Source organism: Temnothorax longispinosus, chromosome 3, assembly GCF_030848805.1.
Source record: "Temnothorax longispinosus isolate EJ_2023e chromosome 3, Tlon_JGU_v1, whole genome shotgun sequence".
NCBI lineage: Eukaryota > Metazoa > Arthropoda > Insecta > Hymenoptera > Formicidae > Temnothorax > Temnothorax longispinosus.
In genome coordinates this window covers 2517082-2661260 of record NC_092360.1, presented here as the reverse complement: position 1 = coordinate 2661260, position 144179 = coordinate 2517082, and the positions used below count along the sequence as shown (strand labels likewise).

General features: G+C 35.2%; 10 protein-coding genes and 2 long non-coding RNA genes across 28 annotated transcripts; 8 read left to right on the top strand and 4 right to left on the bottom strand.

The window, feature by feature from the left end:
• The first annotated feature begins 10206 nt into the window (after positions 1-10206).
• Positions 10207-18514, top strand: LOC139809627 (uncharacterized). 2 transcript variants are annotated; one of them, XM_071772667.1, is made up of 5 exons: positions 10207-10233; positions 10996-11101; positions 11208-11405; positions 11500-12897; positions 13140-18514. In XM_071772667.1, the coding sequence occupies exons 2-5, from the start codon at positions 11003-11005 to the stop codon at positions 13407-13409; spliced, it is 1965 nt and encodes a 654-aa protein (XP_071628768.1). In that variant the 5' UTR covers positions 10207-10233; positions 10996-11002; the 3' UTR covers positions 13410-18514. The 2 variants fall into 2 exon arrangements, with proteins under 2 accessions (XP_071628768.1, XP_071628767.1); XM_071772666.1 differs by lacking the exon at positions 10207-10233 and adding an exon at positions 10379-10831 and having other exon boundaries at positions 11500-13198.
• Positions 18515-24566: 6052 nt separating this feature from the next.
• On the top strand, positions 24567-36683 carry LOC139810782 (uncharacterized). Of its 2 annotated transcripts, none has more exons than XM_071774658.1 (5): positions 24567-24764; positions 33399-33723; positions 34488-34721; positions 34881-35116; positions 35933-36683. In XM_071774658.1, exons 1-5 carry the CDS (start codon positions 24728-24730, stop codon positions 36157-36159), a joined length of 1059 nt encoding a protein of 352 aa, XP_071630759.1. In that variant the 5' UTR covers positions 24567-24727; the 3' UTR covers positions 36160-36683. The 2 variants fall into 2 exon arrangements, with proteins under 2 accessions (XP_071630759.1, XP_071630760.1); XM_071774659.1 differs by lacking the exon at positions 24567-24764 and adding an exon at positions 27514-27834 and having other exon boundaries at positions 35933-36680.
• A 2320-nt stretch (positions 36684-39003) lies between these two features.
• Positions 39004-44712, top strand: LOC139810783 (uncharacterized). The gene is made up of 5 exons (XM_071774660.1): positions 39004-39717; positions 40132-40402; positions 40691-40960; positions 41475-42510; positions 44574-44712. Exons 1-4 carry the CDS (start codon positions 39461-39463, stop codon positions 41730-41732), a joined length of 1056 nt encoding a protein of 351 aa, XP_071630761.1. The 5' UTR covers positions 39004-39460; the 3' UTR covers positions 41733-42510; positions 44574-44712.
• On the top strand, positions 44149-61206 carry LOC139810784 (uncharacterized). 2 transcript variants are annotated; one of them, XM_071774661.1, is made up of 6 exons: positions 44149-44977; positions 54917-55050; positions 58247-58362; positions 58767-58911; positions 59179-59361; positions 59868-61206. In XM_071774661.1, exons 1-6 carry the CDS (start codon positions 44884-44886, stop codon positions 60213-60215), a joined length of 1020 nt encoding a protein of 339 aa, XP_071630762.1. In that variant the 5' UTR covers positions 44149-44883; the 3' UTR covers positions 60216-61206. The 2 variants fall into 2 exon arrangements, with proteins under 2 accessions (XP_071630762.1, XP_071630763.1); XM_071774662.1 differs by having other exon boundaries at positions 44150-44977; positions 54935-55050.
• Positions 46215-54973, bottom strand: LOC139810787 (uncharacterized). Its single transcript, XR_011731473.1, has 3 exons — positions 54839-54973; positions 47702-47818; positions 46215-47593 (listed from the first exon to the last, which is right to left on the bottom strand). It is a non-coding gene; the product is annotated as an uncharacterized lncRNA (long non-coding RNA).
• Mif2 (mitochondrial translation initiation factor 2) lies at positions 59748-66096 on the bottom strand. Of its 6 annotated transcripts, XM_071774649.1 has the most exons (13): positions 65808-66096; positions 64544-64613; positions 64094-64235; positions 63733-64019; positions 63331-63491; positions 63020-63246; positions 62668-62938; positions 61823-62076; positions 61466-61724; positions 61230-61394; positions 61020-61160; positions 60766-60958; positions 59748-60248 (listed from the first exon to the last, which is right to left on the bottom strand). In XM_071774649.1, exons 2-12 carry the CDS (start codon positions 64579-64581, stop codon positions 60786-60788), a joined length of 2118 nt encoding a protein of 705 aa, XP_071630750.1. In that variant the 5' UTR covers positions 64582-64613; positions 65808-66096; the 3' UTR covers positions 59748-60248; positions 60766-60785. The 6 variants fall into 6 exon arrangements, with proteins under 6 accessions (XP_071630750.1, XP_071630749.1, XP_071630748.1 ...); XM_071774648.1 differs by having other exon boundaries at positions 59748-60958; positions 64544-64676; XM_071774647.1 differs by having other exon boundaries at positions 59748-60958.
• Positions 66097-66286: 190 nt separating this feature from the next.
• Qtc (GRIP domain-containing protein quick-to-court) lies at positions 66287-80220 on the top strand. 4 transcript variants are annotated; one of them, XM_071774656.1, is made up of 10 exons: positions 66287-66516; positions 70279-70540; positions 71698-71984; positions 74240-74521; positions 75083-75631; positions 75732-75968; positions 76057-76152; positions 76847-76948; positions 77479-77537; positions 77919-78169. In XM_071774656.1, exons 2-10 carry the CDS (start codon positions 70312-70314, stop codon positions 77938-77940), a joined length of 1863 nt encoding a protein of 620 aa, XP_071630757.1. In that variant the 5' UTR covers positions 66287-66516; positions 70279-70311; the 3' UTR covers positions 77941-78169. The 4 variants fall into 4 exon arrangements, with proteins under 4 accessions (XP_071630757.1, XP_071630758.1, XP_071630755.1 ...); XM_071774654.1 differs by lacking the exon at positions 77479-77537 and having other exon boundaries at positions 66289-66516; positions 77919-80220; XM_071774657.1 differs by lacking the exons at positions 76847-76948; positions 77479-77537; positions 77919-78169 and adding an exon at positions 76510-76840 and having other exon boundaries at positions 66288-66516.
• Positions 80221-80339: 119 nt separating this feature from the next.
• LOC139810786 (large ribosomal subunit protein uL5-like) lies at positions 80340-82141 on the bottom strand. Its single transcript, XM_071774663.1, has 5 exons — positions 82121-82141; positions 81283-81447; positions 81042-81191; positions 80820-80967; positions 80340-80516 (listed from the first exon to the last, which is right to left on the bottom strand). Exons 1-5 carry the CDS (start codon positions 82124-82126, stop codon positions 80389-80391), a joined length of 597 nt encoding a protein of 198 aa, XP_071630764.1. The 5' UTR covers positions 82127-82141; the 3' UTR covers positions 80340-80388.
• A 1111-nt stretch (positions 82142-83252) lies between these two features.
• Positions 83253-92856, top strand: Ksr (kinase suppressor of ras). The gene is given in 17 exon segments (XM_071772138.1): positions 83253-83417; positions 83419-83607; positions 84581-84718; positions 84888-85035; positions 85130-85369; positions 85453-85615; positions 85750-86018; positions 86093-86350; positions 86488-86624; positions 89167-89284; positions 89361-89614; positions 90916-91098; positions 91224-91406; positions 91733-91866; positions 91956-92090; positions 92352-92481; positions 92599-92856. Coding segments are annotated over 17 exon segments (2949 nt in total). The 5' UTR covers positions 83253-83300; the 3' UTR covers positions 92752-92856.
• Positions 92857-93865: 1009 nt separating this feature from the next.
• LOC139809323 (lys-63-specific deubiquitinase BRCC36) lies at positions 93866-96675 on the bottom strand. Of its 5 annotated transcripts, none has more exons than XR_011731083.1 (8): positions 96461-96675; positions 95794-95927; positions 95497-95701; positions 95319-95407; positions 95014-95118; positions 94836-94938; positions 94494-94711; positions 93866-94403 (listed from the first exon to the last, which is right to left on the bottom strand). XR_011731083.1 is itself a non-coding variant. In XM_071772142.1 (7 exons), exons 2-7 carry the CDS (start codon positions 95905-95907, stop codon positions 94387-94389), a joined length of 633 nt encoding a protein of 210 aa, XP_071628243.1. In that variant the 5' UTR covers positions 95908-95927; positions 96461-96675; the 3' UTR covers positions 93866-94386. The 5 variants fall into 5 exon arrangements, 2 of the variants coding, with proteins under 2 accessions (XP_071628243.1, XP_071628242.1); XR_011731085.1 differs by lacking the exon at positions 96461-96675 and adding an exon at positions 96247-96386; XR_011731084.1 differs by lacking the exon at positions 96461-96675 and adding an exon at positions 96013-96230.
• A 797-nt stretch (positions 96676-97472) lies between these two features.
• On the top strand, positions 97473-106749 carry Spin (Protein spinster). Of its 2 annotated transcripts, XM_071772140.1 has the most exons (10): positions 97473-97671; positions 97859-98055; positions 98205-98356; positions 98449-98652; positions 100105-100239; positions 100330-100591; positions 100678-100776; positions 100855-101068; positions 103131-103223; positions 105175-106749. In XM_071772140.1, exons 1-9 carry the CDS (start codon positions 97473-97475, stop codon positions 103181-103183), a joined length of 1515 nt encoding a protein of 504 aa, XP_071628241.1. In that variant the 3' UTR covers positions 103184-103223; positions 105175-106749. The 2 variants fall into 2 exon arrangements, with proteins under 2 accessions (XP_071628241.1, XP_071628240.1); XM_071772139.1 differs by lacking the exon at positions 103131-103223.
• A 20602-nt stretch (positions 106750-127351) lies between these two features.
• LOC139810433 (uncharacterized) lies at positions 127352-129193 on the top strand. Its single transcript, XR_011731334.1, has 3 exons — positions 127352-127490; positions 127723-127924; positions 128005-129193. It is a non-coding gene; the product is annotated as an uncharacterized lncRNA (long non-coding RNA).
• The last annotated feature ends 14986 nt before the right edge of the window (positions 129194-144179 follow it).

The following is a 144179-nucleotide window of genomic DNA, read 5'->3' as shown; positions in this document are numbered from 1 at the left end:
AGAAATAGGAGAGATGCACAACTCAAATTAATTTTATTATAAAATTATTAATATCTATCAATTTTTTCATATACCAACCAGATTTAATTTAATTCTAGTAGTTAGATAGGTAAAAAGAGTTTTTCGCAAGTCTGCTTTCTGTTCTTTTCGAATTAATTTTCGTGCCGACGTATATTAGACAGATTAATGACTTCATACCTGGGGAAACTCGATTCACCGATATGTCACACATTACGGGCATATTACAGTGATTCGCGCGAGAGATAGCTGTAATAGCCAGGATCCTAAAAATGCAGGCATGCCGAGGTCGAAGGGACGCTCGCAAAATCATCTCTTAAACTGCCGATAATTTCTTACGTCGTGCTGGGCCGGTTTTTTTTTACCCGAGGGTTTCCTGGAGGTAGACACAAGTGTATCGTGTGCGAAATTCATTGCAACGGCGATCTCGTATCGGGCGAGCGCATCTCGTACTTTGATGCACGCGGCCGTGTGATTTTGTGTTTAAATTTGCAGAGTTGCGGTGATTTTACACTTTCAATCGATACTCGCTCGCAAATCGGCGAATAACATTCGTGATATTCTATTTTGCATAAATAATCATTAAAAGTGATCGTTTTATAAAATTATATTAATTTATTTTTGCCGCATCAAATAAGAGGAAAGTCAATAAATGGCGGAGAGTGTCATAAACGACCAGGTTTACAAATACAGTGTAATTTGCGCGAAGCGCCGCGCGATAAATAATTTATATGTTCCAGTTTAAGCTTTCGCATTTATTGCAAAAACATCATGAAATTAAATCTCACGCATAATTACTGTTATTTCGATAAGATTATATTTTGCTTTTATTTCCAGTAATCACGGATGATTAAAATACAATTGTTAATATAAATAAAAAATTAATTTCTGTCTTTATTTTTGCATTAATTTCTGTATTTCAGATTGCACGTTTTTGTTAACGACTTAACATGTACGCCATGATGTCTTAATCTTTCTTAATTATTAGAAGATTATTAGTTCTTTGATATACATGGGCTAAAGATTGGCGTCAAAGTGGCCGAAAAATCTGTCATTAGAGTTCCGGTGAGGATGTACAAGCAAATCATATAATATTTCTTTTTCGTCATCAATAAAATCAATCCTTTCGCTTTCTTTCCATAGAGACAGGAGAGGGTTAACAACCTAGCGGGGACAAGGAGGACGAGCGAAGAACGGCGGAGAAAATAAGCGGACATCGAGGGAGGAAGATCGAGCAACAAGATCTCACAAGGTATCTCGATAAATCCCCTTCGCTGGACAAATAACGACAAGGCTCATTACTATAAACACGTCTCTGCGTGTGGCGCGTCGGGTTGCCGCGCTCTCTCCTCTCCACGGTCATTTATTTTTATATCCGCGTGTCTCCCTTGTTCGTTATTATATTATCCGGCGCGTCCGTCCCAATCGCGCGTCGCGCGACCGACATTTTTGCGTCCCCCGCCCCAACGAATATGAAGAATGCAACGAGAACAACTGGAGAGCCGTGCGCTTGTCGCGAGAAGACGTCGCAGATGAGAGTGTTACTCGCTAAAAACTCTTTTCGAATGCTTTTCCCGTTTTCCGTCCGTTGGTTGCCTTTCCCACGCGTAAAATCTTTTGTGATAGTTAATTCCAGATATTATTTGTATTTACAAACTTGCATTTTAAAGCTAAATATAGAATAATAGTTACAACCTGTCGTTTATTTTGCAAAAATGTTTGCGATCGTTTACTAATATAATGTCGGTAGAAATATAATTATATCGCAGCAGAGATTCAATACTTACTATAGTAGGCAATAACTCTTATCTTTTGTTGTTGATATGATAATTGTGAATAGAGAGTGATTTTTGCTTTTTCAAGTGTACTTTGCACCTTATCATGTTTAAATCAGAAGCGCGACGTCATTATTCGACTTTTATTCATGCGGTAGGTAATGTAAACTGAAGCCCTGGCACCACCGACATCGATATAATGTGTCTGCACGGCAGCCCAATCGATACGTCAATTAATTTTTGAAAGGAGGTTGCTCTCGACTAATTTAAATGGTCAGACGGGACATGGGGAACTGATGTGTATACAACAACGTATACACAGGCGCGCAAGCACCTGGCGGTTTCCTTTCCCTCTAACTCACATTTTTTACTATTACGACTATGTCTTGACGCAACGAAATGTGCAGTTAGATAATTTTGATTGTTTATGCATATATATATATGTAATGTTTGTATAGATATAATGGATATTGTTTTTAAACATAATTTGCAAAAATAAAACGATATATAAAAGGTAAATATAGAAAAACAAACTGGTGAATGTATAAATATGTAAAATTATTAAAGATATTAAACTTATAAAGATATATCTATGTACAAAAATGTATGCGTATAGATAGTCATTATTTGTTATATATAACAAGTGATGCAAATGTAAGCATGTAAAAACTTATTTTATACTAGAAATTTTCGCGACGCGTATGATAACATATAGAATTATCAATTTGACAATACATAATTATTTTTATTTTTGGCATTTGAAATCAGTGCGATTATTGTTAACATTGCAGTTATTACGCATGCAATATAATCTCTTCTGTTTGGCTACATTTATTTCATCTATTTTATATATAAATTTATATACACATAAGTATATTGCTACAAATTACATATTTTAATATTTGTGTAAAATTGAATATAATATAATAAAGTATAAAAATAATTAAATTATTTTGATTCATCAGCCCCAGCAATTGACATTAATAATTTGATAATATTTGATTAAAAGTAAAAAATAATACAATTAATGATAAATTGTAGCCAAGTGGAAGGAAAATAAAATTAAACAAAACAGATTAATTTAGAACTCACCATTTCGCGACGTCCCTCGATGTCCATCGATGCATCTTCTACTGCGATATCTGTAATATTTTCCGGAAGTGACACAAGAATCTTCTTTCGTCGGTCTATACATCAAAATTGCACTTCACTTCAAATACTATACTCACAATGCAAAACTTGCAATTTTAATCAATTTAATAATGCAATAGCAATTTGAATTAATTTAATAATTTACAAGTATTATTAAAAGATAAAAATTGCAATGTGTCTTTTAATAAGAATATATAGGGGAGAGTGGGGCAAAGTAAGCACTTGCAATAAATTTTTATGTATTTATTATAAAACAAGTAATTTTAATTTTTATTATCTTATATATTATATATATATCTAATAGTTTTAAATGCAATCATTACAACTTTATAATAAATACATAAAAATTTACTGCAAGTGCTCACTTTGCCCCCCACATACCCCACTTTGCCCCTCATCTCTCCCCTTTTTATGCTTTGCAATATTATTTTACGCATTTCACGCACCCGCGACAAAAAAATCCACGAATATTTTTCGAATTCAGTTAAAAAATATGCACATTGAGAGATATATAAAATGCGAATTTATTTAGTAATAATCTATCGCAAAATGTTTATAAATTAAACTCTAAAAAACATATTTATACCGCAAAACGAAAATACTTTTAGTATTTTCTATACAATATAAATTCAATTTACATTTAAATTTATATTTACGTTCAATTTATATTTACGCAACATTTTTGCGACAATCATATCGCAATATCGCAATATATCTGCCAAAACTGTTATATTTCTGGAAAAATCGCTTTATTTCGCAATATCCTTGCGAAATTCAATTTCGCAATTTCTTTGCTAATATTATTTGATCAATCGTAGTATCAAAATTATATTTAAAAAATCAAAATTTTTAAAAAGCGGTACCTAAAAGTTGCAACGTAGCTTGCAAATAAAACAGACGGAAAATATATTCCCGCGAAAGTCTTTACCATTCATGAATTCAATATCAAATTCGTGTTATCTATTTCATGAAATTAATCGCGAATATATATATAAATAATAAATCGAAAACTAAAAATTGTATAAGTCGGCAAAATCGATTCACATGAATATTATTATTCACCTATAAGTAAAATAATTAAGCGACGATTGCGATACTTATGCGAACTTAACAGAATTTCTGTTTCCATATTGTAATAAGAATAAGATATTGTAAATAGACAAAAAGTACAAAATTAAAAAAAAAACTAAATCATAATATCAATTTGTTCGAAATAATCTCAGTGAAACTTCAATTTCCGCGATTCTAACTCTGCGAAATTCATTTTTTTTTTTCTCGTCGATATTATATTAGGGTAAACTCGGGTGAGATGGCCATACAGGAAAGATGGCCAACCTATGTTTTTTCAATCTAGCTCGCCATGAAACATCGAATAAACATGGGTTGGCCATCTTTCCTGTATGGCCATCTTACCCGAGCGTTTACCCTATATTATATATTATTATTACATAGAAAATTAAAAACCGGACAAGTAAACACAATCGCAAAATGTATTAACAAGCGTAAAATAATCGTAGTTTTTTATTATCATGATTTACAAAGTTCAGACGTCTGCGTTAAATTTCCTCTTTAAAAAATCCATGCTAAAAATGCAAAAATGCAAACATCGAACAGATAAGTGATATAAGTCAGTAATATAATAAAAATCATATTTGTATATTTATAACACATGAAATATATGTTTTTTTTATTATATGAGAAATTAATTCTTAACGTATTTTCAAGATATAAAAACTTTAGTTTTTTTCCAATGCTTCTGGATAATAACCAAAATATAATTTTTATATATAATATGTAATTCAATATTAAAATATGTATTAAAATATAAAAAGAATTATATAGGTAGATTTAATAAAATGTATTAAAATTATAAAATATCACGATATTCTTTTCACATTGTGTGAATTTGATGGCATCGTATGAATTTATTTAATTCGTTTAAAAAATTGTTTTAATATTTATACTTCTAAATACTATAAAAGCTTCTAACTTTATCAATGCATACTTTAATAATCGTATTGATAAAGGCATGTCATATAATATAATATCATTGAAATAAGATAAGAAAAATAGAGAAAGAACGAAAGAGAGAGAAACAAGTGTTATAATAAATGGTTCTATTTCAATGGTCCCTTTTCTGATCAACATTTACAAAAATCTGCATGCAAATCTACAGGCAAAATAAATCGCACTGATTTCAAAGACTGCAGCGATATCATCTCCAGAAAAGAACCGCATCACCTTTACCCTAATCCTTCTACTCACCGATACTGGCTCAGGAATCCTGCATCTGCGAGATCTGCAACAAAAACATAATATCATGATTAGATTTATATTTAAACAAGTTTAACAGATAATCATAATTTTTTTAATAATCAAATTACAATTTCTATATCTGCGGAAGTATAGAAAACGTTATAGTAAAAATATACAAATCAGTTTATAAATTATAAATAGTAAATAATTTTGAATTGAATTAAAAGTTATAAAATATTTTTGTGTATTGATTAATAAAATTATTGATTTATAGAAAGATATCAATAAAAATTAAGCATTAGAATATGAATGAAATTGTTAAATAATTGTTAAATATATTCATTAAAGAATGGATAATAATAGATAATAAGAGAGAAATGCTTCATCATAAATTCACGATTTGATTTGAAAGCTTAATTCTGTCATTAAAACTGTTCTAAGTTCATAAAATAGAGATTGTGTTATAAAATGTGAAAAACTTTAAGAGTTCAATAATGTCGACACATACGAAAAACATTTAAGGCAATTAAACTAGTTTCAAAAAGAAATTTTTCAATAAAAAGAGTAAAACTTTGACATTTTTATAAGTCGAATATTTCGATTATAAAGAGTTGAGTGAAAGATATAACAAAAATAGGTATTGGTCTTTAAATTAAATTTACAAAAATTAAATTCCAATTAATGTCAAAAACTAGAAAAAGTATTCAATATTCTTATAATATTTGACTCGTTCGAAACGGTAAAGTAAAATTTCAATGAATACTATAAAATTCATAAGAATTATTAAACCCTTTTTTTCTTTTGCAAAAAGAACTGAAAGGTTGTCGATAAAAAATCAATAAGAAGACATGATAAGAATATCATATATTAAATAATCAGCATTTTAATACTATTTATATTATTATTGGACCATTAGCGATGTTGTATATAACTATAATCTACTTGTTATATAATGAAAACTAATAAAGAAATAGAATCGTTACAATTAAATCGTAATATGGTTTAGGGAGTTAAAAAATCGTATACGTATCTCAGTGCATTGAATGTTATCACGAATATCATGCGTACCTAATATTGTTATTACTCTCGTTCCGCTTGTCTGCAAGAGAACGTTATAGTGCGCCCGACCTCTACGCGTGTTTTGTGATGTGCTAAATAAAGTTGCAAAAATCGTTTTACTCTATATACCTGCCCTATCGAATCGGAATCAATAATGAATACACATTATGAATACACACGGTTATATGTAGTCATTTCTCCCTCCTTAAACTATCTATCTATCATTCTATGCGATTGTCCGGCGAGAGATATAAAGCAAATACAATCAACGTATATAATTTACGTATGCAGAGAATATAAGTTTAGTATAGAAAAAAAAGAAAGAAGAGACAGACATGTTTATCTAATGTAAATATAAAAGTAAATTAATTATAAAAAAATAAAGATTTTGATTGTAAATATATTTATTATAAGTATATATAATTATTTTAATTAAAAAGTTTATCATAGTATATTAAATATGTTGTATGAATAATTGAGTGTGCTGTATGAATATTTTATCATGATTATATTTAATACTTTAATAAAATAAAATAAATAAGGAGAAGAGAGGATTTCTTACTATAGAATATACATACATATATGTATAAAGCTTGTATCTCTCAAACATTGTTTATACAGAAAAAAATATGTACAAAATAATCGGTAAATTATTGCATTATATTGATTTGTCATTCCGTTCTCCGTTAACTACAAATTAATTCATTAAGTACAATTTAAAAAGAACATCAATTCTTACTTAAAAAATATAAATCTATGTTAAAAAATATAAATATAAATATTATATTTATCAAATCTCTCTCTCTCTCTCTCTCTCTCTTTCTCTATTTTATCTAATTACAGATTATATTGATATATCGCATGATTATAATTCTTATTGCAATATCATTAAATATAATTGTAGTAATAAGATAAGAATATACATATTAATGATAACTATTAATAAGATAGCTATTATATCGGTTTTTTAGATACTACGTTGTCTCTCTGAAGCAATGACCACTTCAAAGAATCATTTCGCATTATCAAAAACAGAAAAAAATGTATAAAAGTGTTGAATGAAAACTTAGATTAATTTGACAACAATACAAATGTACAATTGAATAAAATACAAACGTACGAATGTTCACGAGCGTTCGCATAAAATTATGTATGTCTATCAGATAAACATCAAAGGTAATCCCCATTTCTCTCTAAGATTATTTAATTATACAATCGAACTGTGAAACCTGTTCTCAGATCTTTATCCCATTTCGCGTTCGTTTCAATGTATGTATGTTGCAACAAACACGAATTAATATCGTATGATGCATTGATGCATGGAACATCTGCTACACCGCGGTCCGCGACATATCGCACGCTATAACAATAACGGAGGTGCCGCGACGCGCGACGCCGTATCTCCGCATCTGTATTCTCTGAAATTTTAATTACGGCGTTTGCGCTTACCAAACAATTATCATCGGCCGCGCTACGTGCGACGTCCTCACCTCCGGGGCTCCGTCGTTCCAACTTCGTTTCGCGGCCCATACGTGCCCCCTAAGGTGGTGGCCCCGCGCGCGCGCACGTGGAGATAGTGCCCGAGCCTCGTTCGAGAGAGGGTCTCATGTAATTTTCATCGAGTGGGTGGATACCCATTATTTCGCATTACAGGGTCCTTACGAGGGGTACGATCGCGCCGGTCGTGCGGATCGAGCGGAACGATCGCGCATTAACGACGCGAGAACTCGCGCGAGATTTCTCGGGCCTATATACGTACGTATTTTGCGCAAACCGCGTCGCATGACAATCGACAGGATCGCTCGATTTCTCGAGAGCTTTTCTCTTCACGTAGGAAATATATATCTATTTAGACGTGACTCGGTAGATGCCTTTGATATTTAAAATTAAATAAATCGATTTAATAATTAATTATAAATTGATTAAATAATAGTAAAATAATTAAATTTAATTGACGCATTTATAAAGGAACGAAGAATTCAGTAGAGACAAATAAAATTAATTCAACTCTCTTTTTCTTCTAAAATCAACTTCACATTTAAACAGATCTTGGAATCATTAAATAGTTGAAGCAAGGTGAAGGTTAATTTACATCGTCGAGTATAGTTAAATCGACAAAATTTAGATGGTCTTGACGTCATTTTATTAGATTCGTCTGTCGGATCACGAAGGGAAAGAAACTTGCGATTACGGCGAATAGAGTCGCACGGTTTTACAAGGGTCCTGCCGCAACAACACCGGCGCGGCGCGCCCGGTCTTTTTGTTTCTTAATGCCGGATCATTAGCGGCATCGCATTAGCGGACGGTTCTCGAGCGTGAGTTAACGATAACAGATTGTACAGCGGGGCGCGATGTTTGCAAGCATTATTGGCGCCACTTGTACATCGTTACCGGTGTACGTGACGTATCGGCGGGGTATCAGAGAGCTCCGCACCATCCACCATATCATTATGACGCCTCGCAGGCAGAACTATCGATCCCGATCGATGATATTAATAGTCGCTAACTACAGTCCTCCGAGCCGCCTGCTTGTGCGAGTTCTACAGCAAGTTTCAGTATAAGGCGCTTTTCAAACCGCCGATCGACCGTCCTTTTTTTCTTTCCCTTCTCTTATATCCATCATTCGTCGCGCTAATTGTTTATAATTGTTCCGTCAAGGTTAAACATAAATAATCGCGTGTGGAATTGTTGAACGATGATAAAGTTCGATAACGATACTCTGTAACATTGACAATGTTTATTATATTGTTCGATCAGTAATTGTTAAACAACGCGCTTGCAGTTGTTTGTTTCAAGGTCGGTATATATAATGCCCTGTCTGGACTACTCACTAGGAGTACATTTCGTTTCACGCACGATGTGCATAATGCATCATTTATCCTTGTTGTTCACCAAATGTTAAACATGGATAAATGATGCATCATGCGTAAAACGGAATGCATTCTAAGATGAGCCACAAGTATAGGCTCATCATCTGGTCTAGACAGGGCATAAGATCGAATTTGCGAGAATAATAGAACTTCCGAATGTCGCAACGCTTTCGATAATTTTTAAATGAATGTCGAGCCGACGTCTAGCAAAATATGTTGTAATTGTATATACTTGCATTGTTTAAAAACTACTTACGCCTGCTGCATGCGAATTTCCTGCGATCTTTCAGCTCCGAATCGCCGTAGACACCTAGTTAACATTTAACATTATTGTTATAGATGCAAATATTAATTAGGTCTGTTCGTGTTGCCTGCATTTCTCGCACTTACAATCTTCGCTTTTAAGTGTAGGGATTTTTAGGAATTTCAAGCAACACGAACAAATCTATTGAATCTCCTTCGATCGATATAGCGCGACTACTCGTTTTTTACATTCTTTCCAACTATTTGAGTCAATAGAGATTTGATCGGGTAATCGCATCATCGATAAACAGACAACGATAATAATTACCGTATTCGATCCATCACCATTAAATCGTTTCATCGCGGAACGACGAAGCTCGATCTGCTCGATGGAACGGGCTTACGAAAATTCATTCGCCCGATATCGATCGAAATAGACTGACGTGAATCCCAACATTCCCAACTAGCCAACGGCGGCGATCTGAAGTCGCGCGCGAATCGCTTCATCGCCGCGCGAAAGCGCGCGCGAGACGCGCTCTAGGGAATTCGCACTATTCGCAGACAGGCAGGTAACTTCACGGCGCTCCCGGTTTCCGGCGAGGCCGTCTGCGCACGCGCGCGCGCGCCATGTTGGAACGACGGACGAAAGTTCTTGTGGCGACCGCGGCGAGGGCGAGGGCGTGAGGTGTCGATCGGGCGCCGTGCAGCGTGCAGCCCCCCGGGAAGATAATAAACAAAAGGAACGGATGGCTGAGATGGCTCGTCTCCCTTGAGTCGGCTTTCCTTATCCTGGGAATGTTTCGCGTCGGCTTCGCGGCTGTTTGAGACTGTTCTCCCGCGAGTGTGACTTCGCCATCGGGGTGAGTTTCCACGGCAAGAAACGCGAGACGTGAGACCCGCTTAGACCTCCCTCCTTCCTCCGTCCCTCCCTCCCCCGCGACGTCGCGACTCGGCGGCGGCGAGCTTCACCGCGGCGCTTTGACAGGTTATGTTGACAGGGCGCGTGTAACCTTGGCCGTGCCTCGGGCGACCTCGATCGCTCGGGAATCTGGCTCGCGGTGTCGTCCTTCTTTCCCCCGTGTGTGTCGCGTTACGTAATTCGTCCGTCGGTTCGTCTCGCGAGAGCCGCGCAACAACGGCACAGCGACCGCGGTCACCGCGGGGGCCCGTTTTACGCGGCCGCATCTGTCATAACGTGCGCGATTCCGCTCACCGCGCCATATTGGCATCGAAGTGTTTTTCAACTGATAACTTCTCTTTTTCCGGGACACCCCGCGCACGCGGTGCCGCTTGTCGTTACGGGGGGTCGTGAGAAAAGGGGGCCGCGGAATCTTCGATACCCCTCCGGGCTTCGGGTCCGCGATAGGGCGTGCTCCGCACATGTAACGGACCGCGCTAATTTGGAGAAGGGTTTCGGAAATCAGTCGCTCGTTGATTTGAGGATTAAAACTTCGATCTGTACGTATATGATTTTGTAAGATAAGCCGATCGCGCTGTTTCCTTGTCCGTTGTAAACGTCACTAACGCTAGAACATCTGTACGAGAAAGGAGCGTACATTTCGATAGCATAGATGGAATTACGTGCGTATAGAATTTTTGCTATTGAATCGATTGATTTTCAGCTGCAAGATGACAGAAAGTAGCGTGTCCAGAATGAAGGGGCGCAATGGGGCGCGACTTTTCAAGAATCCACCGCAGCCGCACATGTGTATACAGGATTTCATACAGGTATTGTGTCATTGTGATAACAGTGTTACTGCAAGAATTGTTTATTACATAACTTGTAGGAATCAATGGCGTGGGTATTATATAAATGTCGATTCTCTTGGTACAGGGCACTACGGCTCCGTGTTATGTAAATGTACTGTCTTGGGACAAAATTGCAATGCCTCGCAGACCATCACTGCCTGTGCCACTCTACGGAGGTATGAGAGTGCCACCGCCTCGCACAAAGACGGAAGCCATAGTGTTTGCTGTAATGGCCAACCCCGAGGTCCTGCGAATGAGCGGCAAGAATGCTCAGGACGTAAAGGTAAATGAGACATTTTTTTTAATCTGTAAAGTCTTTATTGATTAACAATAGCGCAAATAATTTTTGTCACATGTACCCTATTATTTTCTAACAGAAGCGTACGAGCTTTATCGAGTTACTATTAGACTTCATAGAAGCAATGAACGCAGGGGTAGTCTTCAATCGTAATTATACAATACTAAAAGATCGAGACATCATGGGCGAGCTGAAGGAGGTCTGGAACGCAGTGTTAGCCATACGCGACAATGAACAGCGTCCGCCGCAGCAGGAAACCTGGATCGACGTTCAACCTCCCATGTCGCAATTTCCTCAGTACCCGGAACAGCAACAGCAGCAGCAAGAGTACATACCACAGCCGCCGCAGTATCACTCGAGTGTCGCCTATGGCAGGACTATTAACAACGAAAATATGCACTATGAGAGCTACTTTGAGCATCAGCCTCAAAGCTCGGCGATTTCTAAGAACGAGCCTATCTTCATATCCGGACACATCGTATCGCAGCAGTGCCACAACAACGTTCATCGAATCGCCCTCGATCAGTACAACTATCGCGAGCGCGGTAGAGACGGTCAAGTTGTGCAAAATGTTATTGCGGCACAGCATCAATTTCAACCGAGGCAAACGTGGCCGCAGTATGTGAATACTAAGTATATGCATCCGAACTCGAATCTACCATATGGACCGGCCACAAATACCAACCCGGCCATTAATCCTTCGAATCAGTTTCAGCCATATCCTACTTACCAGCAACAACAACAGCAGCAGCCGACGCCGCCACCGCCACCGCCACATATAGACAATACGATGCACGTCGATATTCGTAGGATGCAACAACAACCACAGCAGTCACAAATACACTTTAATCATGTACAGTCGCCGTATGCTGAGCAATCTGGGTCATTCAATGTACAAAGTAATGCGCATAGAGCAAGCAGACCGCATATGGGAGTAGCTCAGAAAAACAACGTTACTAAGAGACAGGCAAATTCACCAACGCACACTTCTTGTACAAATTGCCAAAATAAGGAAGACCAATCTTTCACGAAGCCGAAGAGTCCCGTTAAAGTTCTTCAAAGGGAAGTGCCAATGGAGCGGCAAGATACAACTAATCATGCGGAGAGCAAAGCTCCAGTAGAAAAAGTAGAGGAACCGAAGATTGTCCCAGTGACAGATTTAGATGAGGATCTTAAGAAGAGTGATGAGCTTGTGGTTGAGTATGTATACCCGGAGAAAGAGGACGTCTGTAGTCCAGAACTTACGCGTACTGTCGACGAAATGCCGCCATGTGAAGAAAAGAATTCCGTAAAACTAGAATCCTGTAAAACATCTTTAATGGAGACGAAAGAAACGGAAGTGTCAGCTACGCAACAATTTACTGTTCAGAAGAATGCCAATAAGTTTGTCAAAGGCAATGCGCAACTGCGAAGAGTAATAACCAAAGGTAATAAGCATAACTATTCGCAGCTTCCGAAGTGCTCACCGATGAACAGCGTTGAGTATGTGTACCCGGAGAAAGAAGATGTCTGTGGTTCAGAACATACGCGTACTGTCGAGGAAGCGCCGCCATGTGAAGAAAAGAATTCTGTAAAACTAGAATCTTGTAAAACATCTTCGATGGAAACGCGGAAGTGTCAGCCATGCAACAATTGACTGTTCAGAAGAATGCCAATAAGTTTGTCAAAGGTAATGCGCAACCGCGAAGAGTAATAACCAAAGTTAATAAGTATTCGGAGCTTCCGAAATGCTCGCCGATGAACAGCATTATCAAAAGTGTTTTCAAGATTAATCCAGGTGCGTCCAGTGAGGAATCGTCGGGTAAGAAAAAGGCGAATGGCCAGGCAAGGCCAGCTAATGGCAAAGCGATGTGCGAGAACGAGGAACAGGTGCAACCGGGATACACGATACTGAAGAAGGAGGCTCAGGAGGAGATGGTGAGCGAGATCGCTCAATTATCCATTCAAGACTGCAAGGACGCGGCCGAGGTCGCTCCCGTGCTCTCGTGATAGCCAGGCCTACAGCTGGTACTCAGCTGTGTCGGCGCGCGACCAAGGGCTTTGATGTAAATAGATAGAACTTTATTCAATAGAAAGAAGTCAGGAAGATATGAAAGACATCGCGAACAGATAGGAGGGGGGAGATATCGTTGATGATTAGAATTCATACCCTTACTTCGAGTCCTGAACGGAATTGATATGTCTTTGAAACGGCTTTGATCGATTATCATCGCGCGGATACGTGACGAACATTATTTGTGATTTTATGACTGTCACAGTGTTCTTATAACGGTACTACGTGTGATATCAAAGATTTATCAACGTTAGTCTACTCATAGGAGTGTCGGGAAACTTATTCGTGATCGAAGCTGGGTACAATTTGAATTCATGTACAATTTGATTCTCATCAATTTTCATGCAATGGCCTTACTTATAACAGATTATTTTCTTGAATGTCGTTCGAATGTTTTTAGTAACAGTTTCAGTCTTTGTTATAATTTTCATATCTCTGTACTTGTAATTATGAAGTTATTGCTGAGTTCCGAAATGTCGAGCTTTTATTGTAGTAGAATTTATTAAATTTTTCTTTATCTAGTTTAATTGATGAAATATGATAAATATAATTCTTTTTACTTTATATTTTGTAGAAAAATAAGCATTTTTTAAAATTAAAATATAATAATTCGTTAAATGTTTAAATTCTGATTTTGAACAAGTATATATAATATGGATATATATCTATATCCGCTCAGAAAATAAGTATAAATATAAATTTGTTGTTTGGTATTTTTACTGTACCCACTACGGCGACGAATGTGATCATTTGAGAACATGAGTTCACGCTTGCTAATCGAGATCCGTTTAGTTAGGCTGCGTTCCGATATTCACTGCCAGTATTGAAAATCTATAGTTTATGTTACATACGCTGTACGATTTTCAGTACTGTCACAATCTGCTTCCAATATCTTGCGGCAAATAAGGTCGAATAAACAGAGAAAGTGATATTATGATACTTTTCTTTTAAGTATACGAGATTTCTGAACGCTGCCTCATTGTCTCTACGCACGAAAACGAATTGAAATACATTTTTGAATTGGACTAAGCGCTAAAGCTGGGTAAAACGCATATTTTCGAATATTGTTAAACATTGTGTGATCGCGCGATGCCTGGATGTTTCTAAACTACCGAGAATTCGTTGAAGCACTATTTAATGCAGTGATAGATGTACGCGAGATCGGTGATATTCAGGTTCTTTGTTATTTGATGGATTATGCGATAATCCAGCGAGTCATTAATGACCATGAGATTTACTCCATAATTGAAATGTGTGAACTGTGTTTTGCCTAGCTCCATTAAGCATACAACGGTATTGTCTATATTTAAGAAGAAACGGTAGGTTTAAGCCGGAATAACATGTAATTATTGCAAGGCGAACGTTGCTGTAGATTTACGAAGAAAGAAGCATTTTATTATAGAATGTAAAACAGCTCATCTCGTACTTATCTATCTACAAAGCAATCGGAGAATTTCTACCAAAATTTTCCATAGAAAAACTTTGCATTATAAATACGGTAACAATCTAATTGCACTAAATCGCCAAACATTCCGCAACAAAATTTTAATAGGATTCTTCATATTATCGGCTATAAATTGTCAATTTAAAGTTTAATATAATTCAGCTTTAACGATGATTTCCGAAAAGAATATTGTATCGGAGCGACGTCGTCGTGTTTTCTCGCACGTGCGCGTCATCAATAATGGGAATATCTGTATGATCTGATAACGTGCTCGAATAGATAATTACGATTTGTATTTCAACGAATGCGTAATTGTAGTATATTATGAAAAATGTGTTTTTTAATTTTGAAATATGCAAATGCCAAGAACGATTGGGAATTTGGAAGTAATAGAACAATAATTTTGAAGTTGAAAAATAACAATTGTTTAAAGATTTATTAGGCAAATATATGTTTCTTGTGCGAAGTATATTAATTAGATGGACGATGTTTGTCCAAATTGTTCCATTTCAAGAAAATGAAAACAAATTAAATAGGATTATTGCCGTATTTATAACACGAACGAAGCCTACAGCTTCTCTTTCTCAAAATGTACAGTCAGTGAGTCGTTTTCTTAATTTTATCGGTGTTCTGAATATCAAACCTTACAACGATTTGCATTTATATATTGTTTCAAATTTATATGTATTATATTATCGCAGAAGAGTTAAAAAATATATATGCATTTAACAAGGCAATATATATACTTTCATTTTCTACATAAAAATCTCAATATTTTGTTTAACTCGATGAATTAAACAACTGGAAAGAACTAGATGACGACTTACTGGCCGCGTTCGTACAAAACCGTATCTCATGTCTCGACTGCGAGCGTCGATCGTATTTCATCGTATTTCTTCAATGTCATTCATCTCATGAGTTTTCGTTCGAACGATTGTCCTCCACGCGTTAAATACTCAGAGTCAATTTACAGGGGACAAATCTGCCATCACGAACTCGCCGTAATCTCGTAAGTAAACTGTGAAAACATATATAGTGCTACCACATAGTAATCGACCAGAGATAATTGCTTCTCGGTTGGGTGTACTCTGCCAGTTTTATCAGCCTAAGAAAAAAGATTCGCCCATGACATACAGCCTGATCGAGACTAATCGGTCAATTATCGCGCACACAATTACTCAATTATCCTTCGATTAGTCGCGACTGGGTCGCGCACATTATTTTCTTATTTAATGCGGGGCGTCTAAACGCACATCGCGCGCATCGGCGATCTTGTTCCTGAAAGCGCTGAACAAAAACTTAACAGTTTTAGCGAAACCTAATGTCTAAACGCGTTATGTAGTCACCGATGCTCTTAATGCTAACAAACGATCTTCTATAAGGATGAAAATAGTGTTTGGCCTCCGGTATAGACGATACGTTGTCATATTCTAACGGTTTTTAACAATCGCTGCCAGAATAAGATGAAGCGGCGGATAAAGCTGCCATTTTTAAATTGAAATAGTTGGAAAGAGTCGATTTTAATCGCGTAGCGTCGTGTGTATGCGTGTAATAATGAATAATTGGCTGTCTTAGACCGATCTCAACAAAGTCGGCTTTGTTAAAAATATATTTTTGTACTTTGTAATGTAGCTTTTTGGCTGAGAACGGAGCAATTTAGGAAACCGCGAAATTATCCCCCAAAACTAAGTATTATTTTTTTACGAACAAAAAAAGAAGAGTGTTGAAAAATTAATCGTTTCTGCGCGTAGAATTCGCTGTAGCTTCTTTTCATTTTTTTGTGATTGTAAATATTATAGACTGGAATTTCGCCTTTCTACTATTCCATATCTAAAAAAGAGATGTAATCTTTAACAAAAAGCAGATAAATTATATTCGAATTCTAAAAAATTTTTAAATTGCGTTCTTATTACAAAAACCTAAAAAACTATATTCTAACAGTTATTTCTTAAAACGGAATAAAAGTAAAGGTAACTAGAAGAGCGCTTTGAATGTTAGCTGCAAGAATTGATGTAAGGATATCTGTAAATGTTCGGAAACGGCATTTTTATAGGAAGAAATATTCTTCTTCAGCCATTCGCCGTTCTTTTAAATATCCTGGGTATATCTACTGATAGTTTTAAGACTATTCGGACTACTACAGGGAGACTCTTTGCAACTATTTAAATTTGCAAACCGCACTTTTATCGTGATCCCCGTGTCGCATGCTTCGATATTTTATAATATACTTGTGAGCTGTTCGAACTCGAAGAGAAAATCGTCTCCTCTCGAATTTTATTCCCGGACATTTCGTCACGTTTGTTCAGTGTATTCGAGGTGCTTCATTAGTATCATTAAGAGAGAGATCTCAGCTCGCGAGTAGTTATTTGTTTATATACAATCGTATGGAAAGGACCAATCCGCGGAGAAAGAGAGAGAGAGAGAGAGAGAGAGACAGTGCAATTGTAAACGCAAAAAAAAGAAGATAAATTAAATGTGCGCCGCTTAAAAAAAATGTGATGATGCAAAAATACCTCTGTTATTTTTGAAAATCGCGACCTCACGATATATCGGCTGAATTCTCCTAGAAACAATGTAGGAATAAGGCTGTGTAACCACTATTAGCGACATTATTTTGCGACCTGAGTCCCTTCTACGATGTAGTAGACCAATTGTTATATTTAGTAATGCACTAAGCGCCATGGAAGCGACGACTCGGTTAAACCGCGTCGCGACATGCAGATCGATGTGTCGTTGCTCGCGTTGATTTTTTTACGTTTCGAAAATGAGATTGCGAATGGCACGGACTCGACGGGGAAAACCGCGGACGATACAGCCTCACGAATAATTTATAAGACGCGAATGAGCTTTTTATTCCCTAGAATCAACAAGTGTGATGGACCTCACTGATTGTGAGACCTACGCAAATTACAGTTTGCTATAAATAGCAACTTGCCTTTCGCGAAACGCAGAGCTTCGTCGATGAGAGAAAGACGTTTTAAGCGAAGTGAAGGTGGTTCACCCTCGCATGTGAAATTATTACCGTAGCCGTACGATAATAATGATTTCTAATTACAAAAAATTCTGATCCTGTTAATATATTTATTTATCTACGAGTAAAGTATACAGTCCTGTATCGTTTTTTTCTTTTAATTTTTTTTTCTTTTAGTTTTCATTTGAATACGAGACATGGCGAATGGCGCTTAGTACGCGTTGGCGGACGTTTAGTTATAAGTTTATTTAAGCGAATTAAATTTATGCATTTTGCAAAAAAATGCGGATCTTTAATAACGATACTGAAACATCGTGATTCTGAGTGCTTCTTTTAAGTCTTCGGAGAACAGCGTACTCGAACGCCGATGAGAATTTTGTCAGTTTTATGACTTTATCACGTTTCTTTTTTTTAATTGTAATTTGATAGCGGCTTGGCTCGTTTCTCTGCCGAAATTTCCTCGACGCCGCTCCTCCTCTCATTATTGTTAATAATATGTATTCAGTATTTGTGTTATTTTAGATTCTTATTGATTATTATTATTGTCCAGGTATATTGCAGTTTATTATATCATTATTACCACAAATATTGTAATCTATTATTCTATAATACATGGTTTTTCCAAAGTTTGCTTATCTATATCTCGCTTTATTATCCGTTGAACCTTAGACATAATTAATCTCGTAAATTACAAAACTGTCTTCCATGTTCTTAAGACTTCCATGCTCTTTCGAAGATATCAAGAAAGATTGTTGTCTGTCATAATCTTCTCTCAGTATTGCATATTCTTACAATTAAATTATGTGTAACTAAAATTTTATTAAAATTTTATATTATTTATAATTTTATATTTTTATCTATCATTTTTTGATCCCAAATATTAAAAACTGATAAGTACAAGTGTTAGCTATATGGATATGGTGTTGGCAATGTACATGTATCAAATTAATTAGAAGCTCTTTGCCTATCTTTTTATTATCAATAATTTTTTACCTTTTTATGTATTGATACGTTTTTTATTTTATATATAAAAAATCTATTATAATAAATTATAAAATATATAATAAATATATGTGTAATAGATATGAATTTGTGGACTACTTACGTCCATATTACAGATTATTTTAAACTTTTTTCAGCAAAAGTATTTTTGATAAAAAAAAAAGATTCTCCTTTAATAGCCTTGTCTTTCTAATTTTCTCAAAAATTTTAGATATGTAAGGTGACGTAACGCTAGTAAAACGAAGAAAGAGAGCAAATGAGAAAATGCTGAGGAGTTTCTTTAATTCTTTGGAGAAAGACATTTAATTATAAGTGTAGAAAATCGAAGCTGATTTTGTAATGACATAAAACGTACGATTGTTGGAATTGGACTGGAATACATTAGAAAAACAATGAACGTAAAAGCAAGAAGAGTGAAGAGTACTTAAATTTGAACAAAAAATTAGGAAATTTAATTAACAAAATATTTAAGAAATGCTTAAGTTAAATAAAAAAGAATAGAGAGAGAATATTTAAATGAGAGTCAGCGAGATAAATATTATACATTACCGTAAGAATCGGAAATGAAGAGATCAAGAGAAGAAGCTGTTGAAATCAAGTAGAGAGATATAGAGATTGTGGTTGGAAAAGCAAATACATTTTAACTATAGATATCACTTTAACAGTAAGATACAGATATGAAAAAAATATAAGAATCTGTATATATAATAAAGATTCTCGAATATTAAAAAAAATAAGGACAGAAATATAATCAGACAATTATCGCGAGATATGGAGATGAAAGGTTACAGCTTTAGCGACGTCGGATATTCTTATTTTAATAAAACTGCTATACGTACATAAATAGATAAATTAAAAAATTATCAGTTAAAGTAAAAAACGGTTTTAAACGTAAAATCACTTCTTATATGTAAAACGATTTTTGACTTCTTTCAGTATATCTAAAAAATTCTTCGAGAGATCAAAAATGTTCTATATACCACAGGTGTGTTTCAGGGTTAAATGTTCTAACTTAAAATATGAACTTAGGACCTCAAAACAAGAAAAAATTTTCCTATGGAGATATGCCCGTAAACACTTTGTTTAAGACTTTAAGAGATATTGACATCTAAACATTTTTATTATAAAATTTTATGAATTTGTTTTTAGGCTATAATAAATAATTTAATAGTGTGCTTCAACTACTTTATTACTAAAAAATAAGAAAATTTTTACACAATTATAAATTTTGTTCAAAGTGACAGCCTCTTTCTCTCTCTCTCTTGAAAACTGCAATGAATACCTGTTATTGTTTCACATGCTTGAATAAGTAATTCTTCGTTGTAAAGAATTTATGTCAAAACTTGTGGCTTATTTTGGCCTGCGCGCTCTTCAGATTTGACGTCGTTGGATTTTTTATTTAGGATGTTATTAAACAAAAAGGCCAGTTAATGACGTTAATTCTTTACAACAAAGAATTATTCAAGCATGTGAAGCAATAACAGGTACTCAGTGCCGCTCTGCCATTGCTGCCGAGATAGGCTGCGTTCGGGGAACGCGCTATTAGCGCTATTTGCTTATTCTATCCTTGTTTTATACCTGATGAGCGATAAAGATAGAATGATGTAATAGCGCTAATAGCGCGCTCCCCGAACGTAGCCATAGAAAGATGCCAAGCCTGTCTCAATGTTCAAGGCCGTCACTTTTAACAAAAATTCTGTTTAATTACACCAATCTCAATAGCATTAAAAAATTTACGTTCCTTCGTGCTCTTTATATAAAAAAATTTATTGCGTTGTAAAATGCAATGATGCAATAACTACTGGCGGAAATTCGCTGGATGAAAAAAATTGTCATAAAAAAGGAAAGAAAAGAGAACTAAAAGAAATTAAGGAATATTAGAATAAGGGAGGAAGAAGGTAGGGCTATCCTAAAATAGCAATATGTTGTAATAGTAATGGAAAATATATAAATTACATATGATATTCAAGACTTGTATATTTGAAATAATTTCTGCAAACTTTCACAAAATCGAAACGCATAAAACAAGTATTTATCAGTTAAGGTATGTAGATGATGCACGAGAGCGGATAACAATTTAAATCAAAATAATATAGAGCTCTACTAATGCTTTCACTATTATGTATATCGTGACGAATCATTTTGGCGCTTCGAATCGTGTCGTAGAAAAAGATTCCGTGCGAGAAGAGCGAAACAGAGGGAGAACTTTCCCTTTCCTGTCTATGCCAAACGAGGCGTGCAATGGACTCTCACTCGCTAAGACGCACCGTACATTCTCACGAAGCAAAGTCAGTTTTGTCGACCACCTGCCACTGTCGCCGCTGATCAATTTGAAACAGTGACGCGTCCTTTTCCGGTGACAAATGGTGATTTGCGAGAGCGTCATTAGTGCGGCGGTGAACGCAAAGTGCAATGATTCGATCGCGTCATCCCTTCGAGGAATTGAAAGCGACGAAAATGTCGCGGAATTAACAACTCGCGAGTGAATCTGCGCGACTGTTACATCTGATTTCCGATTGACGATCAAAAACATCTTCCGTTTCTCGATGATAGTGAAAGCGACGTGATATCACGCGTCGCTCTTACCTTGCGCATTCGAAAATAGAGATTTGGACATGCGTTTATGTAACGTGAAACAAATAATGTTGCATTTGCACGTCGCGTTATAGTGAATGTGTTAAAATAAATGATTAGAAAGGAGGCGTTGAAGCCTTAATGCTCGGAGCTGCTCGTTTTAACTTATACTTCGTAAGGCACATTATCTATGAAATATTTAATTGTAACTTTCAGACATCTGCAATAAATTTTTTTTATTGTACAATTTAAAATAATAATAAATAAATAAGTAAGCGCTAGTTACATGTAAAACAAGTATGAAGTCAAAGGGTCAAATAAAAGGGTCGAATAAAAGATGTTACAGTTAAATATAGCTATAGTTTATTGTCCAATGGTAGGCAATGTAAACGTTTTGACTATACTTAGCCCAAGGAGAACACATAAGTCAATGCATGTGTGGGAGCATATATATATATATATATATATATATATATATATGTACCATAATATAACACTAGAGTCCCTCGTAATCAGAATCTGGTCATACGGTAGCAACTTTTGATTGGTTCGCCATTTCTTAGCAAAAGCAAGAGAACAGAAAGAGAAAGAGATAAAAAAGAGACAAAGAAAAAGATAGAAAAAAAGAGAAAACGATAGTGAATGTATATCCTAGCTTCTTTCTTGTAGAATTTTGTCAGAACTGCAAGTTGGCCATGCAGACTCTGATTAAAGGGACTCTAATATAACACTATATATAATTTGTTGATATATAATAAGGTAAATGCCGGGATACTTAAAACCTACGTCTGGACACCTTTATTACTTTAGTTTTTAAATAAATATAATGCGAATTAAAATCAAAGATAAAAATATAATACAAAAAAAATTCTTATCTTTGATTCTTTGATTTTAATTCGCGTTATAACTTATTTAAGAACTAAAATGATAAAAATATCCAAACATAGGTACGTGTCCAGGCACATTGGTACATTTATTACCTTAGTATATACTATAATTTTCAACTTATATATTATATAATAATTTCAATCAAGTGCCAGGCAATATCCTCGCAGAAATTAAAAAAACCTGTTTGTATAGATGCTTCCAGATAGTTACCGTACAGTCATTTTGGAGTCATAATAGTGCAGTGATCAACCTCTGACTTTTTCCCGTTATTTTTACATCACAATGACATTACCTTGACTTTTTGTTGTCCTTGGATAGTCTTCATTAGCATAATTAAATAAATTAAAAAATAAGCGAATTAAGATATTAATTACATGCGACAGAGTTATATAATTAATCGAGTTAACATAATTAAAATATAAATAGAAATATTATTAAATAATTGTAGCACGAATCGCAAATCACATAAGAGGTAATGGCAACAGTCAGTAACATTGCCATGGATATAAAAAATTTTTAACGTCAAAACTAAAATTTACGTCCATTATTAAAAAGGTATCACAAACTTATTCGTCGTTCGGCGGCGAGAATATGTCATCCCATGATTCTAACAGAGGTTGTCTTGTTATAGTTAAAATTTGTAGTTCAATTGTGTACCCCTGTGTAAAAGTTTAAAGGTTAATGGTAAAAAAAATTTAATAAAACGTAAATATTATCACGTTTGCATAATTAAAAAGAATATAAAACTGCGTCCAGACTTGTATCATATCACCGTATTATATCATGATATTTTCTTATCAAAATACGGATATGTTGGTTATAATAATATGCTAAAGCCTTGTTTTCAATCCGTATTCGTGTCCTGCATCTTACAGATTAAAAAAAAGGCATATCATTATAGTAACCACCCATATAGAAATTTCCCAAACATTTCCAAGTATAGCTAAGATCTGATCAATAATATAATATTTGTTACATATTTCTTATACTTAAATAATTACATACAGTTTTATATTGAAAGCAAAAATATAATATACTGTATATATTGTTTTATTCGAGACATTATTTGTAACTTAATTTCAAAAAAAAATTGAGTAAAATAATTAAAACAGCTTGAGCATTTACGCTCTTTTTAAGAATTTATATATATAAATTTATAAATATAAAGCATTTTATATTTATAGTGGAAATAACTCAGTTCGCCAGTACGTAGATAAAAATTAATTCAAGATTACGCGACCCAACTGGCCAATTCCTATTTAATTTAACTCACGATATTTTTCATCAAGAAATGCAGATGCACTGTCAACCTCCAGAAAGATACGGAGAGTTTACCCGCGATACGATCGAGTTATCGAGGCTGTATAACATATAGTTCGGTAAAAATTTAGTAAAAGTTGAAACTTTAAGGCTCAGTATCTCGATTTTTATACCGCAAGAGGTACTGAAATTTATACCACGCATAAAGCACATCTAAATTAACGTATATTCACAGTTTCAAGAAAATCTATAGAATTTCGATTTTTTCTAGTATAAGGACCGGTGAACTTCCTTAAGAGAATAGGGCTAGCGAAAGCTGGGTATATGTATATGAGCTTACAATATTTATTATAACTAATTTATTATAACAAATATTGTAAGCACGTGTATCTAGCTCTGTTCGCTAACCCGAGCTTCTTATATTGTTTTTAATAAAACATCTAGAAGAACAGATACAAAAACATCAACAAGAAATGATTTATATAATCACAGATTGTCTGCGTCATTATAAATGACTTTTTATTATTGTAAAAATGACAGACTCACTATTATTAATAAATCTGACAAACATTTTAAATCACTTTTTTGAGGTGGGCTTTCGACTTTCCATACTTGTTTTAAAAATATATAGATTGCGATCACACAAAGTGTAATCTTTGGGATCAAAGACCAGCAATAATTATTCAGAAAATTAGAGAGAGAGAGAGAGAGAGAGAGAGAGAGAGAGAGAGAGAGAGAGAGAGAGAGATTTTCATAAAAGAGGAATTTCAACACGTCTGCTTTTGGAATAATGAGGAGAACATTTCTTCGACGTTACAAGTCTATTCCCCACGAAAAGTATCATGGGTTGGAAGGGAAGAGGAAAGGTGGAAGGGGCTCCTTTCTCCAGAAGATGTGCAAAACGAGTTCCTGTAGCAAGTCTTGTAGGTGCGTTCAGTACGGTTAAGACTTTCGCGGTACATGTCTCGCGATAGTGCAGGATCACGCTCTAAATATTGTCCTGACTAGTTTTGCTCGTTTGTGCCATCACTTATACCTTGAATCATATCACTTGCACTTATAGGTGGACTATTTACAACGCTGTCTTCTGATGTTAAAATAAAGCGACTTGTAAGATGATTCAAAGTTTCCCGGATAATGCTGCTATGGCAGGTCAGTTATTCTGCACGAAAGAGATATGGGTTTTTTCATTCAGTTGCATGTATAAATAAATAAGTTACTCAAATCTGTTTAAATTTACTTTTACGAATTTATATAATATCATGTACCATAAACAAATTTAGTTTTGACTCAATTCTTTTACCGTTCTGTGATGTGCTTTTATATTTAATTGATTAATATTATTACATTTAATTAATTTATATTTATTTAAATTATATAATATTATTATTTACATAATATTACTTTCATTTTATTTATATTTATTTAAATTATAGACCTTAATGTTAATAAGCTTTATCTTCGAATATCTTGGAAACTACTTTCTTTTAATTAGAAATGGAACTTTCTTTATTAAAATTGTAATTTGAGATATTTTATATACGTACTAAAATAATATTAAGTATTTGCAACACTAAAAAATTGAAATAATATATCATACTAAACAAATTTTGATTATATGTTTAAATATATTTACATAAGACAAATATTGAAAATATTACATACATATATTAGAAAGTTACAAGAAATGCAAAATATATGTAAGTATAGATGCAAACAAAAAATTGTAAAGTATGTACATGCGCTAAGCAGCAGTACCTCTTCAAGGTTACACTTAGTGAACCATGCAAGAATTTCACAATGAAGAAACTATGTAGTTACGTACATAAGGCTTCCATATATCGAGATGGGAAGTATTATATAATATTCTCGAAACATATACTAAAATCTATGTATCAAGGATATTAGGTGTGACACAATGTTGTATGTGGCAATAATGTTATTTAGTGAAAGTTTCTCTTCGACAGAAAAAGTTTGTCGAAACGTTAATAAAGTTGCTAAAAAAATTCACTGGTGCAGAGTTCGTATTATATTAACTGCAGAGGTAATAAGAAATATTATATTGCTTTCTTATGATTAATTAAATGACATAATCGGAGGACTTACAAAAAAATGCATATGTATAGTTTGATTTAGTATAGTTATTTTAGATTTTCCACGTATAATAATAATAACTTTATTGAAGTGCCGAAGATAAGAAATTTTTTACATGCAGATAAAGTGTTTTAGATAAAGATAAAAATAAAGATAAAGATTTTTGACACAATTAATATAAATTAAAAAAAATAATAATATCAATGATAATAAATAAAGCATGTGTACAGACATAAAAATACGGATAAATAGTGTAAAAAGAGGTTTATAGTTAGTTTTGATTCCCCGAGGAGAGATTACAAAAACTTCCATTTGTATACCTACGTTTGATTTCATATATGTATGTACATACGAGTACACAAGCAACATGCACATGAAGTATCATAGATATCCATTTTTGCTTTTTCTCCTTTGCTCTACTTTCTTCCTTTCTCGCGCACTTTGTCTTCTCTAATCTTCTCATCCAAGAGTTATCCTCTTGTCCTTCTCTTAATAGATACCACCTTCTCTTTAGTTGTCATGCCATAATCTGTCCACTCGTTACACTCTTCCAATATGTGCTTCCACGTCTTCAACCCTCCTATCACATAGTCTGCATTTCGTTTTTCTTCCTTTTTCTAATATCTCGACTCCTTGACTCCATTCCCTAACTTGAACCTTTGCTATCCTTGCCCATCTTTTCTCCTTTCACCCTTTCATCACATATTTTGGTAACTCCGTTGTCCATATCTCTTTGTAGCATTTGTTGTATTTAAAAGAAGATTATAAATATAATCAATATGTATAAGTAAAAAATAATAATAATGATAATGATAAAGTATATGTGCAAATACAAAATTTTACATAAATAGTATAGAAAATAATAATAATAAATCTACTTAACAATTAATTAAAGCACAGACAGTAAACAGTGGTTTAGCAAAGTTTCTTTCCGTTATCATCCAGCGTTAATAAGAAAAGCGAAAATATGCCTAATAGAATTGTGAATGTTGTGACCTCGACTTATGTTCGCTGGTAGTTCTTACTGCAGTTTTGCTGCATTACACAACTCGCGCTTGAAGAAATCGCTGCACTAAAGTGCGAACTACATAGAGTTCGCACTTAAACATCAATTCTTTTAAGTAATAAATTTCATATTCTTTTTAAAACTTTACAACCAAATCAATTAATAAGCTCTAGTAATTATAGATTTACTAAAGTCAGCGTGATTTATAATTGAAGCTTATTATTAATGATAAGAAATTATTTCGAAGTTATAAGATATACATTCAATGAATAATGTTGTATATAAAGCTTATATTATACAATTCCATGTTTCAAGGAAAGATAAAAATAATTTTGCTTTAAAAATATATATATAAATAATTAATACTATATATGTCTCGTAAATCTTGCCAAACTTTCTATAAAAAGCGTTATGCAAATTTAACAAAAACAAAGATCTAGGCGCCCTAAAATAAAACCAGTCGCTTCTTTACGTCAAATAATTGCGAAAATCGAGGTCTATTTATTATTGTATTTCTAAATCTAAAATGGTCAATAATTTCGGGGTTTTTTTTACTAGTATTCCTAAAGTGTCCTTCGACTATACATCCGTTTTTCATCACTTTCTTAAGATTCGTTCTTGTTGAAGTAGTCAAGTAATTTAAATCAAATGAATTATGAAAAGTCTAATAGAGTGAACTAGTAAAATATTAAAATAACATCAGAACAACGTGTTGCTAGTCCCTTGTTGCTCGTCCCTTTTCTTCGCGAGCCGTCGTGTGGTGTGGACGTGTGTGGACTAGAGCGGACGTGTGCAAATATATATTATGAGTAGATATAATAAGACGTTGTGAGCTGTGTTGTGAGCCGTGTTACGTGCAGTGTGGTAAGCCGTGTTGTGAGCTACATACGAGATAAGTGATAAGTCTGTTCAGATTATATTTGCTGTAAATTTAACTGTCATATTGTGAACTTGTGTTATAATATAATTCTTTCTCTCTTATCAACCAGTGTACTGACTTCATAGTTTACGGATAATGTGTTAACATTTTTTTTCGTACAACTAAATATATAGTGCTATACATATAGAGAAACAACAATCTCTTTAGTTCTTGACAGATAGACTACAAACGCATAAATAGATGTAACAGTTGAGATAAATAAAGAATTTAGAAATGTTAGATATAAGAGTTGAGATAAATAAAGATTAAAGATATAAGAGATTTTGAATATAAAAGTAAAATTAAAATGTGCGTATGAGTAAAATAAAGTCTAACTTAAAAGTAGTGTGAACAAAATAAAAAGTTAAGAAAAAGTGACAAAGTTAAATAAAATAGTGTGAAGTAAAATAAAGTAAAAGTAAAAAGTAAAGAAAAGTAATTAAAGAATAAAAGTAAAAACAAAATAAAGAATTTGAAATAAAAATATTAAAGATATTTAAAAGTGATACGCAGATTTCAAGATTACGATAAATGAAATATTGATTTGTCATATCATAATATGTATTGTTTTTTTTTTTAAGATTATATAACGTGTACCTAGGTATAGGTAAAGAATTTATAACGTGTTCGATATTGAATAAAGAATATACGTGCCGGTTTAAAACGTGTTGGTTTGAATAAAATTTTTAAAACTTTAAAATTAAAAAATGGCAAGTTTTTTTTCCTAGGATCCTTTATTTCTCTTGCAGTACCCAGGAACAAACCTATTACCTACATAAAACATATCTGTATTAGTATTTTACATATACAATGCATTATGAAAAAGTAGTTTATTTTCCGAGTGTAAATATTGGGAAAAAATTTGCAAAAAACCCATGACACACGCGACCTGTAAAGCTGGCTTAAGGAGAAGAAGAGGGGAAAAGGAAAAGGAAAAGGATATATTTACATTGAATCTAAATAATGTTTAGGTAGCTTGCATCTAATAGTCATTGGAACTTCATCTGTGCTATAATTTCCGATGTTGCTGATGAGAAGATTTTTGTGATCAGGTTTATAGACTTTAGTTATCATTTCATAAATAACTTTATTAACATACTCTACTTATGTTTGTGTATGCAAATCGGAGATGCGAGTTCTAGGAATAATAATGATGATGCAAAAAAATTTGTTCTGCATGATTGGAATTCTTCTGATATGCGACTTGTGAGCTGCCGCCCAAACCGGAGCATATAGTAAAACGGTTCTGGCACAAGTCTTATATAACATAATTTTATATTCTAAAAATGGCAAAGGTTGCGGAAGACTATTTTAATATTGAGAAGTTAACGTGTGTTAAAAATTTCCAGATTTGGAAATTCAATTTAAAATAATGTTTCGTGCAAATAAAGTTTTAGAAATTGTAACAGAAATTAGTGTTGGCGAAAGAAATAATTTATGGCGAAAGAAAGATGCGATTGCGCAAAAGATAATAATATCAACTATTGCTCAAAAGAAGTGCCATAAATGCAATAAATTTGGTCACTTGGCGAAGTTCTGCAAAACAAAGTTTACACCAAAAGACAAAACGTTGCTTTAAATGTAATAAAAATGGTCATATAGCAAAACATTGCAATGAAGAAGAAAATAGTAAGAAAAGGTGTCATATTTGCAAGAAAAACAATCATTTGGAAAAGGATTGTTATTTTAAGAACAAGAAGCAAGATAAAAATAAACATGTTAAAAAGATTGCATTACTTACAATTAAGTGAGATGTATGAGGAAGATTCTTGGATTGTTGATTCGGGAAGCACGTCAAATATGACAAACAACAAAAGTCATTTCCAAGAATTAAAGAAGTCACATATTCAAATTAATGTTGCAAAATCGAAAGAAACGATGCAGGCAGAAAGTATAGGCAGCCTTGAATTTAGTAAGTGCATATTAAAAGAAGTCTTATATGTACCGAAATTAACAACAAATTTACTTTCAGTAAATACAATAACGAAACAAAGCTTCCTCTATGAGGAAGCAAAACGGTGCTGAAGTTATATTTACGAAAAACGAGGTAAAAATTAAAACTAGAATAGAAATTAAAACTAGAATGGCTAAAAGTACGCGTAATATTACAACTAATAATAGGTTATTGCGATAAATATTACCACATGCCTCAGTGGTCGAATTGGTACGACACCTTCACGGAATGAAGGAAGTTCCAGGTTCGAACCCTGGCTGAGATAATATTTTTCACAATGATTTCTTTACAGTTATTTAGATGTTTGTAGCATCTAAAATTAAGTCGAATCGATTTAATTAGGTGTAGGGGGGGGGGGGATTTTTACTATTCCAACCGGAGCTGTGTTTCTAGTCGGCGCGAAGTCAAGGTTGGAAGATATGTAAAATAGAGATAAAAATAAAACTATCGCGCATTATTTACCGCGCCTGGTTCTTAACCTTTAGGGGCCTGTATACATAATTATGTAAATTAAAAAAAAAACTAAAAAAACTAAAAAAACTCATCAGGGACGTCTTTTAAGACGTCCCACTATCTTATAAATTATAACATTTTACTCCAACGGGATCGATGTGTGGCCCCTGAAGGGTTAATTAGACCGTTTTTTATATTCGTTCGGATTTCCATTGGAACCTATACTTCGAATTTTATATATGTTATGTTTTCATTATTTGAAGCTTACAATCAAAATCATTATTTTTAATCAGACTTTCTCTCACTTAGATTATTATTTATTGCAACAACTAATCAGTTTAATAAGACTTATAACACAGATAACTATAGAAAAAAACAAAATGGTTCATTGTAGACCATATAACATTTTTTATGATAATCTTCAAAAAATACGGTAAAATAATGCAATAGAAGAAAGTTGCTTATACAGAATTATATGAAGTATATAAATATACAAACAAAATTATAGAATAATGAAAAAATAAGTTACTCAGATCTGTTTAAATTTACTTTTACGAATTTATATAATATCATGTACCATAAACAAATTTAGTTTTGACTCAATTCTTTTACCGTTCTGTGATGTGCTTTTATATTTAATTGATTAATATATTATTATATTTAATTAATTTATATTTATTTAAATTATATAATATTATTATTTACATAATATTATTTACATTTTATTTATATTTATTTAAATTATAGACCTTAATTTTAATAAGCTTTTATCTTCGAATATCTTGGAAACTATTTTCTTTTAATTAGAAATGGAACTTTCTTTATCAAAATTGTAATTTGAGATATTTTATATACATACTAAAATAATATTAAGTATTTGCAACACTAAAAAATTTAAATAACATATCATACTAAACAAATTTTAACTATATGTTTAAATATATTTACATAAAACAAATATTGGAAATATTACCTACATACATATATTGGAAAGTTATAAGAAATGCAAAATATATCTAAGTAAATATAATTAAATTAAAGACCGATGCAAACAAACAATTGTAAAGTATGTATATGTGCCAAACAGCAGTACCTCTTCAAGGTTACACTTAGTGAACCATGCAAGAATTTCACAACATGAAGAAACTATGTTAGTTACGTACATAAGGCTTCCATATATCGAGATGGGAAGTATTATATAATATTCTCGAAACATATACTAAAATCTATGTATCGAGGATATTAGGTGTGACACAATGTTGTATGTGGTAATAATGTTACTTAGTGAAAGTTTTTTTCCTACAAAAAAAGTTTGTCGAAACGTTAACGAGTTGCTAAAAAAATTTACTGGTGCAGAGTTCGCATTATATTAACTGCAGAGGTAATAAGAAATTATTATATTGCTTTAACCATTATTATATTGCTTTCTTATAATTTGTGATTAATTAAATGACATAATCGGAGGACATACAACATTTTTTATTATAATCTTCAAAAAATACGGTAAAATAATGCAATAGAAGAAAGTTGCTTATATATATATTACAGAATTATATAAAGCCAAATATACACACAAAATTATAGAATGATGAAAAAAATAATAGATATAAACAACAAAAACATGAAAAATACATAAAAGTTACGAAAAAAATCACAAAATGTGGTTTCAAACGACTGTCCTTCACGCGATTTGCCGGCTGATTGGGGAGCCGAAGAGAGAGGTTCAAAGTTCAAATGAGAGTCGTTGCATGATAACAAGCACAATCTAGCAACACTATATTTATGAAATATTGCAAAGGTTCATAGTGTACAACTGGTTCATTGACGGACTATCTACTCTATATATATATTGGTTCGTGCATGCACAGAAAGCGTTTACTACTTCTGACGCCATATTGGTTTTCTGGCATCATTTGGGGAATGCTTGCCGAGCCGAAGTGTCCAGACCTGTTTATAAGACCGTGTATAGCTCTCGCAGTAGAAAAAATGTTAATTGTTCATATTTTACGACTTCTTTTTTCCATGTGTATATACATTTAAAGTCAGTTTTTCATTAAAAATAAACGATGTTCTGTCGCTTTTTAAAATTAAAATTACGATAAAATCTATTTATAATAATTTATTAATTCTATGGAATTTCTGTTTACATTTTTTTATATGATGTCTACTGTTAATAAAAAATTAATATTTTTAGAAATTACAAGCGTACTAAAAAATAAAGCAAACACACCGATGGCCATTTTCCCATACATATATACCGAGTGAGGAAAAAATCTGGCACCGGTGAAATATCTCGAAAACAAGACATTTTAGGAAAAAATGTTTTATACATAAGTTGTAGCCTTCAACAAATGCATCAAACGGTGGTACTTACTTGACCTTGAGCGCTTTTCCTTACTCGGTATATGTATATGAGAATAATATTGATGTCAGATATTTCTTTAATCGTTGATATAAAACACAATTCTGTAATTATAATTATATAATAAATCTGTAATTATAATTACGTAAGACATATGTTATGTCGAATTTTTAAAACTCATGAAATTTCCCGGATTCCGTCCACGTGTACGCGCAGATGTTAACGTTGATTTCGACATTTCTACATGCGGAACATGTACAATCGGTCCGTGCGTTCACCCGTACGACTATGAGTTAATTAATTTTTTTTACCCGACCAATAGATACGCTCACTCATGCTATTTTCAATTGCTATATACAGATATCTGTATTTATCCGTAATTATAATTACGTAGGACATATATTATGTCGAACTTTTAAACTCGTGAAATTTCCCGGATTCCGTCCACGTGCACGCGCAGATGTTAACGTTGATTTCGAGATTTCTACATGCGGAACATGTACAATCGGTCCGTGCGATCACCCGCACGACGTCATTACATATGTCCTCTTGTTCTGCCGAACGTGTCTTCGGAAATTCCAAATTGTGCCGCATAATGGGTGATTTGAGCAAGAATCCCTTTTGGAGCAACCACCTTGATCAAATATACAGTTGACGATAAGAAGAGAAGAATTTAAAGTAACAAAATATTATTTTAATCTTTCAAAGGAATATTTTTTAAAAACATTTTTTTTTAATAATATATTATTTAAGGAAAAGTAAAAATTTTGAATGAATAAATAATAATAATACTTATAATTTGTATGCACAAAGGAGAAAGCATATTAAATTCAAAGAATAAGTTAAAGACATAACACATAAAATAAAACATCTAAGTTTATCAGATAAAAATATTCCACGCTTTATTATACCGCATAAATAAAATTTATTCTAAAATTTAACGATTTAACGATTTTGCTAAATTGCTTGCAATTTCATCAAAAAATTCGAATTTTTAGATGCGGTGGAAGAACGACTGCGAATTATTCTCACTGAAGGACCTAAAAGTATAATGGACTTCGAGGATATGAAACCAGAATTACCACCGTTTTACGACGAGAAGAAATTTCAGTTGGGACAGCAAACGTTCTACAATAATGTTTTCTCCATGATGATCGCGAAACTTTGCGGCCTTGTATCCCTCTTAGCCATTTCGACTATATTGGATGTAGTTATGTTTACCAAAAAGAGCAGTACTCCTTGTTTGGCGTATCGCAGATATGCGGAGACGGTTCTTCATACAGTCGTATGGCATGAAAAGGATCCCAACGGCAAGCTCAATGAGTAAGATTCGAGTAAAAAAAAAGTGTTTTTATTTAAATTATATTTAAAAAATGTTGCGGAAGGCTCAATATCGAAAATCTTTAAAAATACAAATATTAAAAATATTTAATTATCTAATATGTGGAATATATATGACAGTTATAAATTACCCACACAAAATAGATAAAAATGATGAATATGTGATACTTGGGAATACACGGTAAATTTATAAAAATGTAAATTGACCGTCAAAAGATTATTTTATTAAATAAAAAAATGTCGATAATAAATAATAAGTACTAAAAGTTGTCAGAAAGTTATATACATACATTTTAAAAAATTTGAAATTATATAAATAAAAACTTAAAAGATATATTTTCTGAGCTATGAAGATATGTTTTCTGAATTATGTAAATGTAAATATATAATAAACTGAATATAGAAGAATTGTATATTCGATTTTACAGATTTTATTATGAAAGTCCAGGTTTATGTATTCGTATTTATTAAATAACGTTAATTCTTTTATGAATTAATTATACGATTCAAGAAAAGCAAATTTTCAAGTGTGAACCGATTTTAACTGACATGATATTACTGTAGACTCGAATTTAGCGTGAAAAAGGATAGGAACAAATTTGTACAATTTTATATTTAAGTGCATGATCATTGTCAGCATCTGAACAAGTAAATTGAATAAATTATAAACTATTGCGTTAAATAATTATCAATATTAATTTATATAATATATATATAGATACTATATACATATATAATTATTGTAGATTCTTGGAATCTCTAAAAATCGTACGTCGAAAACACTGTATTGCGTTCAAAAAAAGCACCGAGGCTGGTGTTCATAAGCCAACGCAATTGGACATGGCACTCGCCCAGTTCGGATTCATCGGATACAGTTTGGTGAGCGAGGAATATCTGGGGATAAATGCCACTCCCGAGGAAATGGAAGGTGTAGTGCATCTCTGGCGGGTCGTCGGCAGCATGCTTGGAATGGACGACAAGTTTGTACTCCTACATCTTTTATTACATATATACAATAGAGTAACAAAAAATGTAAGCACAATGACAGATCGTCATAAAATATTTTAATAAAATAGTTTATCGGAGATTTTTTAATTGGTAAAATATCCACTCAAATGCATGCATCTGTTTCTCTCTAGATTCAATCTTTGCTCGGGAACTGTCGAAGAATCCCGCGCTCTTTGCCAAAGATTGTTAGAAGATGTTTTCGTTCCTTCCCTGGCAAACAGGAACGAGCATTTCAATCATATGGGCACTGTGATGCTGGAGAGCCTCTGGCCCATAAACTTTAATATCGAGCCGCTAGCGTTCACTGCCTTTACACTTCACTTGGCTTCTTCTACTGCGCGTAACAATAATCATTCCATTGAAATAGGTAATTTAATAAGAGTTTTAAGCTTCACGAAGCTATAGAATTAAAAAAAAAAACAATAGCAAAGGTTTCTACTTGCACACTTAAAAACTATGAGGAAGCAATGTGCAGGTTTCTACTTGCAAAAAACTCCAGAACTAATCAACCAAATCTTAACGAATTATATATGAAATAGGGGTAGAAAAGACTGAAAAATATAATAAAATTAGAAATAGATCGATATCTCCAAATTTGCGGAAATTAAAGCATAAACAAACATTTCTGCAAAAATTCAAAATTTTATTTAAAAAAAACCCCTTGATTATTAGCAATTTTTATTAATTCTATATATTCTTCAGTTTTTTCTACTCCTATTTCATATATAATTCGTTAAGATTTGGTTGATTAGTTCTGGAGTTATAGAAATTTCGGTAAATTTGGCACATGCACACATACACACATACACACATACACACATACATACACACATACCGACATTTTTTAAAATAGCGATTTTTCGACGTTTTAGAACATTCTGAACACATTGGCAAAAGCAACTAAAAAAAATTTTTTTTTACGAAAACAAAGCTTCCTCTATGAGGAAGCAAAAAAAAACGATATATAACTAGCGAAAGTGACAATTTCTTAGAAAGAGTATCTTTGTAATTAGTATTAGTTCAAGTAAAGTAAATATTAATGTTGAATATAAATGCCTATACATGTATATACAATATATTCATGTATGTATTATTTACATACGATAAATAATATATAATAATATGTAATTTAAGACAATAATATATTTAATACAATAAATAATATACAATAATATATTTTTAGATTACTCGAAGTTGCCGTTCTACAGTTGGTACTTGTTCAATTTGCAACATTTTGTGCTGAAGTACTTGATGCGACCTAGTGCCTGGTGGTCCTCATTCTTCCGTGCGTTTTTTAATGGCTTAATGCGATACTCGATATACTTGCTAAAAAATGTTTCCTATCTTGCTTATTGGAAATTTGGGAAGAAGTATGCAAGGATCAAAATATTTCATCATCACTTTGATTGAGAGTTTAATCGAAGTAACAAAGGATACCGGCATTATAAAAAATTACATTAAATTAAGTACCAATGAAAGAAAAGGCTTGATAGGCGCAATTATGCAATTTTATTACCGCATATCTGTATAATTATAATTTTATCTAATTTGAAAAGCAGTAAATGTTCCTACAAAAAAAATAAAAGAAGACAAATTATTCATGCAGGATTCTTAGAAAAAATAAATAATATTTTGTTCTATAAAATATGCACAAATGTAACGCTTTTCAATATACGTATGCAGATTGTCTCACAACTACCGTATAATATTTTAATAGAGTATTTTGAAGATAAAATAAAAAATTCTAATATGAAAAGTTGAGGTCACAAAATTTTTTAAATTATGACCAATCAAAGATAACCAGTAGTATCGCGTAGAACTTCGCGTTCAGATTTGTAGTTACACATACATGCGCTTCGGTCTGTAATTTATTGTAGATTTTCACAGTTAATATCAATTTTTACAGCACAGCTGATTATTAGTGGTATTAGGTATTATGATTATTATTATTATTATCATTATTATTATCATTATCATTATCATTATCATTATTATTATTATTATTATTATTATTATTATTATTATTATTATTATTATTATTATTATTATTATTATTATTATTAGGAATATAAAATTTAATTTTACACACTTGAGAAACAGTTTTTTTTTATTTGACGTGACAAGTAATTATGAGAATTAATTTATTATGTTGTTTTTTATTTTTTTATGTCTTGAGAAGAGTAAAATCGACTATAATAATTACTAATATTATTAATAATCAGCTATGCAGTAAAACTTGATACCAACTGTGAAAATCAACATCAAATGACAGACCGATGCACGTATAACTGCGGGCCTAAGCGTGTAAGTTCTACGAGATACTTATTACGGTTTTTTTATTGGTTATAATTAAAAACTATTGTAACTTCGACATTTATGTATAAATTTTTTTTTACTTTATTTCATCTCCAGAATAAAATAGTAAAATATTTTACGATAATTGCGAGACACCCTGAATAATAAGCCAGTGCAATTACAGCAATTAAAATAATTATAGTTATCAACTATTTTAGAGCTTTTAACCTAAGTGTGTAATCCAAAGGTGAAAGAATTATTTATACTAATGCTCAATTATTCATTAGTAATGTCACAATAATTCCCAGATAATTTAAATATTTAAAATGTATTTTTTTTATGTTAAATTTTATCGTTGTTGTCCTAATTTTTAATTTAGTTGTTAATAAACAATTATACTGCCGTCCAGTTATTACTAGCATATAGTAATTTACACTTCCAAATTATATAGGATATTTCCAAATTAAACAATCTTATTTTAACAATATGTTCTGTGAATAAAAATAAAAAAGTTATGTGTATAAATTACGTATATGTTTTTAAAAGTATATATAGTTTACTCTAATAAAAAAAGAAATTAATTTCATTAAATTTTCTATTTCAAAATGTCATGTATAGTGACCGTAATATGAGAACATTTTACATTCTTATTGTTGAAAAGTTTGCCTGGGCTTCTAATATTATAATGAAAATACTTTAATGGAATCAAAATGGAAATATTCTAATAATTGCATACATATATATTTTAATTGTAAGTTAATCATATTTAGTTATAACATTTATACAAGTACAGACGGCGTCATTAATGCTTTCCTATCTGTGTTCTGGGGATTTCTACAGTGCACGTTATATGTATTATGCCTTCAGGTGGAAGGCATTAATGACGCCGTACATACATTTATATGTCCATACCTATACGAGTACATATTTTGTATACGAGTACACTCTACCGGCAGGAATGCCTGGACATAATACATATACATATACATGTACATATATGTCATATACATATCAAAATGTCCAGGCATTCCTGCCGTTGACACTTTAAATATCAAAATCTCGAGATATATCGACATCGACCTAGCGAGGAGAACGACATATATGTCATCTTAGACGTGCTCTTCACGTTGTACATTCTATATTTTGTAGTTTATACAAACGTAATCATAACCAAATTGACAAATTTATTTTAAAGATTCAAGAAATTATATCCCATTCTAGCGCACGATGCTTACCGGTAAGTTTTATTTGAATGTTTATTCAAACGTTCGTAACGCGTAAGATCAAATTGCTTTAAATAATCTCAAAGTTCAATCTTAACTCTTTCAATCGCTAAGTTGATGTTACTCAACATCAAACGCATAAAAAGTATTAAACTGCGCTTTTTCTAAGTAAGACATTATGGATAAGACCGAATATGTATGTAATTCTGTATATGTCATATTTTAATACATTATTTTTTATATTAAATAAAAAACTAATTTTTCTCTTTAAATGTTATAATACTTTTATAATAATTAACATAATGTGAAGATAATGTTATTATTATATTTAGAAAATTTGCAGTATTTATTATATTAAATCATTATTTTATTAATTAATTGCTAAACTGACAAAATCGCGATTAAATATATAAATAAAGTTTATTACAAATATACGAATGGATGTTTCTCATGCGACCGATAAACAGATCCACAATTTCGCAATATTTCGAGACGAAGAAATTGCGCAACTGTCGTAGTAACCACTTTAGGATACGTGCAATATGCACACGCAAACGCGATCCATTTGCACGCCACGTCAATTATAGCCCCGGCGCGTCTAATTGTATCTCGTCAAAACATTTTTTTTTCTTTACATACCTCTTCCGGTATGCGCAACAATGATGAGTAATAAACGGCACATATATGCGGCGGCCGCGACACGTGACCATTCGACATTGTAAAATAGTGTTACATACAAAGGTACCAGTGTCAAGTATAGTGATGACTGATGACAAACAAATTTTCAACCACGTGGAACGAAAGAATATTCGTCATTAATATAAACAATTACGATTTATTCGTACAAGAGTTTTGTCTTTTGCAATTAAATATACAAATACACACACATAGATTTGCACATGAACATTTTATAACATGGTAGAAATAATCTTTACGTAGAACCATTTATTTTACGCCGTAAATTTCCAAACACTTTTCCAATTAACTTAATTACATAATTAAGATAGATATTTGGAATTATCTTCGTTATCGGTGAAATAATATAATTGGTGAGATAATATAATTGCGAATTTTCCGGACACGTACCGTATTATTTTGCACGCGCGAGACACTTAGAGGAAGACAAAAAGACTGCAACATAACAACAGAGCGGAATTGTCCATCAAATAGGCGCGGCGTCGTGCAGTCGTTGAATGACGGAGAACGGCCGTAGCCTGGTCTACCGCAAAAGAGTAAGCTGCACCTGCGGATGGGAGGTAAAGTTCGGTTACGGCGTGGCTTTCACCCTGGCCGTCTTCGAGGCAAAGCGTCTCCTCGTGCTCGCCTTGGAGATATTTGCGGAGTGGCAGGTGATCCGTATCGCAGGTGGTTTCCAACCGGTCGCCCTTACCTTGGCGGACGTAACACTGGGATTGCCGTGCGCCCTTATCACCGTACGCACTATACGCAGGTAACGCTCATTCTACTCGCAGTGATGGACGAACAAGTGAGGCGTGCACTCGCGGAATAATATTTATTAATATATTTAAAAAGTTTTTGCAATAATATAAATAATTATTTTTTCGATTAATTCTTCTTCAATAAATAATTTGGAGGTAAAAAGTATAAAAATGCAAGTTATAACTAAAATATAGAATAGGTACCTTCGGTTTGCATTGAGGAACAATCAAATCGGAAAAACAATTACATATATATTATCGTAAAAGTTTACTATTAATTATTACATTATTGATTATACAAAACATATTATTGTATATTACATTATTGATTATATAAGATTATATTAATTAATTGTATTTGTGTGCTGCAACTCCTTTTATAATCTCTTGGCTTGTGACTTGTAATAATGGATGCGCTCTTGCAGGCGCAAATCGAATCTCTGTCCGAAAACTAGGCGGGTGTTAAGATGTCTTTTGATAATGATAATTGTGTGTACCGCTATGAACACAACGACACTAGTTTCGATAGGGTATCACATCAATGTGAGGCAAGACACTTTAATTGATGTCTTCAACGCCTCCATGCATCTGTACGCCACTGTTACGTCATATAAATACGCAATCGACGAGATCCAATTTGTGTTACAATGTTGCGGTCACTCCTCTTATACCGATTGGTTTCTCTTCGACTGGCAGGTAATTTTCCAACATTATATTTGTCTCGATTGCAGGTATCGAAAACATTCTAAAAAATTCGCCGATTGACGATGAATAAACAATCCATTGTATTGGTTTAATCTTTTTAAATTCTTTCTTAAAAGTCGAAAAATTTTATTGATGTCGGTATTTTATAATTTATTGTCGCATTTCTATTATACTTTTGATAATAAATTTTTTTAAATAAAGAACTTTTCTTCTTGATTGAAAGATCGATAGGAAAAATATAGCAATGTATATAAATTTGCGATATATATTTTCAACAAGAAAGTAGATTACGCGTCTCGTGTGGAAATGGCGGAACAAAACAGAATCTCGGACGAAGACTATAGAAGTCTTGGAGTCCCTTTTAGCTGCTGCAACTTGCGCGCTGCGGCACCTTGTATGCACTTAGAGATGACGGATGACAAAACGATAAACGTGAACGGCTGCGCAGAAGTCATCAGTCCTATTCTTCTCAGAATCGTCATAGTCGCTTACGTTATGACTATCACTTTGATCGTTATACAAGTGCTACTGGCCTTTCTAATTACCAGGGTATGTTAGCTTGTCTAATCTGATCTGTGTTAAGCGTTCCTAAAATAAAAGTTACATGACAATGATTATTATCGGCATATTATCATTCCCTTGATAAAAAAAATTCATTTTACATCATATAATAATAATGGTACTTTACGGAAAATTTGCTACAATCAATCACTTATTGCAACTGTTGCAACAGAATATTCGTGATTGAAAGATTTAACTTAAAATTAATTAGACCAAAACCCATGGTCGAAACGTCTTGACGATTAATCCGACCAAAACCAATAGTCGAATTTGTCACGACACTGATAGCCAAACGTTGTCGATTAAAAATAGAGTTTTTCTCGTTAATCACTTATTGGCGGAACAAACATATACTTTTCTGTTAAAATTAATTATTTAATTATTTAAATTAGATACACGTGTAAAACCAAACTATCTTGATTAATGTCTCAAATTACTCTCGTAACAATTCCACGAGCACTATTGTCTATCCATATCTCCGACGTCACTTCTATTGTCACAGATGGTCTGCAGATTTGTCCCTCTGGGAACGTCCTTTCCTCGGGTAAGATGTTCCGCTGTGCCATTCTCTATTACAAATACATCGTCAAGGACCTACGTGCCACGACTTTTTCCACTTAAGAAATCCGCTTGGCGCAAAAGACCGAGCATGCACTATTGTTCGTTAACAGCTAAAGACGTTTTCACCAAGGAGAACCGGAAAATTAGACCGCCTAAGGTCAGACGCAGATATCCTATTTCGAATCACGGAAATTGGTAAGTGGAAATCTTTTTAATATAAATAGAAAGACAGAGAGAGGAAAAGAAAGAGAGAGAGAGAGAGAGAGAAAGAGAGAGAGAGAGAGAGAGAGACAACTGCTTTGAATTTTTTAAACTAAATAACTTCTTTTAATGATCGCTTTTTTGTATGTTTTTTATAATTATTATTTAGTATTTTAACGATAATAATCAAATATTGAATTAATTATAATCTAAAAACGTGAATTTCTAAAAGATTTAGAAATACCTTTTGATAAAAAAATAAAAGAAAATATAATAAGTAATAAAAACAAGGTATTATGAAATCTTATAGTAAAAATAACTTTTTGTGTAAGTAATTATCATAGAACTTTAGTTTCGTAACTGATACAAATTGTGATTTTGAGTATGAAAAGATGAAAACAACTGTAGCGCTTTTAATAGTACTTGGGACGTGGCGAAGATTAAACCAAGCGTTCACGAAGAGCACAGAATATCCGTGGAATGTCTTCGTAACAAATGCGCGCGTTGAAGCCACTTTGCGTTAATGAACCATAGATCTTCGGAGCGATTAAAACGGCGGCTGTCTTTCGAACATACTGCGTATTAACGATTGCAAAACGCTAATTATTACGATTAGAGGTAAGTCGTGTCATCGGCTAGGCAATGAGTAATCTGGTGGGAAGCAAGTAAATTTCCTGTCTGAAAGCCGATCGACATCGGAAATTCAGTGTAGTTTAAGACGTCGAACGACAACGAGGACGAGCGATGCTTTCGCTTTCGCCGTTGACGTCATTCAAGTACTTGTAACTTTGTTCTGTAGCTTCGATCTTATCGCGCAACTTTATCGCATACATTTTATTTAATGCGTCATGATATCTTTTTATAATGAATTTACGATAAAATGAGTTCACATTACAAATGTGATTACCTGGCTTCTGTCTTTTCTGCATGCGATTTTCAACGATCATAGTTGTTCTAATTGCTATTTCGTATCAAATTGACAGTTTTAGAGACTGACGCGGTATTTCTGAAAACTGCAAGCGACTTTAAAGCCACTCGCGGTATTCGATGCGCGTTAATCTTCCGCGTGCTCCTTTTTGCGCTTATTCTGTAGACCGACTGTAATAGAACCGGTGACGTCCCATGAGCGAGAGCTCGTGTTCCTCTTATTGCATTTCATCGGCACTTTCGTATGCTGAAAATACAGTTCTGGAGAAACCCGAAAAATCCTCCGAACGAGGTTTATAGTTCACGCGACGAAAACGCAACTAGCTCCATGCTCGATTATTCGAGGAAAGAATATCTACTCCGGTCTACTTAAGATTTAGATCGTACCGATTGCGATTGTACGTATAATTTATCATTTTCCCGAGTGTGTGTATGAAATGAACTAAATACACGGACATTATGAAAATAACAACGAAACGTTATTTTGCAGTAAACTTTCATATCAAATGCGTTTTAAGGTTTAAGGTAGTTCGTCCGTGACAATTTATTCAAAAAGTTAATGATATAGACAAATGATCGATATATAGTATCTGGCTAGGATTGTCCGCGTTATATCCATGTGTGAGTAAGAATCTTATATGCACACATATACATATACACTGAGAAAAAAAAATCGTTGATTCAAAGAAATATTATTTGATTCAACTAAATGCAGCGGTCACGGGCTGTCAAGCTAAAATTTGTTAATTCAAAAAATATTATATTTAAATAGATTCAGAATTTTTTGATATTACTCACGTATATTTGATTTAAATATATGAATATTTGCATTAAACAAATCACTACAACTAAACGAGTTTAGTCAAATTAACGACATTTTTTCTCAGTGTATAAATATATATATGCATATATAGACACTAATGTGTACTATTAGATCTTCAAAGTGTAGTCGTCCACCGCTATCAGAAATTGTGTACTTTACGTATCGGATTTAGACGGTCAAAGGTTTTGTAATTTTGTAAGAATATCTTTGCAAGTCTCTTTTATCATCTTCTTGTTCTTTATTAAAACCGTAAAAGTAGTTTGATCTCTACAATTCGAAATGCGATATCGGAAGCCGTTTTTGTTTTATGATACATGTAAAAAGTGCTAATTTTGACTTTTATTATTTCAACCAGTCCGGTAATAATCTTTTTCTAATTGCACATGTGTGTAGAAAGCGTGTTTACATTAATATGCCGTCCAAATTTTACAAGATTCCTAAGAAAATAAGTTTACGGACGTACTACCTTAAACAAATAAACGGCAGATCGCAAAAATGATTTTCCGCGCGCGCGCGCTGATCTTCGTCGACGCCCGGGACGGGGCTCGGCCGCGCTCGGCCGCACTCGGCTGCATTCGATCGCGCTCGGTTGCGCTCGGCGGTACTCGTGAGCGCGCGGAATGCTCGAGGCTCGCGAAACGGTTGCGGGCACGGGCCGCGGGCCAGTCGGCCCAGTCGCGGCAGTTTGCGAACGGCCGCGCGACGGTACGGTTGATTGGGAACGCGGTGATCAAATATGGTCAACCGAGAGTGATCGCTTACTCCAAAACCCGCCATCACGCCGTCGTAGCATGTGCCCGCTAGTCCGCAGCCACGTATGCCGCTTACCGCATCGCGAGCCGCACAATAAACTCGTCTCCTACGGCTACCGTTAAGGGCAGCCATATTCCTCCGCGCGCGGGGTTTTTTTTTCTCCACGCTCGCGCGCATGTGACCCCCGGGGGGACACTCCGGAGAATCTAGCAACCCCCTTTTAAATCCGCGCTTTGCCGCTTTGATCCACGCGCGCGTGGTCGCGAGAATATCGTATGTGTATAACGTGTGTGCCTGTGCGCGCGTGGTAGTATGATCTTCTCTTGGATATTCCAGTGAGTCCGTGTGGTGAGCGCCTTATACCGGGTGGCCGAGTCGAGCGCACGCGAAGCGGCGCGGCGTATGGTCTTTTTTTTCTTTTGCTGTCGCTCTCGCTGCGGAGCACAGAGAAAGAGAGAAAGAGGCAGGGGGAGAGAGAGAGAGAGAAAGTCGAGAGCGGCAGTCGGTCTGCGACGAGAGTACATCGGCAGGGATTCGAGAGACAGATAGAGAAAGAGACTGACGGGGGGCGGCGGGAGAGGAGTGAGCGAACCGGCGTGGTAAAAGGAATCTCGACCGATTTCCAAGGAGACCCCGGCTTGTCAGGATGAGTTATTGCACCAGCGCGCCCATGGTCACGCACACTTGCGAGACTCTTCTCAGCAAGTGCGAAATCCCGATCATCGACCTCGCTCACATGGGTGAGTGGCTTCTCTCTCTTTTTTTTTCTTTTTTTGGAATCTATACACGTCTCGTCCGTCCGCGCTCGCTTCGTGGAAAGTGTGTGGAAACACACCGCGGCGCGAGACGCGGGCGTTGACGGCCGTGATTTTGCGGGAACGGGGCGATTTCGAAATTGTTCACGAATGCGCGGTGAGCGAGTCCGTCTCTTTCGCGATCCGATAAAACGCCGCGTCGCGTCGCGCCGGCGAGGAACGTCAAACGAACCGGCCAGTCCGGCCATCACCTCGGCGCGCGGCGCGCCGAGAGATCTCGTTGCCGGTGTCGCAAGTCGGTCGTAGGTCGGCGACGATGACGAAATTAACGGCGTGACCGAACTGGACTGACGCACCTCGGAATCACGCGCGAAATTTCAGCGCGGATAACGTCTCCGGTTCTCCGGAGGAGTAGTAATTCGAACGAAAGTCTGTCCGGGAATTGTGGCTGCGAGAAGTCACAGGAGCCTTCAGCGTCTCGATTATTATATACAAATATATGTTATAGTATTATTATTACATGTATAGTATTATTATATACAATTGTATTATATACTGTTAAATATTAAAGGATGAAATTTAAACTAATATCTTCAGTTAAATAATATTCTGTTATTTTTAACTATCATATGTGTCGGAATTTATTATTTTAACACAAAACCGTGTTATTTTTTATTATTTTAATGCAAGACACGTTATTTTAACTCTATTGGTTTAGTTGAATTAATACTGTTTTATAGTTAAATTAATAACATGTTGAGCGGTGACGACCTATAAGAATGGTTAAAAATGACTTAAATTGAGTATAATTTGATACTACGAATTTAACAGTAAATGCAAATATAAGCATAAATTTGACTAATAATTTACGAATAGCGCTGATTCTCATTAATGTTTCAGGCTAATGTTAAATTTTCGATTTTAGTCGTGACAAAACGTTGAGAGACTAACTGATTAAATTGAAATTAATTATGGCAATATCGATCAATATCTCTCTTGAGAGTTTTTGAAACAACTTTGTTCTCTTCTTCCTCGCTAATAAGTTTTACAAACTGCGATCGCGAAAATACGACACGTTTTCGCACGTGCGCGAAAAAGTTGTTTTATCTTGCTATTGAGAAGACACGTATCTCCGTTATCGAACCTCGATTCGATTTGTCTTCGTTTATCACTGTTATTATCTGCCCGAGAGACTTTAATAAGACATTCAATTGTCGGAATATCGCACATACATTGTAGCGTATTTATAGTATAATAATAAAACCTGAATCTCTTTCCTCTCGGAGCTCTGGACTTTCCAGAGTTTTAGTTATGCCCACGCCATTTAGCGTAGTATAAAGGTCAGGTTTTCTTTTTGAGCAAGAACATCAATAGCTGTCGTTGTATTAGAGTGTAGGCGACGCAAATTGCGAGTGCATAAAGCGTAGTAAAAATAAATGGCATTTATTTATTGTTGCGTCTAACAGAAGTTCCATTCAGCACGTTTTCTATAGCGCCTTCAAACACTTTATCCACTTCCACTATCACTATCACGTATATGATTTGCATGATCTTACAATTATTTCCCAACCATTTTTTATTAAATCGGAATTCTATTATATTTTATGATTCGGTTTTAAAAAGAAAAAGGCCTGTAGAACAATATCGTTAGATATTTCTGGTTTAAATAAATTTTAACAAATAACAGTGTTTTGCTTTAGCGCCTTTATCGACCCAGTGTTTTTAGATTATCATGTACTAGACAGATAAAGCAAAACACCGTTTATTTGTCCGTTAAAATTTATTTACTCTGCGATCTCTTTGTTTGCGAAATTTGTGAGTCTGTCGAACGTTTCTAAGGCTAAAAGAAAGACCGAAGAAAAACATTTGTGTTATTATTATATAAAATCCTGATTCATGCCTTTTCCTTTGACATATTTTTTATTTCTCTCTTGGGACAAAGTGCTCAAGATAAATTTTAAATAATGTAATCAATAGCCGCGTTCTCTTGGGAAAATTACATATGGCAATGCCAGATAGTAAGGTATTAGCGGGAGCAGGACACCCTATATAAACGTTCGAGGGCGCCAAGGGAGGGGTCCTTCTTTGTGAGAGGGGCTCTGACCTCAACGGATCGTCGGACCCGCGATAGGCGCCTCCGGTTACCCGCTGGCTGGTTCGTCTGGCTAGGTGCCTGGCCTTGTTGCCAAGCAGCCGTAAAACCGTCGTCGTCTCTCACTCTCGAATCCTCGAAATTCCTCGCGAACCCGAACATCCGGTCCTAACGAAACGTGTGGATCATCGTCCTGCCGGAGTCAGGCAGACTCTCTCGTCTGCGATCTCTCCGCTTCCTCGGGTTTTGTCAACGGATTTCGCGCACGTTAAAATTATCCTGGTCCAACGAGTCGCGTATTTCCGTTGAATTTTACGAAGCAAGAAATACACTTTAGAGATATCTCTTTAATCAGTTTCTTCCTTCATTATTACTGTTGATTGCTATTCTCATTGACGATTCTCGTTTTTTTATTTCATTTGTCACGGAAATTGATGATTGGAACAAACGTTACTGACGTAATAAGCACGTATCGTCTTATGGATTGACCTCAGAGATCCATTTATAATCTAGAAAAACAAGACTAATCGATTAATTTGCACAAATATTATGCCAAGCTGTTAAAATACCGACGCCGGTTATTTGTCCTGCCACATCTGCGTAGCTTGAATAATTACTTTTCACGGTGCGCTGAGAATTTAATGTAACGTAACGTTATTTATTTCCCAGCGATCGCGCATTCGCCTGTCGTATCTGCATGCCACGTACCATAACGTGTACTTTTCGAGAGGCACCTGTAACATGAAAAATTCTCTATTAAGCGGCGTGAGAGTCCTTGAGCGCGAAAAATTGTTTCCTTTCTTTCCTTGTCGCGACTTGGCCGTTAATGGCCAGCGTGGTGAATATATACGTAAGTAGCGTGTAAAGTCGCGTCTACAGTTGAGCAAACACGTACGATGAGTCGACTTGGGGGGGGCCCCCCCCATTCCACGAAGCGAGCTAAAACGTTAAACGGGAGAATAGAGCGATCCATTCAGAAATTTTTCCAACGCTTCGAAGATCTCCGATGATTATCAATCTTATCGGAGGTAAAACGTTTATTTTTCCGCTTGTAATCTAGAAAATATCTTCCAAATAATATGGAAAGTCGATGACTCAGCAGATAAAACTTCTCTTAAATGCCATAGTATGACATTAATCGGAGTTCTAAGTCGGCCACCGCGATAGAACTCTAAACGGATATTATCTGACCTGAAAAGTAACGACCTACTCTCTTTCGGTTAATATTGAGCCAAATTTCGTGACGTTGCGCGCTCGCGATTAGCCGTCTATACGGTTATTAAATTACATAAGGGTAAAGCTAACATCCACACATCTGTTGCAACGTCTGTTCGCCATTTAAAGATCGTGTGTCCAAGCTATCCAAGCAGCGCTCGCGTGCCATTGATCACCTATATTCTAACGGTTCTAAAGCCATAGATGTATCTAGGTAGATCAAGTCGGTCCCCCTTCCCTCTGAAAGTATTTCTCTATACTCTAGACAAATTTCTACGGGGCTAAAAAAAAATATTTGCACTTTTACTCCGATTTTTGGCTATCGAGCGAACACTTTCTTTGCTCTCGAATAATTTTAAACCGATTAGTATTTATTATCATTGTCAAGACGAGAAATGCGTTTCTCTCTTTTTTTTCCTTCAATTACATTTGTGAAGCCCGATTGGCTCATCGTCGTGCGTGCTCTATCGCTATCGCATTATTTGCAGCTTATTGGTAAAAGTCTGGCTGACGTCGCGCGAAGTAGAACACGCGTGTGCACTCGTGAGCACTCGTGTCGGCTTTAAAACACGCTCGAATTTACATGCGGCTTAAATAGCTTGTAACACGGCGTTGTACCTCGTGGCCAGTGAAATATCTCGCGCCGCGCCTTCACGTCTGGCGGGTCTGGATTATGATTTAAATATTTGTCGAACGTAGAAAATGATGGTCCACGAGAGAAAAGCATCGTAACGCGTCTCGGGATTTGTCTTCGTATGCTTACCACATGGTCATGTCATGTTGTCTTTCAGGTATTACTCTGCGAGACATGCCACCGGGAAAGTCCTTTAATGGTTTCTTGAGAAATGGAAAGCCTTTACGCCCTTTCACGTGATATATGTTTTACTACATCAAAAGAAGCAATTCTCGTCAAAGCCTAGCGTAAAAAATTCGACGAGGCTCGAATTCACATTGTTGATTTTTCTATTTATGTATAAGAATATAGGAATTAAAAGTTTCTTTTTTTCTGTTTTATTTCGATCTTTGTACAATTTACTTTAATTTTACATAATTTGTCAATAATTTGTCAACAACATCTTGACATATAACTTGATTAAATTTAGCTCACAATCTATTTTTATTTGCAATTGATTTCATTCAATCTTGCTTAATGCCTTTGATTTTTGTTTGATCTTTTTTTATTTGTCCGCACGCTTTCAGTTTACACGCATCACGTACATACATGCGTGCGGAAGGCTAATGACCATATTGCGAAATTTTGATGCGACAGGCACTTAGGAACCTCCCAGCTTACGGAATTTGCGACGGCCGCGGCGGGGGGCAATGTTGTGGCAAGTAGAAACGTGAGACAACAGAGTGTATATGATGGAAATTACGGGATTATAACTATACAAACGATGATGTGTAAGATTGCGACGGTTTGTCGGTGTCTGGGTGTCGTGCAAATGTGCATATGTGCACATTAAACGTGAGACAGACTCGAGATATCTGTGAGAACGCGAGAGTTTATTTTTTTACGACTCAGAATGTCAATGAAGCGAAATCAATCTATCCGTCGTCTTAAACGTGTAAGAATCTGTCCGTTTGCAGTCTATTTTGGTATTATAATAAAAGAATAAAGGCAAATGTGACAGCTTGACACGCTTCGCTATTTTAAAACTCTTTCTTTTGCATTAATTCCAAATTAGCGCGCTCTTACGATAAGTACTAATCTCGAAGTGAAATCAGTAAAAAGATATGCAAAAACTGCAAAACATCCTGATATGGGATGACGTAGCTGCAAGTTCGATGTTGATATCGTAGAATTGATAACAATACGTTGAGTTACAGTTGCGCCTTGTGTTGCAAATACAAAAGTATTTAGTATTTGCGACTATAATTGCATAGTAAAATAATCTTATATGTATAGATTTTTCGATCAATGTCACTTTTATCATATTTATAGTACGACTTATTATATACATAAATCACAGGTTATAGTAGTAAACTATGTTATATGGTTGAATAAATGCAAGTTAAACATAAAGCTATGACAACAATAATGTAGTATGGATCAGCTATAATTCGCATTGTTAAAATAACTACAAAAATGTAATTGGAAATTACCAAAAATAACTTAATACTGAAATTGTAGTAACTGTAACTATTTTATTCTCTCAGTGTAACTTTGTATACGTGCAGAGGATTGCAAATATATTAACAAAAACTCGCGGAAGTTTGTACCGTTGAGATACGTGTCGTGAATAAAAAGCGTCTCTTCCACTTGTTACGTTTCGTTTAGATGAGTACAGATTTAAAAGCCGAAAAATTTATTCGCAAAATAAGAGCGTTATCGGATCAAATCTCGTTTGCGTGTGCATAAATATATGTGAAAATCAACGCGATACATTCACACGCGCACAAAATGCATCATAAATTGGACATTGTCGAATATCGAGATCTTTCCTTTTATCGTCTTCATATCGTTATATCGAAACTGTTTTTCCTCTTGTTTATGTAGATAAATCCAGCGATTTTATACGCAGAAAGCATAAAATGCACATTTCCACGAAAGACTTGTCGTATTTTTCTCAAAAATCACGGAACTTATAAAGCAAAAATAAAAAGCTTCATGTATCTTTTATATGAATTTATTTATTTTTTTTCAATTTATTTATTTTCATAAACACAATCGTGAATTTACGCGACCAAGAATTAAGACGTATATATAGCTATTAGATTAAAAACAAAATTATCCTACTAATTAATATTAATTTAACTATATACCGATGTAAGAAAAGCGAGAAGAAAGAAAGTACAACAGGAAAAGAGAAGAGAAAGACAAATAAATTAATTTGGAGATCAAGAGTTGAATATTAACTTTTTAACTTTTTATTTGTGTTTGTAAAAGATCGAACATGTCTTAAGTGGATTTTCTGTTTTAATGATTGAAAAAGATAAAAGAGAGAGATTAAGGTTTATTTTAAAAATAAACCAATCTTTACATATACATCAATTATGTTCTCTCTAGAGCAAATTTGTACTATGAATTCGTATAATTAGTTGAACATGTGTGTTAATAAATATAGCCTAGATGGTTCCTCTCGTTCCTCCTTTAATTGAATCTGAATGTAATTTTATCTAAACACATTAATATATTGTTAATTATTTTAAAAATTGTAAGAGTATATATATAATTGAGCTTTTGACCGTTAATTCGACGAATTTTCGGGTAATAAACAAACATACATCATGTCGCAGAGTGTATCGATTAGATTATGAATCAAAATGTCGAAATAATGTTATATCGATAATATCGGTAATAGATTATGAATCTACTGTGTATAGATATCAATAAGATATATCGAGGGAATAAATATTTTATGTTCGTGCCGAACGAGCCTATTTTTAGGATCGTGCATCGTCCAAAGTTAATTTCAAGATATTTTTAGTAAAATTCGAAAAACATGTTTACAATATTGTAGTTTCAAAACATGTGAAGAGAAAGAAATAAGTTTTTGGACTAAAACTGAAAGCTCTTTTTAATAAAATTGTGGCAATTTATGTTAATATATTAAACACAAATTCGTAAAATTATGCAAAACTTGTGTGACATCAAATAAAAAATTCACAAATGCAAAATAGTAGCTATCAATATGGATTAAATACTCTTTGTATTATTTACTAATATCTGGAAAATCCATGGATATTAAGTAATATCGATGGCAATGATATAACATTTATAACATTTGCGAGTGTAATGTCGCACTTGCCAGTAAACTACATATCGCGCACCTTCGGAGTCGATGTCCGGTAACGGTATACCCGATCGTTATACTCTAGGCGAAAGTATCGGGGAGTCTGTCGCTACCAGGAGAAACTCCAACGAATATTTTCTCTGCGATTATATGTACACCCTAGAAACTCGGCCCCTGTCTGTAGTTGCACCTGCCTGTATACCTTTTCTATATCTGTTACGCAAAGGAATACGCTGTGTTTTCCGTTTGTATAATATTCCATGAAATTTGTCTCTAAGGTCATCTCTTATGTTAAACGTCGGCTTTGTTATCCCCCGTGTCATTAACCCTTAGTAGCCCATCCTCGATAAGACTACGTTTTCGAATATACTTTTAGTCATCTTTTATGTGCTAATTCGTACTTTAAAGTTAAACAAAATTTCTTCAACAATTTTACTATAGCTACTGCAAAAAGTTAAATACTATAAACAATTGACGTAATTATCGATATAACTGTGATTTTTGTTTTACTTTTTTCTCGTGGAATATCAAGTAACATTTTACTTTTCGAAATTTATTAATAATATGTTTACTGAAATAAAGAGAAAAACAAGTAATATTTAAAACTGGGAGAAATTAAAATTATATCAAATTATTATTTATATTAAAGTTATATTAAAGTTATTTATATTAAAGGGAAACATTTTAAAATAAAGTATAGTATTGTAATTAATCGAACTTTTTCTCGTCCGACAGATCAGAACAGATTCGATAAACTCTTCTTGTCGCTGCGATATGATTGTATACATTTCCGCCACGTGGCGAGATGGATTCCATCGCGTTAGATGTTTCGAAACATTTCTTTCTGAGCGCGACAGAAAGAAACGCATAGACGTTATATAGATCAATCGAGATTAAACATCACCAGCTGGCCGTTGCAGTTCGATCGGGATTAGACATCCGTGATCTATTATTAAAGGCCGACGTTTCTCTTATATAGTTTCGCGGTATTAATACGGCTTTGTCGCCGATGACTCTTTCGTCTTTTGCACGATACGAATTTGGCGTCTTGCCCGTGGCCGATGTATGCCTCGAGGACGGTGAAACGAAAGCAGTCCTTCTGCCGACTTTGTCGTCATCGTTGCGTCGCGATGCTGCCAAAATAGCAAACAAAGTAGGAAGAACGCTACGTCCGGCTGACGTCAACTGCACGGAGTACGCACGGCGCCGGGAAATTTATTAAAGTACACAATCGTATATATATCGCGTTCATATATATTTTCCTTAACGACGATTGTGTCGATCTTAGTATATACGGCACATGCTATAAGTAATAATGTTTTTTTCGTTGATATCGCATGTTTCTTATACTCGTGTATAAGAAAATTAAGTATATTATTGTACATTCACGTAAAAGAAAATTACATAAAATGCCATACGTCTTTTTATTCTATCGATATTAATTTTCATATAAACAATAAAAAAATCGAAATTTTCCAAGTTAATCGATAGTGATCGATTAAAAAAGATACGTTTGTCGCAGATTATCGTAAACCGCTGTGCCGAGACTGCCGAGGTCACCCTCTTTGAAAGACCGCGAGAGTTCGAGGATAATTTTTATAGTGTCAAACGCATAACCGAGAATAAAACTTAATCGCCAAATACATAACCGAGAACAAGAGTTTAATCGAGTGAACGCTGGCCGGGCAAATGTAATAATCGCGCGATACGCATGCGGAGCATATATCTGCGGTTTGTTTCTCCTCTCTCATCGCTCATGGACGGATCTCGTTACGACATGAGGCGGACTCGGGGACGATGGCTTTCTCGAGAATCCTGACCTCGCGTCGGCTTCCAAAGCTTGCTGCTAACAGTTTTTGACGCGAAATCACGACACAATAAATGCCATTAACGTCACCGTTTGCAACGTCTACGCTGATGCATAAGTAAATCGAAATTAACTTGTGACTAAACGTGAGATTATTCATACGTTATAATTTCAGTATGCATAATTTTATAATTGTTTCGTTAACATTTCACTTTAGTTGTTCTATTCTGCTTTGTGATTATACAGAATGGGAGAACCGATATTTTTTAGCGTATCTTTATATGCAACTCTATTATGCTCTATTATATGGCAACTGGTTGCGTCAAACAGTAGCGAAACATTTTTAATATTATTTTATTGTTTTACTAAGGTAAAAAAATAAGAAATTATAAATGTGACACGATTGCAATCATAAGATATAATTAGCGATCGTATGTAAGTACAACAGAAAGATGAATCTGTCTGCCAGTTTTGTTTTCCTTACACTTTACTATCACAATATCTGTTTCAATGTCAATGAACGTTTATTAAACGAAAGACTTAATCGATCATCAGTGCGCAGCCAGCATCGGTATCACGTATCGTTTAGAGCCTGGACTCGAGAAACTTAATACTGAATATCCCAACGCTTCCTTAAGCTGCAATCAGCGTTCGGCGAAATCTTCGCGAAATCTGAGCCTTTTCAACATTTACAAACAAACTGTATATATATTTGTATATATATTCTTAATATATATATTATACAATATACACATAATTATATATATATATATATATATATATATATATATATATATATATATATAATATAACGTATACTTTAAGTTGTGAATATTGTGTGCATAATACACAATATACAATAGTTGACATTATTTTGCATCTTTTGATATATCAGTTGCACTAAAAATTCGCGCTCAACACAATAATTGGAATCGCTCAATTAGAATTTCCAAAAAATAAATAAGGATAATCGTTTTGGCAAATGCGATAAATACCTATACATAAGCGCAGTAGATTTTCTTTCCACGCAATCTTATTTCTCGTCTCTGTACTTAAATGTTCTCTTATTTCAGGCATTTTGCTTATTTCAGGCACGGAGAGATGTCCTCAGAAGGGAGTCGTGAAGCAGGTGGCCTCGAAACTGCTAAGGGCGCTGTCCGAGAAAGGATTGGCCTTGCTCGTCAACCACGGCATTCCAGAGTGCAAGGTATAACGAGAGAAGAAAAAAGGGGGAGAGAAACGCGCGTTTGCGAAATGATTAGCGATCGCTTCCTTTTGATTGATCGCGAGGCTTCCTTTGATTGATCAGGCGCCGGTGTTGTCAGTCTTGCCGATTTCCGTCGCTCGCAAATGTGTCATCGATATCACGCGCTGTCGCAACTTACCGTCGTGACCGAATAATTTCAAGCGCTAATTGTAACGAGTCGAGTAATTCACGGCGTCTTTACAATATTGAAACATCAAATACAAATATTTATATGTAAAAAAAAATGATCACGTTATTTCTGGCCAACTATTTTGTACAAATATTTGAGAAAGAGTATCGAGGAATCTTTTTAGAGCCGGAAACTGCTGAAAATTACAGAAATGCATTCTACTTTCAATATTAATACACAAGAACAAGTGATTAGCAGTAATTAGTCACCTAAAGTATAATCGCAAGTGAAATATTACCTGGTATATACACCGCATATATTAATTCGTGGTACACTGTTCTGGTTATAATTAGTTAACAGTAACGCTCGATAAGCGGGAGCTTTTATACAGAGGAATTCGAGTTTCATAATTCACATTTACATAAATCAAATATTGTTTTCCCTTTCGTTATCGTACGCTTATCTCGGAATTCGATATCTAGAGCCGCGACCAAGGAGCGGTTGCGTTTTCAAGGGCCTACGATAAACACAATACTTGTTGCACGTATTGGCCTTCCCGGCATTCATAGTATTCATACCCGCTATCGGAAACATAACTGCGGGTGATACCGCGGCTAGCAGTGGTATCACCCGCAGTTATATTGCAGTTTCGCGCGATAATCCTCCCCACGACTTACGGACTTGGACAATCGCGAGTGTACGTCGATGAGTAACCGCGGCTGACAATGAGTTGATGCAGGAATATTATTCGCGTATATGCACGCGCGAGGAAACACATACCGCGCCGCAAAAACGTGCATTACGTGCCGCTAACATCATCGCAGGAAGATAAGACAATTTCTCAAGGATACCTTTGTAAAATATCGCCCGAAGGAGGATCTTAATTCAGTCCTCGAACGCTAATGAGCAGTAGTAAGGAGATTCATTAAAACGCGAACAATCGCTTATCGCTTAAGATAAATATAACCGGATGAGCGTGACGAGAGTTATTAAATTTCACAGACGTGCTCTTTGTTCAATACGGACTCGATTTTTCGTTTGTCCGTGTTATCAATCGGTAGATTAATTATCAGAATTAACGTTGGAGTAGCTCAGGGATTGGCTCTTTCTCTTCCTTGATACTTTTTCTAGATATGCAGAAAGCCGATTTTTACAAGATTAACCGTTGGCTTCTATCTTGATTGAGCTGATTGTGTGATTTGCCCGGGCAAGCTTCCGCTTTAAGAAGAAAAAGATTATCGCTATTGTTAACTAATTATAAACGTCAAAACACAGAGTACCACGAATAATATAGTATCATATGTTCAGATAATATTTTAATACACAGAGTTTATTGTTACTTCTGATTATACTTTAATTAACTAATTACTAATCACTTATTTTCTTATGAATTGTAATTAATATTAAAGTAGAACGCATTTCTATCATTTTCAGCAAAGTTTCCGGCTCTGAGAAGGTTCCTTAATATTTTATCACATATTCCGACGATATCGATCACAATTTGCGAGAACAAAAATCGTCTTCGATCATTTTTGTTCGACTGCCACGGATCGGTCAAATCACAAACCGTGAAGCCGCTTGTGACGGACAGTATAATAACGCGGACGGAATATAAGTACTAAAACAAAAGCCACGCTTGTCGCAATCGACGACGGTGCACTTTGTTCTGTGTATTGGTTTCCATTTCTAGTTATTAAAATAGCTCGCGGATAAGCGCGAGTGCGGACATGGACTACGCGATTATTTCGTGACGGAATTAGGAGCGATAATCCTCGGGGTTTTTTTCCTCCGCCGCAATCTGTTCCGTCATTATGTAACGCCGCATGCGATATTACGCCATCGATAATACCAGAATACACATCATGCTCGATCGTCGTCCGCCAGCGGTACCGTGTGTACCGTCAGTGTGTGGCTAAGAAAACCACGTTGCGCCGCGTGACATATGACCCGCGCGTCAAACGCGCGTGAATCATTGTTTGGTACTCTCCGAGACCTCGTGATACCACCTTCTCGATATTACCTGACATTCGGGGAATCGGAGACCGCGCGGAGTGTCCGCGAGCGCGGCGTGTTATGAAACCTTATGCAATTATGCAGCATTTAACGTGCGGCGTGCCGCGTATTTAATACTACGAAAAAAGAAAAAAAACGTGCGCGGACTGAGATCGAAAGAAGTTTCCGTCAAAACTCGACGCGAGATTACCCGAGCAATTTGAATTGTTAAGTTTGAAATGAGATCACTCGCGCGAAAAATTGAAGAAAACGTGTGCGAGCGTACGCCCGCGAGCGTATCGTTTCCCGACGATTTATTTTTGAGTGCGGTTGTTTGTACAATTGCGATGACGTAGGAGCGATATCGCAAATTCTGGCTCTCTGACGTCTTTTCGCAAAAAAATGTCAATTCCTCGGTGCGCTCTGTTCTCTTTTTTCTCTGTTTTTGTTGGAATATTCATCCCCAATTAGGCGAAAGTTATCAGTCAAAGTCAAAGATACACAGAATTTAAAAATATCTTTAATTTCAACGTGGAAATTTTGAAATGAGATTATATTGCATTAAACGAAGAAAACTTGCCTGAATAAGGTCATTTTGTATAGTTCAACCAAGCAATAAAAGTTGAAATTTTTAATTTGAGTATATAAGTTTTGATTTAACATTTCTTTTTTTCCATGTATCCAATTCATCATTCGCGAAACTGCTTATTGCCGAACGTTACCGGAATGATCTAGATATCTTCGCGATGTATACCTCCGCGTTACGCACATTGTCCGTAGGACCGTAACGCGAAATCTGAAAGACGCGATTATGGTTGTCGTGGGTTGTCGAGATACAGGAGATACGCGAATCTCCATTCTCGGGGACAATAATTTTCATCGAAAGCAAACCTTCTTATCGTCGCGTAAATATCTGTTTTTTTTTGCCCGCGTTGCGTCTCGTTCACACCTGGATGACGGCGTCGAGGCGAAAAGTCTCATCACGAATGTCCCGCCTCGCAAGCTTCGCTGTAAATCTATTTTCTGTGTTTGTAGATGAAGGCAGCTTACAGAGCTCTAGACGCATTTTGCGAGCTGTCGGAGGAAACGCGAGCAAAATACGAGCGCGTTTCGCCGGATAATCACGGTTACGTTAAGCCGGGCACGGAGAAGTAAGTTGGAAAATTGCATTCTCAAATTGTTCGCGTAATTCACTTCGCCGCAATTCGATTTAATGAACGCGTTCTCTTCTCTTAACCAACCGCGGTTTGTAGCTCCATAACAGTACGAGAGGCAGCGTGTGTCGCTTGAATTCGGCCTTTATCCTAAAAACATTTCTAACAAAATTGATCATTATATAATTATATGCTGCTCATAAATGTAGAATTATTGTAAATTATTTACTTACTGTAAATTATTTGATATGCATATTTAAAATAGTTTAAATAATTATTTTAACAGTTTAAATTTTTCAATGTATTTTTTAAAATTTAGGGAATTTGCGGGTACTACTCATACGAGTATAAAAGCTTTCGTCGGCGTTTTATTTAAATTGAATTCATTTTCCTATGATTAGATTTTCGGACGAGATGGAACTTCGCCATACTTTCAACGTGACCGGATGTGGACGAATCCTGCCGGAAGATGAGGTTCATGGATTTAGATCGGCGGTGGACGAATTGACACGTGATTTTAAGCAACTGGCTACCATGCTCCTTAACGTAATAATCCTTGAATAATAATTACGTTTCGTTTATGGATTTAATTCCTGGATCTCTCTTTATTATTTTATCTCTGTTTGCGAGCATCTCTGCTCTATCGTTATCATTTTATCTATTCTTTGGCGGTTGGAGGTTTCCTGCGAAGAGCTTCGCCGTGTGTTTGATCTTTGAATTATAATTCTCAGTAATTTCATTAATCAACGAGAGAATAGTCTGATCTCTCCATATAGAATCTAATAAAACGTTGGAAAACCTGGTTCGCTGCAGGCTCTGTCCGTGGGTTTGGAACAGTCCCACGACTTCCTGCTGTCGAAGCATGCGCACATACTCGGCCCTGGCAACGCGTCCACCATGCGTCTCCTCTACTATCCGCCACTCGGTGCACCGGTACAAGGACTGACCCGATGCGGCGCTCATTGCGACTATGGCACTTTCACTTTGTTGGCGCAGGTATGCAGATTGCGGCATTACGGGCTTGAAACTTAAGTTGCCTGTTGTAGTCTGTCCATCAGAAGGCTACAAGGTCGTAAATAATTTTCTAGAAAATCTGTTCCATGACGCTTTGCGCGTAACGCGTCGTAAATTCTACGTATCTTTATAATTTTGTCGGAGCTGACAGAGATAACTCGGCATGTTCATTCGCACAAAACGGTGCGCAATCGTTTTACGATAAGCGGCTCTAACAACGCTATCAAATGAAACGTGAAGATATTTAGAAACGCAAAGAAGGTATTAGGCACGCATTAAAAGATAATGAATTATTAAATATTAAAACAGAAATGATTTAAACGCAGTTATAAGCTACGCATTGTAAGCTACGATTGAAGAATATCAAATCAATATAAAAGTAACGTCGTATTATGTACAGTATACATATATATGTACAGATCATTGCTAATTACAAATTATTATTAATTATATTCTATAATTTACGTAAGACAATGACATATTTTCAGGACTGCGAGGGTGGCCTTGAAATACAAACTGGGGAAAGATGGGCTAGAGTGGGTCATCTCCCAGGCGCCATATTGGTGAACACTGGCGAATTACTAGGACACTGGACCAACGGGCAGCTTCCAGCACTCAGACATCGCGTCGTTGTGCCGGAACACTGTGGTCGCGGCCGTCATTCCATCGCCTTCTTTGTGCATCCAGACGACGATATTCCTATCGAGCCGTTAGACACAAAGATTACCATAGCCAATCAGGAAACAACCCCTTGCCGCCTCCAGAAAAAAAAGCGTAGCGTCCTCACGGCGTATCAGCATCTTCAACGTCGTTTTCGCGAGACTTACGCGTCCTAATGTGCTACATCCCGAATATTCTGTCAGGGTGATCTAATGGACCCAAAACCGGAAGCTTAGTCTTCTTCACACACACGTGGAGTAAAGTTAAAATTTCGCGGAAATTCAGAAGAGATCGATTTTACGGGCCATGAAATTAAGATTACCGCAAGCTATGTTTTAAAGCGTGACCAACATATTTTGCTGTACATTGCTTGATATATTATAAAAGAAAAAAATATGTTTAAAAAGTGCATAATATCCATTCCGTTTAATGTGAACATCCAAAGAACAGAATTTTCACCGATACTTTTAATTCTGACCAATCTTAACGGTATAGCTTGGCTGTCTTAATTTCATAAATTGCGTATTCAAGAATCAGATACCTTCACGAAGCGAAATTATTAAACTGAATGTCAAAGAAAAATGTAAAAAGAATGTAAAAGAAGATTGCGAGTCTCAGGCAATAATAAATAAATTTGTACTTAATTCGAAAATATTTCCGTTATTCCTGTACTAAATAACTAACTCGAATGAAGAGAATATACAATATCGTTTTGCTTGATTTAACCTTGCGATCTTTAAAATCCTTTAGAAGCCGGGATCCCAGTCAGTTTCTTGTGGTTTTTGGTATATTTTATAACAAATTAAAACGTCCCCGGTTTTGAAAGACAATGTGGAATCTTCGAATCTCAAGCCGCATTCCACGTCAGTCTTGATCGTGTCCGTCTCATTTTTCAAATGTCTCATTGACACCAATTTCCCTAAAAAGACAAGTAAATGTCATTTTGTTTTTCTTTCATGATTTTCAATCAAGTATTTTACCAGTATACAGGATTTCCTGTCCACGCATCAAACGGTACATCGCGTCCTTCTTGAGAACGCCTTTGACGCACCGGCAACCCGCAACCTTTATTTTCTTTTTCTTATCTGTGATCTCGAACTCTTGCAATACATTTGCTTCGCCTGTAAAAAAATGTAAGGTCAAGAAAATAAATTTATAATTACTCTACTCTAACATGACTTCTCTCATACCTAGCACTTCTTCAGCATCAACCATTGGAAGTCTCTTATTTAGCTCCTTTTTAATATCGTCAATAAGCTTGTATATCACATTGTATGGACGGATCGATATCTTTTTTTTATTAGCTTCTTGTTGTAAGTCTTTCGTTACACCAACGTTAAAAGGATATATGATGGCTATAAACATTTCATATGATGTTGACATTTATAGATAATACTAATTAATACACCATGACATATATTCCTACCGTCAAATGTGTCTGCCATTTGTAAATCCGTCTCCGCAACAGGTCCAACGCCATAATGGATGACACTTAATTGACACTTGTCGTCACTGCCATATGTATTAAAAACGTCTAATATAGCTTCTACAGAGCCAGCGACATCACCTTTTATAACAACGTTAAGTTTGGGTATTTCATCATCGGGATTTTCATTTTTAATAGGCGTTATCAGCTTCCTGTATCTGCCAAGTGCTCTTCTCTTTGCCAGATGTTCTTTATATTCCTACAATTATCAAATAATAATGTGACAGATAAACATATAAGAATAACGCCACATAATAATGTATCTCTAATGTTACATTATATTAATAGAAAACTTACTTTCAGATATTCTTCGTGCTTTTTATCCGCTGCAATTTTATGTTCTTGTGCCAGCTGTGTAGCTTTCTCCGCTTCCCTATATCGCATTACCATCCGTACCTTTCTCTCATTCTCAACTTCTAATATCTCATCTCCGGCAGTGGGTAAATTCTTCCATCCGATAATCTGCACCGCGTCAGACAATTTGGCCTCCATAACTGGATTTCCGGAATGGTCAAACATGGCTCTTACTTTGGCCCACGTTAACCCGCTCACTATTGTCAAACAAAAACTTTATTAGGTTAACATTCGAAACTACGAAAATATAAAATGCTTTAAAATGTATTAGAAATAAAGAAATAAAAGACATGAAAAAGCTCGTTTGGGATTTATTCATTATATGGGCGCAACTTCCAACTAGAATTAGCTCCAATGGCCTTGATCTTGACATATGTTGTTGAGGTCATGGTTTTAGTTTTATTTCGTTACACTTCATTGCATTAAAAAAGTTCCACATGGGTTTCAAACTTTCTACGTGAAGCGAGGTCCACCCCACACTGTCCGGTGTTCACAGTCCGAAACGAGGTCTATCATTGTACAGTTCGCGTGGAAAGTTAGAAACCTATGTGGAACCGTACAATAATAGACTTCGTTTCACACCAAGCGGTGAACCTCGCTTCACATGGAAAGTTGGAAACTCATATGGAACCATTTTATGTTAAGAGTAATTGCTGTACTTTCAAGTAGAAGAAAATTGGAAGTACCGCTCGTTTTATGGAATTAAATTAGTTATTTTTAATAGAAACTCTTTTCTTCTCTATTTTTTCTTTGTGTTTCATGTTTAAGGAGAAATTTCTTACTCTTACCAAGAAGTGCACCTTTTCTTAAAGTGCCACGTTGAATTAAAGCTGTCGCTAATTTGCCACGTTGACGATCGGTAGAACACTCGATTACGACAGCTTCGACTAACCCCGTCGGGTCACCTTTTAATCCCACGAGTTCGGCTTGCAATGCTATAGCCTCTGTCAAGATATCTAGGTTGGTTCCGTGCAAAGCTGATATGTTAATGCTTTGAATGTCTCCGCCCATTGCCTCCACTTGAATCCCCTGTTGCGCAAGCATTTTTTGCGTTCTTGTCTGAAATACATGTTTATAAATTATGTTATTCTACTTTTTACGATTCTATTATTCATTAAAATGAATATCAAGATCACGTACAATGTCGGCTTCCGGTTTATCAATTTTGTTGATAGCTACAATAATCGGGACATTCGCAGCTCTTGCCATATGTATACTTTCTATGGTTTGCTCCATTACGCCGTCATCCGCTGCCACCACTAATACTACGATGTCAGTCACTTGCGCGCCTCTCATTCGCATAATATTAAAGGCGGCGTGTCCAGGAGTATCCAAAAATGTAACTGTTTCCCCCGTTTTCAACGTTACTGTCAATCAAAATATTAGAGAACATTTCCAAGAGAACTAATCCAACTGTACGACGAATATTTGAATAAGATAGTACTATTTACCATTGAAAGCTCCAATATGTTGAGTGATACCACCAAACTCCGTCTTTACAACCGATGTGTTACGTAATGTATCCAACAACGTAGTTTTGCCATGATCAACATGGCCCATAATCGTTACCACTGGACGACGTTTTATCAGTACAGATTCATCCGGTGGAGGCCTGAAGAATAAAATACATGCAAAATATAAAAATATAAACAATACAAACATATTATTATATTATCGTATATTTGACTAATGCCCATTTCTACCAATGTAGATTAACTTTAATCTTGGTTTAACTTACTTTCTATCTTTTTCTAACTTTTAGAACTAGGAAAAGATGACAGGTAAGTTAAACCAAAATTAAAATTAACCTGCGTTGATAGAAATGGACATAAGACGGTTAGTTCTATCAATACCGCTTAACAACATTGTAGTCCTTTGTACTCTTCTCCACTTTGCTATCGGGACTAGGAATCACTTTAAACTTTAAACCAAGTTTCCGCACAGCTTTGTATAATACATTCGGATCCTCTACGACAGTATTCTTATTGTAATGTCCAACTGAATCAGTCAGAGAAATTGCTTCCATGACATCATCTATATTCCTTTCTGTGGACGTTGCCAGCTCTGACACCGTCATTCTGTTCCATATATCCACAACTGGCAGTTTTGCCTTCGGTTTGATTTGGGTGAAAGGAATTATCTGTCAGACAAATTTCGATATAACAATATCCGAAAGTTAAATGTCCCCCTCTAGATAAGAAACCAAAGATTTACCTTCCTCTTTGGCTTGCCCTTGAAATACTGTGGAGTTGTATGAAAACGCTGGCATTGCGTGCACGTGAGAAACAAACTGTGTAACATGTATTTCCTCACGTTATCGCTTCTAACAACTTTGCAGAGTGGCTGCCTCAGTAAACTGTAAATTGTGATATAAAATTATTACAGAAAATTCACTGGCCATTAAACCAGATTATATAGATTAATATTGCAATAAAATATACATTTTTTAAATATACCTAAATATATATTAATATATTTATTATATTCTACATTTTTAAAAAGTAAAACTGATAACTGATTGCAGGGCGAAAGGTTATGTTTCTCTTTTGCAAGAATCTTCTCAATTTCTCACAATGTTGTTATAACGAGATACACATACTGAGCAAATTTTGAAGATGTGACTTTGATCATCGTGACAATGTCGGCAGGAAAAGAAATAATCACCTAAACGTCGTACACGTTCTGATCAAGGAAGCAGCCATGTTTGCGTCGATTACACAACCAGATTAGCCAACTTTGAATGATTGAAGGATTTGTACTAAATTTTCTGTTCATCTTGTCTCTTTTTCTTTTCTATCTAATTATAGTAATTATATATATCTATTTTATGTTAAATGCAAAAAATATAGTATGATGCAGCTGCAAACAACGAATTTTGGGTAACTTCAACCAAACTCCATCAGTTAGATTAATCGGCGATTAACTTTCAGATAGAAATCATTGTCATTATAAGTTTTATGTTTTACGTCGGTAATTAACTTATCAAACAATTATTTTAACATAAATATAATTAATTTTTTGTCGTTTAACATATAGAAAAAAATTGGATTAGAGATAACCAATTGTATAAATTAAAATTTTTGCTTTACGCAATTCTGCCGGTTATATAATTGCCGATTTTAAGTGAAGTCATTCGTGTATAATAGATCGTCTACGTTTAAAAACATGTTGTGGAGGATGCGTCAAATTAGACATGTGTTTTTTTTACACTAGAAATATTTTTGCAAGTCGAAAACAACAGCATGCACACTGTTTTAGATCTATTAGTGGTTATATTTAAATTTATCGTTCTAAAAATCATCACGTAAGTATTATAATTGATTCGAAAATTCGCATTATCCGCGGCTTGGAGGGACAGAAAATGAAAATCTTATAACTGTAGGAAACATATACGTATTTATTTATTTATTACTACAAACTTCCATTTCTCTTAAAAATCAATATTTTTCAAATTTATAAAGATATATGCTATTATATAGCATCAAAAATTAAATCAATTGTCTATTTAAAAGTATATGGATTTATTGTTTCAACCAGCTATACTTTAAAAACTGACAAAAAATCGGCAAGCTGTTTACTGACAATGAGTTTGAAAAAAGTATAAGCCAATTTTAAGCCTGGAAATGACTGTAAATAGAATTTCCTCTCTAACTGATTTTGTCTATTTTTTTTTCTTTTTCAAATTTAACTTCTATATGTTTGAATGTGGCGATTAGTCTCTCATCGTATTTGCTTTACGCGAAATTGATCGATAAAAGAAACTCGAGGGTGTCCAGACTCTTATTTGAATCAAATTGAATAGAATTAAATATAGTTTTTTGTAGCAGAACTTTCTGCACTTTCCGTCTCTCTTCTTCCTCTAATAATCGATATGTCTATCTCATTTCAAGTGTAAAAAGTGCAAGGTACAAAAAACAAACTCTACTACCGATCCTCTCCGAATAATCCCGAGACTGCCCGAGACTCCCGAGCAGCGCAACAACGTTCGCCTCATCGTCGACAGATGCCGCGGGCGGTCAAAATTAGATTAGTGTCATCGTCATCGACGTCATCGTCGTCGACGCGGTACTTTAACACGACGTATGCACGACCGATATTTATCGCTAAAAACTGTCGTCGCCGACGTCACGTGCCCGCGCGCGATCCGTGTCACGGTCTCACAGTGCGACGTTGACTTTCCTCAAGCGGCGCGTACTTCAGCTCGTCGCGTCCGAATTCGCGGCCGAGTTGCGGCACTTGCGGCAACGTTCGCGCCGTGCGAGTGTGCGACCGAGAAGACAATCGAATCTCTCGATTCTCGCCCGGTGGTGGCGGTGGTTCGACAAAGAGAGAGAGCACGTGAGGGGGTGGGTGAGGGGCGGGAGAGGGGGAGGGGTTGCCCGATCTCGCACAGTCGCGAATCTCATTCCGACTTCTGCGGCAGGACCACGTGGCCCCCGTCCGGAGTGACAGTCGGTGTTCGACAGTGAGTGCGTCAAGCCAAGTGTCTTTCCTCGCGGATTTGTTGATTCTCGCGAACGGATTGTGACTTGTGACGCCGCCTGCCTCCGCTTCGAGGAAATCTGCAGCTTCGGGAAAAACAAACGGCGAATGATCGAACGTGTCTCGCCCACGGTACCGGTGCGCTTTTCACCGAGGTGAGTGCCCGCGCGCGAGCATCTCGCGATTCCCTCCCTCGCTCTCCTCTCCTCGCTCCTCGGTCGTCGGTCCGTCGGATCCACGATCGCTACATATGTTACGCTGGTTACGCAGCGTCTCGTCGGCGTGGCGCGAGGGCGGCGGGAAAGAGGTGGAGGAGGAGAAAGACGAAAGCGTGGAGAGTGGAGAGAGCAGTTTTTGAACGATACGCGCCGACAATCGACACTCGCGTTAAATTGACAACGGTCGCTTTTTTTTTCCCCAGCTTCTTTTCCAGCCGCAGTCGCGTCCGCAGTTCTCCCAGTTCCCTCCAATCTCGTCTCTCGTCTCGTTCATTTTCTTTCCCTTCCAGTTCCAACGTTTGATTTCTGCCCGTTGCGGAAAGAGCAAGTAATGTTTGAAAAGAATTAATAATCTACGTCACCTACGACGTGACGCGCCTTATCGCGAGATATCACCGATGGATTGACGAAAAAAAAAATACGCGACCGAAAAATATCGTCGCTGACGGTATATCGATATTTTCTCACGAAAGTGGAAACGTCGTCGAGCGTGAGAAGCACGTTGGCAAGCCGATAGCTATCTTTTTGCGCTCTACGAATAGGAATACACTTCGGATTCGCTCGATGTTAATCGCGAGCGTTTCGTTTCCCAGTCTCCACTCCGTTAACGCGCCAATTTACTTATAATTATACCAGATTATACTTTACTTGCGTTATATAACGCGCGCGTCGCTAATATTTCGCGTCGATCGGTCGCTCGAGTGCGTTCGCGTGCGCGAAAAGTATCGACCCGTTCGTTTAAAGGATTTATCACTTTATCGATCTATCGATATATTGTTTGTTCAAAAATATGTCGTGTTATTTGTTGAAATTTTACAATATGCCAGAACGCATCGTGTTAATTATATTTAAACAAATATATCGAGTATCGTAAAGGATTATTCTTTTTGTTCTCAGCTCTCATTATTTTGTCCTCTCTGCTGTTAAGGTTTCTCTATATCAATCCTATAGAAATATAATTAACAAATTATATTTCTGTAGGATAATTTGGAAATTATATTTCTTATAGAAATGTAATCAACAAATTATCTAATCTCTATTAACTGATTGTATTAGAATGGATAAGTTATAATATTTGTTGTATAATAAATATAAATGAAATTTTTTTACTGCAAGCGAAAAGCGAGCGAGGAGCAACGGATCGCGGAAGTAGACAAACTAATTATCTTCAGCCAATGCAGAAATAACAAATTGCATTATTGAATGAACGAATCAATATGTTCCCTGCCCTGTCCAATAGAGAGCGAGACGTTACTGCAGACGCATTAATTCTGTATATTGATTCGGGCAAAAGCGAGTAAAGCCCGTATCAAACCGCGGATTAGGATTGAGATTGGATTGAAATTTAATCAATTAGAATAGTGAAAACTAATCTCAAGTTTACTAGTAAACTTTGCTGTAATACTCTAATTGGTTAAATTTCAATCCAATTTCAATCTCAATCTCAATCTGTAATCTGGTACTACAGGCTTAAGGAGGAACGGGATTTGCGGGGGTTGCGGAAGTACGTGACTTGCGTGGCGCGTATTTGTAAACAAATGAATGTTTTTACGCGACATTATTTACGGTCGCCTTATGGTATCGGGGATACCCTCCCCGTGTCGGCGAAGCAAACGCTGGCATAATATCGCAGAATATCCTTGAAATAGAATGTGGCCCCCGATCGATTATTTTATTTCGATAAAGGTCGCGGTTCTCCTTCATTTCGCGCCTTTCACTTCATTTCGACTGTCCTTTCGACACCCGAAGTCGAGCGGAGATTATTCCGCGTTCTCGGCTTTAATTTACCTTTCGTAAACTCGGCGATGTCGAAACCGCCGAGCGCGTTACGATCGATTTACGTAATGAGGCTCCCAAACTGAAATATTCTGTGTTTGCATTACAAACTCGAAAAGTTCTACGTCACGAGAAGGAGATCGCGAGTCTGGATTTTCTTTTGTGAAATATGAACGAAATAAGGAACGTCCAGAATAAGTCAAATTAGAGACCTTCAAACTAAGTCAAACGAATGCAAACGAATTCGACCGGATCGATGTTTGTTTGTAAAGTAACTTCGCTTCTATGCTAGTTAGCTAAAAGTCTTTATTTTAAAAATCAGGGATTATTTTGTGCGAAATTATTTGAATCTCTTATTACAACAATGGATTCGTTGCGTTTCGTGATTACTTACATGATTTTTTAATTTACCATGTTTAGGAACTTTAACTAAATATTATTTTACAATTTTATGCTTTTTTTTTTTTTTTTTTTTTTTAAGTTCTATAAAGAATGCGTCAAAACAGACAATTCTTTATCTAATTCTTTATTGTTTGTCCTATAAAATGATAACTTATCACCGTTATTTTAACTTGCGATTTCTTATTTATACATTCATCAAAAATTGGGTAATTTAATATACGTACGCTTTTTTATACGTCCGTTTATTTGTATACGTCTCTTGGATTTTTTTGTACATCTCGAGAGAGCAAATTCGAGATTCACGTTCGGAATTCACACGCACAATCCCTTTAAAAGCTTTTTACGTAATTCTGCTAATCATTCTAAAGTTCGCCGCGAAATTACGGTCTCGTATCCGGCTTCCGCGGTTACCGCAAGGACGAAGTACACCTACACGCGGAGTTAACAACTGTATACGGCACGCTTAATGCACCCGACAATTGTGCGAATGACTTCGAGCACTTGCGTGTTCGAGCTCCTTGCTGTTGTGACTATATCCGCGAAAAACGTGCGCTTCAAATTCGTGCGCAATTTATTGTATTTATTTATTTATTATATAGATTTATTATTTCTAATGCAGATTATTTACTATCTGTAATTTATTAAAATTTATTTTTTTTCTTCTTATGTACAGAAAAATTTAATTAGAAATAGATCTATGTGAATTTAATTCATACACAAAAACAGATAACAAAAAATTTAATTAATTTAACTTAATTTAATTATAATAATTTAATTTTTTATCGGAGAACTCTTTACGCCCACTTACGCATTTTTCTAAATCTTGTAATTTTTGAAAAAGTCTTTTATTTTTAGATAAATTTAGATAAAGTAAAATTTTACGGGCGAGAATGAATTTGAGATTCGTCCGGAATTCCCAGACAATGTTGCGCTCTCTAAAAATCTTTACCAGGAACTGGTTCAGATAGACAACTGACCTAGGTTCAGCGCACGGTAGCGCCTCCGTTCAATCGATATGTCCTCGACCTCGGCCAACACCACCTTTTCCTGTTTGCCGAAGGATCATTTATATTACTACGACGGGGGTTTGGAAGAATTTGCTTTCTGAGATAAGCACGCCGATGCATCATTGACTCTGACACTGTTTTCTTACGAGCTAGATATGACCTTAGGAAAGATTAAACAAAACTTTGAGAGATAACAACGTCGTGATTGCGGACAAATAAATATATTTATTCCACAAATTCCGACTGAAAAAAAGAACTGAAGATTGCTTGTTAGATCATTTCAATCTATATTCGCACAAGTGCGTACAGAATACAGAATGTACATATTAACAGTAATAAAGTAAAATATTAATTATATCTTGCGTTAATCCCGGACGAATCATTTCACGTGCATTTTACCATTGCGATCTTTCGTTTCAAGATTTCGTTTTACGCATTTTTCTCGAGATCTTAGATGTTCAAATTCTGAATTCCTCGGGCAATAAACAGCTATGTTTTCTCCTCGCATCATCAGGTGATAGTCGTCACGGCGCCGAGATAAGCCGGGATGGACAGAATGGCTCGTTACGACAACGAAGAATCTTCTCCGCATCAGTCCTTGCAGCTGGTGCAATCAACTCACCCGGGTCAATCAACTCACGCCACCGCGACCATCATCCCGACGTCCCCCGTGACGCCGATCCTGGCAACGTGTGCCGTCACCGCGACCGACAAGGTCACTGCCACAACCACCAATTCTACCCACGTGTCAGATGCCGGATCAGCTGGTAGCCCTAGTAAGTAGGATGGAAAATCCTGCGCAGAGATTACGTCTGCATTAATTGGCGACCGACGCTATTATTAGACTTACATCTTGCTCCAAACAACTGGAGGATTATAATAGATTTGAGATAGAGCTCTGAATATTTTGTTTGTTTCACGTAATCTGGATTGACAAATGCATCCTAAATTCAATATTTTTGCTTTACCGTGGTGTTTTATTCGCGCGGTTTGCAAAATCGTCCGAAAAAGTAATTGTTTCGAGTATCACTCTCTACTGTCCAATGTCACTTTCAATCAATTCAATTTCAAAGTTTTATTTTTGTTTTTCCTAAATGTCACTTTTGTAAACTGATTTTATCGTTGTTTTGTCTTTCCTTGATGTTCCTCTCCGTTTGTCAACCGTCGTAACTCGTGTTATGGAAATCTGTTTTTAGATTTTGTTAGATTTACTTAGAAATTGTGTCATTCGTCATTTATTTTCTATAACTTTAAAATTCTAACGAATTTAGGCAATTGAGGCTCACACAGCTCACACATAATCTATCCCGAAAAAATTTATATTTCTACGTGCTCGAACTGCGATTGCGATTAAGAATTTACCATCAAGAGAAAATACGATCAAGGCATATAAATATAAAATCTTTTTCTAAAATTTAAAAACTTTAGAACTCAAGATTTCACAATATTAGTTAAAGGGAGCTTTCCAGCAAGCGACACAAGTCGATACAAACATCGTTCTATCTTTCTTTTTTGGCAATGAGTAGTAACAAAGATAAAACGATACTTGTGTCGATTTGTGTCGTTTGCTGGAAAGCTCCCAAAATCGGCGATATCAAAACTTATTAAACGTTGCTGAAACCTCAATCGCGAATATCGCAAAGTTTAGAAGACGAAATCAATGCGTATAATTTCCATTTCATTGCTGAAAGTGGTTTAATCGACATTCGTTGAAAGAAGATCCCAGAAGATTCCTAATTACGAAAGAAGATTGTCTTCAAAAGATTATATCGATTTTTTAAAGAAGCTTTTAAAGAAATAAGTACTAGATTACCCTCGAATCTCTGATCTTTAAAAGCGAATGCGCGATGCACAGACCTTTCTCTATAGCCCGCTCTCGATCATGATTCCATCTCCCGCTACTCAATTATTAACCGGAATGTACTATGAGCAGCTACTACCTCGCCGCCGTCTTCGTTGGACTCCCGTATACCGAGGCCGTCGCCGTCGGCTCTGCGTCGCGCCGCGAGCTTGCGCTTGCGCGGCGAACGACTACTACCACATCATCCGCGACCCACCACCGCCGCCGTCGCAGCCAGCACGGCCCTGGTCGGCCACCAACACCATCCCCGTCGTCACAACCACCTCCTGCAGTCGCCGCAGCAGCATCAACATCCGGATCATCGTATCTTCCCGGTCATCACGGAGAATGGAACCGACTCGCCGCGACAACGATCCTTCGTGAGTAACTCGCTGACACGTCTAGCTCCTACTTAGAAGGAATTGTCTCCCAAGTCCGGAGGGAATCGTCAACGTCGCTACGCACTACGTAGACGAGTTTGCTCCGAGTTAAGTTTCAAGTATCGACTGCCGCACGGCTGCTCGACGAGGAGCTTCTTCGGCGGCGATTACGATCTCTTATCGTATCGCGCGAGGAAGCAAAAACTAAAGAGACACGCAAACGGTAGCTCCGCAATCCCGGGATTGCATTAAAGATTGAACGGTTTAAAACTGAAGAGCACTACCGGGATTGCTCCGCGCGCTTTGCTCGTTACACCGGTGTTAGCATAGAATATTCTGTACGAATGCTCGATATATTCGTTCTTTTATATTTCCTTTATATTCTTTCACGCAACGACAAGCGTATTAAGATCATTAAAGTGCGATTTGTTACCGCTCATGTTCTAAGATCCACTAAAGTCCTCGGCAAGAACTATAGAAGAAATTTATCTCTGACTTTTATGTGTGGCGTGTATCAGAATCTTGATATGGAGACCTTTACCTTTATTTTGTGCTAACCGTAACTTCGGGACGACGCTCGAAGTTCCGTTGATTAACGGGCGATTCGCACGTTGAGCCTGTAGTCGGCCTGTCCGCCTTTGCGTGACCGGGTAGATATACCCTAGATGAGTGTCATTATTCCAAGTGTAGTAAATATAAGAAATCGTCCAACAGGTAGGCAACTCGTTATAAATCCACCCACGTATCGATTTCCACGAGCCATTGTACATAAGCCGTGCCTTTAGGTTTTTTTTTCTAATCCTTCTTAGAACTTGGAAATTTTCAAGATAATTGAGAAATAGTTAACGTGTTAACGAAATAGTTATTTTTTTCTAATATTCCCTTAAAGACTTGAGAATTTTAGAGATAATCGAGAAACGTTAACAAGATAGTTAGTTATTATTCTTTCTAATCTGCTTAAGGACTTAGGAATTTTGGAGATAATTGAGAAGCGTTAACGAAAGAGTTAGCTGTTCTTTTTTTCTAATCTGCTTAAGAACCTAGAAATTTTGGAGATTATCGAGAAGCATTAACGAAATAGCTATTTTTTTTTTAAATTCCCTTAAAGAACTAAAAATTTTGGATAACTAAGAAGCGTTAACAGAAGAGTTAACTATCGTTTTTTCTATAACATTGCTAAGAACCTAGGAAAAATGTTAACAAAACAATAACGTTAATAATAATAAGTAAAACAGAACCGTTATATAACCAATTAGAATTAGAGAATATGCCATTTACGGTCCAGGCTGGATCTTTTTGGTAGCCTATATAATAATAATGTTGTGTGAATTTTGTATACTTTTTCCAAACTCATTGTCAGTAACCTACGCGCCGATCTTTTATCAGTCTTAAAACATAGCTCTTTGTTAGAACAGTAAATCCACATACTTAAATCGATAATCGATTTAATTTTTGATGCTAATAAGCATCCTTATTAAATCACTGTAAAGAATGTATTGCGAAAAATCAGCGCGCAGAAAAAGTATAAATTCATTACGATATTATTATTAGACTACCAAGCCTGGACCGTAAATGGCCTTTTCTCTAATTTATTGTTAACAAATGGCTATTTTTTTAAGTCAGCTAAGGACTTAAAAATTTTGAAAGTAATCGAGAAAAGTTAACGAAATAATTAGTTACGTTTTTCTACTCCACTTAAGCAATTTTGGAGGTAATTCGAAAAATGTTAACGAAACATTTAGTTATAACGAATTAAATTAAACCCAGCACGAGGCAACGAGCACAGACTCACGCAATGCAAAAATATTTCTTACATATTTCTAATATCTTCTAATTGAACTTAATTTAAACTGGTACTACTTAATTTTGGAAATAGCATTTATATGCTTTTTAGAAGCTTTCTTTACTTGTTTAGTAACTATCGTAAAATTCGAATTACATTCGATTTAACGTAAACTTATATTAAGTTACATATTTTAGGTCTTTAAAAACGCTACTTAAAAAAAATTCTATTACCGTACTTCAAGCAATTACTGATTTAGCTGAACGATTATATTTCTATCAACGCGGTATCTTTAAATCTCCTGAAAGTTTCGAAGCTATTCCCATACTTCAAACAATCATTAATTTAACGCTGTGTGATTGTATCTATAAAATTAACATCACCATATACGCATTGTATATTGTCTATTCTATTCGTATCTGTTTTAATGAGTCGCGCTGACGGATGTTGCTTAAGGAATAATGTACCGTAGAGTCTCTCACTGACACCGGTGAGGCCGCGGCCAGGTCACGCGGCCTCTGGGAGATCGACGACAGCGGGAGTCAACGATGACAGCGATGCCGAGAGCGTCAAGAGTTACAGCAGCGCTTGCAGCACAGCGAGCGCCTGCGAGCATGCCTCCTTCGCGTTGAACGGCACCACCTGGTCCGGTCGGTCGCGAAAATATGTCGTGCACTGCTCGAATTATGTCGGCGACAACGAACAATACCTTACGCCTACTCAGAGAGCGGCTAAACAAGTTCGAAAATTTCAGGTAATTAATTCCTATTACCCTGGTGGAAAAATGTCTCAGAGTTTTTATATTATTAAACAGAATTTCTATAAAAATTTCAAGGCTTTCTTAGAATTTTAAGATTTTTTATATGAATTGGAACATTTTTCAGAAAAACAGACAAAATAATATTGAAATATTTTTCCCGCTAATACATTTCTTTGTAGAAATCTAAATATATTGTAAACTATATAAGAAATTCTCTTAAGAAATTTTTTAGAAAATATGAGAAATTTTCTCACCAGGGTGTGTAAGAACTGTAGATCTTATTCGTTACTCATTCCGCTCTTAAATTTTTCTTTATTAGCCTTGTAAATTAAGCGCAATATACAAAATATACTCTATCTCTTGAATTGAAAATATCATTCGTGACTCAGTCTCTTGAGAAGTCTAAATTTCATAATTGATTAACAATCATTTAATCTGGAATTGGTGATGAGATAACGAGACTCAAATAGTTTACCCGTATACTTAATTAATATAATTTTATTTTTTCTTTGTCAAAATTATGTGGCTGTTAATATCTCTCTCGGTTATATCTAGGCTCTGTTGAAGGAGGCGCGCAAGGAGATCGATGAGAAGGATCGGGAGATCTTGCGTTTGACGAAGGAGGTCGTAGAGTTGAGGTTGTACAAGGCTTCTCTGAACAGTCCAGATGAGCGAACGGATAGCAGCGACGCTCTCACCGTGCGCGAGAACAATCCCTTTTCGCCGGAATCGCCAAGCAAGGATCTTCCTGATGAAGGCGCCGCGGAGAAACCCGTCACCAGTCCGGAAACGCCGGAAAAGCGCGTGCACACGGATCTCCCCTCGTCATTAGCTGATTCTGGACACTTCGAAGACGGTTCCGTCCATTCGAAAGACTCCGTGTGTCTCCCTGAGTCACAGCCGGAGATTACTGTCAGCACGACAACGTGTGCTAATACGGTATCCGACGATATTGTTCCTGATACGAATCCTGTGACGCCAACGAGCGAAGAACGAGATGAAGAGAGACGTCGATTAGTTAGTCATTACGAAGGTAGAATCGAGGATATGCATAGGCGGCATGTTGATGAGTTGCAGGAGCTTAAACAGAAGCACAATGACAAGGTCAGTAAAGACTTTCGTTCGACTGATCATAACTTTTTCCTTCTTCATTCTTCTAAAAAATAAAAAACTATGATTTTTTACATTGGTAATATATTTGTAGGTGGAAAGCTTGTTGAATCAATTATCTGAGGTTAATACTCGTTACTGCGAAATGCGCCCGGCTATGGACATTGCCGAAGCTCGCGCGCGTGAATTAGAATTGGAATTAGAGGCTGTGAAGACTGAGCTTAATGACCAGAAGACGCTTTTGAGTGAGCAGGAAGAAAGAAATAAGCAAATGTACCTGAAAATGTATGCCAAAGGTCAAGAAGCGGCGCGCATCGAACAAGCCGATCAGGTATGATAGATATATCGAAGATAAAACGTAAGGATGGAAAACGTAAGCAAGATCGACAATGGTAAGAGTACTTTTCATAAAATTACAGATATTCGTGCAGGCGCATCAATCACCGCCTAAAGTCACCGTTGCAGAGTTGCTTCAACAGCTAACTGTCACGCAAGCTGAGTTAGAGAATATTAAGGTGAGATGTGATTTATTTATAATTTACGATTCTATAAGTCCTACGTTGACAAATATGGCAATACAGCGACGTAGCAGATTGACTGAAAATTTTATTCGTCTTTTGCAAGATGAGAGGAATTTTCAATTGCTATTAATATATCTCAAATAGAATTTTTGTTATGATTTTTAAGCGTTTCAAACACTAGTTATTATATGCCACAGTCTTTTTCAGCGAATTCATCATTTTTGTTGTCATCAACGAGCTTTCATAATATTAGATTGCATTGCGATATTTGCACAAATGAGTCTCTTATTAGTTCGACATTTGCATTCTTATTTTCCTTGCTTAATCATTAGTGTGTCTTATTCTTTTTAGATGCATTCTACCTAAAGTATAGGTATACCAAAATTCGTAAAATAACTGATTTTCTCACGATTGAGAGAGAGGGAGAGAGCAAGATTTGTGCTAGCGATTAATTATGCTAACATAATAACACATCTAATAAAGTGAATCTCAAAAGCGCGTTTTTTTTTTACGTAATCCAATCAGCTTTTTTATTTGTTTCGCAGACATTGTTTATTTATTTCTCACATTTATCATATTATTTATTACACTTGTTAGGCGTGTACATCACATTTCGAGCATCCTCGTAGTTCACAATACTCTTGTACTAACGATGTGCCACTTTTTTTGGTCGCCGCTCACACTCCAGGACACAAGCTACTCGCCTGAACCTCACATTTCAGCCGAACGTAGCCAAAGTTTATTAAGCGCTCAGGAGGCTGTTTCTCTCTGGGTCCTTGGCACACGTAAGGTCTGTATCTTAACTCGGCTGCGACGTGATGACGCAATTCTCATCCACTTTTTATCGCCCTTAAAGTAGCAGTTGTTCGCATATTCGATGCACCGGTATTCTATCAATGTTTTACTGCATCAAGAGCTGATATTCTGACATAAATGTAATGTTTGCTGTGGTTTCCTCTTATAAATTCCGAAATTAGATGAATGTATTTAATTGGAGATCTTTTTTGTGACTTATCTGAATAACTTGTTATTTTGTAACTTAGTAATTCCGTGTTATCTCAGAGTAATCGTCACTCATCCGTAAGTGAAAGGAGTGACGTTAACTTTGGGGAGAACTTTTGTTGAGAACTTGCCGACATAAGTTGTCGGCAGGGCGATCAGTTCTTGAATAGATAAGGGCGTGTGGAAAAGAACACGATTGCGCTCCTCGTATCTTTCTTTCCTTTACATTCGCGTTAGTGAATGCTTGCTGCAACAATTGCATGCGGACTCAATGAAGCACAAACGTAGATGGTTTATACTTCTATACGTTGCTCTTAGATCGGGCGATGTTATCCAGTGCACTTGGAAGAAACAGCCTCTTATTATCTTCGGGCAATGTAAGTTTTGCACGTGCTTACAGGCAATGCACGCTTTCACCATATTTTCACCATAGTGCATACAAAACGTGTATACTATATTTTTGAATTCAGATAGATCGATTTAATTCTACTTGATATTAATGCGTAAAAATGTAATATTGTGTTATGTCTTGATACGAAATTGGCATATACAAATAATTTTCAATTGTACATGTATGCTGTTAATCATTAAAAACTTATATCTATATTATTATGTTGAATCTTATACATTATATGTCTGAATTCAAATCTGATGAAACATTATATGTACAAACAATTATACAACACTTTCCAGTTGTACACTTTTTTAATGTCACAAAACTTTGTTCTTTAACAAGTGCGCTATTCTGTTTTGATCAGGCAATGTATAGGCGTATTGTAGAGACGAGAAGCAGCCAGGGTACTCTCGACCCAGAAATTACCCTGCAGTTCCTAAAGTCGGCGATCTACTATTTCTTAACTGATAAGGAGAATCATCACGGTCACTTAAATGCTATTGAAAGTATCTTAGGTTTCACGGATGCGGAAAGGCACAATATCGATAGATACTATCGATCAGCGAGAAAATAATATTTTCTAAAAATTTTCAATATAAAAAAGTTATATCATTATTGACGGCTGGTGTTACATTATGCGATTTAATACCCGAATTTTTAAATGCGTTTAGGTCTTTGGTATCTTTTAAAAATCAACATTTTTATGTGTGTTCAAAAAATTTGTTTTAAACTTGATAGATATATCGAAAATATATATTATAAAAGCAACATGCTTCTCTTGCAAAAATTGCTAGCTAATCCATAAAATATATATGGCGTATAGTTTGTAAACAGCTAGCAATTTTAGGAGATTGCTTTTACTTGTATATTTAAAGTTCTGGGATTTAACAGCATAAATTATATACAGCTTAAACTGAATTTGTTTATGACTGTATATATCATCAATGCTCTGCGATGGCCATGTATTACAAATTAATATCACGCGTATCGCATGACTTGTATGCTCTAAATTAGTAGATATATAAATATCCTAGTTACATTCGAAAAAAAGATATATTGTCTAGTTATTGCAAATCATATTTCACTTCGTCAATGATTATTATGCATGCGTTGCATCATAATAAAATATTCTAAAATTGAGCAAGAAATATATGATATATATAACAAATTGCTAAGGAAAATTCTAAGTCGAGAATTTATCTATTATCTTTACGTAATTATTTGAAATGCATGCCCATCTTTATACGAGTAAAACTTGAATATATATCTTTCTCGTTATCACGTGGGGATTCCCACAGACATAGATAAATAAATTTATTTATATATTTGTTATAAATGAAATATATATCTATATACACATACATACATATAATATATATGTATATGTATGTATGTACAATATTCAGGATAAAAAGATCAGAGTTTTTGTCCGTCTTTCAAACTTTTAAATATGTACAAGAAAATGATTTTGAGGTAAATGGTCACAATGGAAAAGAATCATTTAATTGTATATATGTATAGTAACTCTGAATCATCCTGTATATATTATCTATATCAAAGTCTGCTGACATGGCGTCCAGATAAGGTAATAATATGGAGACTGAAGGATATATCTTGCCTTTTTATCTGCTCGTAGCTTCAAGTTAAGTAGGTCGTGAAGAGTTATACAAGTGCAACTATTAGTGGATATCAAAATGAGCACACTTCCTATATGTCTTATAAATATAATTATTCATTTTTTTACGGGATATTTTCATGTATTTAAATTAGAACCAAAGAGTAGTGAGGCAGTTAATTATTGTGAATGAATATTTGATTATAATCAAGTTTAATGCTTGGCACCAACCAGCACCAACTATCGGATTAAAGTTACCTTTTGTTATCAAAGCTCTGAACTCTTGTTCAGCAATAAGAATATTGTAAAATTAGATGTAAGTAATTTTCTTTTTGCCTTTTTTCTTTTTAAATCTTAATGTTGTGATCTGAAAGTTTATGTTAATAGTGTTATATTATATGATTTAAAATCGCAATATGAATGGAAACGATAATTTCTTTAGCACTAAGATTTTTGTAATTTCGAATGAAATTAGTCTGAAAAGTGTACGTCGAAGGTGCCAATAAGTACGAACGTTCATAGCACATACAGATCGTTTCTTGAAGCAACATTCTTCTAATAAATGTTTTATAAATCAAGAAACAAAAATATATATTGACAGTAATACTGTATCAAAACGTCCAATGTCCAAGGAAAGAATATAGTTTCATATAATATGTAAGTGCGATCACACATTTCTCTAACTCCGAAGTGGAAAATAATGTTTATTTTATAATGAAGTTCCTTTTATGTGGGTGTTATAATGCTAGGCCTAAGTAAGATCGATTATAGCTAATAAAATGTCATTCCATCGAAAATAATGACAAAAAATGCTAGAGATAAGCATTTGACACTTTTTAAATAGAATATTGTCCAATTTTGTCTCTGATACAGTGTTTTCCGCGAATTTAATAATTACGTACAATAACAAATTCACGTTTTACTTGATCCTTATTTTTATATGCATCTTGGTGAGGAACATTCTGTCTCATTAATTTATCCACATACTCGTCAGTGTTTTGATTGTATTATGCAATAGAAAAAAAATTTAAATAAAAATTCCAAAGCTTTATATTAAGTCTTTTTCTTATTCCAAAGCTTCGCGGAGTGTCATAAATATATCTGCAGATTCGGCAGCATAAAGGTGTTACGGATACAAGGTTTAGATATATTACTAAAGAATATAGACAATTTTTGTTAAAATTATTTACTAAATTGTACAATATAAAATACATGTGAATCACTTCCTTCCTGTTATGATAATACCATCATACTTTTGTTGGAACCATTTTATAGCATCTTCTTTGGTAAGCCGGTGTTGAAAACCGACCTTACCAGTTTTTCTTCTTCTGTGAGCTACGTTAAATCCTACAAATTAAACACATTTCATAATTTACATTTAGATTTATCCATACATAAGGTATGAAACTTTCATCCTTTTATTACATTTATATAATATATAAATATTTTAATATTTAATTAAAGTGTAGTCTCAATCAAGTAACACACCCAGTAAAATGAAGTGGGCATGAGTTGCAAATATGAAACATTTTCTCTAGCACATTTTAATGTATAGATAACACCATAAAACAAGGATATCTATGATGCAGAATGTGCAACATTACTTTAAGCATTCAGTATGCAATTGAAATCAAGGTAGTTACTACTAACCTGGGCGTCCAAGTACAACGTAGAAGTCTAAACCGTAGATACCAATACTGGGATCGTACTTAATTCCCAAGTCAATGTGCTCTTGAATACCAAAGCCAAAATTGCCGGTGCAAGAAAAGTTTTCTTTTCTCAATTCATATTCGCGTACCTGTAACCCAAATAATACATTAGAATTATAATGTAAGCGTAAATCATACGTATAGACTTTTTTTTTTCATTCACCTTCAAGCCACGTTCCAGAATCTCCTCAGCTTTTGCGCCACGTACAGTACAATGCACAGCTATTTTTTCATTACGGCGGATACCGAATGAACGTACCGTATATCGAGCCTTAGAAAACACTGGTTGCTGGCCAGTCAGTTGTTCCAAGACCTATGTGAAAAATTATTTTAACTCTAAAGATTGGACCATTGGAAACACTTTTATTAAAACAAAAATAATATGTTCAGAATGTTAAATCTACCTTGGCAGCACGCGTCAGTCGATCACCTGATTCGCCCACGCAAATATTTAAGCACAACTTTCGGATTTTGACTTCACGCATTATATTTTTGGATGCATCCTTCGGCTCCTTAGTCTTCTTCTCGGTTTTCTTCCTGATTTTCTTCTCGGACGCTTTCTTTAGCTCCTGCGATTAAAATGATTAAAATTAAGACCTTTAATCCAATGTTTTTCATGTAGGGTGTAAAATGTACCCCAGTTCAAGGAATCTACTAAATTTACAGAGTGAACCTTTACCGATTTTATGGATAAATTGTTTCACAATTAGACGTGACTTTTGCGTTTATCTTTATATGGAGGATATATAGAATATTATCAACTTCTATTTAATTGGAAATCACTAAAGATAACAATGAAAATTGAGATATAATGCAAATTACATTCCATGTAATTATGTAAAAAAAAAAACCGCGAGTAAGGATTAACATAACAATATTAACCTATAATTCGGTACTTCCAGTCTGTTGATCAGCATAGATCAAATATATTTTTAATAAGTCATCTATGTATTAATTAAACGTAAATTTTTTTTTAGAACAAATGAACTAAGAAACTTTATTATAAACATAACAATAAGATATACATGTACTAATGCCGATTAAAAACAAGCGTGCGCTCTCATCCGCCTATCACAGCGATAATTTTGAAGATCGGTTTAATTAAAAAAAAAATAAATATCATCAATAATTTATGATAGTATCAGTTATTACTGTGTCATAATGATGTTTGCTAGAGCTTAGTGATGTAAAAGATATATGAAGATTAAAAGAAGTTTTTTCGAGCAAGGAACGTAAACTCACCGCCATATTGAAGAAAAGACAAACATCAAGGGCTGCGCCGGCTGCGTTCCAAAATTCACTCTGGTGCCGGTATGACAGGGTTCGGAGGCGAGAATAAATCGGGTCCAGTCCATAAGAAGTGTTGTTTTTGTCAGGTTGTATGGTCAAGGTATAAAAAAAAACATCTCGATCTCTAATCTCTAATGCTCGATCATTGGCCTTTTTCTTTTTAATAATTAGTATTGTTTAAACAATTAAAAAAATTGTTTTGTTGCAAAAAATTTTGAAACTTAAAATACAATATCAATGATGTATGTTTTACACATTAAAAAAGTTTAAGAAATATCTTAATAATTATTATTTCACCAAGAATCTTAAATAATTTAATCTGTACAGTAATGCTAAGACTCCATAGACGCGGAAACGCCATGCGGCAGAGTGCATTGACCAATCACAAATTTTGATTTTGCCGCAGGCGACTTGCGGCAGCCTTCTGATTGGTCAACGCACTCTACCGCACGTTGTTCTTCTCACATTCGACTATGATTGGTCAATTTCTTAAAGATTACGGCTTGAATCAACGGTTACGGCCTCTATAAATCAGCCTTTATGCTTATGTTTATGCGCTATGCAAGTTTGTCTGGATTGACCTTTAACTGACGAAACGGTGAAGGGACGGATACTACGTTTACGCGAGCGTTACTTCTGTAGTAACTTACGATAATTCACTCGTTTACGTGGAGTAAATTATCGTAAAGGCCATTGCATGTTGCACGTAACAAAGTTTTAAGTCATAATCGTAAGGCCGTAAGAAAATAGACCAATCACACTCGATTATTTTCCTTGAGCTCGAAGAATAATCGACTGTGATTGGTCTATTTTCTTACGGCCTTACGATGATGACTAAAACTTTGTTACGTGCAACGGCCTTAAGTTACTACAAAATCCCGTTTACGCGAAGGAATTATCGTAAGTTACTGCAGAAGTAACGCTCGCGTAAACGTAGTAGGAGTGCGAGAAAATGAGTGAAAAGCCCGTTTACAACGCGAGCTAAAAAGTGTTTAGCTTTGCGAACGCCCGTGCTACGCGAATGAGCGTGCTGATCGGTCGAGCTCCTCAACAGCCCTTACAGCCCTGAGCCCGGAGCCCGGCATGGGCAGCGTCGATTGACGTCATCGACAGGCGGCCAAGATGGTTGTCAATGTTGATAAGTGGTTTGGTTATACGGCGAAGCGGCGACGATAAACGACCGGACGGGGGTATCAAGCGTGGTCGGCGTTATGCCCGTCAAGTGAGAGCGAGAGCCCGTATCCCGTATTGATGAGAATTCGCGCGTTGGGTTGGCCGTCGCGCGAGGAATGGCAGCCTATGGGGACGTGGAGAGCGTACGACGTACCCTGGACGTCGTGCAAACTATGATTAACTTCACCGCCGATCAGCTCGACGATTTGCGGACCCAATGCTCCGTTACCGCGGAGCTGACCCAGCAGGAGATAAGGATGCTGGAGGTGAGGGGGCCCTCCACAAGTCCGGCCGTACCCCTCGCCCCTCGCGCGCGAAAATCAGGACCGATTTGCCCCGACGACGCTGGTCGTTGGCGCCTCTCTTTCTCTCTGTTGATCGTCAACAAGTTGCAACCGCGCCGTCTCGCCGTCGTTCAAAGCCTCGAGAACCTCCGGACTCCGTCATGTCGGCGGGAACGCCGAAAATGTCGTGACCCGCGGCCCCGCCGTGCTCCGCGTTATGACAGCTTCAGCTGTTTACATTTGTTTACATTGCTCTTCAGAATGCCTTCTTCCTGCCGTTTCCAGTTTGTGAATGAGAAATTTGTCATGTCACTCCGTTGATAGACACGGATAATGTCACACTTAAGATTTATCTGTAATTTTGAGATTATGACATAATGATCGTAATCCCAAAATTTAACATGTTTTTGTAGTGAAATTTATGGTCATAGGAAAGTTATAATATGACATTTGATATACATAATTTTTAATCCGAGTATAAAATGTGCAATATGTCGTGTTTGAGTGTTGTATGCTTATCTTGAATAAATATGTGTCCAGTTTGTGAGATTGAGAAATTTGTGATGTTATTACGATTCCATTGAAAGATATAGATAATATTATTTAAAATTTATATACGTTTATGGTGGGATTATGGTGTAATGTCGTAATGATTGCTTAAAATGTTTTAGTGGTAGAAATTTGTAGGCTTGTATATGATACTCGATATAAATATAAATAATTTTTATTCTCGGTGTATATTTCGTGTTTGAGCATTGTACCTTTATTTCAAATAAACATACACAATTACGGTAATAAACAACGAAGCTTAAAATTAATATACGTGTACATAATATATAAATTATATAACTTTGTAGAGATTAATACTTAATATGTGTCACAATAGCGGAATAAGATTTATCTATATTTAAATAAATAATTACATATATCTATATATTTAAATATTTTTTTATAGGGGAAATTAATAAAGTTATACTGCAAACAACTTGTGGCAAAGGCCAGATTGGCCAACCCGTTGCCGTCAGACATAATAGAATATCCATCGTTACAACAATGGTTGCGGGTAGTCGGTCTCACTCAGGAATCAATTCAGGTAACAATTATATGAGCACAGATATGAATAGATTTTTTATGATTTGTTACGTTTATTATTAGTTTTATTACACAATGTTATTTTATTACAATTTAAAAATAAATTTAAATGACATTACCAAACCAAGTCTTAATTTCTGTTTCTTTAATGCCCTGTTATAATATTTTAGATGGTTTGTTTCAAAGTTAATACTCTTGAAGACCTGAGAGAGAAGTCTGAACATGAATTAAACAGTATGTTAAATAAAAATTGTATATACTACAAGGAAGAATGTCGTAGGCTTCGTAAAGCACTGAGTAATTTATGGCGATACATGGGTAAATAAAATTTTATATTATTGTAAAAACAATTTATTTTATTTGTATATATGAATAACAAAATAATGCATACATATTTTACTATTTTTGTTAGATATTCTAATAAAAGGAGATACGGAGAATGATTCAGATTTATACTGGGATTCTTGGGACAGTTATCATTTACGCAAGGAAATTTGTTCTAAGCCAATTCTATCTCGTCAACGGTGTTCTATTCCATCAGAGAGTAGCATTCCATATCATAATAACAACAATGATATGTTACCAGCAGCTTCTGCATCTTTGATACTAAGTAGTCCTTCTTGTATCTCTTCATTACTAAAGCAAGAACGTGGTAAGTATAAAGAAAATATACTTCTTTAATTATCTTGGGTTATATTTTGAAGATTAAAATACATAAATTTTTCTTGATTATAGAAATTAAATTTCCGTCAACTCCTCCTCCATGTAAAAAACAACTGATTAGTGTGCAAAATAGCCCATCTGAAGTATTTCCATTAGCTAAGTCAAAATCTCATGAATCACAATTGGCAAGTCGTCCTGATAGTATGCAACTTGATAATGATGATACATTATCTAGGTAATACTTAGAATAGTTTGCTATGCATTTTCTATTAATTTCATTACATGTTATTTCATTGTGGTAATTTTCTAAACCTTTATTTTAATAAAATATTTATCTTTTAAATATATACTAACATTATATCTTTTTAGTTTTAGAAGTGACTTTCCTATAAAGAACAAAAGTAATTTTTCTGTGAGAAGAAATTTACCAACGGAACAAAGTTTAGATTATGGTACAACAGACTATGGAAGGGAAGAAAGTCTTTTGTCAAATTGTAATAGCCCTGTTAAATCACCTATTAAATCGCCTGTTAAATCACCTATTAAATCACCTGTTAAATCACCTATTAAATCATTTTTTAAACCACCACCAATCTGTACTACAAATGCAGAAAGTGATGATAATCTTGCGGGATCAGGTACATGAAATAGAAACGTTTTTTAACGCTATATTCTTTAAATAAATAAATTATATTTTTTGTTTTATTTTTAGAAACAAGTCTCAACGTGCCAAAATCTCCATGTACTCCTGTGTCTCGCGGCATGAGTCATATAATTGCTCATCGCTTTACCAGATCTTTTAATGTAATGACAGTATGTGACTATTGTGAGAAACCGATGTTTATGAACACTTTAAAATGCAAGGAATGTAAATATAGATGCCATCGTGAATGTGGATCCAAAGTACCTCCTTCTTGTGGCCTACCTCGAGGATTTTATGCTGAGTTTAAACGAACTATGCAATCTGAGAGTACGTAAAAACATTGCAACTTTAATACTGCTAATTATTGTCTAAGTTTTTTTTCATATTTTCTTTAAGTTATATTACCAAGTTTTTTCAAGAGTAACAAATGTTTAACAGTAAGTCATAAAAATACATTATTTTAGGTAATTTGCTGAATGTTTCTCCAGTATTAAAGAGGCCTGCCGCAACATCTTCGAATAATGCAAATTTATTACCCCCTTTAAATCGCAAAGACAGGAGACTGTCATATACACAATCTTCTATGAATATACCTTGTCAGGTATGTTACAATTTCTATCAAATATAATATATTTTATTAACTTTAGCTCACATCGCCAAGCAGTGGACTTGGTTTACAATTTCCAAATATTTCCAAATATTTTTAGTGAGTTTTTAAAAATATATCGTTGTGTAGAGGCTCTGTTAGAAATCCAATCGTGAAGGAAACAGGGCTAATTAAGAGCCATTCGTTGTTATCGATGCGAAAAAATTTATTCAGTCAATAATTAGTTCGAACGTATCGGTCTTAACTTAGACCATCTTCAGCATATGATAAAATGTGTGGCAAATTAATTGACGAACGGTAATCATTCTACGAATGACGAGGAATATATATAAGTCTCCTCTGGATTCCCGCCAGAAAGAATGGAGATATTGTCGAATCTTAAATATATTTTATGTAAATGTGTGGGACTGCTACATAGGAGGAACAAAATCATCGGAAGCCTGGAAACTGATCCGAACTCTAAAAACGGGCAACATAAACAAAATAAACATCCAGCCAAACCAGATAAACGCATGGAAACAGCATTACTCGGAACAATTTAAAGAAGACAGGACAATATACCTCACAAACTCCTCAAAAACATATCAAGTCCAAGGGCAACATATTGATATTGATGAAGGAATTATATGGAAAGCTATAAAATCCATGAAGAACGCCAAAGCGAGCAGACCAGAAAGAATTCCTGCTGAATTGATAAAATGTGGACTCAAAAACTTGTTACTCTCCTTAGGGAACTCTTCACAAGATATCTAAATGGAGAAAGGATCCCCAGGGCATGGAAAGAAGCCTGGATTACCCCGATCCATAAAAAAGGGAAAAGAGACGACTGCTCAAACTACAGATGCATATGTGTCACAAGCACTATGAGTCGACTATACGGGAAAGTACTTCGAAACATCATAGAAGAAGAGTATGGCCCCCAAGAAATTGAAGAACAAGCAGGATTCCGAACGGGTCGCTCGTGTCTGGACCACATCTTCAGTTTGGCTCAGCTCAACGAAAAGAAAGTCGCGACCAACGGAGAGATCTTCATGCTGTTTGTCGATCTAACTGAGGCCTATGATACTGTCTCTGTGCAAAAACTCTGGCAAGTACTAGAAAAGTCTCGGATAAATAAGTCCCGTAATAACAGCAATAAAACAATTATATGATTAAGCAACATCGCGGATCAAACTCGGAAATAACATATCGGAAAGCTTTCCAGTCACGAAAGGCCTTCGACAAGGTTGCTGCCTCTCTCCTACTTTATTTAAAATATACTTAAATGAGGCCCTTAGTGAATGGAGGCGAGCATGCAACGGAATAAAAGTAGAGTTAAACGATAGGTCCTTATATACTCCTCCTTATATACTCTCCATTTCGCAGACGACCAAGTTGTAATTGCGCAAGACAAAGAGGACCTGGAATTCATGAAGAGAAGGTTATTTAAAGAGTATGACGAATGGGGACTATCGGTGAATCGGTCAAAAACAAAATATCTATGTATAGGAAACGAAAAGGATAATCTGAACGTAGACAACACCGAAACAATAGGATCTTGCACAGAATACATTTACTTGGGCACGAAAATAGACAATAGTGGCCGAACTGAACACGAAATAGAGAACCGAATAATGAAAGGAAAACAGGCAGTAGGCTGTCTGAACTCAGTCCTATGGTCAAAAAGCATATCCAGAGCGCGCAAGCGTATTATATACAATTTTCCAGGGGATAGTATTGTACGGATGTGAAACCTGACAATTAACAAAATCCTTGGAACGTTGTCTGCTAGTCCTGGAGATGGACTTCTGGAGAAGAGCTGCGGGAGTGTCCAGATTAGAAAAAGTCCGAAATGAAAGAATCCGGGAAATAATGAAAGTAGATCGAACAATAATAGATGAAATCCAAAGAAGACAAGAAAGACTCCCCAAGCAAATCTTGAAGTGGACCCCAACTTAGAGAAGGAAAAGAGGAAGGCCCAAAGCAACGTGGTTGAGCGGAATACAAAAGGCCATGTCAGAACGCAATCTACAACCAGGAGATTGGAAAGACAGGAAAGGCTGGAAACTGGGAACCGGAAGGCGAAAAACGCTATGAAAACCGGGTATATATATATATATATATATATATAAATGTGTAGGAATAATATTATAAAATGTAGAGGAAACTTACCCTCCCCATTCGCAAGAAGAACCATCAGTCTCGAGCAACAAAAAAAAAGTGTAGTTACGGATACTTTCAGCCAGTGTTTAAAAATCGTTGAGTAGAGGCTCTGTTGGAAATCCAATCGTGAAGGAAACAGGGCTAATTAAGAGCCATTCGCTGTTATCGATGCAAAAAAATGTATTCAGAAATTTTAAAAATATATATTTAAAACTAAATTACGCAAGTAAATTTTTATATAATGATGTAAATGTATAGATATTTTATATTGCATAACGAATCATTTTTGATAATTTTATATAGATAAAATGATGCAAAATCTTTATATATATATATATATATATATATATATATATATGTGTGTATGTATGTATGTATGTTTATTATTTATTAGGGCGATTCTAGTTTAAATACCTTGAGATATAACCGCTCAACACCTTCTAGTCCGGCATTGCTATCAGCCACTATTAGCCACAATACACACACGTTTTTAAAACAGTTTCATTTTCCAGGTAAATAAAGGCATTTATTGTTGTGATTTATAGCTTTAGCTTCAGAATATTGGGATACCATTTACTTTGCTTCTAGATGTACTGATTAGAAAGGAGGTACTTTCTGAAAAACTGCAGGAGATGAAATACAGATCCGAGTTAGCAATTTCGAGTGATAAGAGAAGAAAAAGTGATACGGATGATAAGTATGACAGAAGACTAAGTGTTTCAGAATATAATATCTCAGATTCAGAAGAGATACCAAAGAGTACTGATTCTCAGGAATCTCTAAGCTCTGACAGCGAAGTACTGGCAGCTGGAGTTACATATCGTTGCCCTCGACAAAATAGTGTATGTTTGAGTTGATTTTCCCGGCAATCTTAAGCCCCTTGCACAATAGGCGATAGCGATGCGAGGTGCTATATGGGTTTACAACTTTCCACGCGTGGAAAGTCCACGCATGTATTTTGAAGGCACACTATGTGTCTAGTTTAATAATAGTGGAGCCCACCGCAGGGGGGGGGGCGGAACTTACTGCCTCCACGCATACACTTTCCACGCGAAACGAGGTGCCACATGGGTTTACAACTTTCCACGCGTGGAAACCCCACACATGTACTTTGAAGGCACACTATGTGTCTAGTTTAATAATAGTGGAGCCCCCCGTAGTGGGGCGGAACCTACTGCCTCCACGCATACACTTTTCACGCGTGGAAAGTTGTAAACCCATGTGGCATCTCGTTTCGCGTGGAAAGTGTATGCGTGGAGGCAGTAGGTTCCGCCCCCTGCGGGGGGCTCCACTATTATTAAACTAGACACATAGTGTGTCCTCAAAGTACATGCGTGGACTTTCCACGCGTGGAAAGTTGTAAACCCATGTGGCATCACGTTTCGCGTGGAAAGTGTATGCGTATAGGCAGTAGGTTCCGCCCCCCCCCTGCGGGGGGCTCCACTATTATTAAACTAGACACATAGTGTGCCTTCAAAGTACATGCGTGGACTTTCCACGCGTGGAAAGTTGTAAACCCATGTGGCACCTCGTTTCGCATGGAAAGTGTATGCGTGGAGGCAGTAGGTTCCGCCCCCCCCCCTGGGGGCTCCACTATTATTAAACTAGACACATAGTGTGCCTTCAAAGTACATGCGTGGACTTTCCACGCGTGGAAAGTTGTAAACCCATGTGGCACCTCGTTTCGCATGGAAAGTGTATGCGTGGAGGCAGTAGGTTCCGCCCCCCCCCCCCTGCGGGGGGCTCCACTATTATTAAACTAGACACATAGTGTGCCTTCAAAGTACATGCGTGGGCTTTCCACGCGTGGAAAGTTGTAAACCCATGTAGCACCTCGCATCGCTATCGCCTATTGTGCAAGGGGCTAAGATTGTCGGGAAAATCAACTCAAATAAGGTGATTTATCAAAATGACCATTTAGCATTGGGAAATATGCATAATGAAAATTTGATTAATTTGAACATTTTTGCTTTTATTATTTAAATGTCCCAAAAGAAGCGGGAATTATGCATATTGCCCGGCCATTATGCATAATTCCCGAATTAATCAAATTGGCCGTAACATATGTATTACATCTGATTAATCTCTCGATAAAAATATAAAATAAAAAATGTATCTAATTAAAAATGTTTATATTTTATAGATGACAATGGGACAAGACTGGGACATTCCATATGATGAATTGAAGATTATAAAACAGATAGGAAAAGGAAGATTTGCTACAGTACATCGAGGTTTTTGGCATGGAGATATTGCAATTAAAGTTTTAAATATTTTTAGTTTTTATTCGGAAGATGACAAGATATTAGAAACATTCAAATTAGAGGTAAGAATATATGATTATATTAAAACTTGAAATTGTTAATACTAAGAGGTATTTATGATTAAAAAATAAAGAGATTTTATGCTTAAATAATAATGATAGATATTTTATATTTTTGGTTATTATAGGTAGCTGCATGCCGAATAGCTCGGCACGACAATTTAATATTATTTTTGGGAGTTTGTATGAAACCTCAATTGGCTCTAGTGACTAGTTTGTCTAGAGGCACGACACTTTACACTCATCTTCATTTAGGAGGAGACAGATATACTTTAGCTGAAATGAATTTTATAGCTCAACAGATTTGTCAGGTAAACATGATCTCAAAATCTCGGGTACTCGCAACTCGTGCGTTCGCGTAAAAGAGTCACGGTACGGTCTCGCTTCGCGTGTACTTTGCGTGAGACACTACCGTGTCTCTTGATTTGTGCGTAAAATTTTTCAAATTTTTTTAAGCCATGTTGTCTGTATGCATATAACTATTACTATTAATTGAATAAATTTAATGTATTAAAAATGGCATTACAGACACATAAATGAAACGTAAATTTTAATTAAGGTATTAAAAATTTTACTAAAAAATTGGAGATATTCGAATAATCTTATAGTGTATTCTTGTACTAACTTTATTTTATAGGGTATGAAATATCTTCATTCTCGTGAGATAATACACAAGGATCTTAGGAGCAAGAACGTATTTATAGAAAATAGAAAAGTTCTGATATCAGATTTCGGTCTGTTTAATATTACCAAATTGTGCCATGGAAATAGGTAAAATTATATCTTAGAATAAAATTTATTCCTGCTAAATAAGTTGTATTCTAATATTTAAAATAAGCTGATTTTATATAAATATTTAGGAAAGGAGAAGCATTGAATATACCACCAGGTTGGTTATGTTACTTAGCACCTGAGATTATTCGCCGACTAAGACCATTAAATCGAGGTCAGGACAAAATACCATATTCAATCGGTTCTGATGTGTATGCATTTGGGTTAGTACTTTTACGATATTTAAGTATGCAATTCTAGATCTATCCCAAAAGCTATAAAATATATAATATATTTAATCATTTACATAATATTATATAATAAAAAATGATAAAATATTGGTTTATGTTAGAATGCACTATTTCTTGTAATTAATAAGTGATGACGATTTTAAATTTATATTTATTCTAAAAAGTATGACAAATGTGTACGTGTAAATATAAATGAATAACAATGAAAGATTGAAAAAAGATATTTTCCGATAGGACTATCTGGTATGAGTTGTTATGTAGTGAGTGGCCTTTTAGAGGTCAATCTACCGAAGCTATTGTTTGGCAAGTTGGAAAAGGAATGAAACAATCTTTAGCAAATTTGCAAGCTTCCCGTGATGTGAAGGTACATAGAGAGTTTAGAACATGCGTACATTTGTATTATATGATTTGTTTGTAAATTCTATACGCTATTCTATGCACTATTTGCAAAAATTATGGAAATTTTACAATTTTTTTATAGGATATTCTAATGCATTGCTGGTCATACCATCCAACAAAACGTCTTGACTTTATAGAGATAATAAATCTACTCAAAAGGCTGCCTCGCAAAATGTTAGCGCGTAGTTCCTCCAATCCTACAAATTGTTCTCGTTCTGCAGAATCTATGTTTTGAATACATTTAAGTTTATTTAAATATGCTGTTGTTCTTGTAATGTAAATATAGAATTATTGCCCGATCTTTGTTCAAGAAAAGTAAAATAAAAATCACTAAAAGATTCGCGTTTGTTTGTATTACTAATTTATTAAAATGTACAAAGCAAGAATATTAATACAATAATTAAAAATGTTAAATTGTTGCGAATACATATCTATTTTTGTGAATAGAATCGTAACACTAAAGTCTCCCTCTTTAGGAGGAGATATGTATATATTTATGATTTGTATTTATTAAACATATGTAAATATCTTTTGTATTTTAAATATATGTAAAATCTACAAATATTTATAAATAAGTAATATAATTTTCAAAACAAGCATTTTTATATGTGTATTGTAGAACAGCTCTTCAGTGTATGTTTTAAGAAATGTTGATTGATCTTTTGTTCTCTCTCAGGTGATATAACTTACTGAGAATAATAGGCGATAGACAATTTGTTTTAAATAAATTGTTTTATAAATAAAATTATCAGATAATTACCATATTTATATCTATTATAATTACTAATAATTATAACAAAATAAATATAAGTTTTTTCAAATCTGCTTTTGATTGTACGTTAATGATTTGAAAGAAACAGTTTAAATTGATATTTTTGCCACATTTTATTGTTGCTTGATTTACGATATCGATTACCTGTTCTTTTGCTGTATGTTTTATATTGTACCGTGAGTAGCTACCATGGCAGAAATTGCGTGTTTTCAACAGTCCGAGTGTTTAGAGGATTAATTATAATTTATTTTATTTTTCTTCAATTAGTCTTCGCGCGAGCGAAACGATGAAAAAATCTACTCGACTTATTTATCTCGAGTCCGTGTGCCAATGCGTATACAAACGAATTATGAGTATAATTTTCTTTTATAATGGATAATCCTGCAATTAATAAATAATATATAAATAATAAGTTGTTTTTCCTGATAATGTTACTTGAATTTTTTCAAGTCTCTTCCGAGGGGGTTACAACTATTGAAATTCGGTATATTACAGGCCATCATGAAATCTGTCTAAAATCCAGTGAAACCCCCTGAAATCCTTCCTCTGAAATCCGATGTACAAATTTTTTTCTAGTTACTTATGAACCCCTCGGTCTCCTTTCCTTCTTTCATCTTGTTTTCAGTTTAAGGCTTTCGCTTATAGATGAATTATTCTACAATCTATACTAGTTATATATAAACATTATAACGATTTTATAATTAAGAAATATTGTTTTACATGCATATAGGATCTTTTTAAATAAAATATTTTATTTGCTTGATATAAACATTATTAATGACAAGAAATTTCTATTCGTTATTCCAAATAAATGAGAAAATACAAACGGTAAAAAGTATATAGTAGACGCAATAAAACTTTTAATATGTCATAGCTATAAGTCTATTCTTTTCCCTTTGGTAAGGGAAAAGGGATGCAACTCGGATTATTTTTTAAATATGCTAAGTGATCTAGTGTTAATTTAAGCAAATATCTTTTTATTTGGAGATACCATGCAAGAATTTTCAACGTGTCATTTTTCGCTTCTGACATCACGATTCCAACATGGTTGCGACGAGTACCCAGGCTTGGAACATTCTAAGTAGTAAGTACCCAGGACTACCTAGGAGTCCCTCCTAAATAAATAAAAAGTGCTAAATTACTAACATATGTAATCAATTTTAATTTAATTAAATATTTATTTTTTAAAATCTTGTTTTTATTACATAAGAGCTTATTATTTAAAGAGCAAACAAATTATTCATTTGTAAGAAATTATTGATTCCGAAAAAGTATTTTTATCCACTGCACATCTTTTGTAATTCTTGTAGTTGTCTTCGGAGATGTATAGTACGCAATTTATTTAACGCTATTCTTTTTTCAAACGTTTGTACCAAAGGCTTTGTAATGATATCTGTTATGTGAACTAACGCACGTGTCCTGACTGCAAATAAAAATTATCTTTATTTATCGATTAGTTATCTACTTTTGTCAGATATTATAAACTATTATTTTAATTATAAGTATGTATATTTAATTTATAAAATGTATAATAAACAAAAACATACCAGCGTCATTGTGAATACTGGCGAGGACATCTGGATGATCTTTACAGGCTTCAGCCATATCTTCTTCTTCTTGCACCAAAATTTTTGACAGGTCTGTCATTGTCTGCAATATTATTTAATTTCAAATAAAAAGCTTTCTTTGATCTCTCTATAATAATATAAAAAATTAGAATCTTACTCTTAAACATCTATCTGAAATATCTGGAGTATGTACTATCTCTAATGGTATCTCTGTGGCTTCACCATTATCTGATTGAAAACAATTTAAGAAGATTTCGTGTTCCTAAGTAAAAAAAAATCATTATTATATCATTTATGTACATCAACAACTTTAAACATTCTATAGATTATTTGTTACATAAGTTACATGCACTGGAAGTTTTATATTGAGATTATTAACAATTTTAAACCATATAGGCCACATCAATAGTTGTAAATTTCGTTTGTTGATGTAGAAATTAATATAACGAAAATATATATTACTTTTGATTCTTTGCCCTCTGAAAACACTGAGAATATTAAGCCTACAAAACTGTGATCCATTGTTTGATAGGTAGCTTGAGTTCTGACATCTGCAAGACAAAAATTTAATGTAAAAATTTTGAATGTAAATTACATTGTACTCAAACATTTTGACGAGAGAAATATTTGTGATACACACCAACGTGTGATGGACAAACTGTAATATGTGGATGCGAATGATACCAGCCAAGGACACGCATAGGTCGATTTAATTCTACGGTTAATCGTTCGGCTTCAGCAGCAGCTTTTAGTAATTGTTCTGATGAAATTTCTACTCTGTCTTTCTTCTTATCTAGACGTCGCAAAATAATAACAGCTGATATTTTTGCTACTCCACAAGCAAACTAAAAGGGGGATAATTAATGGTTTGCTTTATCAATTGTATAAGAAATAATAAAGGAATATCGAGCATAAAGTAGTAGCAAGTTCCACTTACGTTACCGATAAGTAAACCCATTACTTCAAAGTTCTCTGTGGATAATGCATGCTGCAAACACACCATGTAGACGTCTGTTTGCAGTTCCACTTTTTGCAGTGGAGAGTCATCCATTGTTTACAAAAATATTAATCCTGCAAAAATTAAATACATAAGATGCGAATAAATTCATGATTGCTGAATTCTATACTCTCATTTTAGACACTGCAAGTAACGCACTAGACGCTTAGGTTTCCAGAGCCAAAAGAATATAATTCAAACAATAGCATATAATTGACCCTGGTGCGACATCGAAATTTGGAGCTATCCTCTGGGTATGGACAAATGGATCATGTGCCTCATATCTTAATTAAAAGAGAGTTCTCAGAAGAAGAGGCTTCTTCTAAGCCAAGATCCCTTAACAAGGCAATTATATGCGAGATGACGTGAGATAGTAATGTATGCATAACCTACACCACTCTTTCTGAATTGACGCCCACCGCCCACGTACACACGCCGGTTCGTCCGACATTAAATTAGGTGCCTGTATGGTCCCATTTCGAGCCGAGAACATTTTCCTGCGGACTGGTGTGTCAATCAAAGGTGCATATAGCGCGTTACTCGCACTGCCTTTCGAATGTCTGTGTTTTCTGCTCGGTAAACAAGATATATCGTGATATATATTTACCAGCGGATTGCGAACTAGCAATCTGGAGTCCAGAGTCCAGGTAAACACGCGACGTGCAGTCAAGGTACGTTGCAGCCGTGGGCTAAGCGCAGGTCGACAGATCTCTCCCTCGTCGAGTCGCGACTCCCTGCGTTTCTCGCTCCCGCGGTTCAATGATCTCTCTCCGATACTCCGATCTTGTCCAGCTTCCCCTTTGCCGCGATCCGCCTCCTCGCTTCGCCACACGCGCTCGAACGCAACGGGGCGCTGTGATTAGCGTGAATCCCCGCCCCCGGGATTGATCAGAAATTAACGGACTGGCGAACAAACGATATATTTCGCTCAAGCTGGCTCAAGCGCCCAGTCCGAAGAGTCCAAGGCCCAAGGGTGAATCCTGCGGAATCGCGTTGTACGAATTAAAAACCGCGCTCGCTCGCCGTGCCACGCGCGCGACCCGCGCTGCCCGCGACGCCGTAAAGTGTCAGCTGGCGGAGATCAATTCCAATTAATTTCGCTCGATCTATGCTGTTTACGTTTGACTTGTGCAACGCAATTATACCGCACGCCGCGGCGACGCGGCTTGTCTTGTACGGATTCATACGGATTTTACGCGCGCGGCGCGAGAACGGAATATTTTGCGTGCGCGCCAGCGCGGAGTATTGTACGATATACGTGTACATACTACATACACACGACGTACATACATACTTACGCACGCACGCATATAGACACGCGTGCTCTCGATCGCTCGCACAATCACAATCCCACTTTTGTCTTTGGAGTTCAATCAGAGGTGGTGTGATGCGCACACTGTGACGCTCGAAGATGCTCGCATTGCTCGCAAACAGTTTTTTGTCATCGCGCGGCGGGGCAACGTCGGCGGGCTTTGAGGTTATGTCTTGTCGCGGGGTAACTGACAATGCCGAATTGAGGTAGCTTTTAAATCAGCGATAATTTGCTGAACTCATGAATTACATTAATTTGAACAGTGCGACGCGATTAACGGCGAGATTACCGAGGAACCTGTCGCGCCATGGTAGACGATCGTGCGCCCGTCAACACGGAAAATAAGTATCGTGCGGTAAATGCGGATCAGGACGACCCGAGGGAGACGCGCGTGAAAGCAACGATGCCGTCGGAGCTGAGGTCGATCAGCGCGGCCGACTGGATCACAGTCGTGGTTCTCTGCTTCGTGAATCTTATAAATTACATGGACCGTTTTACGGTCGCTGGTGAGTCTCGCTTTGCCTTACGAAAAATTTCGAATTTATAGATTTCTTATTTCTGAGAAATGTTTTCAAATTGATGAAACATCATAAGAGAGAGATAGAGAGGGAGAGAGAGAGAAAGAGTGATCTCTTGGACAGGAAACATTATTTCTCTCAGTTTATTGATTAAAAAACTCATGTTTTATTTTAGGTGTACTGCCGGATATCAAGCATGACTTTGATATCGGCAACGATAAGTCTGGACTACTGCAAACAGCGTTCATTTTGAGCTACATGGTGTTTGCGCCGTTATTCGGATATCTGGGAGATCGTTATAATAGAAAGTTTATTATGAGCAGTGGCGTATTTCTATGGTGCCTAACGACATTTATTGGTTCTTACATGAAAGCAAGTATATCTTTTTTCATATAGAATCTTTTGTTCAATTCAATATTAACATGGAAAAATGCATCTAAATGCATTAACGCATCTAATTTTGCCGTACGCAAAAATTATGAAGTATACGTCTTATGTGTAATATTTTTAATTTATTTCAGACATTTGGATGGTTCCTATTCTTTAGAGCACTTGTTGGCATAGGAGAAGCTAGTTACTCTACAATCGCGCCAACGATTATTAGCGATTTATTCGTAAAAGATGTGCGTTCTAAAATGCTCGCCTTATTTTACTTTGCTATTCCAGTTGGAAGGTATGTTGATTACGCTCTGCATTTAGAATATATATAGATTAGAATATATATTTCTTAATACTCTTCTGTTAAATGTATGTGTATTATTTCAGTGGTTTAGGATATATTACGGGAGGTGAAACAGCTCGTATTTCTGGTCACTGGCAGTGGGGATTACGTATTACTCCTATATTAGGTATTGTAGCGATTCTTCTGTTACTCACTGTAGTAAGAGATCCTATCAGAGGTGAACGAGAAGGAGGTGTTCATTTGACAAGTACTACATGGTCGTATGATATCAAGGAGTTATTAAAAAAGTAATTATCAATATTATATTTTTTGATTGAAGCTATTATAATAACGAGTAGAACGTATTTATTAATGCTTTTTTATTATAGTAGTGATTTATATTGTTCTATCCATTATTAATTGTTCAGATAAGACGTGAACTTTGTGCAATAGAACTTCAACTATCTGTCAGGGCCATATGGGGCCAAGATCACGACAAATGAGTGAATAAATGGATAAAATATGTACATTATATATATATGTACAATATATATAATGTATATTCACGTGTGCGTGCATACGTGTGTGTGCGCACGCATACTTACACACACACATACACACACATTTATTTAAGAGTTAACACACCTATTTTCTCCTACCTATTAAAGATATTGAGATGCAGTTTCACTCAGATAAACTAGATAAAGAGGCTACTAATTTGCCAAATTGCAATTTTTTTAATAGAATTTTTATTGACAGAGATCTCACTTCGTGCAAATAGGAAATCTACCCATTCAAATCGTCAAAGTAAGACGCAGCAATAATTATTGCGTAGTAAAGCAGCTAATCTGTGTTCGTCACTAGTATATATTTTAGATTTGCAATGCAAATTACAAAACGGAAACGGAATGTATACTAATGATTAAGATTAGTTATTTTCCATTATTTCGTCACATTCTATGCTTATTTCTTTATATCACTTTCTAAGTTTCTGTATTATATGATAGGGTCCAAACAACTGTGTAACATGTTGATAAATGTAATGCAAAACAGATATTTTATTCCTATAAACTTACAAAAGAGATACTTGAGCCCACAAATATGTAGTCATATTAACAGACCAATTCACCTTGACGGTCTGAGTGGTCTGAGTCATGAGTAGACTTCTCAGTCGCGCGAAGTTGTGACCTTCTATGCGGCGGTAGACATGTCGCAAAATGTTCGAACTTACTAACATTGTTTTTGCAATAATTATTTATTTGTTAAAATGTAACAAATGTTATATCTATTTATTCGTATTTCAATCAACTTTAATGTGCTGCATAAAAAAACATAGATACATTTAAAAAATCAAATAAGAGTCAGAATTTTTACAAATAAAAGTTCTACAACAAACTGCAATTTGGCAAATTAATAGCTTTTTTATCTAGTTTATCTCATTGTCAATGAAAACCGCATCTTAATATCTTTAACGATTCAAATAAGATAATAAATGTGTTAACACTTAAGTGAATAATCTGTACATATATATCTCAAATAGAGATTGATTTATTTAATTTGTTTATTTTATTACATAATATATAACTTAATCACATTTAATTAAATTTTAATTATTTATTTTTTATTGGTTCAATAAGTTATAAACAGATTATAAAGATTGATGGTAAATAGGATGACAGATAATCGAAGTTATTATATTACTTTTTTCTTATAATTTGTAGTTAATACTACATTTGCTATATTATTGACATGATTTTCAGTTCGAGCTTTATGCTGTCTACTGCAGGATTTACTTGCGTGGCGTTTGTCACTGGTGCGCTGGCATGGTGGGCGCCAACATATCTAGAATTAGGTTTTAAATTACTTCCTTATGGAGCAAATGTTGATCCAGATGAGTATGTTTTTTAGCATTTATTGTAGTGTGTTTATTATATTGTAAAAATATATAATTATATAATTATATAATTATTGTTACAATGTTTCAGTGTTGCATATAAGTTTGGATTAATCGGTATGGCATCCGGTTTAATAGGTGTACCCTTAGGCTCTACTATAGCACAAAAATTACGAACTTATTGGCAACAAGCTGATCCTCTGATATGCGCCGTAGGTCTTCTAATAAGTGCTCCTTTATTATTCTTCGCTATGATTACTGCCAATACAAATCCTACTCTTTGTTATACATTAGTATTCTTTGGTCAGTTATCATTAAATTTGAATTGGGCTATTGTAGCTGATATATTACTGGTAAGTGACAATACAACATATCTATATATATTTCTCTTATGATTTATTTATACTTCAATAAATTTAATTTTTTAATTATATTGCAGTATGTAGTAATTCCCACAAGAAGATCTACAGCAGAGGCATTCCAAATACTCATTGCACATGCTCTCGGAGATGCAGGCAGTCCTTACCTTATTGGACTTGTATGTATTATAGAAATCAATAGAAATCAACTCACAACTACTAATATCACAAATAATTAATTATTAATATTCTTTTAGATATCAGAAGGATTAAAGTCATCGTTCTTGTCAGATTTAGCTGTAGGAGAACAATCTAGTGTTCATGACAATCAAAATGTAGCTGTCGAGTTTCGTAGCCTACAATATGCAATGTTTCTGACAATGTTTGTCGAAGTACTCGGTGCTCTATTCTTCTTCCTAACAGCATTGCATATACAGAAGGATAAGGCATTAGTCGACCTTGCTATCGCGGGTAAGTAAAATAATATGCATACTAGACAGTAAGACAAAATTGATGTTTAGATACCGCACTGTGTTTTGCATGTCTACAATTGAAATCGTCACTAATACAGCTTGATGTTTGACATATAAATATGTATATACACTAATATTGTTATGAATAATGTTGTTATAACTTTTTCTTATGTATAAAATACATTAGCGCAAGTATAAATGTGGGTTTTCGCAAGAGTAATTTTTTTTTATATTTAGTGCCAAATATTTTGCATATAAACATTATTATTAAGTAAAGCATCAATATCAATGCTCACGCATTATTCGGTAAGTGCAATACATATATTAAGCTATTGAATAATCAAATAGCTGATTAATTGTTAACATACAATAATGCTATATCGCATTAATAAACTAACATATATACATATATTACCTCTGTAGTTTAGGTCTGGTTGGAATGTGAAATAAAAATTTGCAGCTCTACTAAAACTAATTCTATTTTTGCACAGTGCATGAATTGTTCGCAACTTTGGACTTACAAGCACAAGCTTTGGGACCAAAAAGAAGGTAGTATATCTACCTTTATTAATTATAGTATTATTTAACACGTTAAGCGCCAAAAAGTTTTATCTGTTATATTGAAATATATTGCGTGATAATATATGAAACAATATATAAAAAATATATTTAAAAATATGTAAATATTTAAATGTAATTCAATGTAATAATGTGAAATATATATAAAATATTTTACAAGATTGCAAGGAGAAGTGGAAAAAATATTAATTTTTATTTATACATTTTATTTATTTATTACATTAATTTTTTTAATTTTAATTATAAAATTTTTTAATAAGAAAATTATAAAAAATATTTAGGCCAAAACTTTCAAAAACTTATTAAATGTATAATTATTTTTAATTATAATTGTAACTTTTCTAAAAAATTACAATTATAGATATATCTATCTGCTTTTTTACATTTTTGAACAATTTTTTGTATTTTTAACCGTGGCGCTTAACTTGTTAAAATTAAATATTTTTTTATATTTATTTTTTTATGATGAATTGTTTTATATGCAATAATTTTGAACGTTATAATATAGTTTTGAATTTTTATTTTATGTTCCACCAAAATATATGTTAAAGAGTAAGATATCTATGTATTTATATTAAATGTCTTTTAACATTAAAGATATGTAATATGTTTTTTGAAAGTTAATAGTTTTTAATTATATTAAATTTATTATAAATTTCCATGTTTATATTTATGATATTAATCTATTTAACAATGGTGCTTAACGTGTTAAAGAACGCACAAATCAAAGATTAATATTAATATAGAAATAATTTTATTATACACAGTTCTCAATCCACAAGTAACATATTTAAATTTATACCTACATACGCTGGTGATATATCTCAGATTGATAAATAATTATTTTTTTATTATTTATTAATCTTGTCGTGTAGCTTTTTAGCTTTTCGTATATACAATTTTATATAGATATCAATACAGAATCAATACATTTATTTATTATTATTATTATTATTATTTACAACCAAAATTGCGATACTATAATTATAATATTTATCTTTTTATAATTAGATAATAATTATTTTTTTAGATTATTCTGTCTTTAAAATATAATCTATTTTCACAATCTTAATTTATATAGGACAGTTGAAACATTCCACATACATTGTTATAGGCATAAGAGAAGCTTTATGTCCTGTTTTTTTTAATTTTTTAGCACAATTATATATTTAATTATGTCTTCAAAATGACAAACTGCATTTTGTATAAAAATTTTTTGTACAAAATCAAGAAATATATGTTGAAATTTTTTTATTTTCTAAGTTATTTTATAATTTTTACAATTGTACAATATATTTATATTTTGATAATTTAATATTTGATTTATATAAATTAATTAATAGTTTATTATTTTTGTTATTAGAACATTTTTCAGAAATGGGCTATATTTATCATAAGCGGTACATAGTATATGTTACATGGTTTAGTCCGGAATGTGCATGTAGTTATTTTTATATAATATGCAAACATCTTTCTTACAGACAAATATCTAGATACTAAGAATAATGGGCAAGCTGAATCAACGCATTTATAGATCACCACTGGGCCTCCCCTGATAATGTGCTGTATACCTGGTATATAATTTATTTTCATGATTTCATTCTTTTTTTTTAAATTTAATTTGGTAATCAATTTAATCTGGTTTTGTATAAGTAGTGATAATTATCTGTTCTGTGATACTTTATTGTTTGTCTTTATTATATTATATGTTCATAAATTAACTTAAACAATATTTTGAGAAGGAGATACCTATATCAACATATATTTCCAAAATAGATATGTATATCTATTTATTAAATTATTTATTTTATAAAAACATTATCGCAGTGCATAGATTAAATTTTGTGATTAGTCAATATGATACATTTGATATATTTATACATATTTTATATTGTACATGACTTAATAGTTAGATTTCTATTCTAATTGTCATTTATAGTTATCTATTATTTATAATTACTATATTTATTCTTAATTCTTGAAGAATTTAAGTTATTGAGTACTTACGAAAAAACAACATCAACATCTCTTTATCAAATAAGATTCAAAGTTCAGTATATTTAGCTGTATTAAATAAAAGAATTAAATTTATTTAAGAAATATATGTTGGTTGATCTTATAAATAAAAATTTGTATATTTTTATAAAATTAAATTATATTTAAAACAAAATTAAACTAATTAAACAATTAAATTGATTATCAATTATCATTTCATAATATTTTTTACATTGGATTTTGTAAAATTATTACAATTTTAGTTTAGAATTTCTAAAAGTATTTTTCTATTTTTCTTTTCTATTTTTATGATTATTTTCTAAAGATGCATGAAGAATTTCAAACTCAGGAATATGGAGCTTTTTCGTTATTTATATTGTCTTGACATTGTGTTTTGCCCGTGGATATCATAAATAGAAAATATAACTTAATAGATAATTAAAAATTTTCTTCTACTATCTGTACATTTAGGTACTTTTAACAATCACAAAACTTATATACAACAACTTAATTTGATTATATAATTATATCTTTAAATAGTTATAATATAGATAAAATATAGCTCAAGCTTGATATTCCTATTATTAGAATTAACATTAGTACTTAAAAAATTGGTTTTTTTACAAGTATTTATTGAGTAAAGTATTGTATACAAATACTTATAATGATATTAAAACTTAATATCAAAGTGATGTGAGGTCATCTTTTAGACTGATGAAGCTTGCCTATAAATCTATGTGTGGAATGTAACACAACTAATAGACTTTAGTTTATGTATATCTGTGGATGTATGTTATGTGGATATGGTACAATGTTGCATGTATGTTTTTAAATAACTAAATTGTAATTGGGATATAGTAAACCCATAATCGAGTTTATTAATGCAATCTAATTATATGATTTGTTTTGTAAATATGTCTATATGTTTGTATCTATATGTTTTTGCTTTACAAATTTGTCAATATATATAAATATATTTATATTAAAAACTGAATAGATGGGATTTCAAGATGCATTACGCATAATTTATGCTTGGTGTTGTACAATATTATTGCTATACATTTTTATCATATATGGATTTTAGCATTCTAGCTTTATATAGATGCTTGAAAGATTGCTTATGTGTTATCTGTTGTTTTTTTAATCAATGGATGTATATTGGTTGTGTGTGTACTCCACTGTTTATTTCACTTTAGAAGTCTTGTCATATCCTGTCATTACATGGAAACAAGGATCTTCTTTATGTTTGATAAAATAAAATATGTTAATTATTTAAATATTACTTGTTTATTGGAGAAATATAAAATATAGGAATTAATCAATTTAAAAACATGGAAACTTTTCGAACAAAAAATAATTTACGATTTTAATACAATAATAATATAATTTATGTGTGTAATGTTTATATTATTGTATATTTATACATAAATTGATATTGTATATTTAGCTGCAGATTTTTTTTATCTATCTGGATCTGTATGTTATATAATAACATATGTTAATAATTTATATTATTTATATTATTTTCAGGTGGAAGTCTTTCAGACTCAGTATGTATTTGCAATGATCCAGTTAACAGCGAATTACAAAATGATACAAATACGATACTAGAATTTAACAGGCATCAAGTGGAACCGTCTGACTAGATTTTTATAGGGTCTTGATACTTTAAATAAGCTATTGTTATGAATGTACAGCATGGTTCTATCAAACATAGCTATTGGTTTGATTTTATAATATAAAATATGTTATTGATACAAGGATATATGTATTATATACAGAATGTATTTGCGAAGAAAGCTTTCATATAGTCATAATGAAGAGTACCCCCAGAGAAAAATAGTTATAAGTTACTACTGTTAATAATGTACAATACATTAGACAAGTCAGCAATGAAACTCTTAAAATCTGAATGAAGATGCACATATAAATAGTACAATATTTTTAAATGTTATATTTTTATAATAACTCATATTGCAAATTCATGTAATGTATTATGAAATCATCACATAATAGATGCAAATTGTATAAATAATCTATGTGGTAAGGTTGTATTAGTAAATAATTTGTATGTAAGATACATAATTATTTTAATTGGTATAAATATTTGATTAATTTATCAGTACTGCTTTAGCATTAAACTGTAAAAATACTAACAATTACATAATTCTTCAGAAAACATTTTCAATAATTGCTACAAATATGCTTATTTTTTACATAAAACTTGTAGTAATTAATTATTAAGTTTTGGTAAGTCAGAGATATGTGTAGATAAAGATATTTCAATAAGTATAAATGTTAATGTCTTTTTTTCGAAACATTAAAACATTTCTAAATATTTTTTTCAGAAATATTACAATTATAATATAAAATTATTATATAATATATAGTAATACTCTAAAAATGTATTGATTTTAAGTAATCAATATAAGTATTATAAATTGTTTCAGAATTTATTGCTCTTTTCTTTCAGTGATATTATATATATATATATATATATATATATATATATATATTGATTCTTTCCAAATTTTTAAATATATGAATTCTCTGTTTATATTTATAATCACTATATAATGCGAGTTTGAATGTTTATATCTAATTAAACAGAAATATAGTACTCTGTTTTGTGAAACATTAGGACATTAGGACATTATTAAAAGATTAATAAAATCTATCGAAAAATATGTACATATATTTTATATTATTGTATAATTAAATATATAACGTTAATACATCATAAAAAGAAAGTGAGCACAAAATGATGTAAAGTTAGTATTGATTAAATAAAACTATAAAATCTATATTAAATTAATGAACTTTGATTTGGAAAATTAAAGAATATGAAATTTATTTAACTAAACACGAAAAAATACAATTGTCGCGAGCTTTTATTTAAACATGTGTTGATAACACTCAATTAAATAAACCATATGATAAAAGTGGTTGAACTGTATGCATTTTAGCGCAAAATGGCAGTACTTATGTATAAAATAATAAGCAGAAATTATGGATTGTAGAATTATCTGAATTTGATGATACTTTAACTATAAGAAACGAATTGTATTACGTTATGTATTATGGCAATAAATCTTTTTGCGTACAGTTGCTTAGTAATATTAAGAATTAATGTATTTCATTTACAGATAATTTCTACTGAAGAGAAGAGAAATTATTTCGCGAATGATAATAATTGTAACCAACACATATGTAAATTAATCTTTAATCATGTTGTTTTATTTTTTAGATTAAAGATGAATAATATATGGTAGGAAGCGATTAAAAACGAATTAAGAAATAATTTTAAAATCAATTTTCTGCTTTTGGAAATTAATAATATATTTTATAGAAGTTTCCATCAATTTTTAAAAATTTATTATTTTTGCAGAATCTCCATAAAATTATTTATTTCGCCTTGTATTTTTATATTAATTTCCAGACTCATAATAATGGATTTTTTTAAATTAACTCTTCGGTCGTTTTCTTAGGTCACCCTGTATACGCAAAATACACCGCAGCATCGTGTAGCGTGTACCTGCAGGTCGTGGTTGCGTTACAAATAAGCAGGCAAAGCCGGCATTTTTCATGGAAAGTCGAAGACGGCCTGAATAGAATGAGCTATCGGAGAGGGAACCGACACTCGGTTTCTTTGATCAATAATGAAACTTCTCTTTGCCTTTCTTCTCACTGCCTCTCTCCTTTTTCTTTCTCTTTCTTTTTCTCTCTGTCTCGCATTGTCTCTGCTCTTTTCCCATTAGTCTCTCGCTCGGTCCTTGCTTTCTCACCCCACGCGCGCGTACTCTTACGCACCTCCCTTGTCGCTGTCTTATCTTATACATTTTTAACCCTTACTTCGACCCCCCGCGTAGACAAGGAGAAAGACTCAAAGTGAGAGAGCCAAGTTTTAACAACCCTTAAGGTGTACCCCCAAGGCCACCGGTTCTCTTTCCTCCAGGATAATCCACTCGGCGAGCCGTTCGCGCGTGAGTCTCTGTGGAAAAGGATTTGGTAGCTTGCATCTTTCGAGGACCGGCTTTGAATCCACAAGGAATTGGGTCTTCGAAACTTCCTTGGTAGTCAATAAGAATATTAAGACTTTATTTAATGCAAGGTATATCGCATCTACCGAAAAATCATTTTAAATAGAGATTTCTTGATGCGTTTATAATCGAATTTAATCTTAAGAAAAATTTGATGGACAAATGTTATTCTTTACATAATTTTCCAATTTTTAAATAATTATTCTAGCAAGTAATATTTACATAAAGTTGCTGTTAAAGTAAATCTTTTTGGTATCGACAAATATAATTTTTTTTTACTAAGCTATTTACTTTCTTAAAGCATAATCTCCTATACCTTTAATTTTCTACGTTAAAGATTTCCATAATTTTAAGAAGAAATCGATTTTAAATTGATCAAAGAACTTGTCAATTAAAATATGAAGAGATCATCCTGATTAAAATTTGATGAAGTTGAAGTACGATGTCGTCTAGAAATGATGACAGTTTTTATTCGTTTAAATATTTTTTATTGCTTTTTTGATTATGAAAATTTTTAGTTCAATCTATTTAATTATAACATTTTTGCAAATTGTTTTATTTTTTGTACACGAAGATTTAAATTTAATGTATCAACAGCTTTATTATCCGGTTTTTCAAAAGATAACATGGAGAAGAAGTATTATGAATAATATGTTAATAAAAATCTCAATTAGAAATTAATATATCATAAAAATACAGAAATATGATAAATATGATAAATATATTCAATGTAGATATAGTGATATAAAATATTAATATTTGTGACACGACTTCACAATTCTTCAAACGTTCGCTCGTAGCGAGCGAAGCTGTCGAGCGAGGCTGACTTTTCGTCGTCCCTCCGCAATTTTTCCGAACAGCGTGCCCGATGATGGGGACAGTGGAACATGAAGTAACGCCGAGAAGGGAGAACAACCGGCGGGGTGATGGTGGCACAAAGAAAAGCGCGTGGGCGAAGGATGAGGAGAGAGGCCACCGCGGTGCGGGATAATGCTTAACAAGCCGACTTGAAAGGACAGCCGCCATTTTGAGTCAATACTTGAAAGTCTTTGCTCATTAAGAATATTTTACATCCACCTTCCCACACGCTACGCGATCGACGTCGCTGTTGCCTTCCTATAACCGGGCGCCATCTCCGCTCTCTTCTTTCTCACCCCCACGCTCGGACTTTCTTTTTCTTCTCGCCCTTTCTTGCCCTCGGCTTCGAGAGTTGTCCTCCTTCTCCTTTCCTCCTCCTCCTCCTCCTCCTTCTCCTCCTCTTCCTCCTCCTCTTCCTCATCTTCCTTCTTCGCCTCCCGCGCAGGGGCGGCTGCACCCTCGAAGATGGAAGTTATTTACGCGGCACTCGGAGCACGCTCCAGCGTCGCAACCCCGTAGCCGACCCTCTCACCCCCAACGTTTCGATCTGGTCTCCCCTTTGCCACGCTAACACGGTGCCCCCGCCTCATCGCCCTCGCCCTCGCCCTCATCGGGCATGCAGCAGCCACTGGGCAAGGAAGGGTGGCCAGCACCAACCCCCGTCCTCGTTCTCTCGACGAGGGATGGAGAAATCTCCGACTTCGCCATGGGGGCCCACCTTCGCGCGCCCTTCCAGCAACGGCGGGTAAACACCGTCCCATCTCGCAGCGTTTTTCCTAATTCCTACCCAATTTCGCTTTTAGCATTTCAATTTCTACCTTCCCTTCCTCCCTCTCACCTTCCTCCGATTTCCCCTGTCCGCCGCCGCACCGCGCGCCGTCGGAATGACGGATTATCGTCGGACGAGCGAGGGCTCGATGGGGGAAGAACCCTGTGGGCGGAATAGATGAGCGAAAATGACGAATAGCAGCCGCACACGATGGATGAATGTTTATCACGAATTTGGGACAAGTCTCTTAGGATCTAACATAATAACAATTTTATTTTATCTGTTTTGTTGACGACGCGCTCTATTATATTGTATTTGCACGGCGATTTCTCCTACTTTGTAAGTTCTGAATTTTGTATATGAAATAATTACATGGAAGAAATGGCAGACTAATAAATTCTTATTACATATTATATAATATGTGTAAAGCATACAATTGTATTTGGAGTAATTACTTGCAGTATAAAAATATAAAATTGGATCTGCTATTTACCATAAATCTATAAGTAGTTCAAGATTCCTCAAATATCAAAAATACTGATACATCGCGCTAACGTTACAGATATGTAATATGTAATATGTACAAAATATTGAAAAACATACACAATTGCATGTGGTACAAATATTTGAAATTAACTAGTTAATTAGCTACAAGTTAAATAAAAAAGTTAATAACTTTTAACTTTGCTCAGTTAATTTAAAATGAATTAATTTTTAACTTCAACTAGTTTTATTTTAAAACACAAACTTAAACTTATTAACTTTTTTCCTAAGTTAAAAAATTTTTTTTATATCTGAGCGCCAATATTTTTTTTCTAGAAAATCTTAAACATTGGACAATATTAGTTTAGAAAAAGCTCAATGATTGTGATGGGCGTGACACTTGCATTATCCAAAGATGATAATATAAAAAACAAAATTTCTGTTATTTTATATATAAACTTAATTTACGAATAAAATATTACATTTATTTGATGATCCGTATTGTAATTTTTTGTTATTTAGAGTAATCAAATTTAAAAAAATTACGACATTCTAATTTAACATAAATCATGCTGTCAAAAATTAACTTTTAATTTAACTTAAGCTAATTTAATCTTAACGCAACTTTTAACTGAGTTTTTGTTCATGCAACTTTGAACGTAACTAAATTAATTTTATAACCTATTAATTTTACTTAACTTAGTTTAAAAAAAACTAACTTATCCAACACTGGATAAAGACTTTTGTGGCATACTCGAGTCCAGAGACACTTAATAAAATAATATTTAGAAAAAATATTATAAATTATAGATACATTGGTGAAAACAGTTTTTCTAGTATATAGCCAAAAGAAAAACATTGTAATACGCTTTATATTTACGGTACATTTTAATTACGGTGATAAAAAGTTATCCTATTAATAATAATTGTAACAAGGTTACATTAACATTTGCTTCTTTATTTTTAACTGCTACACATTAGATTTCTTGGGGAACAGTCATCATCCCTTATTGCGCATATATTTCACGGTGTTTTACATTCATACGTGTCAAATAATTCACCGTGTCCAGGACGAAATAATTTCCTCGTCACAAAACACTTCCGCTAGTTACTAGGCAATGATTCAAATCCGTAACCGTGTCTCGCGCAGAGCGCTTTTTAAATCGTCACGAGGTTTTTTTTCCGGTTTTCGCCTCTCCCCGCGAGTCCGCGCCGGAAAAACAATGGGAGCGCGATGTTCCCGCGCGTGAAGACGGGGGGAGGGTTAGCGCAGAACGGGGGGGGGGGCAAAGGGGTGACTGCGAAAATAAATCAGGCCTCTACCGACGCGGCGACGTTTCTCGTTCAATTGTATCAACTTTAACCCCTTCATTGTCTCATTTTTTTCTCGGCTATCGTTATGCTCTCGCGCCGTTTGACCGGATTCGTCCGACCCTCTTCGCTCCTTTCTCCGCGGCGCTCGCAGCGAACCGGGTTTCGAAGTTTGCCCGTGCGAACAATTGGCGTGCACAAATGGAACGCTCGAAAGCGCATATATATATATAATAAGCCGTAAAGAGACAGAGAGCGCGAGAGAGAAGGAAAGGACGGCAGAATGAAACAAAAACTGGTCTCGCTATATAAAACAATAGGGGGTTCCTCCGACAGGGATGTGAGAACGTGAGCGGAAGATCGAGAGAGAGTGATTGGCAGAGAAAGAGAGAAAGAGAGAAAGAGAGAGAAAGAGAGAATGTGAGCAGCGAGAGGCCAGAGAGGAGCAGCAACCCTATCGTGCGCGATGCGATGTGTGTGAAATTCAAGAACCTGTAGCGCCAAGAAGAACAAAACGCGCCGGTGCCAGCTGTGCGGTGCATACGTTATTAGCGCGTTGCTTTCTGTCCTCCTTAGTAGATCGAGCTGCACCGGCACTGGAATCTGGATTAACTAACTTTGGGTTATAGCAACCGGTAACTTTGATAAATATTTGGATTTGTCTTTTATATTTCTGTTCCCTGAGACCACGAATACGCGGGGCTAGCAGCGAGATAAGTCAAATAACAAGTTACTTACTTACCTTTTCGTTACTGTTGATTGATGAAGGCGTGCAGGCAATTTGTTACTTGAGACGCTCGTCTGCCCACTAGCTTTATGTAAATTTGACACAAAGAATGAAAACGCCTTGTTTAAATAAGTTTAAAAAGTGTTATTAAAAGATACCGATGTTCACATTACAATGATGTTATTTATCTTTGGGGAACTAAGGAATTTGTATGTGAATTGAAGTTAATTAATTAAAGCCCGTTGTAGACGATCTGTCAGAATTTGTGTCAGAATTCAGGATCGAATCTTGCAGTGTTGAATTTAATCATTTCTATAGGTCGTCACTGTTCCTACTTAATATGTTGTTAATTTAATTAAAACAATTTTAACAAAACTAATGGAGTTAAAATAATACTGTGTTAAAATAATAAATTCCGACACACATGGTAGTTAAAAATAATAAAATGTTATAAATATTTAACTTTAATTTCATATAATTTTACATGTCATATATCTTATTTATTATTTTTTTATATGTAAATATCTTGATTTTTAAAATGTTTTTATAATATATTATACAATATATAAGATTATAGATAGAATAGTTATAATAATTATAAATTATAATATTTTGCACAAATCATAACGGATGCGAAATTATATTTTAATTGTAAGAAAAAAGCAGGCAAGACAGAAATTAGAAATTTATTATACGCGTTTAATATTCAACAGGGTTGACACTAATCAACGTTGATTCCCGACGAATCTTCGCGTACGTGGCATGAATACATGTTGAAAGTTCGTCAGAATCGATGAGACTTCACGTACCCATGATACATATACGTGGTACTTATCAGCAATAAGAAGCTCCTTTTTCTCAGCTTTGCATCTTCTCCGCCGGTGGTTTCTTCCCCTCGTCTCTCTCTACCCTCTCTTGCCCGCCGCTTCGCGAAACAGGTTCTTCTCTATTCGGGCCGCCTGCTATGTAACTTATTGTTTTCATCGAAAGGCGAGGGTCGCCAGAAGTGGTCCTTCGTCAAGTGAGAAAAACGAGACCGCGAAGCGCGTTCTCATAGGCGACGTCGTTGCGATTATCATACGCACGCCGGTTTTATTGTACGCCCGTTTCTTTCGCAGTTTCGTCGCGACGACGCGAAGCGGGATCTCCGGCGACGTTCTTTTTGCGAGGAACGAATTAAACCCTTCATCCAGCGACAGCGTGCGATAGTACGTCAGCGGAGACTGTTTTTGTAGGAAGATGGGTACGTGGTACCCAGTGGGCTTGCCATTGCTTTTGATTATTGAGCATTGTGATATATATTTGCATTTATAAATGCTTATAGTAATCACCAATCTTTCCCTGTAATTTCGAGAAAAACTATATCCAATTAATTTCTTAATATTTAATATCTTCTTAATTAAATCTTAAATCGGGACATTGAAGAAATAAGATTCTCTTGAATTTAAGTTTTGTTATGTAATTGAAAAACTTAGGTTGCGAAAAATCTTTTGCCGTCAGTCTTTTATAATTTGGAAATTATTGACGGCTCAACATTAGTTAGAAAAAAAAATATTTTAAGTTGTTTATCAAGATTTGATCTTTGTGCAACAATTAATTGAAGCAGCTTTAAAAGCAATCGGTATTTTTTTTGGACTTATTGCGTAATACATCTAAATTACGTTTTGTCCATAATTACGCATTACGTATTCGAAAGTTGATTCATCACATTGCCTATCTTTCTGTTCGCGGTAGGATGGCCATCGACCATCGACGGCAGATGTCCAAACGCAACGAGAAAGGATTGTCTTTTTTTCTTGCGCGCAACTTTCCCTGGGCCGCGCGCCGCCCAGGTGTCCATTGTGGGTCCGAGCAACAATTCTCAACCCTTAATCCTTAACCCTTTGGTCGCGCGCGTATCCGCCGGCAAACGCCCATTTACCGATTCTGAAACAATGGTGACTGGACCGCACCCCGGATGCGCACGTTTATTAAGTAATGTCCCCCTCTGATTTGGCGCCCGGCAGCTGCCCGAGCAAAAAAGCCACTGTAGCTATTGTCTATCGTTTCTCTTCTGGATCGACGACGGTTTCGTAACGACGACTTCGAACAATCATCATTCTAAGGAGGACGAAGAATGGAGGGCGACCTGTCTTACAGGTACTGGAACGTTACAGCTTCTATTTTGCAAAGTCTTAATTTCGAACTTCGATGATCGCTCTCTTCTCCTTCTTAACTGATATAATAAGCAAGAAGAAATCACGCGAATTTACTAGATATTATAAATTATATGTGAAGTTTCGTACTAGTTAATTCAATTCTTTAGACTCGATATTAATTTTTATATTTAATTTATTATAAATATTCTTAGAATGTTTTAATATTAGGGATAGTTAATGAATTAATTTGTACAAATAAAAAATCTAATAATAATAATAATAAAATTTAATATTTGTTATAAAATAAAATGTAATCTTAATTAACATTCGTCTTTTTTATATCTATCAATATCTAATACTTTATAAATTGTTTGTAAATTATAAGTTTTAAAATCAAAATCGAAGATAAGCAACTTACCTATCTCTATAGTGTTAATTCTATAATATACTTTGATAGTCAAAATAACACTGTCAAAAAATAATGATTTTATCTCGCTATTTTCACATTGCATATACTGCAACTCTTTAAAAATAAAAAGGAACTTTATATTTTATTCCACATTATACAGACATAACTATTGTTTTTAAATTACATATACGATTTTTATTAGTAAGAATTTTATCTTTTACAGTAAGAATTTTATCTTATATTAAAGAGTTAAATTGAAAGTTAAATCACTTATATCAATATGTTATCCATTGGCTGACACTGGCACAACTGAGTTCAAAAAACATTTCCAAGTCCAGTTTTTCTGTGACGAGTGTGTCCAGGGGGAGTCCCCGTGGTGTTCTTAAGGGGTCACGTGAAACTCGAGCGGGTCCACCCCACTACATGGTCGACGAAAGGGTGGCCCTTGGAACGGGTCTTCCATTCACGCAAAATGCAAGAGGCCAGTTTGAAAACGGCCGGCCATCAAATCTCTACGTTGCCTATTGCGTCTGAATTATTTCGTCAAATCGTGCGACCACAGTGCGGCAGAATACGGAAAGGAAGAATCGCCGAAATTGGTGAGATCGAAAAGAAGACGGTCAACTTGCACAATCAGATAATTAATGGCTGTTGTTTTTTTGAGCCGATTTACGCTGGCCGATTAATAATTTTCATTTTTCTTGCGACGTAATAGAAATAAGTAAAAAGTTAATAGCTCATAGTTTATGATTACCGTCTAAATAATACCGTGCATGCGCGATAATCGCGATTTCTTTTATAAATGAACGCTATTTTCTCAAATATATGAAAGAATGTTTAAACATTTGTGAAATTTTACGCAATAATTTATTCTAATACATACTGAATTAATGCATGTTTTAACTGTCAAACATTATATAAATAAAGTAGGTATAAGTTTTAAATATAAAACAAATAATTCGCTCTTTTAATATCTATGATTCTCTCTCTTAAGATTCTGTAATTAAATAATTTAATACACTGAAAATTATTTTTATCAGTAGATATATTATTTGTTATGTGCAACATTAATATATTATATTAATAAATTATTTTGTGATATAAATTATTTATAGAAATATACATTAATAAATATAAAATAAATTGAACAACTCGGAGCTTATTTCTTATATCTAAATATAGAAGAAATATTGTATTTGAAGAATAATTTGATAATCCACATATTTCGTATTTATTACAAAATTGGCGATGTTATATATTAACTAATCAATTTATACAGTCTCTGTTTCTTTAAGCATGTCATCAAATCAAGTGTTTATTCTAAATTATGCAACTATGTAATATGCACATTTAAATTTAACTTTAGTTTTCAAATTTATGTTTTTGTGTTATAAGTATATATAACATTATAATTATATACGGTTTACATGTTTCTCCATAAAGACACATATAATAATGATTCGAAATAGGTTACACGTATTTTCAGAGAAATTCAATTTTTGTCGTATCATTCATCGACATTTCATTTTATTCATGTCAGTTAAATGTATAATTCTTATCAGTCGGTCGTCTGGAAATAATGCTGTTAATCTTAGAAAGATCAATTAGTTACTGGTTAATTCTCACGAAATACGTCTTCGACCATTTCCCTTCTTGATTGTCCGTGAAATTATTGCGCATAACTCAACCGTCATAATGATCGGGCAGATTTTATACTTCATGAGTTTTATAAAGCTTTCGTTCGCACGTAATTACAGTCAATTAGCGAGAAATTGAGAGAAAAAGTCTTTATGTCAAATAACGTGAAATTATAATTTATTACAATTTTCTTCAATATACGCATGTTAAATATTAAGATAAATGTTTCAGATTTAGAAATACATGTCATATAAAATATTTAATTACAAAATGGGATTATCAATTTTTAATCTATCGACATATTTATACTTGATCTGATTCTTTACTGCTGATGTCATTATTAAATATTGATTAACATACATAATTAATTAAGGGGAGGTTCTGGTTCAGAGGCCCAAAAAATTCATAAATTTCAGGAATTTTTTTTTGATATAAAATAAATAAATTTGAAAAAAACTTTTAAGGGGTTTTATTCTTGTACTGTTACATAAAAAATTTTGATTTTTCTAAATTTAAAATGGCGGCTCTCGCTTCCACGTCATGAAGCCACAAATGACGTGAGTTTATGCGCGCGGCGCTTCACAGCCTTGCCAGCTGATCTGAAACAAAAAACTCAAAAAATTTATTAAACTAGACTAAATTTGGGGGGCCTTATCGTTTTCCGCTTTTTAAAAAACCCCCGGAAAACAAAATGGCAGCCATTTGAAAAAAAACCATTTAACGAAAAAAATGGGTTTTTTTTTTCAAATGGCTGCCATTTTCCGGGGTTTTCCGGGTTTTTTTTAAAAATCGGAAAACGATAAGACCCCCCAAATTTAGTCTAGTTTAATAAATTTTTGGGGTTTTTTGTTTCAGATCAGCTGGCAAGGTTGTGGAGTGCCCCGCGCGCATAAACTCACGTCGTTTGTGGCTTCATGGCGTGGAAGCGAGAGCCGCTATTTTAAATTTAAAAAAATCAAAATTTTTTACGTAACAGTACAAGAATAAAACTCCTTAAAAGTTTTTTTCAAATTCCTTTATTTTATATAAAAAAACAATTCCTGAAATTCATGAATTTTTTGGGCCTCGGAACCAGAACCTCCTCTTAACGAGTGTAATAACTATTCAAATAACGTGAAATTATAATTTATTACGACATACAATATGAGTATAATAACTATTCTTAATAATAAGGCATTATATTTTTAATTTATATTTGATAAAAGTTGCACAAAAATACTTGTAACAAAGACTGTTTGCAAGAATTCTATAATACAAGTTAGTTGTTGCTTTCAAGCTTTTATGTTGTCGCTAGACTGGGAAATTGGTCTCAATTTCTGGTACATACGCACATATGCAGGCGTCGAAAAATTATATATTTTCAGTTAAAGGATTTTACTTATCTTATATCTATATCTTATATCTATACATATACTTAATTTTCCTTTTCAAAACTTATACTTTTTTCAAAATAAGAATTGAAAACTAATTTCTTTTACATTATACCTATCCTATAAGTTTAAGTAAATATGCATGTACTGAGATATTAAGGAGCTATATTTAAAGGAGCCATTTATATAAGAAAGAAAAATATTTTTCAAAGAGGCAAAATGGTGTAAACGCGATAAGGATTTAATATAAAAGCATATATACTTTAATATACATGATAATGTAAAAATTACAAAATAGATAATTATACATACTTCGTACAAGATTTCTTCTAAATCTTGACTTCACGGATGAACTGTGCTATTCGAAGACAGGAGCCTTTCTCTGCCTTTGCTCTTCGAAGCTGACATCCCTTTAACTTTAAGAAGAAGGTCGAAATCCCTCGAAATCGCGAGACGTGCCGTAGAAATAAAAGAGACGTCCAAGAAGAGAGAATTAATTGGTAACGACAATGCGGTTGCTTAAAATGTCGGCCGCGGAATTTTCCCCGTCCATAGCTTTCATCCACCCTCCTCCTCCCTCCCCCCGGCGTGCAAACCCACGCGGGGTCCGAGTCTGATGTGGAAGGAGGTAGATCCCACCCACTCCGGTTCGTACGTCGAAGGTACGGAGCCATTGATTTTGAATATGTAATCCGAGGCATTTTATTATTCCATCGTACTTGGCAGAGGAGAAGGTGGATGGGAGAGGGGGAGGGGGGCAGTGGAACGGGGCGGTTCGACCTCCACCGCCATCGACCTTCGTCCCCATCGGTAAGGGGGATGTCGGTCGTGAGGGGGCGATTCGATTCTTTCTCTCTCTCTGTTTTTAGTTCTCTCTTTCTCTCTCTCTTTCTCCTCCACTACCACCACCGTCACTGGCCGGGTTCTTGACGCGTGATTGAATATTTTTTCGCTATGTGCGATTGGTTCGTCGTAACGGTGGCAGGCAGAATGGACGAAGGAGGTGGGGAGAGTAGAGAGGGTGGCCGGCGGCGACGGCAACGGCAACGGCGGCGGCGGCGTTGGCGGCGGTAGTGGTGGTTGCAGCCACCTGTCAAGCAAAAGAATCGCCATGGTAACCAGGCCCCGCCGCCATCGGCCGAAGGGGCTCGTTCGCCGGGGGTGGCGACCCGGACTCGTAGGGATGCCCGCAAGGTTCATATTGAATTTTAAGAAAGTTTCCATCGGCGCGGAGAAACGAGCGGGCTACACCCGAACACAAATGCGAGAAAAGGGTCGCGAAGGTTGCCCTAGCAAGCATCTCGGGATCTTTGCAATTTGCTTCGCAAAAAGAAAAAAATCATCATTTACGATGGAATTTCGGATGTGATGTTGGCGATCTTATACGCTATAGTCTATACAGAGACATTGTTTTTTGAGTTTCCAATAATCGAGGGCTGATATTGCTTTTCTATTGTAGAGTTACTAACACTGGAAGAAAACACAGATTCATCTTGTTTCGATCGAATAATTTAGAGAGAGAGAAGATGTAAAAAAAACAATCACAAATTTCTTGAAATCTTTATACAGTGCAATGTGCGATTAAAATAAGAGTTGTTTTCTTTGTTATCAAACTAGTAAATCATTACTAGCTTCTATATAATATTACGTATTGCTATAATATTGAATTAATTGTATATTATTTTAAATTACTTATTGGGATTGATGTTTTTTATTACTTTGAGATTATTTATCTTCATCTTCATCTTCAATTTAATTGATATGCAAAATAACATTATAAAATAACATTATAAATAAGAATAAATTTCACATCATCGTTTAATATTTCTTAGCAGCTCTACATTATATCTACATATTTCTTCTTTGAAATTATCTAAAATATGCGTTTAATTTCTTGCATCAAACAAATAAAAAATGCGAAAGTTATACGTATATTATTTATATAATAAATACACTTTGTAAATAAATTATTTAAAAAAATGACAAATATGTCTAGCAAAAAATCTGAATAAATTCTTTATTAATATTTATTTATATTGTTTCTTCATTATTACAAGAACAATATGTTCTTTATGTAATTACAAAAATTATACTTTTTCCTACGATAATATTTTGAAATATTTATTCCATAATAATTACGAATTTTTATTTCAAAGATATATTTTTTGATATAAAGATATATGTATTATTAATTACATAAGTAATATTAATTAATTAGCGTGAAGCATGTATGAAAATTTATGCCAGATTGTTTGAGAACAATACGCAGTATCCGACGATGTTTAAAATTGCAAAAGCATTCACAAGAACGTGTTTGTAAGAACAACCAAGTCATGATGCGATTACAACTATCCGCATTAGTCTGCATAATGAAGGAAATGAATAGGGGTAACTGCGGACCGACACAACTTTCTCTCCTTTAGAAATGTTCAAGAGGTCGAATTAGAGGAATTTGCTCAAAAGTTAAAAGAAAAATCTTATATGATGCTTTCAGAACGTTATTTCGTTTAAATATGTTCATGTTGGCAGATTAAACACACACAGCGTGCATATTGACATTTTTAATATGTCGGTAATAATAATTTAAAATTGTAAAATTTTAACGTTATTTTTGACGTTTGAATATGTTTTTGCTATTTTTAATTGTTTATTATCATAATATTGACCGATTCATAGTCGATTCTTATGCAATCTTAAAATGTCACGAACCAATCACAGAGCGTATTAGCATCTTAAGACATTACTTGACGGTTTTGAAATAAGAAAGTCGATTATGAATACGGGCCATTGTAACATTTTAGTTGGGCCTATGCTTGAGGCAAGGAGTCTGAATAAATTAAGATGTTTCTTCATTTACGACTCATAATTGAATTTAAATGATAGTCGATGTAGGAAGTTTGCTTATAAGCATATTCATCCTCATTGCGTGATGTTTGACATTGTATATAATATGTTAATAGATACTTAAAAGCGTTGAAAAAGTTATTATAACTTTAATTAAAACCTTTACTTAAAAATGCAAGAAAATGATGCAAATAAAATGATCTGTTACAGATATAAGTAAAATAAAAATTCTGTGGTTTAATTATCATGTCATAAAATGCAATTTTTCATGATGTTTATGCTCTTCATTCATCAATGTACTAAACCTCAATTATATGACTATCCTATTATTTGACATGTTTTTAATAAGCATTGTAAATTATTATTTTTTAAAGTAAAAGTCAATCATTAAGATTCTTGCTTTTTTTATTGTTTAATTGTATTTTTTACAATACTTTTTATTTCGATATTTCTCTGTACTCTTATCAAACTTTCATTCCCGCGTTAGTAACGACGCAGTCTTGTTTTGTCGTATAAAAATTTATGTATTCAAGGGTTAAACAAGTTTGCGCGCGAGGATGACGCGACGGCAGAACTAATGGAGACAACGAGAGACGACCGGTCGACTTTTTCCGTCTGCGGGCTTTCCGTGGGGCGGAAAAACACGGCGTCTGAATTCGCCGGGCGAACCACGCGCGCGGGAAGAGGCCGCAACCCCCCCGAGGGTCGGGAGCGAGGGAAAGTGAGGCGAGCGAGGACTGCTTCGGCCCCCGCGGAGGATGGCGGGCGGGATCGGAGGCCCTGTAATGATCTTACGGCCATGGTAACTTTTTTAATCAGCGCCCGGTTTAATTATACGGTCGATGAGGAGGTACTCGCGCGCCCACCCTCTCCCGCCCCCGCCCCCGCCCCGGCCGCTCTCTTCTGGTGCTTCAATCTCCCCGTCGACTCGTTTCGTTCGGTTCACCCTCTCTTCTTCCTGCCGACGAGTCCGTCTCCTCGCGTCGAGCCTTCGACGCAGCAGACCCGGTCAGTCGTCCTAACTAAAGGCACCGACTCGCAAACAAGATTTGACTTATTGCGCCCGAGCGATTTCTCCGGCGTTTTCTCCCCATCTCCGTTCCTCCGCGGACGATAGGAACGGTGCTACGAAGGACGGCGGGCGACCGCCTCGGGAAATTCCGAAATGCTTTTAATTGGAAGACCCGTGGCTGCGCGCGAACCGATACCGCGATGATCAGAGAAGTGCAGAAGGGACGCAGATCCACGCTTCTCGATGAAATTTGCCGAAGAAGTGCATTATCGTTAATTAGCGCGCGCGTCCGGGAACGATCTCACCCCCGCTTCTCCTTCTTATATAGAGTACGCTTTCAATATGCGCACATTGCAAATTTTTATTGTCTTATTGAAGGAAAAGCTCTTCTTATTTACCTCATTTGCATAGCAAACTAGGTACCGTGAGCTATCACAATTCTGAATGAGAAAGAATAAGATGACTAAGCATTCTTATTATATTTGAGTGATAAATATATTCCATTACAAGCAGAATGCAAAATACATAAGACAAAAAATCGTGTTTATCTATTATTCATAAATATAGTAAAGTAAAATTGTATTGCTTGTCAAAATGTAATTATACTAATAAATATTTAAATTTGAGTATTTCTTAGAAAAAAAGCGAATCTCTTCATAAACAGTAATAAATAATTTTTATATTATCAGTATTTAAAACTTAAAATGACACAAAATGTAACCTATTAAAGTAACACAATGTACATATGTCTTTATTCAAGTACAGAATTGAGTATTTCTTACATAAATTATTATTTTCTTGTGTTGAATAATACATTTTATCTGATTATATTCTTCATATTTGTGCAGTTATCCAGAATTCTATTTTTATGAAAGTCAATTGACAAAGTTTTAAATGTCCCCTTTAGTTACTCTAAGATTGTTATTATTTTCATTACACTTTATTGCTTATGTTGTAATATTTATACTGTACTGTACTGTATTCATTTGTAATGTAGTGCTTTTTATCAAACTTTCGTTAAGAAAAATTTCACTATCACTTATTTTATTAAATAATAGATAAAAGTCATCAAATGTAATACTGCTACATATTATTACTAAATTAAATTATTCATAAATCTTTGTTGATCTTCAAGTAATAGGGTATGTACTACCTAGCGTCGTACATTAAATAAGGGCGGTAGGGGTGGAGTTTAGAGGGTGGTCCCTCGGCCAACACAATTCGTATTTCCCTTTCGTGCAATGGCGTCTCTCGTGTCTTTTGCATTGCCCTAATGCCCGTATTAAATATAATTAGCTTTATGCCTGTCAGTTTTTCCAATTCGCAAGTAATTAATAATTAAATGCAATTCTAAGAAATTATTTAAAGTCATGATTATATTTTATAATTTCTATACTTAATTAATATTTGTATATTATATTTTATTATTACATTAAATTTATGCCATTTTAGGTTTTAAATACTATTGGCATAAAAATTATTTATTACTGTCTGAAGAGATTTGTTTTCTTTGTATGATGAATGAGATCCCATGACAAATAAACCTTTTGAACCTTCGAATGTTAAGGCTTAAGAAATGGTGTCTAAGGTTACTGACTGTTGACGTTTCGAGTGTGGCACGAGCATCAGTGCATCGGTAATCGATGTCTACCTGCAGTGATTTTTACCTGAGCGCGTGCCACGTACCTGCCACGCGTGAGAGTCAGGTCCAATCGAATCGATGGAGCGAGGATAATAGGGTATCAATACCTGTTGCTGAAAACGCTTTCTGTTACCTGTTTCAGTTGGCACGTTTGTGATACCGCAAGTATTGAAACTATAAATCGCCGATGACGTTTAGTTTGACACCTTAGTCGTCTGTAATGGCACTTTGAATTTTGCTTTTTGGAATGTTTTATATAATTATCGCTTCATCATCAGTAAGTTTTTAGTTATAATTAGAAAGATAAAATAATATTTTTCTAATAATTAATTGAATATAATTAATATATATTTAAAGAGTTAGATTTTATGGAAATTTTTATAGAGATTATTGTTTTTGTAATAAATTAGTATGTATGTAGAATATTACAATAAAGCAGTAAATTTTTTAAAACTTTAAAAGTCTATTAAAATAATATCCACTCAAAATTAAATAAAGGATAAGATATTGTTTACTTTAAAGCTGGTTATTCCAACCTGTTGGTAAGCTAACTAATAGTTAAATAATATGTCTATCTTTGCCTAATTTAAAGGAAAAACAGACATATAAATAATTTAACTATTAGTTATAGTTTACAAACAGGTTGGAACAATCAGCCCTTAATGATATAATTTTATTTTTCCGATTATCATAATAAATTCTCTAAACATAAAATTAATTTTGTCTTAACAAAAACATTTGATGATAAAAAATATAAGAGAGAGTTGTAAGTTTTGACTTAAAATCTTAAAAGAAAAAAAAATCTTAAGTTTAAGTGACCTCCTAAGATCTTTTGCACTTCGAAAACTTCGTTCTTGGAAAGCTCTTTGTCAATCACTTACAATAACTCGAAAATAAACACTTTGAATTTGTGAAAGAATTTATAATCCCAATTACGTTGACGAATTTGTCGAAATTGCTGCGCATCAGAATCTGACATGGCCCGTTTATCGGGGTCGTTAAAAGTACGGGCGAGTAACGAGCATGAAATGAAGTTTTAATGGCGCCGAGTTGAAACCAGCAACGTCGTATTTTGTTGCGTCTTTTTTTGGGGGTCGCGGGGTTGGATGTAGGAGGGTCGATAAACGCCATCGTCACCTTTTATTCCACGTCGATGGCGGCGATCCGGGCTTTACGGAAGATTCGGCTTTAAGAAAGCCAAATCACGATCCATCAACCTTCTCACTACTTATAGTCTCGCATCCGATGGCGCCGAGAGGAGATGACGACGAGAGTTAATTACTGCGTAATTAACGTGTAAGGTAATCTGGGACTTATGTTTCAATCGAACAAGAAAACGAGGACTCGTAATTAGCGTCCTGCCTGAAAGACTTACGCCCTCGAGCATGTCGTGTAAAAAAATATTCTTGAAGTAAATTCTTTACTGATTTGTATTAAATTATTTTAATTTTTGATGTTAATTGTTGATAATTCATTGTATTATAGTATAGTAACTATGCAATCAGCCTAAAATTATAAAATAATTATTTAACATGTATCTAATTTTTTGCATTTTTTTCTCTGCACTTTACAAACATATCACATATTATATCTAATGTGATGGAAAATTGATTTTTTTTTGAAAATAGTTTTATGACTATGTTTTCAAATTATACTCAAAATTAAATTAAATTAAATTAAATTGACTCCTAAAACAAAAAAATTTTACAACGTAAATTAGATAGATATAAATTAAAAAATTATTTATTTATTTAGTGTAACAATTAAAGGTTTAATTTCTAAAAGATAATAAAAGTTATATTTCTTATTTTTTACACATTTAATTTTTATTTAATTTAAAAATTCAATTTTTAATTTTTAAAGTTTTTAATTATTTAATTAACATTTGCATTTTTCTTAAATTATAATTATCTTAATAAAATATATTATTTCAGAAAAGTAACAGGGATGTTTTCTAAACAGTATTCAGTATTTACGTTACACCCTATATATTTTTCACATATAAACATTACCGACTACAAAAGATGAACAGGTTTCAAACGTTTCCTGATAGAGGGTACGCACATCATTCCGTTGTGGATTGCAATCTACAGCAACCCTTATCTTTTTACAGTCCTCCCTATTATCGACTATAAGGGGGTAAAACAGATATCTAGCTTGCCGCACGCAGTGATTCTCATTATTCTCAAAGCTTACGTAAAAGAAGTTTAATGTTCACATTAGAAAATATCTCACGTTCTCGATTACGCCGCGTTAAGCTTCTAAAAGAGATTTATAAACGCGATAAAATGAATTTCCATGCCAATATGTGGCGGCGACGATCAAATTGCCGGAATAAATTAGAATTTAGTATTATGCCCGGTTGATTGCTTTCGTATATTTTCCGTGAAAAACGTTAGGGATAAATGGCTTTCATCCCCTGCTTCTATCTAATTGCAGAACGCATAAATATGATTGCAGCTATATAAATTTTCTTTACCACCCCATTTTATACAGTCATTAAAAAAATGCACACATATACATGAAATTTATATACGAGTGTATTTATTTGTACACATTTGTTATTATTTTTCCTCTTTCTAGTTTATATAGTCTATAAAATATATAATCCGTTTCAAGAGTATAACATATTAACATAAAGAAATATTTCTACATATTTATATAATTTTAAAAACAGAATTGCGATTTTGCCATAGCATTGACAAATAATTCGCATATTATATTACTGACCGCTCGGCTTGCTTAAAGAAACAATAAAAAAATTTCCAGCGACGATTGTGCGCGAAGCTAGTCTATTTTAGCGTAGAATCATAAAAGATTAACGAACTCTCGGGCCTCCGTCAAGAGCGCTCGCCGAGGTACTCGAAACTTGCCGATCGACCTTGCAGCGAGGAGCCGGTTCCGATGCCCGGCAATGTATTCTCTCTGCTGTAAAAACAGTTATTATTTTTCCGACGATTGTTCGCGCGCCCCGGCAGATGTATACTGAAAGAATTTCTCTCTCTCTCTCTTTCTCCTCGCTCGGTTTCCACCCCGCGCGGCCGTCTCTCTCTTTCTCCCGTCCTCGTCGTAGCGACGCTCTCGCATCGAATTTGCATACGCGGGAACGAATTCGGTCCGGGTCCGGAAGGACGGCAGGTAGGACGACGACGACGCGATATGCAGTCGTCCTAACGCCGTGCACCGGCGTGCCATAGGGTGAAAATGAAGTGGCCCGGGCGCATTAATAACTGCACAAAGGGGGCCTTCGAAGATCGAGGTGGGGCGCACGTTCGGGCCGCGATAATGCATAAATTAAGTCGAAACGAGTTTCGCGGGCCAACGGCTTCTCGCTGTGACGAGACCGGACGCCGTTTTCGCGCCGCTTTGTTCTCCACTTCGATTCTCTCGCTGCGGGAACCAGCTTCTTCCCTAAAAACACGTCATCCGCGAGTTAAAGTTCCTCTCTCTGAAGCGAAACTAAACGGGTATTCCGAATGAATGAGATTTTTTACTCCCGTATTTCCTTATGTGTGTTTCTTGCATATCTTCTATTAACTTACTATTAAATAACAATAAGCGTTATATGTAATAATGAATCATTAGATACATGATAAAAGATCGACCTGTGAATGTGTGAAGCAGAACTGTATCGAGTCTATTCTTCTACTGTAACGAAATATTATGCTATATATAATTAGATAAAATAATATTGCTTGGGTGTTTAATTACTAAAAACTTTTAAATTACTAAAAATTACTTTTAAATTACTAAAAATTTCATCGTATTTGCGATAACTTGTACTCGTTAAACACACATACGTACGTGTAAACATGTACAAATAGAATAACAGCCATGCATATTGACACTCTCTATCATATCGACTATAATACTCTCGTGTAGAATAATGATTTTTAATCGAGCGAATACTTACTTTCGAAACTCCCGTATAACGAATGATTAATCGTGTAAATTCTTCGGCAAATTTTACCATGGCCACATTCCGATTCGGCTCCTTTTTGGTTTCTTGCGACATTTATAGGTGATGTATTCAAGCGAACCAATATCGAATGACTGCTCGCTTTTGTAACGACCTCGTGATATTTATTAATTCACCGTAGCAGACAATGCCGTATTGACAATTCTCTTGCCCCGTTCAACGCGTTTTCGAAGGAGAAAGTTATAGATATTTCAGAAAAGAAATGAACAATTTAATATCTGCTTACAGTAAAACTTCTCAATAGCCGTCCCTCACGTGTCTGTCGCCTTTCAATTTTCAATAGTTTTCCTTCCATGTAACCTAACCTGAGAAGTTTTACTGTAGCCAGATATTAAATTGTTCATTTCTTTTCTGAAATTAATATCTATAACTTTCTCCTTCGGAAACGCGTTGAACGGGGCAAGAGAATTGTCAATACGGCATTGTCTGCTACGGTGAATAATAAATATCACGAGGTCGTTACAAAGGCGCTCGAGCGAGCAGTCATTCGATATTGGTTCGCTTGAATACATCATCTAGAAATGTCGCAAGAAACCAAAAAGAATGAGCTGGATGAGATGGCCACCATAGCAGAATTTGCTGAGGAGTTTACACGATTAATCATTCGTTATACGGGAGTTCCAAAAGTAAGTATTCGCTCGATTAAAAATCATTATTCTACACGAGAGTATAATATAGTCGATATAAGAGAGAGTGTCAATATGCATGGCTGTTATATATTCTATTTGTACATGTTTACACGTACGTATGTGTGTTTAACGTGTACAAGTTATCGCAAATACAGTGAAATTTTTCATATAATCTCGTATTCGTATAATCTTTCATATAATCTCGATGATTACTACGCGTGCCTTTCAGGACGATCTATCGAAAAAGCCTCCCTTGCTTTCAAGCAGTGATGTAAAATGTTCATCGTAAATTGTGTGCTTCATAAACTTAAAATGAAGGGTTTCCTTAGTGAGACCAGTGAGACATCCAATGGCGCAAATGCTGCTGATATTCCAGAAACATCGGTCGTTACACATAACAAACACGAACCAGATATTGAGAAAACGTACAGGTTATTTTGAAACTTTAATTTATATAGTCTAACGGTTATTTATAAATATATATTTCTTATAACGACAGTGTTATGTTTAGATCTCAAGATACTTTTACGGACGGTGATGCTTCTGTTTTTTCTGACGTCTCCAAAGCTAGTAAAGAGGAACAAGAGAATTCTGTCAAATAACCGATATCACTCGAGTGCAACCATCCTGAAAGAGTGCCAAATTTATTTTTGTGATATTAGATTTCTACAATACTGTTCTTTTTAATTTATTGGAATACAATTTATTTAGTTTGCAATCAATACGTCAATTAATTAACTCACAATTTATTTTTAATTATATAATTATCAATTATAACAAATATGACCTGTTTACCTTTTTCATCAATCGTACTTTTCGTCGCTTCGGGATTCCTATGTATAGTAACCGTTTATTATGATTATAGATTTTATCCATATTTCTCCCGACTGATTTTATCCATATTTCTTCCGACCGATTTGAGTATTTTGAAAATTTCAATTTATTTAATTTATAATTAACCTGCCGCTAAACTGCTGGATTGAATGTATATAAAGTGTGCAGGTTTCATATCAGTAATTTATGAGCAAATTAATATTGGGTAATAGTTTCTCTTATAATATTAAATGAATACGTATTCATAAACAGATGTAATTTAATAAGCACTAACAAAATTGAATATTTAGAAATTCCATAATAATGGTTTCGAGAAAGAACATCCGGTTTTTTGTCCGTCGAACGGAGTAATGCCATTAGATTCTTGAGACATCGCGGTAGCTCATCTTGCGCTTTTCAGCCGACCTGCCTACGCCACTCCAGACAGCTTTGTTCCTCTCTGCAGTACGAAAAGCAATTGTTTCGCGTTAGCAGTCTGCGAGAGAGAAAGAATGCAGGACAAAGAATGACTACTGAGGGGTGGATTGGGGACAGAAATTATAAATGCGCGACTGCCGGCGACACCCCATTACTCGGTTAGGGCCCTCTTCCTTTCGACGCCACTGCATCGCGAATTTTTCGTACGATCAAAAACAAAAGGCAGACATTTTATGCAGAAAACTTTATTTATGCTATAAATATGTATCCGCATTATGGATTTTTAATAAATTTTGCAAATCTCTAGAAGTTACATCTTTCCTTCGATATTAGAATAATTATATTTAAATATTTTTATTATAGGATTATTCAATATAAATATTTTTATTTATATTTGGTACTTTTAAATGCCGTATTTACCTCTCGGTCGTAGTTTTTGCTATAACATGATAATCATCACAAGGTGTATTCGACAAAATTTTAAAACTAAAAAAACAGAAAAAGTATAAAAAAAGAGAAAGATTTTATTAATTTTATTTTTTTGATATTTATCACTATATTATAAAAATTTATTTTTCTGGCAAATAATATGAAGAAGTTTATTTAGGACATCATATACGCACAGATTTAGAATGCCTTAATACTAAATATAATTTTATTACTCCTAAATTGTGGCAAAATTTTTAAGCTTCCAATTATAACAAATGGATTCACATATTTTTACTCGCTGATTTTCTTTTTATCTATCTGGTATAATTATTTAACATCCTCATAAATATAGAATGGTCGGATAATAATAAATTAAATGGCAACATTTTCTGGTACAAATTACTCATTTCTTTCATAACGTTTGCAAGCAAAAAATGGTATTTTGGTAGTGCACATAAAAGAGCCTGATATTTCCAGAGCTAATATGACTCTGTTGAATTTACGCGCATAGCTGGACACCGGCATGTTCGCGTAAACAAGTTTATAGGGCGAAACCCGTGCTTTTTCGTTTTTTTTTCACCGTGTTCTCGTTTTTCCACTCAATTCAGCCCCGTAAATCCGGGTCCATGTTGGTCTGGAGTTGTGCGCGCACTCCGATCGATCCAAGGCGTCGCGACGCCTACCACTCTTTTCGGATTCTCGGCATATGTTTCCCTTCGAATCTGTCGACGGAGAGTACCTTCCATCAGTTATCCTTCAGATCGAGGCACACAGGCATAAAGAAGATCTTAAGGATAAAACTGATAGGATAAAATTGAAGAGTACAAGGTTACAATGTTGCCTATGATTGATTGTATGACGATAAAATAAATTTGCAGTGTAAAACTTTATAATTCTTCTAATTACTTAAAATACTAGTTATCAAAAGCGAGTTTTTCTTCCATGTAAACAAATCATATATTTAACATACAATATGTATATGCAATATATAATAAATATTTTGTAGCTAGTACAGAGAAACACAATGTAAAAAATGTAAGGACAGCTGACAGGTACGATTTTCTTGGCTCCATCAAAGCATTATGTTCTGAAACAGTCTCGCGTAATTTTCAGTTTTGCGTAAGTGGCACTTCCCTCGTGTCTGGCGGGGTTCTTCCCACATTTCCTATATCGCGTTTCAAGACGCACGAAGGTAAATGAGAGTCTCGCGGAAAAGATGTTATTGATGACAGCGTTAATAATGGATCGGGTTCTCAGCCGATAGATATCATTAACGATCATCTGCCTGAGCTACAGTGGCTTCGATCAATCATACGAAATGCCGACGTCGTCGGCAGACTCCTCCCCCGGCCTCCCTTCGGCCTCCGTCCGCCCTCCCCCCCGACCGCTCGTGTTGTCGTTTCTTCTTTCGGCCCAACCTCCCCCCTCACCTCCACAACGTCATCGTCTTCGAGTAATTCCTGCATGGGCTGGGATATCTTTTTTCCACCCGCCATCCTGGAGATTCGCCAAGATTCATTCATCACCGGCATCCGAGGGCGCGAAAGGAACGCCGCAAAAACCTGCTCGCAGGAAGAGAAAAGAGCGCGCGAGGAAGCGAGCTGAAGCGAACCGAGGTGGAGGGATGGTCGTTATCGTTGTAGCGCGAATGCGTGGCGCCGGGTAGAATTATTATCGATGTGACGTGAGAAGACTGGAGAAAATGGCCGTGTGTGATTAAAAATAATGTAAAATAATTAATTAAAAACACGGCAGAATTGTTATAATTTAAATAAGATATCAAATAATGTCATATATCTGTAATATATTATGCAAAAAATTGACAGAAAATAATACTGCAAAAAGAAGGATGTAAGTTGAGGGGTATCATAGGAAAAAATGTAAAAATGAATATAATTGTGGAAACCGGAAAACATTGAATCGCATAAATGCGCATAATCATGCGTGTGCGTGACGCAAAAATGAAACCCGGTGCGATTTACATCTCGCGCTTTCGTCAGCAGAGGGCAAGCGTATAAAAGCTGGGAAGCTGGAAAAAGCTTTCGGTTCGGTGGTGTCGGTTGGATAAAAGTTCCCGCTATAGCTCCTTGTCCTCGCTTCTCTATTCGTGTTGATTTTCCCCCCTTTCCCGACTTTCCCTCCTTCTTCACGTGCGCTTTATCCTTGTTTCTCCGATTTCCGTTTACCATCGCGGGATGCTAAGCGAAGACAAGCATCGAAACTTATTCTCTAATTTTATTCGTGTTACATGCATATATCAGTTTTACATTGTTCTTTTTTGCGTGTAACGTAGAATGCGTTTGCATTATACGTGCAAGAATCTTCAGGTTCTTTTGTCGATGCGGCAAGGAGAATATATATTTTTAAGCAATTTTATATAAGAAAGTCTAAAATTACGAATTTAATATAAAATTAATTATCTATAAAATATGCATACATATATTGAAAGTACAAGATCTTCCAACGTGTATTTTTTGCAATTCTTCCTAGAAAAAAGTATGTACAATGTACATATTTGACTTTGCAAATAGTCACATAAGACTATTGCGAACGAGGTGGCGAAAAGTAGTGGCATTCAATTAAATTTTGATAAAAACAAGATTGCTTCAATTTTCAACAAGCACGTATTCACAACATGTATTATAAATATGTAGTGTAATGATTTCGTAATTAGATGTGTTAACAATAAGATTATTTTAAAATTGCCGAGAGATTGTCTATCAGCAAAACTGGCGACCGAAATATTTCCAATAGCCGGTGTTATACGCATATTCATGCACATACGTATGTGTGTTCGTATCCTCTTTGGATACAATGTGTGCGCGTCAAGAATACACACTATTGATCGTGGGTGGATGCGAGAGAAAGAGAGGGAGGGAAAGGAAAAAAAGAGGGAAAGGAAGGACGTGGAAACGGCGGGGGCGGGAGAAAAGAGACGGCGAGCGCCAGGAAATACAAGGAAGCAGACCGAGCAAGGAATTTTTCTCCTTTCCATATTTTTCATGCAGAGAATACGACACCCTCTAATAAAGTTCAACTAAGCATCTTACTTTTTGCAAATTGAGTTCTAAACGGAAGTTAATGACGTCTTTAACGATATAGTAGTATTTACACTTTATGAATTATTTCACTCGCGACTTTATATTGATTATGCGCTGATTATAAATATCTATATGATTTATCATAATATTTTAGTAGATATTTTATAAATGTAATTTCACCGATTAGCACAGCTTATTAATTTGCCCAAAATAATAACGCGATATTTATAATGTGTTGGGAAACAAGCTAAAAGAAGAAATACGCAAACGTGAAAATATGACGATACATATGTTAATTCTGAAGCAGTAAGATGAAATTTAATTATACTCATGGTATAATAGTGTTATTTTTTATTTTATTATTATATAAATTATATTCATATCAATTTTATATCATTCAATAATTTAAATCTTTATACATCAACCTATATTTTTAGGTAAAATCATTATTACAAAGAGAGTTTCGAAATTCACTAACATAAGAAAATTAAGAATTCAAATTAATGAATTTATATATTTTAAATTTTAGAGATAAAACATTGTTTAACTTTGACTTATAAAAATTCAATTTTATCATCTAGTTAAATATTTTATTTACGTAATTTTACTCTCAAATCAACAACTCTTTCTTTCTTGGCGTGCGCTATTTGTAAGACCATTAAGTCGTAATGCACAAGTGTCGGCGGGACCCGGTTTGTTTACCGATCTCGGACACTGACAAAGTATCAATGATCTATAAATTTGCCTAAAGATCGAGTGCTTTCGCGGGGAGGGGCTACTGTTATTATACGTAACGTCGATATCATCCCTTTACCCACACGCGCAGTCGGCGCAGCCAGTGTCGCGTCGCGTCCCTTTATACGAATATTAATGGCCATCGATATGTGTCACCTCTTCACCGTCCGCGTCGTTAAACACCTGCCCCACCTTGACGCGGGTAAGATAGACCTTCCACGCCGGTGGAACCTCTCCACTGAACGTGGGAAAGCCTCGGGCACGGGCACCGCGCTTTCTTCGGTTGCCCCTTTCGTCTGCGAGCGCGCGAGGAAGATCGCATAAATCTGCATACATGCATTCGCCGAAGTAAAAACTTTGACGCCCCGCGTGCAGACACAAAGGCTGTTTTTCCACGGGAAAGTTCTCGAGAAGCAAACGCGAGGGAACGAGGGACGCGCGCGCGCGCGCGCGGGGAAGGCGCAACGACGACATTTGGCGGCTAGAAAATCTCGTTTGGATTTTGCACTCGGGTCATCTCGCAACTATCGCAATTTTTTCAAGTCCCTACGCAATTCTTGAGTCTATTGAACGTCATGTGCTGCGGGCGATGGATTGAATAAAATGTGACCACGAATTTGTTTGTCTACATCCAGCAATGTTCTTCAATAAGCTATTCATCTGTCAATATTTCTTGTTATTACAAATATTTATAATATAACTGCTTGTTGTATATTAATGACAAATTATTTGTTATATTGACAAGACAAGACTCTTTCCAAACTGCTATTACTGCTAATTCATGATTATTAACGTTGGTCAAAGTGACGGTGTATCTTAATTAGAATTTTAATATTTTCTAAGCGTTTTGAATATGGGCCAAAGTATAATCGAACCTCATTTTCCGGCCCAGGATCTTCTAAAGAGAGAGAGAGAGAGGGGGGGGGGAGGGGGAGAGAGAGAAACAGAGAGAGTGAGAAGACGAAGAGCGGAGAGGAGCGGGGGAGAAGATTAAAGACGCCTACACCCACCTGTTGAGACGTTCTCATAATTAATTTCATTTCACACCGCCACGCGCTCGCTTTTCTCGGACAACGATGGAAAGAACGAGACTGGGACGGGCGACGCTAAGGACAAATGAATTAAAAGAATATATATCCTTTCGTAGAATTTTTTTCTTGGAAAATTATCCGGTGATTCCAGGAAGTAAATTTTCTCTGATATACAATTAACAAGGAAGCTCTAAAAGAAAACATAATTCTCGAACATTGCCATTTGTACATTTTTCGACGTTTTTTATTTTAATTTTGCAACATGCATATAGCAAATAGAATATGTACATATCCAATTACAACTTGCGTAAAATGCTTTAAATCCTAAATGACTTAAAATTTTCTACATTTTGTTATTTTATTAGTCTCCAATTTGTTGAAAATAATTGCCAAGAGTAATCAATCGTCAAAGCAGTATTAGTCAAATATTATAGTTAATTAAATAAGATATAATAATATAACAACACACCAATCGCTAAGACGATGGTCCTTCGAGAGCTTTCCATCCGAGATAGCCTGTATATTCTTCACATTCACATTATACGTAGTCTCTACCTAAAAAACATATCAACCCAACCTCGTGGTGGAAACCTTTCAGATACTCTGAAATCGGTACCCCCCTCCTCCATTTCGGCCAGGGCATAGTTCGATAGCGCACGGGGGAGGCAGTAGGGTAAAACTTTTCTTCGCATCCATTCGGTCGCGTTTTAATCTTTCGCCGGGTTCGGAAACCCGCGGGGCCGTCTGTTCCTTCGGGTAGTTCCATTTCAATTTCATCCGTTCCCTCCTCCCTCCTGCCCACCCCTCTGCTCCGCAGATTCCCGTATTCCAGAAGGCCAAGCGGCCCCCACCGCCCCCTTCCTTTCTCCGAAACCTCGAAACTCTTGGAAGAAGCAAGGAGTTTGGTATCTACATTATGCTGATACGAACCAACTACGTTTTCATCCGCCTCCCCGATGTGAAGTCACCCCCCCCTCTTCCGCCACCTCCTTCTCGCATCCTCCCGCGTTCTCGCCACCCTCCGATGTCTCTTCCCCAGCGCCATGCGTTTCTCCCTCTTGACTTTTCATCCGCCGCATCCGTGCCCGCGTTCCTTCGCTGTTCTTCCCTCTCACTTATGACGTCATGCATTGATGCAGGAGAGACGCGCGCGAGATAATGGAAGAGAGTTCTCTCGCGAGGCGCGCCCCGTTGCGAGGGAACGAAAGGTCGCCGCGCCGCGGCGAATGTTCTTCAAGTCCGCTGCGCGCTGTCGCAAATCAGGCGGAGTCTTTCTTTGTTTGCAGAAATATGTGTGGAGAATGTTCTCTCTGGAGATGAATTTATCTGGGAGATTAATTTTTCGCGTGTGATGCGGAGCTTGACTGAATATAAAAAACGGCCGTGTATAGAAATTAGCATGTTGAATGATAATGAAAGAACTATTTATTTCGATAAAAATTGTGCCTAATCACAAAAGTGAAGAATGTCAGATATACGATCATTTTGAGTGATTAACATTAGCATGGTGAAAATAACAATATTAATAATAAATATCAAAAAAGACTGCAGAATATTTTATTACGTCATAAATAATTGTCGGGGTATACAGCTGATAGTAGTAATGAATGAAACAGTATTAAAATATGGATTGAATTATACATGCAAAATTTATTCATTAATCTACTTTATTTATCATTTCAACTTTTAATTTTAATAATCAAGAGATAATTATCTTTATATAATTATAATGCTTTCTTAAAAAGATTTTTTATTGTTAATCTTTGACTAAATTATCGTATCCTACTTTTATTTTTAATTAGAGAAGAGTGATTGTTATACGATAGTATGATACGTTCTAAAAATGGATATTATTATGTCTTCCTTTGCATTTTAACGGATAAATTTAGTAGCACGAGGTAAGAATTATAAAAATATAAAAGAAATGTGCAATGGCGCACACATGTTTACCTATTGTATTAACATGTTTTGTTATTGCCGAATGATAAAGTATATGTAATTTATACAGTAACGTAATTTATATACAGTATGAGAGTTTGCTTACTTGATTTATAATAACAACAAAACCGTACGAATGAAGACGGAGCTGAGCCACGCGGAAAATTGATACAACGCGGAAGCCATTGCATGAGAGGGTGCCGTCCTTTTTCCGCGAGAATTCACACAAAATATCGATTCGCCGTTTCGGCATGAAGCGCATAAATAAACGCGTTTTATTGCTTACGTTGCCTCCGCCTCGCCTCGACGACACGATTTCACAATTTATACCGCGCTCTCTTGTAACGCGCGGATTTATTCGAAAATATAATTTACGCGAGCTCTTTTGTAAAACACGGCATATGCGAACGAATCAGAATGTAAACACGCATACGTATCGCTTTTCCATATTTTTAAGAATAAAATTGATGTAACAGATCCTTATTCCAAATAAATGTAAATATAACATCGCAATATGTAGTAGAATATACAAAATATAATTTCTATATTAGCAAACGTAAAATATTTAAATTTATAGAAATAAAAAATTGGTATCATACGTGCTCCTATAGATAGTATCAAATGTGTGTGTTTGATATAAACCTATTTTTTTTCCATTCTGCGGAATTTAATGTGCACAGATGGTTCAAGTTGATATAATTGAAGTAATTCAAAGGCAAAAATTTTCCGCGTCATTTCGCGCAACAAAAGTCGCGAAATGTGCATCGTCAACGTCGCCCGGAAAACGTCGCGAAAAAAGGATTTTCCTTCCGTTCCTCCTTCACCTCCTTCTCCTGCTTCTCCTCCTCCTCCTCCTCATCCTACATCGCGCACGTCGGGAGAATTCACGCGCGATATCGATTCCGTGGCAGCATGGAGCATATAAATAAGAAGAGTTTTCCTGCGTGCACACGCGTCACTGCCCACGCCACGTCTTTGCAGCCCCTCCAGCCCATTTTTCCGGCGTTAACGTCATGAGAGGTAGGGTAGTACGCGGGGGTTGTACGCGGCCGAGCGTACGCGAGGGATGGCGGAGGGAGCGGGGTGGACCAGGGAACACGAGCGAGTTTCGCGAAGAGAGAGGGGTCGATGCGCGAGAGAGAGAGAGAGAGAGAGAGAGAGAGAGAGGCAAAGGGATGAAGATAGAGAAAGGGAAAGAAAGAGAGAGACGAGCTAGAGGGATGGAGATTATCCTACGGAAGTATCTCGGGTGGGGGAAAACCTACTGCCAACGGACGAAACATCTCCCTCAAAAAGTGCCCCCTCCCTCTCTTCACTTCTCATCCTCCGTCCTCCGTGTACCATCGGCCTGGTTGGACCCCGCACATCTTCCGTATCGATTCACTCACGGACGGCGCGGATATGCCTTCTTTTCCGCGGGAAACGGGAAATTCTAGTAATAGCCGTAGGTGAGGCTAGTGAAGCTACAGCCAAATATTGCTCCGGCTTATCTGAAATCCCTAGTAATCGTCGAATAAACGCGAGTTCGCGTTTGCCGTGTTGAGTTAATGGCAGGAAAGTAACTAATTAGATTTTTTAAATAGACCGAGATTTCTTTTTTGGTTGAAGTTCGAATCTTGAAGAATGTAATATTTTGTGGTCGCGATAATTTGCTTGAAATAGAAAGTATAAGAAATGAATTATTTAAGTATTGTATTGCAATGGTGTAAGAAACGCAAAACGCAAAAACGCGATAACGCAAAAAACGTTATCGACTTTTTAAATATCATTTATGTATTAAGTAACCGTTAATATTAGAGACATTTCTCTTTATACTTTTATACTCCCTCCCTGCCCCTTTCTCTTTCTCTTTCTCTGTAAGAAAATAAGAGGGCCATTATAGGACATGCCTGTATACATTCGTGTACAATTAACTTTGGCTTGTAGAAGTATAACGTCAAAACGATAATAATTTACAGATGTAGAGTGTAAATTTGTGTGTGGAAGTTTTAGAACTTCATTTAGAAACCCATAAAATAATTGCAATAACCATTAAGTAATTTCGTAGAAAAATTTTCTCGCTTCTTATCGTCTATCAGAAATATTTGCGGTCACTTTTTTAAATAAGAATTTTATAGTTGTCTTTTTACTCTATTCCTTCTTTGTTATCTAGATAGTTATGTCATGTTACATCTGTGTTATATCATGGGAAGTAAAATCGGATTCATACTTGTATGTTGCTTGATAAAATAGTCATTAGTCATTTACATATGAGAGAAAATAAAAATTTTTTTATCTTTCACAATTTGAATTTGTATCATTGAATTTCTATCACTGTTGATGCTCACGTTATTATCGATATGCTACTATAAATTTAATTATATGTTTAATTTAATTAATATGTTAAAGAATTGTGATAGTTTGTAAAATTAATAACCAACAAAATTATTTGCTTCTTATATACCTGAGAGAATAATCACTGATAAGAAACGAGCAAGTTTGAGATCGACGTTACAATTTGATCTGACAAGTACGGGGCGACGTAGGAAGGAGCAGATGGAAAAAGGGGGTGGCATTCGCGTGGCCGGACGGAAGTTTATCGGACGGAAGTATAATGTTCCCAATTAATCGGCAAACTCAAATTAAAACTTTAAAATTGTCGATAGTCACCAAATGCGACACTCGATTTCGTAACAATGCAAAGTTTGCCTCGTTCAGCGTGGTCTTTTCGTAAAGGGAGCGTGGAGAGTGGTCCCCCGAAGAAATTATCGACTGTCTCCTTCACGGTTGTAGGCCGTGTATTGCTGACTGCAGGAAGAAATCGCCTGTTTCTATCCCATAATTTGTTTCATCTACCACTCCAGAAACTTTACGTTTCATCAATTACTCCCGCTGTTAGGAAAGATTTAATCGAAAAGATTGAAACAAAACATATATTGATATTTTATTTTGTCGATCCGCTTAAGAGATATGTAAAAAAGATTAATGTTTATGATTATGTTAAAAATACTTTTTAAAATCTCTTACATTTTCGCTAAAAAGTATAAAGTATTCTTATAAACGTACTTGAAAATAACTTTGCAGTAATTGCTAAAACTGATGTTATAATAAACTGATTATCTCGTGCATGTCAGTTGTTTAAAAGGGAAGACGAATAATGCGATATAAAACATTATAATTTCTTCTAACGAGATTAGCGGTGCGGCAAGACGTCTCTCCACTCTCCACGCTGGCCGAACTCTAGCGAGCTGCGCTAAGGAAAAAGGTAAACGATTACCTTTTAGCGACAAATCCGCGGGCCAAGTTTGTGTGTAATTTTCCGCAGGAAATTTACCGCGGTACATCATTACCTGCCGCAGTCCCTTCGTCGGTGTCTCCTCTCTCGCGCGGCGCGAGCGCGCGAGGGAGGTCGTCGCGCGCGACCGGCTTCTGCCTTTCCTCTTTCCATTTTTTTGCCACCCATCCCGCCCGCCGCCACCCCATCCCGATCCTCTCTCCCCCCGCGCAACTTCCTCCTCCTCTCGAGAAGCGAAAGAACGTCGTTAGTTCGCGTACCGTTGCCGGCTTGCCATCCTCCATCCCTCTATAGACGACTCGAAAGCTAAAGGAGAAAGGGGTGGCTGACGGTGGGGGCTGGTTGCCGAGGGTCGTCGTCGACCTTCTCTCCACCCTCTCCCCCTCAACTCCTCCGTTCGCCCCCTCTCGTCTTCTCATCGCCGTTGCTCTCTTTCTTCCTTTCACGTCCCCTCGCCGTTGCCTCTGCTTCCGCCGTCGGTGTATGAGGGGCGAGGAGCCAAAACCGGAGAGAGAAGAGAGAGAGAGAGAGAGAGAGAGAGAGAGAGAGAGAGAGAGAGGGTGGGATTGTGTGTTTGAGATAAACCACCCTCCCCGTCGTCGACGCGCTGCCACGTGTGCGCCGACCATTTTGCTGAAACATAATGTAACTCGGAACGATGTTAAAATATGGCGCGGCCTTGGAATTACACGCGCCCCCGCGTGTATTAGAGACACGGACTGCTCTCGCTCTCTCTTTTATCCCTCCCTCCCCTTTCCCTCCCTCTCCTTCTTTCCGCCCCCGTGTTTCCTCTTATCGGGAATAAATTCTGGCAGTTTTGCCGAGCGCGATTGAATACCACGGCGTGACGGTTGGAATAAAGAATAAAAAAAAAAGGGAAAGAGAACGGGGGGCACGATAGCAGTTTTCACGACGACTTTTTTTTTCGCGCTTCGATGCGCGCCTCGCGGCAAAATTCCGCGGCCTGCGTTTCCGGGCGCCGACTTTGTATCGTTTTGGATAGCAAGAAAATAAGCTACGCGCGAGACCAGCCGCAGCCGTCGCGTGTCAACGACAGACCGCGATAAAGCGAGCCCGATTGTGCTCCGTTTCAACATACTCTGTGTTTCTCTCGTCGCGTGATATTTTTTCCAACGAACAAATGAGAAGTTTGTACGTGAATTATGAGAAGATGCGCGCGTTGTTGAAGTATAAAATTTACTTTGCAAGGAAGAATACTGATGAAAACGCAGATGTAATATGTAATCGCGTTCTTATTCATTCTTGAACTTGAATTACGATTAAACTAAGCTTACTTTAATCGACTGACAATTTTTAATTTAATTAATTTAAGATAAACTTTAATAAAGAATAATCTATAAATATATAATTTCATAATCATGATCAAATCTGTTATATCTTTAATCATTATTAATGACTAATTTCAATTGATACTTTCCATCCGTTAATAATAAACTGATAATAAAATAATAAGCTAATATTAAAAAATTAAATTACTTAGGAAGCAATGCAAAAAGCACATGTCTAAAAAATTGAACTTGTCACTCTCTTTGTCTCAGGTGGCATCGCCGTTGGAAAACGCGTTTACGATTAAATATTTATAACGAACCGTGTTATATTCGTCATATCGAATCTCTCTCGGCCGGGAAACTCGCCGCGAGGAAACTCTATTATAACGTCGTCTTTATTTATGTGTTATTAAAACTTATGGCATAACTTCCGTTTCCTTTCTTAATCTGTCCACGAGGAAACTGTCACGGCTCTTCATGTTGTTCCGCGCATTGTGAGTATTTTCCGCTCCAAAAATAAATTTACATCCGCATTCTGTCGCGCGTAAAAAAGTTTCTTGGAAAATTTGACAATGCGAGATAAAAGCGACGATTTAACCCTCTCGTTTCAAGAGATATCAATTTGCAAATTTCTTATGTATAAAATTGAAAATGACGTAAGTTTATAATTATATCATAATACATATCGCCTGTGCTATATAGTAAGAATTGTTTTTTATGTAAAATGTATTTTCAATGTACTTTTATTAAACATGAAAATTTCACAGAGTTTCACATAATTTTTGAGTATTAAAAAACAAATGTAGAGTCTAAATATTTCACATTTTATTCAACTTAATCCACTGTCTCTTAATACACGACGATCACATTATGATAGTGTCAATTCAATCTTTCTCTTGAATCAGTCTCACCGATGTTGTATCTATTTCGATTTACATTTATCGCGACACGCCTCGACTCACGTATAAATTCGCTATTTTCACAACATCTGTACGTCCGAAAAGGTCCATCTGTCTCTGATGAATTTTTACTCGAGGAGCATTTCGAGCGCGAAATGCAATTAAAAAAGTTCACGACGCGGCGAAAACTGGCTCTGTTTTTTTTCCCTCGCGCGCGCGCGCCACTTTCACGTCGGGGCGCAGCGAGAGAGAGCGGTCACTCGGTTTGCGAGCTACTGACCACTCGCAGTTGCATCCGCTGCACGAGATGCATTCACACATACACGCACACCGGGCCATCTCGTCGCACACTGCACCAACGAGCACGCGAAGTTTCCCCACCGACGGGACAAACGCATTTTTGCAATTGGATGTTCGAATCCGGCTGGCCCACCTTCAGTTACTGATTGTATCGAAGCTTATTCTTGAAAACTTATTCGCGAGCGGAAAAAAGATACCGCGAGTCAAAAAAATTGCAGAATACGATCAACGTAACTAATCTCATCGATTTTGCAGTAAAAATATTTAAAAACGTTAAACCTGCATTAATCAAATTTAAAAGACTTTCGATAAAACTGCATCATTAAAAGTTGTTCTATTACCGATGTCAAAAGTAGATTACGTCGATTGGAGGTGTTGCTTTTAATATCAACTCTGGTCTCTACACACATGATTAATTGCTGTTTTAGTTTTATCCTATCTTGCAATCCTCGTAATACATTGCGCGATAACAACTTTACCTTAGTTCTTCACAAGACAAGTATTTTGTGACTTGGTCTACTTGCACTTTCAGAACTTCACGTCGCGGTGCCTTTATACCACAATGTCTCAAAATTATCGTCTGCGATTATCGTACTTCTTTAACTTCTTTCGTGCACGCAGACAAACTCTTTGATGAAATTGCTACTTTTTTGAAATAGTAAAGAAATTTAAACAAGGATACTTTTAACACATCCTATATTCGTCAATAAAGCAATAAGAATGTAATCAAGTCACATAATACTGTATAGTACTTCTAAAGAATACTATTAAAATTATCGACTACCGCGCTATATGAGCAAGGGTCGTAGTGGAAAAATAAATAAATGACTTGCTACTCGTGGTTACCAGTTATTTCTACCAGCTTCGTGCGTCCGTCGCCCAAATGCACTGGTGATACCGGGCCGAAGCTTCTCGCGCCGCGTGCTTTTTTTCAACCGAAAGGCAGAGTAGTCCCGTAACGACTAGTGGACCTCTCTTACCCTTTGCCTCATTCTCCGAATAAAATTCTCTCGTCTCTGTTTCTCTTTGGCCGCTCTCTGGCTCTCTCGCCCCACCTTCCGCACCATGAATCTCTCAAGGCTCGAACAAAGGGCCCAAATAAATACAAATAGCGCTTTCGAACAATGGCCAACGGTGCCAGGCCTCCGCCTATGGCGTTGTCTATGCGGCCCTCTCTTCTCGTTCCTTCTCTCGTCTCGTTCGCCGTTTTACGTTTTGTGCGACCGTGTCGAGAGACGGGGAGAGAGAGGGAGAGAGAGAGATTTTTCGAGGACGACCCACGTGCAAAACGGAGTATCAGGCATGATGGGTCCCCGTGCCATAATTGGCTTTGCCTCGGCGTATCGGCCTCGCATTATGTCGTCGCGTGCATTAGCATATTCGCCCGAAGATCTCTTTCGTCACGCGCATAATCGGTAAGTATGCTTCTCGAAGGGACACTGAGCCCCGCGCCGCTACTTCGGTTTCGCAAAATATGTCGGATGTCACCTAGATTTTTTTAATTAGCATCCGCGACCGCTGCTAATTATACGAATACAAATAACTTTGTTTCTTGTGACATAATTCTCAAGTTTTTTGTAAAATTGATAAACGCAGCGAATTCTTGAAAATATATGTTAGATAATAAAAGGAGGAGATCAATATAAGACGAAGTTTTATTACAGCTACTGGAAACAATGCCAAAAGAGTATAGAAAAACCACAAATATATTGAATCACTTTAGAATTTCTTCAATAATTCAAAATTTTTAATAGCTTTGTTTATTCGTTACCTTAGACGGAATTTTTAATACCAATACAGCGGTTTTGCTTTATGTTAATTTATTTCGCAGAGCCTATCGGGCGAATTCCTCCGCGCTTTTGTTTTTTTTCCCGCGCGACGTTTTTTCTTCTCTTTTATGCAGATTAGATACGGGTATGGGATTACAGTTCCAGGGCGGCTGCACTTTTGCCAGTCAGGGCTGGTTTTGAATAATTCCCTTAGAACCCACTGACACGGTGTCACCTGGATGAATGAAATGCGAACGACCGTGAGAGAGAAGAGAAAATTGTGAATTATAAAGAGTCTGTGCGCGCGTTAAAACAATATTTACATTCGCTGTAACCTGGATGACAAAAGTATTAACAAGAATTTCTAATTAATTTATTCTGTTATCCCGTCGCGTCATACTAGTGTCTTGAACATTTCAACACTAATTTCTTCAGCCTGCACTAAAATTATACACAATGTGCATAATTCTTTGTTTAGAGATTCGATACATATCTATTATTAAGATTTAAATAAAAGGATATATTAACTCCTAAAAAAATAATGTTTTCCAAAGTTAAATAAATTTATGTATTTATCTATCCGTACAAAGAGTATTTGTATTTCTCGATTAAAAGAGACAATCACATAAGCCTAACATAATTCATACTTTTCGTGAGAAAGAGAGAAAAAAGACATTTTATAAAGTGAGAAATTTGGAAAAGTCACAATTGGCCTTTATCTCGTCTTGTT

Bases quoted from the DNA above. Each gene is read 5' to 3' on its own strand.
- LOC139809627 (XM_071772667.1), top strand. From the start codon at position 11,003: ATGACAGAAAGTAGCGTGTCCAGAATGAAGGGGCGCAATGGGGCGCGA. The intron at 11,102-11,207 runs GTATTGTGTCAT...CTCTTGGTACAG, and splicing joins GTATACAGGATTTCATACAG to GGCACTACGGCTCCGTGTTA. The intron at 11,406-11,499 runs GTAAATGAGACA...ATTTTCTAACAG, and splicing joins AGAATGCTCAGGACGTAAAG to AAGCGTACGAGCTTTATCGA.
- LOC139810782 (XM_071774658.1), top strand. From the start codon at position 24,728: ATGATTCAAAGTTTCCCGGATAATGCTGCTATGGCAG. The intron at 34,722-34,880 runs GTTTGTACTCCT...GTTTCTCTCTAG, and splicing joins ATGCTTGGAATGGACGACAA to ATTCAATCTTTGCTCGGGAA. The intron at 35,117-35,932 runs GTAATTTAATAA...ATATATTTTTAG, and splicing joins TAATCATTCCATTGAAATAG to ATTACTCGAAGTTGCCGTTC.
- LOC139810783 (XM_071774660.1), top strand. From the start codon at position 39,461: ATGACGGAGAACGGCCGTAGCCTGGTCTACCGCAAAAGAGTAAGCTGC. The intron at 39,718-40,131 runs GTAACGCTCATT...GCGCTCTTGCAG, and splicing joins ACCGTACGCACTATACGCAG to GCGCAAATCGAATCTCTGTC. The intron at 40,961-41,474 runs GTATGTTAGCTT...CTATTGTCACAG, and splicing joins TGGCCTTTCTAATTACCAGG to ATGGTCTGCAGATTTGTCCC.
- LOC139810784 (XM_071774661.1), top strand. From the start codon at position 44,884: ATGAGTTATTGCACCAGCGCGCCCATGGTCACGCACACTTGCGAGACT. The intron at 55,051-58,246 runs GTATAACGAGAG...CTGTGTTTGTAG, and splicing joins ACGGCATTCCAGAGTGCAAG to ATGAAGGCAGCTTACAGAGC. The intron at 58,363-58,766 runs GTAAGTTGGAAA...TCCTATGATTAG, and splicing joins GTTAAGCCGGGCACGGAGAA to ATTTTCGGACGAGATGGAAC.
- Mif2 (XM_071774648.1), bottom strand. From the start codon at position 64,581: ATGGCTGCTTCCTTGATCAGAACGTGTACGACGTTTAG. The intron at 62,939-63,019 runs GTACGTGATCTT...CATGTATTTCAG, and splicing joins ATAAACCGGAAGCCGACATT to ACAAGAACGCAAAAAATGCT. The intron at 60,959-61,019 runs GTAAAATACTTG...TTGTCTTTTTAG, and splicing joins ACAGGAAATCCTGTATACTG to GGAAATTGGTGTCAATGAGA.
- Qtc (XM_071774654.1), top strand. From the start codon at position 70,312: ATGGACAGAATGGCTCGTTACGACAACGAAGAATCTTCTCCGCATCAG. The intron at 71,985-74,239 runs GTGAGTAACTCG...AATGTACCGTAG, and splicing joins CGCCGCGACAACGATCCTTC to AGTCTCTCACTGACACCGGT. The intron at 75,632-75,731 runs GTCAGTAAAGAC...ATATATTTGTAG, and splicing joins AACAGAAGCACAATGACAAG to GTGGAAAGCTTGTTGAATCA.
- LOC139810786 (XM_071774663.1), bottom strand. The intron at 81,192-81,282 runs GTAGATTTAACA...TTTTTCACATAG, and splicing joins GACTGACGCGTGCTGCCAAG to GTCTTGGAACAACTGACTGG. The intron at 80,968-81,041 runs GTGAATGAAAAA...TTTGGGTTACAG, and splicing joins TTCTGGAACGTGGCTTGAAG to GTACGCGAATATGAATTGAG.
- LOC139809323 (XM_071772141.1), bottom strand. From the start codon at position 95,907: ATGGATGACTCTCCACTGCAAAAAGTGGAACTGCAAACAGACGTCTAC. The intron at 94,939-95,013 runs GTAAGATTCTAA...ATAATATTGCAG, and splicing joins TTTCAGATAGATGTTTAAGA to ACAATGACAGACCTGTCAAA. The intron at 94,712-94,835 runs GTATGTTTTTGT...TTTTATTTGCAG, and splicing joins CAGTATTCACAATGACGCTG to TCAGGACACGTGCGTTAGTT.
- Spin (XM_071772139.1), top strand. From the start codon at position 97,473: ATGGTAGACGATCGTGCGCCCGTCAACACGGAAAATAAGTATCGTGCG. The intron at 97,672-97,858 runs GTGAGTCTCGCT...GTTTTATTTTAG, and splicing joins GGACCGTTTTACGGTCGCTG to GTGTACTGCCGGATATCAAG. The intron at 100,592-100,677 runs GTAAGTGACAAT...ATTATATTGCAG, and splicing joins TTGTAGCTGATATATTACTG to TATGTAGTAATTCCCACAAG.